This window comes from Semicossyphus pulcher, unplaced genomic scaffold (assembly GCF_022749685.1).
Source record: "Semicossyphus pulcher isolate SPU_LCO1_2020_fin unplaced genomic scaffold, fSemPul1.0.p SCAF_11, whole genome shotgun sequence".
Taxonomy (NCBI): domain Eukaryota; kingdom Metazoa; phylum Chordata; class Actinopteri; order Labriformes; family Labridae; genus Semicossyphus; species Semicossyphus pulcher.
Genome location: NW_027211615.1, coordinates 6135759 through 6279937, shown reverse-complemented (window position 1 = coordinate 6279937; position 144179 = coordinate 6135759). Strand labels below are relative to the sequence as shown.

The window sequence follows — 144179 nt, the reverse complement described above, 5'->3', positions numbered from 1 at the left end:
AAATCCCCCCCATTAGAGCTGTGGTGACAGTGCAGTAGCAGTCAGCATGTGAATAGCTGTAGCTGGCTGGCCCTTGGAGCTTGCCATAATTTCTGAATGAACGCAGTGGGCTTGTATTCGCTCTGCTGCGATGTGCGGGTGAAGATTGCAACATATATCAGCCGGCTGGGGAACCCTCTCCTTAACACAGACCGCTAGCTTTGCAGTTTTTACCCCCCCTTGTTGGTGCAGGTGAATTGATTGGTTAAGTGTAGCCCCTCACTCACACAAACGCACACACAGTCACTCAGTCATTCTATCTCTTTTTAACACTCTCTCTCTCACACGCACACACACACGCACAGGGATATCCTGCATTTTTTTTGTTGCAGTGTCTCCCTCGTGCCCTCTCCTAGCTGCACATGCAGCATGACATGGCTTCAGCAGCTAACAGACTCCCAGGTATCTTGCTCGCCCCGGATCTTCCTCTCACTCACTCTTGTGTGATCCGACTGCACACGCAGCAGTCTCAATCAAACGGTAGCTTTCAGCAGCAGTCACACATCTGCATCTAGACATGCAGGTGCACGTTCCCCACAGATGCATCAGGTGCAGATGTGCTCTGCAGATGGAGCTCGCCGTGATCAGGTGTTTGAGAGCTTTGAGTTTGAGAATCATTTTTGTCTAGGTTTTTGTGTTGACACTGATTCAACCATTTTTCATCCTTGGCACACCAAAAAGCAATTACAGTGCAAGGTTATGGATTGATTTAGAATGTGCCGCGTGCTTTTTGTGAGGGGATTATCATTCTGTACTGTATGGCCTTGAGGCATGTTTGATATGATATGGACACAAGCACGCAAAATTCATTACAACCGCCAGCTTTTGCAACACTAGGGGATTTATTATGAAGTGCATGTCACTGCACACTGCCACACAGACAGTAGGCTCAAACTGACACAGGCTCATATTTAATGTATCACAAGCCTGCTCTCCAGCATGGCGGGTTCTAACTTCCATTGAGAGCTGCCACAGCAGTGTGAGCTGCCCTAGCAGCGTCAGCGTCTGAGTGGAGCAGGGAGGCCATTCATCGCTCTGTTGCAGACTGTGGGGCTCCTATTATTCATGTTAAGGGATACAAGTAGGATCACAAGTAGGAGTCAAATATAGATGTGTTTTTTTTAACCTAGTAAGCCTTTTGTATTTTTTTATTACACTTTATAGCACTGCAGCAGAATATAAAGAATAATAATGCCTCTATACGTCATTGCTCTAATGAAAACCACGTGTCTTCAAATTTGGCTGACCACCGGGGTCAGACTGACTGAGTGAGTGACGGTACTTTCAGAGCCATAGAGAGAGAGAGTTGCAACATCGCAATGGCGGATCATAGCGCATATTGGACCTCCACTGATGCGACTCTCTGTCTATATGGCTCTGGATACTTTGTTCGGGGAGTAGGCGGGGCTTCTCCTCTGCTTCTCGTCCACTGTCCTCCCTCACGTCCACAGCGCACACCTGCTTTCAAACACGTTGTCATCGGCCTCATAAGGACAGTCCTTGTTACACATTGCTCCGTCCTCATGCCACCTTTGTCGTTTTACATTGGACCACGCAACGCCGGCGTAAAGCCACCACAGAGTGTGTTTTTGAATTGCGTTCCGGCGTTGTGGAAGCAAAAAGTGCGCGAGGTGTAAACAATCAGCGCGTGCTTCACACACAGCGCTGTTCCGCCCTGCCGGCTCTGCAGTTTACACAGACGCCGTTTCACCTCTGTTACTACCTGCGATGCCGGCTCAGAGGCGGAACGACCTCACCCCACCATTCTGCCTCCGTGCGTTTTACATAGAAGAGGGAACGTAACAGAGGCGTAATAATCCCGCCTTGAACTGGCAGTGTAAAAAGCCCTGCTGTCTCGGCTCTGGATACTTTGTTCGGGGAGTAGGCGGGGCTGCTCCTCCGCTGCTCCTCTGCTGTCCTCACCTACGTCCACAGCGCGCACCTGATTTCAAAGACGTTGTCATCGGTCTCATAAGGACTGTCCTTGTAACACATTGCCCGCTAAAGCGCAGACTGACCTGATGCTGTCAGCCACATACTCGGTTTTGACCTAGTCTTGTTTTTTTTAGATGAACCAAAAAACACAATGTTTCCTCATGTGTTAAGATCAAAATTATCTGAGAATCCATGGTAACACTTAAATATGTGTGTTTATCTAAGATGATGAATACATTTTTTATAGGGCCTTGATGATAATTGCAATTTATGTGCATGAGCTTCCTTTACGGACATCATTGATGTCACTAGATACACCTGTGCTTTTGTGCTGGGGACATATAGTTGTAATGTTTCATAATACACAGTAAGCACAACCATTATTCTCAGTTTATATAAACGATGTCTATTTTTTGAAAAATGTACATTAGCGTCTTTGCAGCCGGAATACCACACCATTACAAAGAGTCACCTCACTGTGAGGAAGAATAAACAGCCACTTAGGAGTCAGGTTTACTGTATCCATTCTTCAGTCTTACTACAGTCACACACACAGTAATAGTCCCTCTGCATTTGTCACATTGTCTTGTGGCGTCTTCATCTTGTTAAAGAATTAGTTCACCTCAGAATACAAACAGATGTCTCATTATCTGTTAGTGGTATCCAGACTTCTTAAAACTGCGTCTGCTGCCCCCGTGTAGTTATATTCAATTCAAGTGAATGAAATCTGTTATGTTATGCTGAGTCTTTCAGGTTGGATAAGGTGCAGGTCCAGTGAAGTAGCTGTTCTGAATATCTCTACGGGGGGGAAAGGTAGAGATAATCCAATATAATTTATCCTTCCCATCACCTGAAAAGGGGTATCAAGGAGATGAGACACCAAGTCCAAAAACAAGACCAGGTCAAACCTAGTATGTGGCTGACCGCATCAGGTCAATGTGCACTTTAGTGAGCAATGTGTTACAAGGACTGTCCTTATGAGGCCGATGACAACGTGTTTGAAAGCAGGTGTGTGCTGCGGACGTAGGTGAGGACAGCGGAGGAGCAGCCCCGCCTACTCCCCGAACAAAGTATCCAGAGCCGTATAGACAGAGAGTTGGCTGTGAGAGTACCATCACTCACTCACTCACTCACTCACTCACTCAGTCACATACAGACCCGTGTGTAGGGCTGACCCCAGCGGTCACCCAAAAAAACATTTAACAGCTGTAGGTGCATGATTCTAATCCGTGGCATCACCCATAAAAACCAGAGCATTGCTCTACATATTGTTCTTATACTCGTGGATTTTTCCACTTTAAAATGTAGCCAAATTCCTTATTTTGCCAGCTCTGAATAACCTCTCATTCTCTGATGGTACCACACTGTTGTCGTAAACTTCTGCATTATAAACTACATGAAATCCCTTCTCCTTCTCTGCTCTCACTACACAGTAGATGCCAGTGGCAGCCATTATAAATATATCAAGGCAGAACAATACAACTGCCCGTCTTGGCTACTGTTTTGCAAGCTGTGAAGAAGAAATAATTTGCGGCGAAACAAGTGAATGTTTTTCAAGGCTAATACATGATGGTGTGGGACCGGTGCTCGGAGTGTCGTTGTTGATACTGATCTCACATTTGCAGTATCAGACATTCTGAGACTATCTGTATCACTGCAACTGTGTAGAAAAACAATGTTTGACACAGACCAGCAGAATCCTTCAAATGAGATGCTGGAAACAATAAATGTTTGAGTTAGCTAACCCTTTAGGTCTTGATATGCTCACTGTGTACAGTATGCTGAGGCACAGTTATCATTACAGTTTTTCTGTTTGTCACGTCGGATGTGCCCTCCTTCCTCTCGAGCCTTCCTCACAACGTATCAGGCGCTCTGCAGCCTCCATGTTCCTGAATCCTTCTGCTCTCTGTCTGCCTGTTTGACGAGCTGTCTGGGCTAATTCATTTGCCTGACTTCTTATGCCTCATCCTCCTCTTTGATGTCACAGCCGGGGTTTATTTCTGTGCTTGTTATACAGACGTCGTCTTCTTAAAAAAGTTCTACTTTTTGCTAAGCTGAACTTTAGCTCTGTTCCCACAAGGAAATGCTTAAAATAGGTACATGTTCTTTGTGATGCTCTGTCTGCTGTATTTTAAGTTGTGTAATCTTTTTCAACTTACAGGTATTAATTAAAAATATAAATACATCAAGGGCTATGATAAAATACAACAAATGCATCTACATAAATACATGATATATCAATCTAATATGGAAATTATCCTTGATTTTACATTATTAAGAAGCTTTTAAAACTATATGAAAAATACGTGCAAGCTCTTGTGCCGTGTTTGGATCCTGCATTCACTCAGCAGTGAGCACATTGTCTTGCTAATGTTGCATGCTTAATTAGAGCTTGTTTGCTGGCTGCAGTGCCAAAGTTGTTACTGTAACAGAGAGGACATGCTGCAACACTGGAATGGGGTTATGAGCTAAATCAATAGGGCCCAAATATTTGAATTTCACATTACTAGTAGTCAGTGCACAGCTTGTCAGCATTTGCTTCTGTTTGCCAGTTGCTCACTATGTTACAGTAAAAGACTGAAGCTCAGTGTTGCCACATTGCAAATATTTTTTCCACCCCTGTTATTACAGGAACTCAAGTTTAATGTTATCTCAAGGTCTTGGATGAAGGTGCATTCAGACCAAAAGCAGAGGTATTGCTTAGCAACGATGGGATGCTAGTTCACAACAAGCAAACAGTTCTTGTGACACTGGGCCTCATGCAAGAAGCAAGATACCAACACAATCTCTCTGATTTTTCATCTTGTCCACTTTTTGTTTCTGGGATTCGCCAATGTTTTCTGGTGGTGATACACGTATCGACTTTTACATCAACATCAACAGACAATGTAAACATCAACACGCAACATGATGAGACACAGGACAACCAGAGGGCAACAGGTCTATGGGCAATGAGGCTCTCTGCACTCCCCCGTTCCAGGCACAACTACAGCGTTACCATAGCAACTCCTACTATGACGGCAATTTAAGCCAGCTCAAACGATCTAATACAAATCTGCTCACCAACAAACTTCACGACAATAAACCATCTAAAAAGTGTTTTTAGTTTATATTCAATTATTTGTACCTGACACATGTTCTCCACACGTTCACTCACCTGAGTAATGTGTTATCAGTGTAAGTTCCTTCTCCTCGGCCCACTGCGCTTCGATGGCCGCCATTGTTCAGAAAATGTTTCAAGCCAGAGAGATCACGTGACCCCAAATCTGGGCTGTGATTGGAGCATTTCTGATGTAATTCTGTAAGTTGACCACAGGAGGTCGCTGCTGATGTGACACTCCCAGGTCAGAGGAGGTTGACCTTTTACAATATAAAAGTGTAGTCAACATTGAACATGGACCTTGTCTGTTGATGTTGATGTAAAACTTGATACGTGTATCACCGCCTTTAGGTAAGAGAAAATGTTACGATTGGTGGAGAGCACTCTTACCGAGATAAGAAAAAAAGTGTTTGTCCAAAGCACAGAAATATAAGTTTTAAAACTGAGGAACATAAAAAAGGAACATATAATCAGATTTAGATTAGTATATGTTTTTAGGGGAGTTATAATGATTGGATTATTACATTTTTGGGCTAAAGAGATACTATTGGTCAGTTGATCCCACTTAAGACTATAAAACCCCTCGTATGATTGTGTGCTTTCTGCTTCTAAATCACTTACATGCTGCTGTTAGATGCTTTGGCCATCCAGGCCTTCTGCAGAGAGCGCACTGTCAGAGATCACACAGATCTAACATGAGTCGGATGAATGGCTGCTGAGCGTTTCAGATTCCATCTTCACATCAAACCACTTGTTTTATTTCAGTAACCGTGCGTCCCTCGGCTGACACGGCATTCACAGCATCACAGATCTTTTGCCATTGCTGCATGTTTGATGTACCTGTAACGCAGATTTGTTCTATGTGGCGGCACCTAATGGTGATAAAAGGCAATAATGGGTGCACACATCCCAGTTTAACCAGACATAAACAGTTGGCTCTCTTTGTCATGGTGCTAACTCTTTGCCATAGGCTCGAACCCCATTGTGCTACCTCATTCGGTGATAGATGGTGACTTAACAGAGATTTATTTACATGAAAATCTTCCAGATTATATCTTTAAGTTGATTTAAAAGTACTTCGATTTCGATACTGCTGTAGTTCCTCTTCTTATTACCTTTTTTGGTGGCATTTCTTCTACTTGTGCCCGATTTGATTGAGGTCGAGATCAAGTGGGATTCATCATTCAGCTCTCTTGGCTAAGAGCAGAATGGGATGGTTCAGAATGTTTGGTGCATCAGGTGTTGACTTCTCTTGTTCTTTCTCTTCAAAGAAAATGAAGAGAAAATTTAAGAGACTGTTGCTGCATGAGGCCCACGGTATCAAAAGCTTAAATCATTGATCTGACCTCCAAAGATTTTTAAAAGTAGTCTTCTTGTTAAGTTAAGGACAGATTTCAGCCCACAGGTGACTTGGTAGATACAGCGAAACTGCCATTCACAGAGGGATAAATGCACAGGTGCAGCCAAAACGGGATGTGAGTAGTTGGTGTCAATCTGAGAAATCCTGGTACTGAGGCGAGCTGAGCCTGACCAATCAACAGGTAATCAAAGCAGGCACTGGTCAGCTAAGGAGCTGGAAGCAGCAGTTAGTCAGAGTCCCTGGAGAAGGCAGTGAAATTAACCAAGCTGTGTGTGCTTCGTGGTTGTCATGAACCTGAATACAACGTTTTCCCACATATCTGGAAGGTGAACATTCCTGTTTAATTGCTGCGAATTTAAGACCGATTAGATCAAACCAGTGTAACACAATGATAAGAACTCGCTTCACTGTTTTACTGTTTTCAAGCTGTGTTCACCACAAAGACAACATCTGCTGTTTATTTAGATTAACATGATTAATTATGTCCTCACAAGTAGTGCAGTGTGTAATATAACCATAAACCTGATTTTTGAGGTCGATATTGAGTTTAATCAGTCCAATCATTCTGTTTTAACCATAAGCAGACAACATAAACACATGTAAACAAGAATAAATAAGTCATGTCCTGGTTGGTCCATGATTTTGTAACAAAACTTTACAGCACTTTATGTTGTGGTATCAATATTTCTCATTGGACCAGACGCTCATGCTCCCCAGAGGATGAATCCGGATAACATTGGTGTTCCTCTGGCTTTTCCTCAAGCGCCAACAGCAGGTTGAAATATTTACCTTTTACTAAAACAGACAGACTGCCATGAAGTCTGATAAACACTGAATTTCAAACAGTTAGCCACTATAGACTTTCCCTATACACTGCAATCTTTTCATTTCAATCCTTGAAATCGAAGCAGGATCGGACATTTCTTAAAGGTAGAATAAGTAGTATTGTTCCTGCATTTTGTTAACACATTCAAACAGGGCCCTCCTCCTGGGCTCTTCGTCACCAGAAGCTCACTCTCGCTCTCTTGTGCGAGAACACGCCCACCTGCAGAGCTAACACCGACAGCATCACGGTTACCTTTGCGCTAGCATGCTAACCGCCGGTTAGCTTGTCCTACGCGATTTGAGGCACCTACCTGTCCAACAGAAAGAAGACCAACTCTGCATCGCTCTTTCGCCATGTTCTCCGGTCTGAATGGGGCCCAGTTGCTAATTTGAACCACTCCCACACTCACCTGTACGCTGTGATTGGCTCAGGGAACCACAACAGCGCCCCTCCTGAAAACGTCCCGTGCAAAGTAGAACAACAGAATAGATGCAGAGGGAAGGGTCTCACAAGGGTCTGCACACACACTCACCAACACACATGTGTAGAGGCCCATAAGTGATGAGTTATATTATATTTGTAAAAGTCTATATTTTATTTTTATAGGTAAATCCTACTTATTATACCTTTAAGTGTATTTTCTCTCCTGCAGACCAAACACAGGGTGATGAACGTTGACTTTTATATGTAACGTTTAACCTTCAACAGTATAAATTTGAATTGTGGTCTTGTGATTGAGACCACATAGCAGAGCTTGTCTGGTTTCTCTGGGCCTCTGTAGAAAAGAAATTGATTATATTTAAAGAGTTTTCCTTTTTCTGTATCAGCGCATTTTAATCAATCCAATCATTATGGCAGATAATTGAATAGCTCTGCAGTGCCTTGAGAAAAATAAATGGTCGTATCCAAACTGTTACGTAATTTTATTTGTTTTTGTTTTTTTATGAATAAAGAATATGTTGAAACTTGTGTGACAGCTAGCATGTTGAGCACTGCTCAGACTCAGCTGAACCTGCTGAAACCAGTCAGTTAAAAATGCATGTTTAGGCTAAGATTGATTAAAAGAGAGATTAGAAGTAAAGAAGAGCCTTACTTTTACTTAAACATTTTTTATTTCCTTTATTAGCTTCTTCGAAAAAAAAAGCTTCATTTATGAGACAACAGTCATTTTAATTGAATCCTAAATTAAACTAAGTCAGGAGGTAGTACTAGTTGTGTGCTGCATAGCAATGTCAAGCTAAGGTCAACATTTGTTTAACACCCCCATTCTCTTCAATAAGGCATAAAACTGGAGGTGGGAGCAGCAACATGGAGGCATCAGCTGACATGCAAAGGGGGTCTGTGACGGTTTAAATGCCTCAGGCGAGGGAACATGATAGAGGGGGGAGTTAAGACCCACAGGAATTGGCTGATGGGGTTCGCTACATGTGTGTCAATAACTGGTTTGTCCTTGGGTGGTGCTATGAGTCATCAATTAGGACATCGTTATAATGTGATGCCTCTGAAATAAAGTATTAAAGCTCCTGTGAGGAACCTTCTGTTTGTGTTGATTTTGGCGCCCCCTGTGGACAAAGCTGTACCTCTTATCTGTTTGCTCATTTTGTCATGTACATGCTTAAGTGGTGGTTTTAACAAAAAAGTCTCGTCCTGCTTTCTTTAACAGTCATATGTATCACTCACTTTAAATGTAAACAAAGGCAGCGTGCAGTTAATCGCTTGGTCTGATACCTACACCCCCCCACACCAGCAGCTTCAGACATTAAAATAACTGTATAGAAATAATCAATGTTGTCTGGTTTGCTTTTGTAGCTCATACAGAGTAACCAGAATGAATTTCAGTCTGTTTCATAACCAGAGAAAAACTCCTCAAAGGAGCTTTAATGTGGATTTTTGCTCCTCATTAATACATTAGTTGGTTTCTGGATGAATGGCTGATGTGGTGCAAACACTGTAGTGCTTCACTTCAGCCTTGTTTCTGCATGTAATCCAGCAGCCAATCATGTTTAGAGTTGGTGTTGTCACCAAGAAGTCAAATTGAAAACTTTTTTCAAAATATTTTTTACTTTCAAGTAAAAAAAAAAGGAAACAGCAAAACAGCCAGAGGCCAAACTATCCTGATAGTTAGGACAGTGGTTCCCAACCTGGGGTCCGGACCCACTTATGGGGGGGCGCCAAAGATAGCTGGGAGTGTGCGAGGCTTTGTCTGCACTGAGATTGTCAAGATTAGATTTACACATATTAAATTAAAATCATTAAAAAAGCACTTACTGATAATCAAAAGTCTGTTCAACTATTAACAAATGTATATTTTTGGTCCTCATTCAAATACAGTACCTACACAGTAAGCCACACCTCTGCAAACTATCGGCTGATTGGTGTTAATGTTTGCCAATAAAGATTTGGAATGAATCACTTTATTGTTTTGGTGTGTGTGGGCTGCGGGAGGCTCAGCCTCTCTGAGATAGAAGCAGGGGGGCTCCAAGGAAAGAAGGTTGGGAGCCGCTGAGTTAGGATACATTCGTGTGTGATGCCAAAGCGTTTACGGCAGCCCCACATACAGCGTGAGTTTAAATTGGTCAGTGTTGCATTGAGAGTGTATTGTATGTGACCAGGCCGTGTTCTGCTTGAAATGCAGTATAAATCCATTAGAGCAGTGACAGTCAGTTAACTCTCTTTGAAATCATTCATTTCTGAGTCGTATAATAACTGCAGCTCTTTCCTTAATTGTAATAGAGAGTGCTGCTTGTGGCGAACTGAAGGTTTACAGTGGACAGGGCTTTGATAGATGTAACTCATGCCGACCAATTAGTGCTTGTTGTCCCGAAGTCGCATCTTCCTTCATCACTTACACTTGTGTTAAGTAGAGATCTCTCTGTGGCCAGTATGAACAAGAGGAACAATTACAGAAATGGACTCTTAAAGGCTAACACTCCAGGAGTTTCAGGACGATTTATACCTAATTTTCTCTCCCACCAGGGGACAAATCTGCTTTGGTCCCTTGGTGTGCACTGATGTTCTGCCCAGATTACCTGGTAATGTCAGGGTGTTAAAGATCCAGGCTTAAACCTCCCGGAGGACTTGCAGATGCATCAGAGCCGCCCAGATCATTTCAAGCATGATTGATGTTTAGGACTTAAAATCTGGAGCCGCGTACGAAACCATTCGAGGCTCACTACATAGCCCACCATACAGTGGGTTCTCCAGAGTGTTGAGTGAGCGATATTATAGCTTTGAAAACAGTTATAGCACATTAACATTCTTTGGGTTTGTGTGAAACCTGTCAGCTCCTCTTCATAGTACGATCGAGAGGTGTCACGTCCTCCCTTTTCACATATCACTCAACGGTTTACAGACATGAACATATTCTTGCTTTTGAGTGGCACCCATTCTTCCTCCCTCTCTCACACGCTTTCAGAACTCTATTTTCTCTTTCCTGAGCTGTGCCGGAAAGGTGAACAGGAACAAAGAGTGGAACATTTTAAAAAGCTCAACAGGTGATGTGATTGTCTACCCCTTAACCGACCAATACACACAAACAAGCCGCACAGTTTCAGACGATGTAGACACGGTGGCCTTTACAACTGATGTCTCATTAATCACAATGTCAGAGCTTGGGAGGCACGCCTGTGTTTCATCACTGAACACAATCTAAGCAAGTGTGGCTTAGAAAAGTTGATAGATAAATGTGCTGTGACTACTGAGATTTATTTGGGATGTTTTAGTGAAGTTGGGAAGTCACTCGATTCATTTGCACGATTACACAAGTGAAATTAGAGCCTGAGCTTTCTGAGCAATCACTTACTGATTACATTACACACACACACTTGTACACTGTGCAGATCTTGCCTGAAGAATTGATGTATTAGAGTTAGCCACTCTAACAGTAGAGCTGCTGTGACACGTGCATGTTAATAATAGGATTTAAAAGTTGCGACCAGTAGTTTCCTGCTGCCCACCTAATGCCACAGCAGAATAACTCAGTCATCATTTACTGCTGTTAATTCTTCACAGAGATTGTGCTGGGTAACTGTGTTCACGTGATTAATCGTATCCACATAAATTGCAAATTAAAGTCAACATTGTTCTGGTCGTAACAACAATCCTGTGATATGTAGACGTTCACATTCACACACTGTGGTTGTGTGTACTCTCCTCAGGTAGATGCCGCGCTGCATTGCTGCCTGAATCAGGCTCAAAGTTTATGCATTGTGTCCTTTAGGTGCTCTCTTCACCTGAGCCGAGCCTACAGTAGGCTAGCGTCATTGCTTCAAAGTCACTGAAGATCCAAGAGTCAGGAAAAATCTTTAGCACTTATATCTGAAATAGGCCTGAAAAATGAAATTGACATTGCTCCTGATGATGTTATGTCACCTCAGCCACAATCTCTGACCCATCAGCTACAGTCCGAGACGATACAGCCTCTGGGATCACCGGTGAACGTGCCGGGCGGTAAGCGATAATCGACTTTCCATCAAGACTTCCTTTTCCGCGTGCTGCATTGTAACAGAAAGAGAAACCGTTCTCTTGTGATTGACTTGTTATTAACGGGTCTTACCTTTGCCCAAATTTCAACATCATGATGCAGATTTGTAAGAAGTAAAAATTCAAGCTTTGTCAGGTCTGTCCTCAAGAGGAGAAGAAAACTTTTAAAATGCTTGTTTGTTGAACGGAGGTCGGATCGATCCTATGCATTCGAGGAAGTCGGGAAATCTGAACGCTGAACGGCTTTCGTGCCACAGATTCATCTCAGGTTAAATGTTAGATCTAGAACAGATCGTTAGCTGTTAGCATGCAGATGTCTGTTTATAGAGATTAATAAGAAGCTAAATCGTCGTCAGATCACGCTGATGGGAGCCGGGATGGCATTACGCCGGATTACGTTCTGCCTGCTTTTGCTCTCCTCACGGACTGTTTTTCCTGCATACACCGCAGCCTGCTGATACGTGATTGGTCAATATTACTACTAGGAAATCCACGTCCCTGCCTCCTGCCTACTATGTAGAATCTATAAATAGAGATGACCTCGGCCATGCAGACCCTCCCACATGTATCTAACATAGATCAAGCATTGAAAGTGCTTCACATGGCAAGACATATATGTAATACATTTTCATTGATCATTCTGACATTATCCATTTTACTCAGCTGTCCTCTGCTCACATCAAAATGTGGACTAGTTTAACGAGACATAATGTACATCAGTGCTTCCTGGAAATGTCCTCAGCTGAAATACGAGAAAGGTTGTGTCAGCAGTAACATGATGTTAGAATAGATCTGTCTGAAACTGAAACCATTCACTGCTCTGCACAATTCTTCATGCACAAGTGTGTTATCTCCATACTCGAGTCACTGTAATGTCGTGCATGTGCTATATAATGACATTATTTTGTCATTTAGTGGAGCAGCACGTAAACCTTTACAGTCATGTCTGTCAGCAGCTGTAAGGTAAAATCAAGATAAAGAGTAAATCACCACCAGAGCAAATAGGGAAGCACCCAATCCCTGGTGATGAAACTGAGCTGGTTTCCAATCATCGTGTTGTGACCACGGGCACTCAGCTAAAGTATTATGTTTTTAATTCCCCTGCAGGATGGCCGCGTGTCCTTCATCGGCCACCAGCTGGGCGGCGTGTCCTTCTCCCCCAACAGTCGGGACCAGCAGGTCAAGTTTGCCCGCGCCGTCCAGATTACTTACTACCTCCGCAACCACGGACCTGTGGTGCAGGATGCCATCGCCGAGCGCTGGGAGAACGAGTTCTGTGCTCTGGTCACCCGGCTGTCTACAGCAGAGGCGCCCCATGCCACTGACCAGCTCCACATCCAGTCGCTCACCTCCTTCAGCCTGTGGCGGGACTTCCACCAGACCGGCGTGTTGGCCAAGGGGGAAGTGCTGGTCAGCCTTGTGCTGGTGCTCCTGGCCGCCACCATCTCCAGCTCCATGCGGGACTGCCTGAGGGGGAAGCCGTTCCTGGGCCTCCTGGGTGTGCTGACCATCTGCATCGCCAACGTGACAGCTGCAGGAATCTTCTTTATATCGGACGGGAAGTTCAATTCCACGCTGCTGGGGATCCCATTCTTTGCTATGGGTGAGTAGGAGCAACGGACTGTGTGTCTTATATGTGTGTGTGTGTGTGTGTGTGTGTGTGTGTGTGTGTGTGTGTGTAGTGGTTGGTTAAGGGCCTTATCAGGGGTAGACACTCACACTGAGTTGATTGGGAAAGGGATTAGCAGAATTGTGATGGGCTTTCCTTGGAGGGGATGTCTGCGGTTCACTGTAGTTGTTGTGAAACTAGAAGTGTGTGTGTGTGTGTGTGTGTGTGTGTGTGGACCTTGCAGCTGCATTTAAGCAGCACATAATTTTTGCCAGGAAGTTTACAAATTTTTTTCCCTGTGATTTTTGCATAGAGGACAAAAGGCTGACACACTCGTATGATGTGAATGTGATGGGCGGACTGACACTTTGCACTGCAAGCCTCTGCCATCAGTGTGTGAATGTGTGTGTGAAGGGGTGAATGTGACATTTATTGTAACAGAACTTTGAGTGGAAGAATAATAAACTGCTATAAGTGATTTACCATTTCCATCTAGATGGGATGAGAGCAAGCTAAGGATGTGAGTCGATGCTTTGTGAACAGATAGGAATCATCAAAGTTCTTTAATCTGACACTCAATAACATCGATGTTATTTAAGTAAATGAAATACAGATTTCTGGAGGTGAGCATGACTGGTGAGACAGAAGGTTACAGTGTTGGGTAAGGTAGGTGGTACGTATTTTAAGCGCCTGGGCTCAATATAGCCCTGATTTAGTCCGGCTATGTGTAGCCCAAATTTTAATAAGATAGTTTAAAGTTAGTTTTTGCTCACAAGGCTTGCAAGATGTGTGATATCCAATCATGTAAGCAAAGTCAACTGTTATTACAAGGTTTTTAGTTTCATTTCTTTGACATGGTTTATGTATAGCCAGGATTTAGCTCTGAATTAGACCAGCTACATGTAGCGAGATAGCATTAGCAGATGCTTTGGTGTCTAATACCCAGTGAGCAGCACCCGGGATTTCAACATTGAAATTTGGCTGATCAGGGTGAATTCAGTTCTGAACTTCTAACACCATTTCAACCTTTTTCAACCAGCTAAAATACAGTTACGACATCAACGTGTCAGAAACACATTCTGTTTCATCATTTTGTTAGCTTGTTCATTATAGGAATGAAGGGGTGACGGAAGTGATGATTGTAGCGGCATTTCTCAAAAATCATGTTGCAGTGGTGTGTGAAATCCGCTCTACACATTTTATTTTACATATAAAAATCATAAACACGTCGCTTTATGGGCTGTGTGGTGTTAAAAAGAAGGTTCAGAGACTTCGTGAAGAGAAGAGTTTTGAACGTTTTCCACAGAAGAAGAAAAAAGCAGACTGAGCATGCCCAGGTACTTCGGCTATTAGACGTCTAATAGCCACAAAATTGCTCGCTGGGTTCTGATGGACTGACAGGTTGAAAACGTTCTAAATGAAGAAAATACTGACCAGAAACTCGCCCGTTTCATGTCAATAAAGGAAAAAATTCATGTTCATTTTATATAATTGGTAATGCAGGCATAAATTGGCCTCTCAAATACATTAGAAAGTGACATGTACAGACAGGAAGACATGGGGAGCCAGAGCGGGATGTGACATGTAGTGGTCTGTGGCAAGAATCCTGATGGGGTTGATACGGTCTTATAGTAACCAATAGGCTTTGACTTGTGACTAAAATATATCAATCTATTTCACAAAACAAAAGTTAAAAAGATCTGTATAATTTTTTTGCCTCATCTTTAAGGAGGACGTATTTGAAACTAAAATGTTGCAGGCTGTTAACCTATCCTTAGTTAGGATCAGGGTCATCCCTCTTAGTTTGTTGGATTCGGTTTGAAGTCCCTGTAAATAGAAAAAGGTCACGGCTTCAGTACATGGTAAGCATCTGGACCAGTTATACCTCTTTCCCAACTAAATTTAGCGAGTTGGGGCAGGTTTTTCAGACCCGGGAAGACTCGCTTATAGATGCCGATTGTCTCTTTTCCCATTGCCAGTGGAGTATACCGTCTGACGTCACAAATGCACCCGCAACAGGGTTAGTAAACAGTGAAGATGTTACAGTGGTTAGGTCTTTATTGCATCTATTACTCATTCAGTCTGTTTATCAAAACCTGAAAGATGTTTGAGCGCTGCTCGGACGGAGACAGGCGGAATTTGTAGCTGAGATGACAAGGAGTCGCAGAAGTTACTGATGGAGCATAGCAGCAAAAAACAAACAAAAAAAAACTAAGTCCATTGTCAAGAAAGTGATGTCCTTCTCAAAATATTCAGCCTTACATTCAGTTATGACTCTGGCTCTGTTTCTCTTCCTCTGCTTTATTCCCAACTCCATTTTCTACCTCTCTTAGCTTCCTCAGATGTACTTTGTGCATTTACACTACAGAATATCTTGCCTTTCCTCTGCGTGTGCTCCTAAGGTCACTGCATCCCTGGGGCTTTGCTGCAGCTCTGCTGCAGGCTGGCTGACATAACTAAAGTTTAAGTAAGACTCAGGAACAGGAGGCTGGATCGCTCCTTGTGACCTAGAGGCAGGGGAGGAGAGGCGAGGGGGGAGGTGTGACGGGGGGCAGGCGGGGGGGTGAGAGACGCTAAAAAGGATAGTCAAGGTGAAAAGAGCGAGGAGTAAAAACGTATGTGATGTATAGGAGGGGAGGGTGCAGAGGAAGGGGGAGCAGACAGAGACAGATCCAGAGGGAGGAGGCAGAGGAGAAAGTCACATCGAGAGGGAGGAGGTGGAGAAGGGCGAAGGAGATAGAGAGGACTTGATTAATGTAATTTCATGTGACAGGACCTCAGAGGCAGCAGATGTCCACCTTCCTCTTGGGAGGTTCTGACTGAGACACACCCCTATCACTATATCAATGCCACATCAGGGCAGACACAGAGAAGTGAACAGGGTACTGGATACCCAGTGTGTGATGGCAGTGTGGCGCCCCCTGTTGAGATAGCATCACTATTTTCATTAAAAGTCAATTTCTTATTCAATTTAAATGTTTTGTTTTCTGAAATTATGAATTTTCAGTAAACAAGTAAAGATATGACTGTATACATGTGTTTGTGTGTGCGTTTTACAAGCCAACAGCAATACCTTCTAAAAGGTCTTTTTAGTTGCTTTTTTTCTCTCTGTTTGTTTGTTTGTTTGTTTGTTTGTTCATCACATCACATTAAATGACATCATGTAGTCATGGAGTCAGTGTCCATACCGTGCACTTTTTGTGGTAATAGGTGGAAGTTGTAATTGGGGACGACTAAATGGACACATACTTTTTATCTGTGCTGTACTGTGAAAGGTTAAGAGAGTACGAGTGACCCCCTAAAGCCCTAACGCTAAAGATTAAATCATATTTTATTATTTTTCTTCTGTACAATTCAGAGTGATGAAGGGAAACAAGCACTGTTTTTCTAAGGTCTAAGACACGACCTGGGCCGGACTGGCCATCTGTATGTTCTGTAGGATCACAGAGCGGCCAGTTGTCCAGCACGGCTGATGACCACAGCACGCCTGAATCCCCCCCCTTTTTATTTAACGTCATCATTTAAGATAGTTGTGCACAGGCAGGCGAGGCAACAGAGGGCAAATGTGCTAATGCAATTTCATTCTTACTCGCCAAGTAAACATCCACGAAGAAGAAGTCAAGACTGGAGACGTGAGCAGCGAGAGACATGTGCTGCTTCTCAAGTCTCTTACAGTGCAGCCATTCATCGCTCACCTGCACTGCTAAGAACCATACGCACCTTTTTAATTTAGACAGATGAGGATTTTATTTAGGCTTATATTTGTAATTAGCCTACTGATAATCTGATTGCAAATTGTCATACGTATTATTATTTTGTAAACCTTAATACTTTTATGGAGTCTTATAAACTATGGAAGTTATTGATTAGTCTAAAACTTTCAGGTAAAATCGCGTTACGCCGATCAAACCCACCGCTCGTTTATCATCAGCCTCACATGACTGAAAGGTAAATAAAGTGTTACCTGCTGACAGAGAGACTCTCCTGCTCTCTCTGAATTCATTCTTAATAAAAGTAAAAAAATAACTGATCATAAGTAGAGATCTTTTAAAAAAATACAATTTAATAGATATGAATTTATTTTTGGTACTTTGATGTTCAGACCAGCAATTAACAGATTTTTAGTTACATAGTGACTCAAAAAAAACAAATATACTCTCTATTGTCGGTTTCAAGGCAACATTAAAACACTCTTAAGGCTATGAGTTAAGATGAAGGCATTGCAGCAACGCTGCTGCGGGCGCTTGCGTTTCCATGGCACCCGTTGTTTTGGGCTGGGCTGGGCTGAGTTTTTCGGTACCAGTCCGTCCCTGGTTAGAGCCGAGGCAGGACAGGTAATGCGCATTTCATCCTTTTATAAATACTCTGAATCCACAAGCTGTGTCTCACTCAGCCCACAGTCTTTAAAAAGATTAAGCAGACACTTTTAATCTGCTGCTCTAATGTGCAGCAAAACCTACACAAATATGACCGTCAGGTAAGGGGCACCAAAAGGAAACCTTTTCTTTAATCCCACCACAAAATTCCTCATCTGTAGTTTTCAGAGAAACATCTGAACAAGCCTGATGCTTTTTTAATTTAATTAATGTTTATTTTACCAGGAATAATCCCACTGAGATAGAAAATCTCTTAAACAAGGGAGTCCTGGCCAAGACCGCGGCAAACAGCCGACTGAAACAAGCAGAAACTTCTTCCAACAATAAATTAACAGCATTAAGCAATAAGACAGGTGCATTCACTGGTCAAATAATCCTTTATGCTGTTTTTATAAACTGCCATGCTAATCAAGTACTCCAGTTAAAGATGAGGCATTTCAAGTCCTGCAGACTGAAGAAGCAAAAATAGAACTGTACGGCCGTCAGGATCAAAGGTATGTTGAAGAGAGAAGGTTGCAGAATTTCGTGAAAAGGGGATTTATTGCTCGTGTTCTGGGCTTCTGCTGCAGCCAGTGGTACAGGGACCATTAGGGTCACTGAAATAGAGCTAAATACCAGAAGCAAAAAGTAAGTAAAAATAAAGCTGAAGGTGAAAAGAGGATGGCTTCTACAACCTGATAACGGCCCTAAACGCACCTCAAAATCCGCAATGGACTACCATTGCAAGCTGAAGACTTGCCAGGGCCGCCTCAATACCCTGACCTTCAGGTCATCTAATCTCAGAGGAAAAACCTAAAAAGGGTAGTGCATGCAAGACGACCCAAGAATCTCAGGAGCTTTTTGTAAAAACAAAAGTTGGTAAATCCTCCAACCAAGAATTGAAGGGCTCAAACTTAAAGAAAATATATATATATTTAATCGCATTGTTGTCCATAGTTAACTCGTGATTAATCGCAAATGAATCGCACATTTTTTACCTGTTGTAAATGTACCTTAAAGAGATATTTTTCTCTTATCAACATGGGAATGGTCAAATCTGCTTCCTTTATGCAAATGTATCTTTATTATTACTGCAACATTCCAAAACAATGACAAATACTGTCCCGAATATTCTACAGAATAACCTCAAAGGTGCTGCATGCTCAGAAAATATGCTGAAAGCACAACATGGCAAACTGAAGGCCAACAAGCAACAACAGACGGCATGTTGACCTGAATGTAACATTCCTCAGTAATAAGTCACTGAGTCTGCAGCAGGAGATAAAAATAAGTTTAATCACTTAAAGACATTTGTCACAACCTGGGCTCTCTGCATCAGCTGTGCGCTCGGCCAGCAAGTGGTATTTAAGACTCGACGTACTCGGGTGGTAACTTCGTTCACATCGACAGTAAAAACAAATAACTGTTGTCTTGTCCAGAGAACCATCGAGCATCCCTTCCTGATTTCTCAATCTACAGGGCGGGCAGAGGGTCATAATAATAGAACGTGCGTGCGTTAATCACAAAAGGGAGGGTTAAAGGGAATGTGCGTTAACACGTTAATTTTGACAGCCCTAAAGAAGTAATCTTTTTTAAAATGTGTTTTGTAGTTCAGGTCATGTGTTACTCGCTTAGCTATTTGCAGTAAAAGGTAGCCCTGTTTTTTTAAATATATTTTACATTTGTTTTCAACCATATAATATTATTTTTGTGCTACATGCTAACAAACACCTTTACTAAAGCAAACTTAATGAGACTCTTCTGGGCCTCATTGGGCACAGTCCTGGTGATATACACCATAGACCTAATTATCTTATCTCAGAGAAGTTATCTGAATATAGTCCCAATTATTATAGCTTCTTAGTGGCTTCTTGTTCCCTTCATCTCCTGTGTGGAGGCTACAATAACACCTGGGATTACACTGTTCTATTCTAAACTCATTGGATTATTATGTCACCATGGAGTCTGCTGGTACAGGTTTCTCTATGGTGAAACATTGTGCGTTGTTAAATGCCACCTTGTGTTTTCATGGCTTTACCAGAAGAGACAATGGTTGAATTAAATACCTTAAATGCCCCATGTGTTCTGAGGGCTGCTATGTACAGGTCTTATTTAGTCATCCCCTCTGCAGTTAAAAAAAAATCTGTCAGAGTAATTTTCAGGGATACGTCAAATATAATCCTTATTGGTTCAGGTTTTGAAGGGATGTGAAAGAGTTTTGTTTCAATGACAGCAGCTGGCAGGGAAACAGGAAGATAATGCCAAAAAAACGTGTGGTTGTAACTATAGCTTACGAGCCATGGGCAGAGAGTGTTTTGTTCACAATGGTATAGACTGATAAACACACACCCAAAGTTCTTCAGCAGTGCACATTCCCAGCTAAATGTTAGAGCTAAGGTGTGGTACAAAAACTTTAGCTTTGGCTAACAGGTTGTTCTGTCTGTGGCTCTTGTGTCGTTCATGCTACACAACACAACACTGTTAGCCAGTGTATTTCTGTATGTAGAACAATGATGCTGTCTTATAGCAATGCTATTTGAAATGAAACCGTTTGATTCAAACAGGTTTTGTCATGGTAAGGCTCTAATTAGGGGTGCATTCATAACCAAAAATGTAACTAGTGTATAGATTTTTTCCTCATTTGGGCACTGACAGAGCAGAGATGTGGACTTGAGACTTGGTGACTTGGACTCGAGTCACTGTTTTGATGACTTGTGACTTGACAAAAAACAAATGACTTGAGACTTGACTTGAGGCATGATGACTCGGATGACTTGCGTGTGTTCATAAGTTTGAATGTTAGCTGTTAAATATAAAATGATAAAATTCAATGTTGTCAAGTTTCTGTCTAACTATCAAGTATGTACGCAGCACAAACTGGGAATCATGATTGGACGACTCAAAAAGCTCCCGTATGTGATTGTCATGATAGGATGACTGGCTGTCAGTCAAACTCGTCGCTATGGCAACTAGCAACATTAAAGCCCCCAAAGAGAAGCCTCATCAGTCGTACTCGTTACTCCTCAATACGGTCCCAGAGCAGACCATCATCATGGCTGCGTCTGGGCCAAGATAATACAGATACAATTCATGGTCATACTTTTTGAACAGGTTATATAAACTGGCCAATAATATCATTATTAGACGAGCTGCTAACACCTTGTCTTTTCTCTTTATAAAGACCGGATACTACAGGTAAGAGTGCTGGAGCTTGGGTGGAAAAAAGTGACTTGACTTGCCTTAACTAAGGACTCATCTTGACTTGATTTGACGTGCCCAAGAAAAAAATGACTTGAGACTTGTTTGAGACTTTGACCAAATGACTTTAGACTTACTTGGGACTTGAGCAAAGATGACTTGGTCACAACACTGGACAGAACACAAAACATCTGAGCATTGGGCATTATAGCTAACTGTTAGCATACTGATGAGTTAGCTTAAGACGTTTGCGTTGTGTCATAGGTGAGTTTCAAAGACACATGGAGTATCACACATACAGGCATAGTGTTAAATTCAGATGCAATGTTTTATGTTGCACTATAGTGGGACAGAACATGTAATGTGCAGGGTAATCCTGGGCCAACTTGGTCTTAGTAATCAGTGTGATAATGAACCTCTATTGGCCTGTGTGGCAAAGTGGCTACAAAGTGGACACATTTCCAAGAATGTGCTCCTGTTTGATACTCAGTTCTACAAAATGTTCCTCCAGAGGCACAAACAGAAACACAGCGACAAAGTTTGATACTGTAGCATCAAAGTACAAGAGAGAAGTGTCTCCCCTCGGAGGCTTGTTAAATGTAAAGCTCTATCATAATTTCCCTTTATCTGTTTCCATCAAAGCCTCCTTTAACATCTTAGAAAAGCTAATCCATTATTCTCTCTGAACAACCAAGCAAACGGCGTTGCTGGCCTTTGAATCCAGAAGAGGAAGGTGCTCTGCATGAGGTAGGCACCGCCACATGCAGGCAGACCTTTGTTTAATATGGAGCAGCTTCTTCTGCCGTCGGGCTCCCCTGTCTCTATCTTCCTTGTTATCTGCGAGCTGGCCAATTACCGTTGAGCTGAGCTTGTCACCTCCTTCTCTCTCTGGATATGTGATGGCTGTAGGAAGTGTAAAAACAGGCGGGGAGAGAGGAAAGAAGAAAAAGCAGAGCTCATGAGACTCATGAAACATGCATGCTGTGACTTTACAGAGGAAGAGCTCGCGTCAGGCCTAAAACAGCTCAGTGTATATTGATCTTCCCAAACTGTATTTTATTTACTAACCACAACATGCTGCCCCTGTCCCAAGCAACAATCCAATCTTTTCCCCTCAGCCATATTTATTTTGAGCATCAATTATCTTTGCCTTTCAAGAACTGAGCTCAGGTGTTTTTGTTCCACAAGTGCAAGACACAAACTTTCCCTCTTTTATTCTGAAAATCCCATTTGTTGTGTACAGAAGCAGTATGCTGGCTCACAGACATTTTAACCTTGCTAGGCCGTACATTGGTTTGGAAGTGATGAGGTATAATAAATAAAGTTGGATATGCAAGGTTAATAATTATGTTATATGACATGTCACGTTATAGGCCAGTTATTTTACAGTAATGTCCGCTGTGACCTTCATAGACTGGAAACTCTTATGTCCTGCAATGTTCTCCCGTCATTATCAGGTCATGTGACCTGCTCTTGAACTTTATACACAGCAGTTATAGCAAGTGAAGGGTTATTGCAGCTGTCCCTGAAATTGATGTGTTGGAAACAGGAATGATGTGCAAGCGTGAGGATGTGAGCGACTTAGACAAGGGCCTTAACATGTATGGTTCTTCTTATCCTTTTTTGTTGGACTCCAACCTTCAGGCACACTTTCAGCTAATGAAATATCAAAAATGTTCAGGTCTTTAAAGAAAAATGTCTCTTTTCCCGGGAGGTGACATGGGGGGAAAAAAATGTAAGGTAGAAAAAAAAAGAAGATATTTTTTCGAGATCTTGAAAAAGTTTCTGAAAAAATGTACTACTTCCAGTGTCACTGTTTAACTGGTGCTGAATTAACTAGCAGCAGTCACAAATGTGTGTGGGCTTATATGAAAACCGTGCCTGCTGCCAAGCACTGATGTAATGTCTTTGTATTTGAGGCCAATCTGAAAATAAAACTCAATGAAACTCTCCCAGGGGTGCGTGCACTCCATTATTGTTGTGGTTGACCTGACCCAGAAGTAGTTCATTGACCTAAAATAACTTTTGCGAGATCTCGTGAGAAAAAATATATCAATTTTTTTATTTTTTTTACCTTACATTTTTTCCCCCTCCATGTCCCCTCTGTAGTTTTCCTTTTTTTATACTTTTCCTTTTTTTTTTTTTTTTTTTTTAATTATCAAGTGTTTTAAAGCTCCTGTGAACAACTTTGTGTTGATTTTGGCGCCCCCTGTGGACAAAGCCGTACCTCTTATCTCTTTGCTGATTTTGTCCTGTCCATGTTTAATTGGTGGTTTTAACAAACGTCATCCTGCTTTCTTTAACAGTCACATGTATCACTCACTTTAAATGTTTGCCCTGGAAAATGTAAACAAAGACAGCGTGCGGTTAATCGCTTCGTCTGACACCTACCCCCCCGCCAGCAGTTTCAGGCATTAAAAATAACTAAATAGAAATAATCAATTTGGTCACTGATGGTCTGATTTGCTTTTGTAGCTCATATATAGTGTTAACAATTAATTTCAGTCTGTTTTATAACCATCAAAAAATTCCTCACAGGAGCTTAAGGTGTCCTTTTTTTTTTGGTGTTCATGACTTCAAACGTTGAGTTTCCGGTTTCATTCTGAAACACACACACCAGATACACACATACAGGCAACAAAACCCAGCCTGGTTTTGGTGGGGACTGTAACTGCTAAAAAATACCCTCATACCAACTAAACATGTATACCTAACAGCCATAACATTATGACCCCCGACAGGTCGAATGAATAACATTGATTATCTCATTACAATGGCACCTGTCGGTGGGTGGGATATGCAGAAAGAGAACATTTTGCCCCTGAAGTTGATGTGTTGGAAGCAGGAAAAATGGGCAAGTGTAAGGATGTGAGCGACTTAGACAATGGCCAAATTGTGATGGCTCGACGGCTGGGTCAGACCACCTCCAAAACTGCAGCTCTTGTGGGGTGTTCCCGCTCTGCAGAGGTCAGGAGCTACCAAAAGTGGTCCAAGGAAGGAAAATCTTTGACATGGTCATGGGCGGCCAAGGCTCACTGATGCGCATGGGGAGCAAAGGAACACGCATTGAGTCGCAGTTTGTTGTGTATGGGGCTTTGTAGCTGCAGACCAGTCAGGGTGCCCATGCTGACCCCTGTCCACCACTGAAAGCACCTACAATGGGCAAGTGAGCATCTGAGGGATTTAAAGGAAGAGAAATGTGTCAGTACTGCAGCTGGTCCGGAAATGTGTGTTCAGTTTCTTCAGCCAGTAAAGTTCAGCTTCAAGCTTCATTCGATCTCAGCAGTGTTTTGCTAATTCATTGCAGCATTCACATGCATTGTCTGTGTGTTTTTCCTTCACCCCCGCTCTTTGTGCTGCCACATCGATCTGAGTCGCCAATGGTTCTGTCAGTGCAGCATGATTTACAAGCTAATTTTTTTTAACTCTTTCTAGAGTTTCATGTTTATACAGACGGAGACTTTTTTTATCCTGTGAGGGCAAGATAAATTGTGACACTCAACATTTGCAGCCAGTCTCAGGCGATGGCCAGGTCTGAGGAAAAAAGCCTTCTGGGAATTCCTGCCTGTTTCAATAAGTGGGGCTTGATGACTTATGATCGATCTACGAATGTTATTGCCGTGAGCGGCTCTGGGATGATGGCAGTGTGACAGCTTCAGGGCTGTTATTAAGTGCTGCAGGGAGGAATTATAAAACAGCTCTATGCATAATATAGTTAATATAGTAATGTATTTTTCTCTGAAAAGCCATTTGGAGTCCAAAGAATACACTCCTTCCATATATGAGTGCACCGTTTATCTACGTTCCCATTCCCAGGTGGATGCTCTTTGTGTCCTGGGCAGTTCTGTAATCTCAAAACACTTTGACATCCTTTAACACCGCTGCACTATATTGATAGCGTGCTAATTTTTCTGTGAGATGGTGCTCAAGCTGTCAATTTTTAAAGTATACACGTTTGAGCTCTGTGTCTACTTGAGGTCATGCTGTAACCATGGTAACATGTGTGTGCGTCATCATTTGAGTGGAGGGATTTCTCCCAATCAATCAGAAATAAGAAGGAATTGTGTCCTCTTTTGTTCTCCAGAAACACAGCAACAGCTATTACCCACACCATCAAAGGCAGTTCTAATGCCTCTGTTTACACGCGTCTTCACCGGTGAGCTGGCTGGTGGCAGACAGACAGGGAGTCCTGGAGACGTGTTTTTCTTATACAATTAAGAATATGTAAAACAAACCGTGTTGCAGACTCAACGTTATAGACACAAGCCCTGTGGAACCCTAACGTAACTCTTACACAGAGCTGAAGAACCCAAGCTCTCCCCCCGTTGTTAACGTGCCCTCCTCTTCTGGCCTGCAGCCTGAAGGCTGCCTGTAACTCAGCTTATACAGCCAGAAAAATGCAGACACAACACAGCAAAGTTGATTAAAGAAACCTGCAACACACTGAAGGTTCACTGGCGGCAGTCTGGTATATTATACTTTTATCCATCTCATTTCCATCTTGTGTTTCAAATAGTCACTCTATAAGATTACTCTTATCTAGTCTAAGGTTGTCTTTTTTGGCTACACATGGGTCTGTATGTGAGTGATGGTACTTTCAGAGCCAAATAAAGTAAAAAAAACAACAACAACAGCTGGCTGCAGGAGACTTATGACTACGTTTTTATTTCAAAGATAATTAAGCAGGAACCGCAATCAGGAGCCTGTGAGTGACTTTATCGCTCAAATAACTTCCTGGAAAAGTTACAAATAAAGTAAAAAAAAATCAACTGCCCGGGAAACACTTCAAAATAAAAGCATTGTGTACAAACGAGGGGAGTCAGAATTCCAGATCGGGCTTTTACTTTGAAAAAGCATACTGGAAGTGTTGACCTACTTCACTCTCCATACCTGTGACTTTTACTAAAAAAACAAAAATATTCTCTACATTTTCGGCGCGTGTCACTTTAGCAGTGTGAAGACTCTCATCTGTTTTCATGCATTTAAAATGAAAATGAACACGTCCCGCAGCCGTCACGCCCACGCCACGCTTCCAGTGTTGCCCACAAAAGCGCACACTGACCTGATGCGGTCAGCCACATATGAGGTTTTGACCTGGTCTTGTTTCAGAAACCTTTTATGTTGCTGCACTCATTCAGCCCCAAACATAAATACATTCTCAATATGCCACAAACATGCATTATTTTTGCCTCTAGAATCACAAAATCACAGTCTCTCAGTCCCGTATGGTTAAGGTAACACACTATTGGCCCTGTCAGCAGCATGTATCGTTGTTAAATTCCACCTGATTCTGCTGTCATTTTGCTCACTCTGTGATGTGCACTGTCTCTAATACATGCAGAAACACCACTACTCACACCCAACTAACTTGATTTATTGTAATTCTTTACCAGAACTACCAGTGAAACCGACAATCGTGCTCACGGATATTAATGCAGACTGTCCAGTGTCCATTACGCACACAGCATATAGACAGATTCCAGCAGCAAAAATCAGTAAATATATGTTTACAGCCTACCTTTCTTTGATGTTAAACACACAGAACGTTGACATAAGATCCTGTCCGATACTGTCGGATTGCTTCAGCGGATATAACTTTGATCCGAGCATCAGAATATATCACACAGTGGCCTGCGTGTGTTTTGTGTGGGGCCACAATAGAAAGAGAGAAGTTACATGATCAGGCCAGCCCGTTCTATTTAAGAAGGAAGGCTCCATCGTGTAGATAGCCACGTGCTTGCCTGCAGGTGCTCCTGACTTTAAATGAGAGATGGCACTAATTGGTTTGATTCATGTTGCACCCAAAACACACCTCTGTATAACAAGGAGATTTATTACGACCCCTTTGCACCCTGTGCCTCGCTTAGCGCTCAGATTGTGTGCCGCTCAACTAGCAGAACTTAGCCTGACACGCCCTAGTAGACCTTGGGCCATGCACTTTAGATCGTTTAAATGGCGCCCTGCAACATTGGCCTTCGTTTTTTTTTACCTGCGATGGCAGAGCTGTTTCAAGAGTTTACTCTGATATCGCTCTATTTCTAACTCCTGGAGCTAATGAAAGCCCTAAAATGAATACTCAATCAATTCAACCACTCAGGCAACCAAGCAGAGACAAACCAAATAATCAGCTATACAACCTATTTTTTCTGTCATTTTACATCCCAGGAGAGACATCTGTACTCCCTGGTGAAGCAGAGGAGAGGGTGATAATTGCTGACACCTGAGTCAGTGTGCTTGAGAAAGAGGACAGACACATTGCAGTGAGGAGTGGCAAGACTTAGAAGCAGGCGTTGGCACATAATCCAAACTATAAGCCAAGCAAGTTAAAACCATTTTGATCCTCTTCGGTGTGAAGGCACAGCAAGCTGCTGCTGGAGTGAAAACTCTCTGAGCTGCAAATGTTTATTTTGAAATTCTTTTCTTGTGCACGTTCGGATTCGAATTGCAGGATGTCCTTTCAGAGCTTCAGAGGTTTGACCCGACAGCTGCAAGTTTGCATATTATTATTATATATTATATTATATTTGCACATTAAAAAATGTGATCACTTAAATGTCTGTGAAGCTTCTCAGTCATCCAGGTCGTGGTACTTCTAAGCTTAATCCAAAAGGCAGCTGCACTTGGTTGAAGTTCTTGAAGACGTTTCACCTCTCATCTGAAAGGCTTCTTCAGTTCTGACTGGCGGACGGAGCTAGAAATATGAGCCTCTGTAGGTCATTAGTATGCTAATAAGTATGCTAAGGAGAGTCGTTAACCTGGGCTGTTGACCCAATAGCACAGAGAGCCACAACCTCTGTTAAGGGAAAAACCATCCTTTAACAGAGGTGGTGGCCTAAGACACCACCTATCACCCACATACTGTACAATGCCGTGTTGAATTCTTGAGATCACACTCACACACCACATGAGCCCAACGACCCACCAACACCAGAGGGTGCTAACGAATGTCAGTGCTATTTAAAAAAGTTAAAGTCCTGACATCATAATATTGATTAAACACTGAACAAATGTTCACATGTTTATACTTGTTGAGGCCAAAGACAGATTTTATTAATATTATATTTATTTAACAGATATGCTTTTATCTTTAGCTGCAACACTGTTATAGAACAAACATTATAAAAGACAGAGGGTAACCTGGCTACCTACCTCAATCAATAAAAGTGACAGTATTTAAAAGTGACTGATTTGACAATTTGTTTTATGAAACAAATGTTTGTCTTTTAACATGACTTATTTTCAGTGTTGGGCCTTTAGCCCTTACCACTGAAAAGAAACCTCCCTTGCCATCGGCTATTTTTGAGGGCAGATTTTAATACTTACAAGCTGTGAACCAATACTTTCCCATGATCCTTCAGTATTTGCAGTGACACATTGTATACACAATTCAGAGTTTGGGACTCCCTAAAAACACGGTATTTCACCCGGATGGGCGTGGCTTTGCAGTAACAGTGCACACGTCGGCAAGCTCCGTGACCGTCAGCTGTCAGGGGTTATAAAGAATGAAGTTACCCCAGTCTATTGATAGCATGGGTTAAATGCTACAACCCCAATTTCAGCAGTTTGTCAACAAATTTAAAGTGAATCACACCTCATGTAGAGCTAGCTGCCCTGTAAGCTCATTTGGGATGGGCATCGCCTGATGCAAGATACTACACTGATATCAGAGTACGGACCCATCTGAGCATGTTTGTTGTTGAGTCTATCTAAATGTCAATATATTTTAGCACTGTTTAGTTGTTCATATTTTCCAGTATGATGTTATGATGGTCAGTTTCAGACTTTGTCAACAGTCAAGTAGAAGTCATTTGAAAATCTGTAGGGAAGTCTAATCACGGTTGGAGCTGGTTGGAGAATCTAAGTGTATCTTTGAAAATCAATGATCACAAGAAATAAAAAATCATCTGGTTGGAGTTACAATGAGGCGTGAGGTCTCCTGTAGGTTTAAATCTTAGAGTTAAAGCAAAAATTAGGATAATAAACAACTTTGTAGGTCACGGTTTTGCTAGCTTATCTGAAAACTGACGAGACGAGATGAATGTGAGGCTGTGAGCCGACGAGAACACGCATCAGACACACAACACGCAGGACGTAAGGCTCCGCCCCCGGGTGAAATACTGTGTTTGTAGGGAGTCCCTTCAGAGTATCTCATTTAAAAAAATGTTCAATTTATAAAAAGCAGTTATAGTCGAGCTGTGGGTAAATATAAGACATTTCATAAAGGCTGTGATTGTTTCTTATCATTATATTGTAACCCAACAGGGCCTAATCTGGCAAATAGCTTTATCATAGACGAAATACATTTTTGATTATGCATGAAATACATAATACATTTCTTTTTGTACTACTGTGTCGACCACAGGCATTTTTACAACTATTAAGAGATAGAATATTTAGATAATTTTTTCTAAATCAGCTCTATGGAATCTCTAATGAAACATTAGGTATCATCCATAGCTAGAAAACTAGTTATATGTATCATTTGGGGTTTTGCACTTTTTTCCTTGTAGGCTGTTATCAATACACTCTGATTGTGCACGATATGAAAAAAAACACAATAATTAATCAGTACAAGCCACAGTATGCTAACCCCCTACGTTTCATCCTCTCATTAGATTTGCCATTTGTGTGAGTGTGTGAACATTGAGCGGGCTGAGAGCCACTTTTACCAGTGAGAGTCAATGAGCAGGTGTGTTGGGGGCTAATCCATTTTTAATGGAACATTCGGCAGGAAGTGGGGTCTCAAAAGGACCACTCTTAACAAGGCTAAATATAGCATCAAAGAGTAGTGAGGTCATGTATATTGAATGAATCAGCTGAAAAAACTTGTGTGTCGCACTTCCTGTTACTGCAGATTTCAGTCTTCTGTGGTATTTTTGTGGTCTTTTATTTTTTATATTTCTTCAAAACATTAGGCAACATTTTAAAACATAAAAGGGGATTTGATTGGTTGGATGTAACAGTAAGTGCTCTCTGTGGTTTGTGTTCATTGTGTTCAAAGCCAGCATTAATGGAGCCCCGATACCACGATTCACCATGGCAACCATGGTGAATCCCGACAAGGTTAGATTCACAGACACAGTTACCATAGTAACCAACTCAGAGTTAAAGTTACCTCTCTTTCTGAAACGGCAAGCTGGAGGTTTCTCTCATTTCAGGGTTAACAAATTCGGGGTTTTCACTAAACCCGCTTTCGGAAAGGGATCCCAGGTCTATGGGCAACAAGGCTCTCTGTACTCTCCGTTCCAGTTACAACTACGCCGTTACCATAGCAACTCCTACTACGACCGCAATTTAAGCTAGCTCAAACGATCTAAAACAAATCTGCTCACTAACAAACTTCACAGCAATAAACCATCTTAAATGTGTTTTTAGTTTCTACTCAATTATTTGTACCTGACAGATGTTCTCCACACATTCACTCACCTGAGTAAAGTTTTAATAATAAAAGTTCCTTCTCCTCGGTCAACTGCACTTGGATTGCCGCCAATATTCAGAAACTTTTTCAGGCCAGAGAGATCACATGACCCAAGATCTGGGCTGCGATTGGAGCATTTGTGATGTAATTCTGTAAGTTGACCACAACAGGTCGCTGCTGATCTGACATTTCCAGATCAGAGGAGGTTTACCGTTTTCACTGTAAAAGTCAACATTGAAACATTGATGTAAAAGTTGGTATGTGTATCACCACCTTGATGCAACAAATGTCAGTTGTCATTGTCCTTTACTTGTCCTGTAATTAATACTGCTCCAGATGCTGTGTGTGGTGTCATCTGAGGGATGGAGACCACTTTGTGAGTTAGGCATTATAAATTGAGATGTGCATACACACATATGCAGACAGCTCAGTCGTCTCAAAATAACAGCAAAAATCCACAGCCTATTCTCAACACTGTCCATATTCAACAGACCGAGAGGCTTCCTCTGTATCCCTGGTTCAATCTACTGCATTTTATTAGATTCTTACAGCTAGCTCTGCTGAAGAGAGAAAAAAGATGTACCACACTGACCTTAATTCCATGTTTTGCTGCAGGAAAGCAGAACATACTTTTCTCCTCACAAAGGAGAGGACTTTAGAATGCAAATTGCCAAATTTGTTGTTTCACACTTGGTGGCAATTCAGAAAGAACTTTTTTAAACCAAGCAAGGCTCCTGAAAAAGGATGGTGTTCCTGCTGAGCTGAGTGTGACTGCAGAACTGTATTCACTTTGCATCATTCTTTCTGCAGTGAAATGCCAGAGAACAAATCAATTAAACCCTTATATTAATGATGACACACGCAAGTGACATTAGATTACAATACAATTTGGAAATTTCACGGGTCCTTATTACTTTCCCAAATACATGCACATAGCAAATGCAGTATGGTTAATGTAAGGGCAAACTCACAATGGTTAGGTATGGACAGGGTTAGTCAACTGAAGTGCAGATTGTTAATATGATAAAGATTGATCGGGATTGTTTCGGGTAATAAAAAGAAAAACATCATCGATCTAGACACAATGTGAACTCTGTTCTCTTGCAGAATCCAAAGCGTCCTCCATTAAGACTCAACGTTGACATTTGATGTAAATTGATGCTTCCGTGTAAACTGCAGAGCTGGCAGGGCGCAACAGCACCGTGTGAGTGTATTTGAAGCACGCGCTGGTTGTTTACACTCGCACACGTTTTGCTTCCGCAATGCCGGAACGCTATTTAAAAACACAAACTGGGGCGGCCTTACGCCGGCGTTGCTTGGTCCAATGTAGAATGACAAAGGTGGCATGAGGACGGATCTTTGTCTTTGAGGCGGAACCGCAAAGTAAAAAAGGCTCAGTGGAGGTCCAATATGCTCCATGATCCGCCATTGCAATGTCGCAACTCTCTCTCTGTACAGCTCTGAAAGTACCGTCACACACTCACTCAGTCAGTCACATACAGACCCAAATGTAGGGCTGACCCCGGCAGTCAGCCAAAAATATATACAAACATAAAGTGCATCTCAATGTTTGCAGAGTGAAGTAAGCCCCTGCAAAGTTTTCCATCTGAAGCCATAACTGAATCAGGTTTTATTTGTCATACCCTTGGATTATCTGATTTCGTCAGATTTGGTCCGATCTGGTCCGGTCTGATTGACCATCCTGCGACAGAAGCACAAACATCATCATGTTTTAATTTAGTCATTGCTAAATCCTGATTGGTGGCTTAAAGGAATGTGACATCACCTTTTCCCACTGAGCTCCATTTTTAAACTAATAAGAAAAGCTTGGACGGAAAGACAAATAGGTCTTTGAGTGGGATTTCAAGCCAATGAATTTGTTAGTTTTTGATAATTGCTGTCAGATGCTTTCCCTGAGAGCAGTATGCGAATCTCATTCTGCAATCTGTGTAATGACGCTGTCTTACAGCAGCTATCACCTCTGTATCTCACTGTAGCAGGGTTAAGCTCACTTCCAGCTAGAAGCCTACAGCTGCTATTATCCAGGCCAGCAAATGCTGGAACGTGAATTTAATAGAGAGAAACGTACTTCGTGGTTGCAGAAAAAGAAGACTTGGGAGTCATATTGATTTGGATGTGAAGATTGCTTTTGGGCTCCCCTGTGCTCCCCCTCACTTTCACTCCTCCCCGTCTGTTTTTATTGAGTTTGGATCACTCTTCTGCAGCGGGACCTCCTCCTTGCAATATTGGCTCCTCTGTCTTCTTCAACTGTTTGAAGATGTTGCATGATTGACAGTCATCCTGAATGGGAGAATCCAAGGTGGGCAGGAGTGGCTGGTGTGCTCTCTTGCCATGAAATGAATGTGCTTTTCACAGAAGTTTTAGAACAGTAGTTGAGTTTAATGACTCATAGTGGGGGCAAGGGGAGCGCAAAAGCAGCCCAGGCCTCTATCATAGGATCAGCGTGGTCAAGCTATGAGAGAATAGGGAAGAATGCAGGATAGTACGCAGGACAGCAAGTGACAAAGTGCCCTCTTACAATCCATTCAAGGTTCGACCTGCATCTGGAAGAGGCTTGAGGTACAATAACTCACACCTCTCCATCTTTTCATTCTGAGCAACAGATTCTCATGTTTCTTTCTCTCTTTATGGGGCGGCTGCGTAGAGTCTATCGTCTTTCAATCAGAAGGTTGGAGGTTCGATTCCCAGCTCCCTCAGTCTAATCTAAGTGTCCACTGAACCCCAAATTCCTCCCAGTGGCACAGCCATTGGCGTGTGAATGTGAAGGCTGATTGACAGTTGGGCACTTTACGTAGCAGCCTCTGGCATCAGTGTGTGAATGGTTGAATGTCACATGTGGTGTAAAAGCAGCTTTGAGTGGTCGCAAAGACTAGAAATAAAAGGTGCTATATAGGTACAGTCCATTTACCTTTTATCCTTCCTTCTTTCCTGACACGCTGCTGTAGTGGCTGGCAGACAGCAGGCTGCACCACATTAGAGGGAATGAGAACAGGTGGATGAGTAAAAGCTTTCACAAGCTTTGACGTCTTGCTGCAAATGTTAACAATAGTGATTAAAATGAGTAAAGGTTAAACACCAGCTACATCTGTTTCTATGCTCAAAATTACCACAATGAAGTGCAAACACTGAAAGAAGAAGAATTAGAGAATAATCCTTGCGTAGCCACGAATTCCAAGAAATGCTGAGGTCATGAGTCTAAGTGAGCCGAGGCTGCAGCTGATGCTTAAACAAAGTGCATCACTGTAGTCCAGCCCGCAGGAGATAAAAGCACATGTGACATTCTCTATGTCCTTAAATGAGACAATTGTGACCTGATTTGAAGACCAGAGTACTTTAGTGTCCTGAGCATTATATTACAGCTCAGTCACTTAAAAAATGACACACGCTGACATGCTTCTCAATGAGATAGAGTACCCGGGCTAGGAGTTAGACTGTTAACAATGGAGGTACTGGGACAAAGGAAAGAAGGTTAATCAAACTGGACATTCGGTAATTAATAATAGCGATGGGATCTTAAAAAACTGTTTTCTGGCATGCTGTCTAATAGCACCACAAGTACGCAGTTCACAATGATAAGGCCAATTTACTACTCAAAATCCTGAGCATCCTAACTGGCAGTTTTGTTGGCTAAAGTAACGTGTCGCTCCACCTGGACTCTTTCTACTTACTACTACTACTATCATGCAGGTGTCACTGAACCAGGAGTCATAAACGTAGGAGTTTTGTTTTGTTAGAAGCAAATAATAAAAAGTATAATTGTTAATTGTTATTTGAACATAAAAAAACACACTGCATTTATCTGGTATAATTTCCTGTATTGTTTTTTAAATTGCAAAAAAATATCGCATTAATATCGCAGAACAAAAAGACATTGCAATGTTTGTTTTTTTCAATATCGTGCAGCCCTACCCTCCACATTACAATGACAATAACAGAAGACCCAGGATTGAACCCTGAGGGACTTCACAAGACAGAGGAATATTTGAGGAGCTTGCTTCAGCCACTAAAAGAGAAGGCCTGCCCGCCAAGAAGCAATCCAGTGTAAAGCAACATCACCGATAGACAGAGCTTTTAAGCAGGGTTGGTTAAGACAGTGTTGTCCAATGTATTGGAGACTGAGCCGAGGAGAAGAAAGTATTTAAATTACTGTGTGTGAGTGTTGTAAGTTTGTAGTTCTATAATGTTTACTCTCAACAGATGCTAGAACCCCAACATTTCCAGTTCAGATGCTGCCAACAGGGCCGTATTGTCCTAAACAGCAGCTATACTCCGGAAACAGCTTAACATTCCTCCTCGAAAAGAAGGACCAAGTGTTGAAGGCCTTCACTGCAGCTGCCAAAAAAATATTCCACCACCTGCAGTCTCATATATAGAGAACAGGGGAAGTTGAAAGGAGGCAGACTTGTTCATTTGTTGTCGCTATGTGTGTTTGTTCTAGTGTTCCAGAGTATGTGTGTGGGGGAGTCTTTGTGTGGGTGAAGATGGAGAGAGCAACAGCAAATGAGAGTCTGGTCTTCCCTGCAGACTCATAGTCATGGCTATAAAGTGGATATAAGAGTGCGTGTGTCTGTTTGTGTGTGTGTGTGTGTGTGTGTGTGTGTGTGTGTGTGTGTGTGTGTGTGTGTGTGTGCGCGCGTGTGTGTGTGTGTGTGTGTGTGTGTGTGTGTGTGTGTGTGTGTGTGTGTGTGTGCGTGCCCGCACAGTTGTTTAGGGGACAACACAGCGACACTGGTTTAGTTTTATAACTGCAATAGTCAGGAATGCAATTTCTCTCCGTCTCTATGACTTTGTTACCTCACCCCCTGCTCTTCCTGCCTCATCATATCATGTTTCCAGTCAGAGAGGCCCGAATGAAGACGTAGATGTTCAGTTTTGCAACTGTAAGGATTTAAACACTGAGAGAATTGTTGGTTTCCTTCAAAGCTGATTAGCATCGAGTAGCAGCCATGCTTCCAGCCATGCGTTACATGTCTCTGGCACGCTCACAGGGTTCTTTTGTTTTTCCTTTATTTGCTCACTGGATGAAAGTACAACATGATTTGATTGCTCCTGCTGTTACCAAATCCTCTTAATTACTAATCCATTACTAAGTTTGTGTGTAAAAGTCCCTCCTACATTTTCACTGATTAATAGCTAGTTTACTAACTGGGGATTTACTAAATGAAACCACTGTAACACTGTTCAGTCCAAAGCTATACATGAATGGGAAGGACGCTGTGGGCAGATTGCCTGTTTGCATGAAATCATTTTTCTGTGATTGGTTGTTATTTTGTGCATTGAAACTAGTTGTATTTTATTCATATTACCATTTCTGCAATGCAAATTCTTACATTAATATTAGGCTTACATTAAATTATACGTGCAACAACCCCCTGTAATCCAACTATGTCACTGATGTGTCTTTAACAAGACTAGGTCAAAACCTAGTATGTGGACGACTGCATCAGGTTAAGTGCGCTTTTGTGTGTCACAAGGACTGTCCTTATGAGGCTGGTGACAACGTGTTGTAAAGCAGGTGCGCACTGCGGAGGAGCAGCCCTGCCTACTCCCCGAACAAAGTATCCAGAGCCATGTAGACAGAGAGTCGCGTCAGTGGAGGTCCAAAACGCTCCATGATCCGCCATTGCGATGCCGCAACTCTCTCTCTCTCTCTCTATGGCTTTGAAAGTACCATCACTCAGTCAGTCAGTCACATACAGACCCGTGTGTAGGGCTGATCCCGGCGGTCAGCCAAAAACATTATGCTAAAAGCAAAAAGCACATTAACAAGTTCAAACGTGGCCTATTAGCGAATTGTTTCCCCACTCAAATAGTATTTATACTGCATTCTTAGATTAAACGCACTGATATGGAAAAACATTCTCCCTAAAGAAAAGGAGATGAGACGTGCTGTCTTCTTTGCTCAGTTCAAACATGTTCTCCGCTGAAGTGTCTGTCTGTAGTTTGACGTGGTTGTGAATACACATCACCCCGGTGAGAGTGTGGCTGTGTTTTGATCTTTGCTTGCACCCTTTAAGTTGTCTCTCATCCCGTCTAATTGGGATTCTTTCTCACTGTCTTGCTTTGGAGCTTTTATGAAGCATAGGTGGTTCACAGAGAGACAAGACAGGTGTGATCATCCAAGAGTAAGTCCTTGTTAAAACGAGTCCCGCTCTTATGAGAAAACATTATTTCACCACTATAGCCTTAATGCTAATCATTGTGTTTGAGACTGTGTTTGTGCTGAAACACATGTATTACTTGCAGCAGTCACATTATGCTTGTTTTTGTTGATAATGGATACAATTTGTTGGTTCGAGCTTCCTGTATGAGAGGAGCCTAAGTTTAGGCCCATATATTTAAATACACCTAACTTGCAGATATTCTAACTCAATTCTTGTTGTGTTTTCTTGTGATTCTATAAGAGAGAATTTCAAAATAATAGCCAGGAAGAAGAAGAAGAAGAAGAACTTTCTTTCAGCATTTGTGTATTACAACACATTTTCTGTAGGTCAAATATGAACACATCATCTCTACTGTCTCTTTAGAAGATCCCAGAAATTAATGGAACTGCATTTTAAAGCTTCTGATAAAGAGTAGTAACAATTTAAAGCTAATGAGGAATGCTCCAGTAATTAAATGGGGAACACATTTGTATTTTAGGGCCTGTTCCTAGTAGGGATGGCGACGAGTACTCGAGTAATCAAGTGCTCGTTGTTGACCTCATTATTCGAGTAACGTTACACTACTCGCGCACCCGTGCATGTGTTGTTTTCGGCTAAAGTAGTTTAACTCAGTTACATGCACCATGTCAGCCGTGACCAGGAAAAGTGATGGCTGGAAGTACTTTGACAATAACGTGCTGAGTAAGATATGTGGTGTTAAACTTGTACATCATAGAAACACTAGCTTGATGTTTAACCACACGCGCTTAAAGCACAAGGAGAAGCCAGCGCAGACAGACAACAGGCAGTCTCACATCACATCATTTGCTAGCCCTGTTAGCACACGTCGTTGTGAATCTTGGAATCATACACTGTTCAGGAAGAAAGACTTCACCACACCCAGGATGAGGAAGGACGATTATCTGATTATATTACTGAATTGAAATCTAGAGCCATCAGCTAGCTTGTTCATAACAGAGACAACCATCAGGACAACACCCCTAAGCACAGATTAAACGTGTGACGAAATGGCTCACATACAGCACAGTAACGTGTAGCCCTGACCTGAATCCAATCAATCTGTGAACTGAAATTAAAGTTCATGTCAGAATAAGGAGGCCCACACACCTGACCGAATAACACACAACAATTCTGTCAGGATATTTAGGCGAAAAATTTTGGCACAGTATTTCATGTCTGAGAGAGTATTTAAACTTTTGACCCACATAAAATCTGTTTGTCAATAAAAGAATAGTACATCATATTTTCTATTGTGTGATTTTTGTCTCATGAAAATTAAGTATTCCCTTTTGAGTTCACACAAGAATTGTATAGAACCATGTCTTGAGGTGTATTTAAATATATGGCCTCAACTGTATATCAAGGTTAATTAAAAAAAACTTTCATAATGAACAAGCAAGACACTTGAAAACTTCTGATGGGCCTCTTTAATTATTTTCTGCCTTTAATCATTGTCACAGGTTCCTGGTGGTGGGGTGGTTGGGACACCTGCCATGAGGCCAAGGCATCCCTGGTACCTTTCTATTCTGGGACCTGATGCTTATAAATCAATACAATATGTAAAAGTAAAATATGAATATAATAACTGAACAAGGTGCTAAAGTTAACTTTCAGGAAACCCTCATTCCTAGTGACACGGTCAGCTGTTCAACCGTCTTGTGCACGCTTGCGCGGACACTCGCACGTATGAACAAGCATTCGGGGGTTTTGCCGAAGACACACAAAACTGAACATGCTCAGTCTCCGAACTCACCAGCTCTGTTTACTTTCACTGACGAGACTTGTTCATTGAATTGTATCATGTTGTTTCTATGACAACAATAGGTTTTACTTACTACAGAGCTAACAACAATCTTTCAGCGCGTAGCAACAAAGCCAGTTGTGGGTCTGTTATGATCCCCAAAGCAATCGAAGGTCTCCATGAATCGCATGCCCTGCCGATGTTGACTCTAGTATTCCCCCTGAAGTTGGTCACATTCCTGTTTCAGACGAGCTTCACTAGAAACTCAAACTTTTTTTTGTTTTTATTCTTGTGTGTAGTTTGTGTTGGTGTTGTTGTGGGTGCTGTCGTTTGTTGGCATCTGTCTCCATTTCACAGCTTGCGTTGTCTCGTGTTGCACACTGTTGACTGTAGTGGCGTAGAATGAGCGCTCGGCAGAGGGACTCGCGAACATGCAGATACGTCACATCCTCTTGTTTCGTGGAAAAACCGCCCCGAGTTCTTTACATAACAATCAGCCCACAGGTTGTTAGGGCCGATGGAGGAAGTTGGGGAAGGTCTCAATTGATCCGTTCTTCTACCATCCTTTCACACATTGGCAATACAAAATATTTGATTGATGAATACAAATATCCCATTTAAAGAGCATGAAATTACATAATGTGTATACTTTAAATTATCCATTGCTGATACAAATAGTATATTGTAATATCAGTCTATAAATGCTAGTAAATATTATGTAAACATATTTTGGTTAAAATCCATCCATCCTTTTCATTTCATGTCAAGAATTAACTGCAACTTCAGATCCTATTTTCAGCTGATGAGCTGGTTTACTGTTAGAAAAAAAAGCATGGGCGTGCATTTCCTCTCTCTCTACACCCTCTAAACAAACTGACACTAACTAATTGACTTGCAGCACAGCTTAATAAAACTAAAAGCAGGAAGAGCCATCAAGCCGACTCATTACAAACGACTAATCCTTTATAGTTAATTAACTTCTTTTCTCTGCGTCAGACAGGGTGACATTTATAATGCTGTCTCTGTCCACTTGCTAGATTTGAAAGGAATATTTTAAAGCTAATGTTGTCAGAGAAATTTACTGATTGGCAAAATCCAGTCTTCACTTGTAGTGAGATATTTTCATGCTGGAGGAACATTAAATTGAATGAAGAGCTCAAAAATTCATAACAAATTCCCTGGCAGTAGTTTTCCCCTCCATCAGGAATGCAGCATTTCACAAATAAAAGAACAGCGTGCGTAGGAGGACGGGTGTTCCTGTGTGGGAGTTTTGCACTACAGAGCATGCCTTTGTGAACGCTGTATATTCATGGCTTTATTTTTGAGCGGTGAAAATCCCAGTTTTAAATCACATGAATGAGCCTGCTGTAGAGAGCTTTGATTGCTGCTTACTGATGCACAGTAGATAGGACAGGTTACTCTATCTTGGATATGACGGGAAAAGCAAATTTCTCTATTACATTAGTCATAATTATCATTGATTGAGTGTATTCTTGTGAAATTGGTAAGGGGCTTTTCAGTGCTGGAAAAATGTTTAAAACATCAGTACATGTTTGACATGTCCACAATAAACTGGTGGAATTAGATTAGTCAACTTGTTAACCAAAAAGCAGAAGCTCTAGCCTCTGCTCATGGTCACCGGTGCACCGAGTAGAAGGCTGTGATGATCAGTGTTGTGACCAAGTCATCTTAGCTCGAGTCTCAAACAAGTCTCGAGTCACTTTTTTTGGGGGCAAGTCAAGTAAAGTCAAGTCACAGGTTATGTCAAGTCAAGTCGAGTCCTTAGTTGTGATAATAGTAGTAATGATATTATTGGCCAGTTTATATAACCTGTTCAAAAAGTATGACAGTGAATTGTATCTGTATTATCTTGGCACAGACGCAGCCATGATGATGGTCTGCTCTGAGACCGTATTGAGTAGTAACGAGTACGACTGATGAGGCTTCTCTTTGGGGCCTTTATGTTAAGTGTTGCCATAGCGAGGAGTTTGACTGACAGCCAGTCATCCAATCATGACAATCACATACGGGGAGCTTTTCGAGTCGTCCAATCATGATTCCCAGTTTGCGCTGCATACATACTTAATAGTTAGACAGAAACTTGACAACATTGAATTTGATCATTTTATATTTAACAGCTCACATTCAAACTTATGAACACACGCAGGTCATCCGAGTCATCATGCCTCAAGTCAAGTCAAGTCTCAAGTCATTTATTTTTTGTCAAGTCACAAGTCATCAAAACAGTGACTCGAGTCGACTCGAGTCCAAGTCACCATGATTCGAGTCTACATCTCTGGTTCTCATACACATGAGTGAGCAAATCCACCAAATTGAAACACAGAAGGCTGCACTCGTAACAGAAAAGGATGTTACCAGGCAACCAAAATTTTCGAGCACAGCTGCTCATCTAATGTATTGATGATACCAAGTTGAGTTGTGGATGTTGGATGGATGTATAGATGGATCTGGTCTGCTTCAAAGGGCCACTTCCTAAATGTATGTATTAAGTGCTTTTTGAAAGAAGGTGCAATTGTTGGGAATATACAAACATACATTGGGGACAGTTCAGAAATCCAGATTCCATTTGGGGAATATTTTCACAGTATAGTTTATTAGATCCTGTCAATTTAAAAGTGATGTTTTGTCATTTATATATGATTTCTGAAGTATTCTTTCAAGAGTATTATTTACACAATATTCCATGCAAATACAACAAATGTTAAGACCATGTTAATATTTCTTCTCCACAGTGCTAACACATCAGTGCAAACACGATTCTTATTGAGTTCTTTGTCTTTTCTTCTAGGCCACGGAACTAAAGGGGTGTTTGAGCTGCTGGCAGGCTGGAGGAGAACAAGGGAAAACCTTCCCTTCAAGGAGCGTGTGGCGGACGCTTTTGCTGACGTGATGGTCTGCTACACCATGACCAGCTCACTTTACATTATCACATTTGGCATGGGAGCCAGCCCTTTTACCAACATTGAATCGGTGAAAATTTTCTGCCAGAGCATGTGCGTTGCTATCCTGGTCAACTACTTTTATGTTTTCTCTTTCTATGGCTCCTGCCTGGTGTTTGCTGGACAGCTGGAGCAGAACCGCTACCACAGTGTTTTCTGTTGTAAAATCCCCTCAGTGGAGTACCTGGACCGCCAGCCCACATGGTTTAAGACCATGATGAGTGACGGCCATGACTTGTCCACACACCACGACAGCGTCCCCTACCAAAATCACTTCATCCAGCACTTTCTGCGTGAGCACTACACAGAATGGATTACCAACACCTACGTCAAACCCTTTGTGGTCATCCTGTACCTCATATACGCCTCTTTCTCATTCATGGGATGTTTACAAATCAGTGATGGATCTAATATAGTAAACCTGCTGGCTAGTAACTCTCCGAGTGTTTCTTATGCTATGACCCAGCAGAAGTACTTCAGTAACTACAGTCCTGTGATTGGGTTTTACATCTATGAGCCTATTGAGTATTGGAACTCCACAGTGCAGGAGCACCTGAAGACTTTGAGTCATGGCTTCAACAAGATTTCCTGGATGGACAACTTCTTCCACTACCTGAGGGTGGTGAATGTGAGTGCGTCAACCAAGAGTGATTTCATCACTATACTTAAGGGCTCCTTTCTGCGCAGCCCGGAGTATCAGCACTTCACTGAGGATATCATATTCTCCAAGAACCGTGAGACTGATGAGTATGACATTATCGCCTCTCGGATGTACTTGGTGGCACGAACGACGGAGAAGAAGCGGGAAGAAGTGGTGGAGCTTCTGGAAAAGCTTCGTCCGTTGATGCTGATTAACAGCATCAAGTTCATTGCCTTTAATCCTACGTTTGTTTTCATGGACCGCTACAGCTCCTCTGTCATCTCGCCCATCCTAACCTCAGGCTTCAGCGTACTCACAATCCTCATCCTTACTTTTTTCCTGGTCATCAACCCGTTGGGGAACTTCTGGCTCATTCTCACAGTAACCTCCGTAGAGCTGGGCGTCTTAGGTTTGATGACCCTATGGAACGTTGGCATGGACAGCATCTCGATCCTGTGCCTTATTTATACCCTCAACTTTGCCATGGATCACTGTGCACCACACCTATACACTTTTGTGCTAGCCACAGAGCACACTAGGACGCAGTGCATCAAGTTGGCTCTGGAGGAGCACGGGGCAGCGATCCTGCAGAACACATCTTGCTTTGTGATAGGGATCATGCCCCTGGTATTTGTGCCTTCCAATCTGACCTATACACTGTTCAAATGCTCCCTCCTCACCGCAGGCTGCACAGTGCTGCACTGCTTTGTCATCCTGCCCGTCTTCCTGACCTTCTTCCCGCCATCCAAAAAGCGACACAAGAAAAAAAAACGGGCCAAGCGTAAAGAGCGGGAGCGGGAAAGGGAACGGGAACGGGAAAGGGAAAGAGAAAGGGAGGAGATAGAGTGCATTGAAGTCAGGGAGAATCCTGATCATGTGACAAACGTCTAAGTGGTTTGTAATTTAAGCGACGAGCAGTGGAAAAAGGTGGTGTTCCCCAAAGTTGAGGTGCCTCTTGAGGTGCAGGGAAATGCGAGATGTCCCTTGAGGAGTGGGCACTGGTCACTCCAAACCAACAGCAGCTAAGCAGGCCACAGTAGAGTGCAGCCCCACTGGTCAGTCATTCTGTTCGGACAGTGTATCTCATTTGCACAAACTGCAAGATGCTCACAGCTCTAAAGCTCTGTCCCTCACTATCTGGTATAAAAAAGTGAACAGGACTCATGAATGCTAAATCTGTAAGTACATTCTTAACATACAGCGTGTTATTCCAGTTAAATATTAGCAATTCTAATCTCCTGCAGTCTTTATCTCAAAAGTAGGGAGTGGAGAGCAAAGCAGTCTGTTAAGCCAAGGACGCCCAGACAAGTCGGGGAAAGCGGTTAGTATTATAATACAAAAGGGTACCATCTTAACTGTGCAGGAGACACACTCACCTGACTCCTCACACCTTGATAATAAGCAGAAGAAACCAAACGAGAGAGACACCTTGGAAAGAAAGCACACCACATGCTTTACTGTTACATTCTAAATAGCCGAACAGCTGACCTGGGCAGATGGCGTACACTGTGTCCATTACGAAGAATTATCTTGCACATTGAATCGTGGTAGCAGAATCTTTAGTTTATATTAGCAGGAGGCAAAGGGAGCTACAGTGGGAGCTACAGTGGGAGCTACAGTGGGCTGCAGCGTATGAGGAGGAAGTGAAGCAGTATTTAAAAGGCAGTGAGCCTGAGTAAATCCCAAACGGTGTTTGCACCAGAACAGTTAAACCAAAATTGAAAAGTGTCCCCAGCTGCTTGAAACGCTGAACTTTCTAGCAGTTTGCTGACAATGGGATGGTTTCTGTAAGAGTATGAATGTCTCTGTGATCCATCTACAAATGCTTACAGGCACAGCACTGATAACTGGAAGGTCTGAATGTGATTCAAAACTTGCAGTGGTGCCAAATAGTGTACAGGTTTTTTTCTTTGACTGATTTCTATCAAAACAAAACAGTCTCACTCAGTTTGAACGGATCCATATAAATCAACCACAAATCATGAATTTGAGCTAATTTAATGGTTGCTATTTAATGTCGTTCGGGGTTTGTGAAGCAGATTATGAATCAGGCTTTGGATGACGAACTTTTTGTACACTGTTGCCAAACAGTGTGAAAAGCTGACAGAGAGCCGAAGTTAAAGTTGAACTTCCATGTTTTGTTCCAGAAGTAAAAAAAAGTGATATCGCTATTTGTGATGAAAAGAAATCACAACGACATAACCTTGCACAAGACCATGTCATTTAATCTATTTGTCTAGCCTGATATAGTACGCCATAACCGTGCAACCAACAACCAATGCATAACCATCCTTGTGGTATTTCTTTTCAAAGCTTCTCTTGCGAGTGTTTTTATGTCGACAATGGATCAAATGACATGTGTGAAGTGAAGGTGGCGGTGAAAAGGTCACATAGATTTATCACCTCAGCTCTCCTTCTGCGGCCTGCAGCCCAACTGTATGGTTTGCTATCTCTGCTGACACCGACCTTGTTTACGAGCAGGCAGGTTTTTCAGTGCAGAGTGACCCCTCCGGTGCCTAGCACAATGACAATTGATACGTTTGGCATTTGAAAAAAACTTTACTCAAGATGTAGTTTTGAGCATGTTAAACTGCCTCCAAGTGACCAGAGTCAATGCTGTTAAAGAAAGACCAAGCCTTAACTGGTTGACTGGTAATCTCTATTTACAGATTCTACATAGAAATGTAGAATCTGTATGCAGGGAGGTGGATTTCCAGGAAGGTTGGTTCTGTTTGAACTACGCTTGTAGTCCGAGTATTATTGACCAATCATGTATCAGCAGGCTGCAGCATATGCAGGAAAAACAGTCCGTGAGGAGAGTAAAAGCAGGCGGAACATAATCTGCCGTAATGCCATCCCGGCTCCCATCAGCGTGATCTGACGACGATTTAGCTTCTTATTAATCTCTATAAACAGACATCTGCATGCTAACAGCTAACAATCTGTTCTAGATCTAAAATTCAACTTGAGATGAATTCCCTTGACGCTGTGTCACGAAAGCCGTTCAGATTTCCCAACTTCCTCGAATGCATCAGATCGATCCGACCTCCGTTCAACAAACGAGCATTTTAAAAGTTTTCTTCTCCTCTTGAGGACAGATCTGACAAAGCTTGAATTTTTACTTCTTACAAATCTGCATCATGATGTTGAAATTTGGGCAAAGGAAAGACCCGTTAATAACAAGTCAATCACAAGAGAACGGTTTCTCTTTCTGTAACAATGCAGCACGCTTACCGCCCGGCATGTTCACCGGTGTCCCCAGAGGCTATATCGTCTCAGACTGTAGCAGATGGGATCCCAGATTGGTCGACTGGAATTGTCACATACAGTCAAAACACAGGATGAAAAACAAACATGTAAAATAAACCTAAGACCATGCTAGAAAAATGTCCTTGTTAAACTTTTTTTTAAATGCCACCAAATCCACTCTCAACTTTGTTAGCATTATGAAGGGTTAACACAGACACTCACAGAAAACCATCATTTTTAGAAAGGCCAAAAAAGGACGCCTTTATTGAGACCTTCATGTAAGCTATGGAAGCCCATGAAATAGCATCTAACCTGGAAGTGATATGAAGACTTCGGCTCTCTGTTTGGCACATACGGGCCTGGAGCTGGTCATGTTTATGTAGTAATGTGGTATTTTGCCCAAATACTTCAAAAAACATTCCATCAAAATATGAGGGTTCTACTCCACAAATATCCGTCTTCAATATCCATTCTTAGCAGTTCAAAGTGGTTGCAGTCTGCACGGAGTGTAAACAGTATTAACTACGCATGCCGAGACCAGATAAGAATCTCGGTGGCTGTCTGGAGACAAACAGACACAAGGTCGGCAGCCCAGGCGGATCCCAGTCTCTCACTGACCTCTGGCAGGCAGATCTGAGCTGGTGGCATGTGAGCAGATTGTGGCTGATTGCAACCCGATCAATACTTTCTTGGGGGATTTACTGGTCATTGTCGGGACACTGCTGTTTTTGTTTCTTTGTGCTGCCACTAAGAAGGTCTGTTGCTCTCACACAGGACTGCTACCATTCAGCTTGGGGAGATTAGAACGCTTATGTTGGACCAAATGACACTGAGAATTACGGGTTCGTCAGTGGAGCGCATGAGGGGAGAATAATGTTACATGTTACCAAGTGAGAAATCGCTTGTTAGGAGAAAGGCTATTAAACTCACCGGTGTAAATGAGAGAACAAATGAGACACAAAGGTGGAAGAGAATCATCTTTTTCCTGTCATAATCGACCACAAACATGTACCCTGCTTTTTGTGGAGTTAGAAAGTAATCTCAAGTGCTGAATTCACAGCGACAACAACCTAATAAGGTCAGTCAATGCCCTACTTAGAAATGATGTGTTCTTGGCGAGCTCCTTCCAGCAGCAGCTGCAGTCATCATATTATGTAAAAGCCATGCCATGTATGTATAGCAAGAAGGCATGAAGTGTTTGAAACACGGGAACGAAATGCAAATCTTAAATAATTTACTTCCCAAACTGGACTGTGTTTGCATGGCACTGTATTGTACGTATGCATGTATTTATTTATACTGTATGAGGTCTGCGCATTTTTTATTTTTTGTTTGCTACGCTGTTGTGACTTTTCTTTGATGTTTCGATGCATATTCTGTAACACCATGTGCTGCAAAAGAACAAAATGAGTCATATCTGTTCCAAAACAAAAGCCAGAGGATATTTCATGTGTAAGATAACTGTAAATTACTCTTTTCTATATTTTCTAAAAAAAATATATATATACTATAGAAAGATTTTTAATGACAGAATTTTATTAAAAAAAGAATAAAAGGGAAAAAAGTTGAACACAGTAGGCCAGTAATAAACAGTGGAATGTTACCAGTATACTAGATCTTATTCCTTGCACACTGCAGTGTTGATGTTTGTTAACGATTCAAGTTTTTCTATGGGGAGCTGTGGCCACCATTTCATCCGTTTGTTTGTGTGTCTATTATCTCCGTGGCCCTCACATTTAAAGAAAGCCTTCATGACTCGACAGCCTTTTTCCTGAGCGACACAACATCACTTTTATCAAAACTGTAGGCTGGAAACTTCCGGAATATAGTTACGTCTGAATCTACTACTGGTTCCTATACGACAGGTTAAACTTAGCAGCAAAGACTTTGATATATCGCATTTTTGTAACGTCTCCTGGAACATCATTCCTAAATATTCTCTTAGTGGTTGATGCACACATGTAGAAGGCTACTGCTGTTACGTAGCCACATGTACCACTTCGAATGCTATCTGATTAGGCTACTGTGTATTTAGATAGAATAATTAGAAATGATTAGAAATGATCCCTCTGTGGCGACACATTTGTCTTCCCACTGGGGTTTTGAAACATTATGTGATATCCGATATTTAACACACGTCTTTATGATTGATTTGGTCTTCATTGGATTATAACCATCTTGAAGTATGGGCTCCTTTTATTAATAAATCCCCTGCAAAGACCAAAACCAGCACTGTGTTCGCATATCTTTCAATACTTTCCAGCCTAGCTACGCCGTTCCCTTTACTTCCAACTAAAGAAGGACGTGTTTCAAAACCAGCCATAAATATGATTCTTCATTTTAGGAAAGGTTTAATCATTTCCGAACACTGCTGGCTACTGATGAATTGAAAGAAATGTTCTACAAAAAAAGGAAAAAGCTGAAGACACCTTCTATGTGCTTTACAATTTTTAGGGCAGGATAGGAGGAGAGATTTTGTTCAGACAATGTGGCTCAGTGACAGAGGAGGAAAATCTGTCAGACCCAAACACAACACTTGTTAATGGGATCGATTCAAACGTGGCTTTGGTCTTTTCAAGGGATTTATTTACCCTAAGATGCAGATAATATATATTTTTATCGGAGTACATGTTTCTCTATACCAATATACTGTACTTTCATGCATTTATACTATAAGGCTGTTCATATATTTTCCAGCTTTATCATCACATCAAAAAAAAACATGCACAAAGGAAGAATTTCATCTCAGAGACAACATTTCCTGACCATGTGTCTCAATCGTACCGCTTCGACTTATTAGATATAATAACTTCAATGTTTGTGATAATTTGACACTCCAGCTCAAATATGCACTTCAAGAGATATGTCAGATGATGAATACATTTTCTTCTAAATAAAGGACTAATGAGTGCAAAGTATGATTGATAAAAGCAGAAATAGGGCCTGCGTGTTTTGCAGGCTATATTTTTCTGTTGAAGCCTACGGTTAAAAAGAGAGCAGCTCGCTGCACCTTTTTTAAAAATGTTGTTAAGGCAACCACCGAATCATAGCTGAAAACAAGGCGCTCAGAGCGGAGAAACGAGAGGCGCTCTGCAACGCAAAAGCAGCGCGCAAAAAAGCGTCCCTCTCATCGAAAACAATGACAAAAATTCGGGCCCGTAGGCTTCAAAAAGAAATAAATATTCTAAGATATGTGGCAGTAGTCATTGTTTGGGCATGTCGAGTCCTCTCAACGTGCAACAGCACATATTCAGTTTGTACATCCAGGGGCAGCACAATATTTCTACAACACAGGGCAATAAAATTATGCAATCGCAACGTTGCTTTTTGAATTATCTACACGGCAAATCTGTTTCAATCACAGCCTCAGAGGACAAGCTACTGACTCATCTATCCTGTATGTCATCTAACAGAGCCCAAAAAGGCTTCCATTCATCAAACCTTTCATTTCATGTAATACTGTTCAGCATTTTTCATCACGTTTAAACATTGTGCAGAAGGTAACGAGTGATGTTATTTCAAAATCTCTGTCCCATTTGAGCTCGGTCTTCTTACATCTATCTATCTATCTAAAGCTGTTGTGCTACTCTGTCTCCATCATGGCCATACAAAAAAGCTTGCCTGAATTTGCTTCCGTGAGCCGAACACCAGAAATAAGGATAGTGTAATGAGTATAATGTGTCCACCTGTACACTCAGTTGTTTGTTCTTCAATGTATTTGGAGGTTTCTGGGCAGTTTGATCTCGCCAAAGTCTGAGCCTTATACACTGTGTCTTATAAGGGTATGCCACTCAAAGTAGTTTCTATGGAAAGTGTGTCAGTCTTATTAGCATGGTCAGTGCGGTCGCCCTCAAACCGTGAAAGAATTGATGCTTTCAGTAATGTTCTGGGAATGCAGTTTGTCGTTAGGAGAACGTTCACATGTTTACTGTACAGGTCCCTGAATAATGTTTTAGGTGTTCCGTTTACAGAGAAAGATTCTGACTAGTTCTTGGATAAAAACACACTTCAGAATATAGAGATATCTAACATGTACAAGGACTCTACATACATTGAAATAAGGATAAGTGAGACGAATCATAAAGCTGTAAAATTGACTCATTAATGTATGTTGAAGAGCACCTCTTTAAAGATGGCTAACATTAGCTAACATGAAGCTCTACAGGCTACAGGCCGGCACCTCTCTGAGTATATTTCATTGTGTAAGAATGCATTTTATTGCTTATAAATTCAACATTTTCCACCAGAGAGAGTCATCAAGTTAGTAAAATGACCTGCTATTATTACTTTTGAATCAACATTATACAATCAGTTGTTAACATCCACTTACATTTGCCAGAAGCTCCGGCTAGTTCCAGAACGACTACTACTACTTCACCTACTACTAATATTAATATTAGTAGAACCCCTGAGTGTATTGGTCCAAGTAAAAGTGACTTTTAATGCCTTTATTTGAATTTATTTACTAGGATAAACCCCATGAGATGCACCATGTCGTTTTCAAACCAAGAAAGTAATCGTTCACACATCACTGGGACACCTTTCTTGGTGGTTTAATCATTGGGGTCATAAAAACGACCAAAAATAGCCTCACAGCAAACTTAGAACGTAGTAGTGTACAGTGTTTGACCAATGAAGAGAAACCAGCTTAAAGGTATAATAAGTAGGATTTTTTCTTTCATTTTGTCAACAACACATTCAAACTGGGCCCCTTCTGTGGGGCTCTTTGTCACCAGAAGCTCACTCTCACTCTCTCGTGCGAGAACACGCCCACCCCACTGAGCTAACACTGACAGGATCATGGTGACCTTTGCGCTAGCATGCTAAACGCCGGTTAGCTTGTCCCACCCGGTTTGTCCAACAGAAAGAAGGCCGACTCTGCATCGCTCTTTCTCCATGTTCGCCGGTCTGAATGGGGCCCAGTTGCTATTTTGAACCACTCCCACACTCACCTGTACGCTAAGATTGGCTCAGGGAACCACAACAGCGCCCCTCCTGAAAACGTCCCGTGCAAAGCAAAAACAGAAGAGATACAGAGGGAAGGGTCTGCACACACACTCACCAACACAAGTGTAGAGGCCCATAAGTGATGATTCATATGATATCATATTTGTAAAAGTCTATATTTTATTTTTCTTGGAAAATCCTTCTTATTCTACCTTTAAACTGCAGTTTTCGACATTCTTCAGCACATGTAAAAATGTAGTTCAGATTGAACACCTCAGAGTCGCTCTTTGGCTCGGGTGCATGATCAGCTGACTGACTCTGTTCTGACACACATGGTTTCTCAAACTGGGCGGCATTCCTCTGTTGATTGTTGTGAGCGCCCGGTTACTGCATAAGTCTGCAACAGGTGGTACTGATGTTTTCATTTGACATGTTCATATCTTCAGGCTTGTATTTTACACTGTTACTGAGCTATCAGTGTGCAGGTGCAGTGAAGATACACTGTGATGAGACGACAATGTTGTCATGTTACTGGTTGTTTGTTTGTTGTTTGAATAATTGTGTGCAAGTGTGTTGAGTAGGAGAGTAAGTTAACTGATGTTGTTATAATACTGTGGAATTCAGGCTTTTCAATGCTGTTTATTCTGAATGCCTTCATCATAAATATTCAGCTTACAACCATCACTTGAAGTTGTTGTTATGAAACTGTACATGTTTGTCCCCACAAATGATGGTTCACATGTCGGGATTTTCCATAACAAAGGATTGTAATCCCCTCCTCAACACCTCTAGACAATGTTAACAAACCCTTTGTCATGTAATTTCACTCAGCTGTTAGACCAGTGTGCAGCTCTACATGGCCTTGGTTGTTTCTCTGTTCGCCTTCTTGAGTGTTGGCAGAGCTTGAACTCTGTTTTGCTAATCTATGCCTCTTACCAAGCAGCAGGAAGACTTAACCTCATTTGACTGAACGGAAAGAGAGAGAAATACAGAGAGGGGGGAAAGAGCAAGACTAAATGTAGGCAAATGTGAGAGAAGTGTTAGGGGGAGGAGATAAGGAAAAAGGATTCAGGCAAAACCCTCAAGCCCTCATTTGAATTTGAGAAGATTCCAGCAGCAGGGATGATGGCGAGTTTTCCAGTGAAGGGAGATGTCGAATGAATGGGGGGTGGGTGACTGCGGCACTGCAGAAATGTTTCACGTTGATGTAACGAGTCTTACAGGCTTATAGAGAAAGTTGCTGCACATAGAAGAGGTCTGCTCGTTTCAGAAGAAAGTGACTGAATCTTGAAAAAAGGTTTCTCCTCCTCTGTAAAGACAATGCCACTCTCTGTTTTCAGTCATTGTTGAAACATGCCCAGCTCAGAATGAGCGAGCATGTTTAAAGGGGCACTCACCCATTTTAGAATTGCTCTTCGATAAAGGAAAGGGGAAATAGATCTTTGAAAAAGAAAATCAATATAGCAGCACATATATCATAGCTGTTTTTCCTGCTGGCCAAAAAAACCACTAACACCCGGCTTTTTTGCTTAGTGGGAAAGGTGACAATCGGCATTCAGACCCGGGTCAAATGACTCTGCAGTAGACCCGAGTAATTATCGCCTCAGCTCCGATTGGCATTGATGGGAACACCAAACCCGTGTCTACACATTAATCTCCGCCCCCTTTCCGGCGTGATGCTATGCTCCGTCGATAGTAATCTTTCGATTCCACAGGACCCGTCTCCGGCGCGTTCCGTTTTCGCTCCGCTGCGCTGTGGATCAGACACGCTTCCTCTTGGCGAGGTCTTGCGCCATCTGACGGACCAGAACCACGGTGCAGAAGGAACGCGCCGGACACGGATCCTGTGGGATCGAGGCGTACGAGATACAATAAAGACCTAGCCACCGTAACATCTTCACTGTTTACTAACCCTGTCTCAGGCGCGTTTGTGACGTCAGACGGTGACGCAGCAGAAAAGAGACCGACAGGAGTATACTTCACTGGCAATGGGAAAAAAGACAATCGGCGTCTATAAGCGGGTCTTCCGGGGTCAACACGCTAAATTCAGGTGGGAAAGGGGTACATGTCACATACTTCAATGGACGGATGGAGTTTGTGAGCATAAAAGTAGTCTGGGACTCTGGACTAGAAGCCAATTTTCCCCAGTTAGTAATCCAGCCTTACAGCTCCAAAAACACTGCGTATTACATTTCCCATCTTTTAACTTGATAACTTCTTCCATTAAACTCCTTCGTCGTTCACTCTCCACACACGTAAGAGTGGAGGATCTGCTTTTTGCAACATATAATTAAATGTGTGGTGAATAAAATGTGTAATATCCAAGCTAAAAAAAGATAACAATTTTTGCTGTTTATTTCTGCTCCCTCCTGAGCCATAAACATATTATACATCTGTTTTCATGTAGACTGGAGTGCCCCTTTAAGCATCAGTAAATAACTGGGTAACAGATCGGTGTCTGTTTTAGCGATCGGACGCCAGACAGAAACTAGCAAAACATGCACAAGCAGGAGAGAAAGTAGAGAGGCTGGTGTGAGTCAAGGCTTTGCACTGGAAGTTTTACTGTACACAGCGATATCACAGTGGCTTTTTATAATCCCCCTAACGTTTTACTTCCTGAGCTGATGGAGACTGGCAGCAGGAGTGGCTGCTGTCGTGTTGTGCTCTGTTGCAGCGTTATTGCACCAAGCTGCCTTGGCCGGGGATATTTTTGGCTCCCACCTTGTCTTAATCCTGTCGTGATTCTCCAATGGATTATTCATGCTTCCTCTTTCCTCTCCTCCCCTCCTCCCCCTGCTTATCTTAGCTACTTCCCCTCTCACCCCACCTCCTCTCTTTCTCACCTACTCTCTCCCTCCGCCTTTTACACTTCCTCATCCTCTCCCCCCCTTACCATCGCCAGTCCTCCCCTTTATATGTTTGTGCCATCATTATCTCGCCCGCATGGTCCCAGCCTTCGACGTGTCACTTCTATAACTTATTCATTCATTCAGTTATAGAATATATATCTGCAGGTTTCCCTATACTCTCCACATATATAAATAAATATATTCCGAAATTAATCATCTTGTTAACATCGCTATCCACCTTCATATATCCCCCATTCTACCTCCCTTCCTTTAGACTGCTTTCTTCCCAGCCTATTGAAGTCGTCTGAATTCCCTGCTGTGGACGGCTGTGATAATTGCTTCCATAGAATTCTCTCTGCCCCCAAACAGGGAACAGGAAGACTTTTGAAACGGTAGAGAAGCATGTGAATAAATATTTCACTCAAGAATCAAAGTCAGTCAGTCTTTGCTGAAAGTGTCGTGAAGAGTATGCGTAGATATTTCAGCTCCCTGACCTTAGCATACATCTAATCCATTTAAATATCACACCACAACACTACCCCAGATTATTTTCAAAATGCACCATTTTGGCGCTCCATGCTTACACTGTTTTATGCAGATGTTTCAGCTGAGTTTTCAAAGGAGTAGTTCGGTATTTTTAAACCTGGGCCCTATTTGTACAAATTTGTGTGTCAAAAAGTTTTGGAATCAGTCCAGTAGGTAGCTTCCGCCGCAGGGCGACTGCGTCCAACCGAAGTGCGTCCACTAAAAGTGTTTTTGCCACTGACCGGCTCAGATTGTTACTCCAGGTGTCTGACAACATCACGGAAATGATCCCTACAAAGATTGTCCTTTTTTTATAGAGTGAGACCCTTTTTGTGTGACAAGAAACAGTGACATTTCTAGGTAATGAAATTAGATGCATGTAAATATGTTTGGTCTACTTACTCGATAGGTAGTTGCCCGTTTGGTCCCTGTGGCCTTGGCCGCCTCCTCCAGTTAATTTGGGCACATGAAAGAAAGTCTGCAGCACAGCACTGTAGTGTCCGAGGTATCATCTGGACACCGCTGGCCATCAAATTAAAATGCCTCATCTTCATCGCCGAAATCCGGTAAATATTCAGCCATGACTTTTGAAATATATTCCTGCTGGCAGCCCTCTACGTGAACAAAAACTCTCTCCAACTCTTCCAGTGTCCTGTTCAGGTAACATCTCACCACCCGCGAGATTTCAGAGCGAGACTTCTGTTTCTGGTTACACAAAAAACATCTTACTCTTTAAAAAAAGGACGATCTTTGAAGGGATCATTTCTGTAATGTTGTCGGAACAATCTGAGCCTGTCAGTGGCAAAAACATGCACTTTTTATAGTGGACATACTTTGATGAAGTCTCGCTCTGTTATCTATCGAGTGAGTAGACCAAACATATTTACATGCATCTAATTTCTTTACCTAGAAACGTCACTGTTTCTGGTCACACAGAAAGGATCTCACTCTATAAAAAAAGGACAATCTTTGTAGGGATCATTTCCGTGATGTTGTCAGACACCTGGAGTAACAATCTGAGCCTGTCAGTGGCAAAAACACTTTTAGTGGACGCACTTTGATCGGGCGCAGTTGCTCTAGTCCGTACTGCGGCCCAGGTTTAAAAACACTGAACTTCTCCTTTAAGGTCAATACTTTAAACAATATGCTGTCTACATTATCTCACACTAAATGTAAACACAAAATAGATTACTAAAATATGTGAAATAGTATAGAATCCAAGAAAGGCTGGGCTAGGAATTATTTTTCTAACACAGTTATGAGATCACAGATATTAGTCCAATTATGTCAAAATCTTTAGGAAACAAGAGGCCAATTTCTCGATAGACATTAATCACCAAAAACAAGTTTGTTTTTAATATCCCACGTTGATGGAGGATGTGAGAGTCTGGTTCGTTTACTGTGATCTAATATCTGACAAAGAGACGCAATGCAATTTCTGCTTGGGTTAGGCCTTGATTAAAGCACGTTCTGCCGCGTCGATCGATAATGCTTACATCTCCATCTGATATTTTCAACTCATATCAGTTACTACAGTTTTCAAGAAGCCATCTATCTATGCATGCTGGCGTGGCGCCCCTGATTTCTGAGTAATCCTTCACGGTTGTTGCTCTATCAGGAAAGTTCAAATGTATCAGTTCCGGGCCTCTTAAATAAAGAAGTTTGTCAAATCATTTATAGAGAAAAGAGAACTTGTCATCATGAGTACAGCATGATTTCCATCTTTTTTAATGTCACATTGCTCTTCTACTTAATCTTCGTTTTTCAGACATGAATTTAATCCACTTCCACTGATCTCCACTGTACTGTATGCATGACACAGCTGCTACACCACACACTTGAGGAACACACATGACATAATGACAGCAGATACATATAATGGTAGCTCCTGTACTTTTTGATTTTTTGTGATCTGTGTGACACTCATTAACTCTGTTTCCTTTCACGCGTCAATATCAGCGATGTGAAATAAATTAACCTCCACAGCAGCAGCAAATGAACTAGCAGTCTTCCATAAATGCAGACATCTAAGTGATGAATTATCAGCAGCAAAGGCCTGTTGGAAATTTTAGCTTAGCCTTTTAAAAAAAAAGAAGCATTTCAGACGTGTTGTGCTGAATTTACTTGGGTCAGACTTTCATCCGGAACTCTTTTGGTCAAGCTTTTTCACGGTGATTGAGTTTAAACAGCATCTTCCTGACAACAGCAAGTCTGGCACATACGTTTTGAATTTGAACCCAGACTTGCATACTGTACCTTTCGGTTGTAGCAAGGAAGTGAACACGACCATTCAGACCAGCGAAAAGTAGAACCCTAGTGAGTCAATGATGTACGAGAATGTCCCAGTTTCAATCTATTAGAAGACGTATGCTTTTGAATGCTCTGAATATTTTAACTGTAAACTTTTTCTAATGCCTGCTATGTTACAGCTATAGATAGTATGCATATGATCAATCTTTTTTACATGACAAAAAAACATGATTTTCATTAAAAGAGATTTTGTCTATAAAACACCTGTGAGTGACGTTTTCTGTTGTTGTTGTTAATCATTTTATCAGTAGACAGATGGTGAGTCTGCAGCCATCTTCTTCTTCCGAAGCTCCTGACTCTTAAGATCACAACTTATTGTTTTGGTATCTTAAAGATATAATTCTTAGAAAATAAAATAGACTTTTACAAATATAATATAATATAAATCATGACTTATGGGCCTCTATACATGTGTTGGTGAGTGCTTGTGCAGACCCTTGTGAGACCCTTCCCTCTGCATCTATTCTGTTGTTTTACTTTGCACGGGACGTCTTCAGGAGGGGCGCTGTTGTGGTTCCCTGAGCCAATCACAGCGTATAGGTGAGCGTGGGAGTGGTTCAAATTAGCAACTGGGCCCCATTCAGACCGGAGAACATGGAGAAAGAGCGATGCAGAGTTGGCCTTCTTTCTGTTGGACAGGTAAGTGCCTCAAACCGGGTAGGACAAGCTAACCAGCGGTTAGCATGCTAGCGCAAAGGTAACCATGATGCTGTCGGTGTTAGCTCGGGGGGGGTGGGCGTGTTCTCGCACGAGAGAGTGAGAGTGAGCTCCTGGTGAGCCCAGGAGGAGGGGCCCAGTTTGAATGTGTTGTTGACAAAATCCTACTTATTATACCTTTAAGATATCAGAATGTTGCTTTAACACAATGTACTTATATCATGATGATTAAATCACACATACAGAGATGATGTAGAAATGTTCTCTATTGGCACATTTTTCATGAATTACATCAGCGCACTATTCAAGTTATAACAAAGTAGAGTGTTTTGTTGCTTAAGCAGCTGCTCAGCATTGGATGAACTCATGCAGCTAACCTGGGCGACCTGAATACTGAGCAAACTAACTTAGCTTAAAGAAACACTCATCAATGCTGTATTTGTTAACTGCTTTATTTAGAGAGAACACCAGCTGTTCCAAAAAACAGGAATGTTTGGTCCTTGACTCGCTTTGTTACTCCTGATTGGAATGGTGCACTGCTCCAACTACATTTGTGTAAAAGCATCAGTGTGTATACAGTTCACGTACACAACAACATACCACACACACATATCAATCACAACATTATAAAATAATAATAATAATAGCTTTACATACAAGACAATAAATAAGACTTAATGAATAATGCAATAAATAATGTTAAAAGATGTTAAAGTCCATGGAGTTAAGATTAAATAATTCAACCGTTCATGAGTCTGATGGATGTGGGCACAAAGCTCGACATGGCTCTCTGAAGGACTCGGCTGCAACACTTAACAGGTCATCAGTATGAAATGATACCTTTAAAGGTGCTGTCAGAGAGTTTAGCTACATTCATTAGCAGCTTCATCCGTCTGTTTGTGAGATACCTGACAAAGTGTGTATAGCCCATATAAGTCAGCTGTGGTGCCATGTTGTGTGGGGGGGTTGGTTTAGGCCCTGAGTGTTTTGAATGCAGCCACGAATATGATGTTAAATCTAAGGCCTTTTGACCTTTCGTCCACATAAACGCCGTGTTAGGTCACTGAAAACGGATCTTTTGTAAAACTCTGGCCAGGGTGAAGACTTTTAGAAACTCCGTTTCCACGGAGACGTGTGGACGGGGTAAACAATGTTTTTGGCTCATGACGTCAGGCTGTGCACCGTTATCTCCTTTGTGAGCCGTCACTTATGAGACGACGTTCCTTGCAAAATGATGGATGTGACATGAACAGTGATGCTTAACAGGACTTTTTACATGTTTACACATATATGTACAGTTACTCATCTACTATATTGAGGAACAAAGGCGTCTGGATATTTTTTCTTCTTTGCATGACCGGTTTATATCGCCGCCTGTTGGTGTGGCGTTCTCATGACAGCGTTTCTGTTGCGTTTTTGCGTTTTGGTTTGGACTGGGATTTTTTATAACCGTGCTTGTGTGGACGGGGTGTTTTTAAACGAAGGAGGCAAAAGCTCAGCTTTCAATAATACCCGTGTACGTACAGGCAAACGTCTCTGTACCTTCTTCTCTGCTTCACTCGATTCACTGCTCATTCACATACACTCACTACTTGCTGCCTGACACAAGTTCTAGAGGAAAGAGCGTTCAGGGCCCAGTGGAAACAAACACAACATCAACTACTGTGATTCTTTAAATAAGTTTTAATTTAATTGTAGAAATTGCATGTGGATTTATGTGAGGTACATTTCCCCTTATCATGTTGCACCAAATCCTGACCTCACCTAGGGCACTGAAATGGATAGACGCTCCTCTGTTTATGTTAATGGTTTGGTAAATAACCTGCACACAAAACTGAACCTTGCCAACTGCGGGATGGGAATAATGTATTTTTCTTGAAAACTGTCATTTTTTTCTGTCAAAATTCTGTTTCATCATTCCTGCAGCTGCAATCTGGGACCACATCGGCTGCAGTCTGAGACAATATAGACTCTGGGGACACCGGTGAACGTGCCGGGCGGTAAGCGATAATCGACTTCCCGTCAAGACTTCCTTTTAAAATGCTCGTTTGTTGAACGGAGGTCGGATCGATCTGATGCATTTGAGGAAGTCGGGTTTTTCATACAGGTCTACAAATGTGAGGTCAAGAACAGCTTTAGGTTGAATGTTTTTTCAGCCTGCTCTTTTGATGATATCACACACACACACACTAGGTCATCCTCAGTCCTCTTATGTGTGACCTTATGTACCTCAGTGGAGAAGATGGCTTCATATAGGCCTCACGGAAAGAGAAGAAAGCAAACACCATGTTGTGAGAAACTGAGTCTTGCACAAACAAGATTTAGGAGCAGCGACAACGAGGCAGCCAAAATGGAGAGGCAGAGTGAAGAAGGCCCAAAGGAGGATGTAGAGAGCCCTTGAAAGGAAGCGTATTACGAGTGAGAGAACTACAACAACCATATTTACCTACTGAGAGTCCAATCAGTCAAAAGAAACCAACTCTCCTGCGCCTCACAGATAACCACCATCACCAGAAGAACAAAACAAAAGTTAGAGGAGCTGCAGGATTCTGATGATATGAGCCAATTATAGGAGAAATAATCCAAACACTGAGCATTTAACTTTGACACGTATGATTGAAGTATTCATGATAGTTTTATAAATGTTGTGATAAAGCTTGTTGATTGTGTTACTGGCGTTTTAACTGTTTTTGTAATCCTTGTGAGTTCTATGGGTTCTATCTATGACGTCCATTTAGGGTATAAAAACCTGTTATCATTTCATCGGGGACACTTTGTTACTCGTAACTATCAGGAGAAAGGCAAAGCAAAGACACATCCGTGAGGCTGGAGCCGGGCTGCTCCTAAGGCTTGAGAACTTCGACGATGGAAAACAAAGCAGATCTCCAGGATCAACAAACCTCCACAAAAACTGAAGATGAAACATCTTAAATATAACAACTTTAGGGACGAAGCACAATTAAGTCCCGCCCACACAGGAAGCGGAAAGATTTCAGGGCTCCGCACTGATTTAGACCCAATCCCAATCTCCACACTCACGGACTCACAGACTTTGAGGCGCGTTCCCGGTAAGTGTGTGAGTGCTTAGTGCTGTCCCACTGTCAGATCACAGAGTGCGTGAGGCTCTGATGCGGACTCTTCAAGTACGGACTTTCCGTGAGTCCGCATATCTGCAGACTTTCCTGTGGGACTTACCCAGGGTTCATAGCGAACTTGATGATTTTGATAGTTTGTTAAATAAAGCTTATCTTATCTTTAAATATGTAAACACTGTAAGACACACACATACATGTTGCTTTTTAGATGTAATAGCCCATCTGGTTTCCAGGCAACATGTGATGCCATGATCGTGTGTCACATTTTTATGCAGTTCTCAAACCCTCACCGACTCGCACACTCACGCACTGCACGCCTGACGCCATTAGAGTCCGTGAGTGTTCAGTGCTTAGGCTTTAGGGTGGAGATTGGGATTGGGCCTTTGTATTTCACTGGATGGCGAAAGAAAGTGCCCAGAAGCTTTTGTGCGTTGAGATGCGCAAGGATAAGAGTAGTGGACACAGAGGATAAGATGTAAGACACGAGCAGGAAGGATGGGGAAACTGTTGGATCCTGACTCTCTGTATTATGGCCAGAAAAACTCTAAAGTTTAAAGCATTCAGAATTAAGGCCGATTGTTACACGATTTCGTTGTGGCCGACAAATTTCAAGCGTCGGGTCCGATTATGAGCGCCGGCAACTATGAACGGACGTGTAGTGTAACATAACTGAATAACAGCGATGCTGCGTCTGGGACGCTCCACAACACTTTTCCGTCCTAGTTTGACATCTCCTACGACGTGTTCCCTGACGTTGACCAATAGGATTTCTTATCCCGAATGGGATTCTTACTGGGATGCATACTGCAGGGAGGCGGGATAAGAAATCCCATTCAGATCAGATGGGGGAGAGAAAGAACATTTTTTTGTTGTATTATTGCCTTCCTAATCTCTTGAACAGATCATTACTATAGATTTTGCTGTTTACTGAAACGTATCTGATTTAATGCAAATGTCTTATTATTTAATTTGAGTTTATTTAAAGGACTAAGTCACACTCAAAGCTGAAAGATCTCTTTTGTCGGTTGAGACTGAAATCGATCAGCAAAGTATATTTGCAGCTTTAAAGTGTTATAGTTAGAAATGGAGCTATTGTTAACCAAAAAATTATCACTTGTATTCTTAATTCAGACCATTTGTTGTCTAGTAACAAGACTAGATCAAAACCTAGCATGTGGCTGACCGCATCAGGTCAGTGCGCGCTTTTGTGGGCAATGTGTTACAAGGACTGTCCTCATGAGGCTGATGACGACGTGTTTGAAAGCAGGTGCGCGCTGCAGACGTAGGTGAGGACAGAGGACGAGCAGCAGAAGAGCAGCCCCGCCTACTCCCCAAACACAGTATCCAGAGCCGTATAGACAGAGAGTCACGTCACTCAGTCAGTCACATACAGACACGTGTGTAGGTAAAAAAGAAAAGGTAGACAGGAAGAGTTTGATACAGATACAATTTATTATTATATTATTATCATATTGTAGTCAGAGGTACTGACTGAACCAACGTGACCAACCCCGTTTATTTTACTGCGTTACATAATTAACTAAGAACAGACTTCAGGAATAGGAATGAAAAAAGTTTACAAGTAAACATCGACAGCCGCTCAAGACTTCCCAATTTAACAAATTACATCCATCAAAGTGTCCTTTAGCAAATTAACTGACTGCTCCGGGTTGTGCTGCTTTTTGACTAATGTGTGTGTATGGGGGGGGGGGGGGGGGTTACTGGGCAGCTTCCACGTGTGAAAGTGTCGGATAATTAAAGTGGGTTGTTGGACGATACTGAAACAGGTTGTGTGTACTCAGCAAAGCTCTCCTGGATAAATCAAGGTTAGAGGCATGCACCCCACCACACTTGGTAAGGATAAGTACAGGCCAACATGCAGACAAATAAAGATGAAAGATTGGCTCCACTTGTTACAGAGTGCTTGAAGATGTTCAGACTGTATCTCTGCTAAAAGTTGACCTCATCCACACATCATCTCATAATTGTTAAGATCACTCATAATAGTATTTACTAAGTTCAATCTAAAGCCTTTTTTACACTGCGGTTCCGCCTCAGCGCCGTAACTGTGCGTTCACACCGAACGCGAATAGACGCGAATCTGCGGCAAGATTCCATACAGAGTCAATGCAACGACGCGAGTAGTCGGGCAGCGCAAATGACGCAATGCGAATGATTGTGATGCGAATTTCATGTGCGAATTCGCGTCACGTGGTGTAGCGGAAGCCTATCAACATCGAGATTCTCCTGACGCTGTTGGTAACCATGGAGATCAGTCCTGCTTCCTCTCCTCCATTCCAGAAGCGAAGGGCAAATATTTGCTTTGCGTTCGGAGTGAACGCACAGTAACGAAGCTCCGTCCTCATGCCACCTTTGTCATTCTACATTGGATCACGCAATGCTGGCATAAAGCCGCCCCAGTGTGTGTTTTTAAATAGCGTTCCGGCATGCACAGAGTACACAGTCGCTGTTACGCCTCTGTTATGCTGTGTTCGCATGGATTCAGGCAGACGGTAGACGGCAAACCAGATCATTTTAGTGGACGAGAGCAGGACGGAAAAATGTAGTGAGATCGCCGGCGACGGTAACGGTAGAAATTGTTTTAACCTTTTGCCTCTTACACCCGGATGTGACGTACCTCCCTATCACAACAAGGAAACATGGGCGATCTGGACAACAAGAAGCTTATCATTTTTAAGTCACCATATGCGATTTTGATTTTGTGGTTTTTGTCGTGTCTTTTTCAGACACAGATAAACAAGGGATACACAAAGTGCAGCTCTCCTTTCACTATCCATATTGTAAATGAAATAATTAGCTCACGTTTAAAGGAAATCTATTTTTTTGTTTGCCATAGATTATCAATCATAATCTATATTTTACATAGAATGATGACGCAAAATCATTGTTTATTTAACATCACCATAGCAACAACCCGTCAATCGTGTTTCGTTTTGCCGTCCTGCCTTTCCGTCGGAGTCTGTTTACTTCTCCCGTGCCGTGCAAAAGGTGTTGTCCTTATGCCGTCTAATAGGCGTAATAATCCCACCTTGAACTGCCAGTGTAAAAAGCCCTTAGTTTTGACTTAGTGTCTTCGTATACTTTATTTTAACTTAATCACAAAAATATATAGACAGTATTTACACATACTAAAAAACATATTCACATATCCTTCATATAGTTTTCTGCGGTCATCAGATTAGACATACTAGCTGCTGGTATTGTTTTCTTGGCCTTAAAATGATCTCGGGACACTTTAGAAAAACAGCAAGTCTCGCCTGAACTCTTTGTTATATTACATACTGTAGAGAGACGCAGCATTGATCTATCCTGAGCAAGCATTTGGCAACAGTGGCAAGGAGAAAAACTCCCTTTTATAGGCAGAAACCTCGAGCAGAACCAGACTGACTGGTGAACAGCCAGAGAGGGAGAGAGACAGACAGACAGACATACAGGAACACGAACACACAGATATGAGGGTGCCTGCTCATTAAGAGCTTTGTAGGTGATTAAACCAAATGAGGCGATATCATGTGGACAATAAATACTCCCCTCATTATCTACGGACTTGGGGAATCTATGAAAAAAGGACTGAAACTGTACTTCACACTGTTTATTTATTTGCCTATCTGCTTCCAGCTCATTACGTTACAGGGAAACGTTTCATAAGAGTGGAGCGAGAGCAGCTGAATTTCTACTTTCTCTATCTGCCCGACTCCTTCTCACCCTCTCCTGCCTGCTTGCATCTCCTCAGGTATGAAATATTCATGGAAGCACTAGATGTAATCTACTGTTTATCATCCCACCAGCCTCACGCTCTTCTTCTTCTACTGTTGGGATAGCCACTACAGCAGCAACAAGGCCACCAGCGCCTGCATCGCTTCCGTCACCAGCTACACCTACTGCATGTTCACACTGTGTGTCTGTGGAGCTCCTGTGGATATGCCAGCTCCGGCTCCAGTCACCCTCCCTTTACATCTTTTCCCACCCACTCAGGATAAAAAAAGAAGAGCAAAATGGTGAGATGCTAAAAAAAAAAAGTGGAGAAGGGTTGTCTCTTTGGGTGCAGATAAGAAACGGTGGGGACGGGAGGAAAGTATAAGATGCAGTGCAGCACGGTGTACGGGGCAGCACACCATTTTAATGTGTGTTATATCTGCGATTGGCCTGATTCTCCTGAAGTCATCAAATATAAATTGTGAGATTTGCTTTCATTCATGCTGATGATGCTGAAGCTGCAGCCTGTGAGCCTGTGAGCCCGAACGGCTCAAGAACTTTAAAGGAAGAGCAATTGCTCCCCCTTGAGGATGCATGCTCTCTTTATTTAGTGCTCTGACTCCTCTGAATGTTGGAGCTCCTGATTCAGTAAGTAAAGAAGAGAGGTGGTTATAGTCAGACAGTTTTTAGTGGAAAAATTAAACGGTTATTGGTTCATGTATGCAAGAGCCTCTTTAGGAACCCTCTGTAATCTACAGGTGTTTGTCTTTGTTGTCAACTTATTGCAGGTTTTTACACAGCAGCTTATCAATTTCTTATTTCAATACATTTATATCGAAAATGAGTTCATATTTTTGGTTACAATAAATAATTATGTCAATAATGATGTTATATATTTGATATGAACATATTAGTAATACTAATCATTTGTATTAAAACTATATATTTAGATACGTTTATGTAAAAAACTATTGAGGTTTATTTATGAGGAAGCTGGAAAGTAATTTAAAAATGACTTATGGAGAGGGGGTTGGATTAAATATGTTCGTACTTCTTCCCACTCCTTTTCCGATGTGTACAGAGTCATCAGGTGTTTGACAATCTGATACTGCGTTCTGCTTTCTGTTTGTGCACTTATTGTTTTCTGTTTGACCTTCTTGCTTCTTTTTTTCATGTTCGAAATACATTTAATCCAATACAATCCAAAAGAAGAGAGGAGGAAAAAAAAAAAAGTAGAAAAAGGTAACAAATAAATAAAATATAAACAGAAAATAAACAAAACACAACAATCAAACAAAACAATCAGAAGGGAGAACAAAGACAGAAAAAAAATACAAATATACAGATAAATAAGTTTCTTCTTATACGTGATTCCTTCCATTTCTTTTATCCACTTATGAATAGATGGTGTTTTAACATCCAAACAGTGTCTTGTGATTTGTTTCAATGCCACTATTTGTATTATTGTGTGCAGATATTTGTCTCTTCTCTCTGCTTCTAGTAGAATTGAACCTACCAGAATATCAGATGGTTGTCGTGGCTAATTTAAATTAAAAATATGATTTTCTCCTGAACTAACCCCCAAAATGTTGTCCACACTGGACAGAAATAAAAGATGTGTGCATGCTTCCTGCTCTGCACATTTCCTCCAGCATTTGCGCTGCCTAAAAGACTGTATTTTGATAATGTTACAAAAAGCTTCATGTTCACTTTCCAGGCCAATTCTTTCAAAATTCTTTAACATGCTTCCTTCCAGTCTTCTTCCAAAACTGTTATCACCAGTTCCGTTTCCCATTTCTCTTTGGTGTTTTCCACGTTTACCTTCCTGGAAGATTTTATACAATTTAAACATTTTACCATTTTTACTGTTTCTATTCTTGATGATAAATTCCAGTAACACTCTGATTTGGTTTTTCTTTCTGCTTTGTCAGATAGCTCCTGATCTGTAAGTGTCAGGGTTTTGGTTTAAACAAAAAGGTGAGGACCCAGATGCAAACTTAGATACTTAGGTTTAATAAACAAAAGGCAAAAAATGCAAAAACAAAACCTAAAATCCAACAAAAGACAAAAAAGGAACACCAAAAGGCAGAGCAAAAGACTTACAACAAAACCAGGAACAGGTAATCCAAGGGACACGAGGGGTCAGGGGAAGCACAAAGAATATCCAGGGGGAAAACATAAGGAACCAAGTGCAGGTCAGGGACATAGACTAAACTCCAGAGAAGGACGACACAGGATGGACGACTATGAACAGGCAACGAGACAGGGGAGCACAAAGACTAAATAAACTTAGGAGGTGAGGCTAATCAGACACAGGTGAGACAATCAAGGGAGCAGGTGAAAACAATCAAGGCAGGTCACACAATCAAACAAGCGGGAAACACACAAAGGCAGGAAGTAAAACAAGACAAAACATACATAGGGCAAGAACTACAAAATAAAACAGGAAACACTAAAAACCAAACTCAGGACTGTGATAGCAGAACTCAAGCAGAAAATCTCTTGACAATGAAACACAAATGAATTACATAACTAAACAAGACTAAATCAAGACAAGAACACAATATATTACAAAATTAAACAATAAGAACTCATGACAGTAAGGAGCTACAGATATTGATTTCAACTCTCTCTCTCTCTACATATACACAGTGGGTAGAATAATCATTGAACACGTCACCATTTTCTCCGTGAATATATTTGTAAAGGTGCTATTGACATGAAATTCTCAGGTGTGATTTTGGCTTCAAATCTTGAAGGTTCCGTGGGCCTCTTCTGTGAACTCTGATCTTTAGTTCTTTCCATAGATTTGCAATTGGATTCGAGTCAGGTGATTGGCTGGGCCATTCTAGCAGCTTTATTTTCTTTCACTGAAACCAACTGAGAGTTTGCTTGGCTGTGTGTTTGGGATCGTTGTCTTGCTGAAATGTCCACCGTCGTTTCATCTTCAGCATCCTGGTCGATAGCAGCAGATTCTTACCAAGAATGTCTCGGTACATTTTTCCATTCATCCTTCCTTCACTTAAATGAAGTGTGCCAGTACTGTATGCTGAAAAACAGCCCTACGCCATGATGTTCCCACCTCCAAACTTCCCTGTTGGTATGGTGTTTGTGACGTGATGTGCAGTGCCATTTGTCCTCCAAACAAGGTGTGTATTATGGCATCCAAACAGTTAAATCTTGGTCTCATCCGACTTGACTAAATTCTCCCAGTATTTTACAAGCTTGTCCAAATGTTGTGCAGCAAACTTTAAACGAGCTTCAACATGCTTTTTCTTCTGCAATGGAGTCTCGCGTGGTGAGCGTGGATACAGGCCATGGCGGTTGAGTGCATTACTTATTGTTTTCTTTGAAACAGTTGTACCTGCTAATTCCAGGTCTTCCTGAAGCACTCCACAAGTGGTCCTTGGCTCTTGGACAACTCTTCTGATAATCATTTTCACTCCTCTGTCAGACATCTTGCGAGGAGCACCTGGTCGTGGCCGGTTTATGGTGAAATTATGTTCTTTCCACTTCCCGATTATGGCTCCAACAGTGCTCACTGGAACATTCAGGAGTTTAGAAACCAAAATGCCATCAGTATGTTTTGCAACAATAAGGTTGCTAAGGTCTTGAGAGAGCTCATTGCTTTTTACCCATCATGAGATGTTTCTTGTGTGACACCTTGCTAATGAGACACCTTTTTATCATCAGGTGGGACTGAAGCAGCTGATATTAATTTGCACTGACAAGGGGCAGGATTGCGTTCTAATTACCAATAGATTAAAGCTGGTGTCTTGGCTTTCCCTGCTTTTCTGCACCTCCCTTGCTTCATGTGTTTCATACTTGTTCCCTGCATCATTTCACATTATTACACATAACTTAATTTATGGACATCTGTGATTTCTTTGCATGTGTGGATTGCGCAGGTTGTTTCTAACGTGGTGAAAATTTCATTACAATAGCCCCATTAGAAATATATTTACTGAGAAAAATGTTGATGTGTTCAAAACGTATTTTACCTACTGTAGTAGGCAGTACGTTAGTATGGGGTTTCAGACACAGCCATTGTCAACAAGAAACATGCCAGATTAAATCATCCATTAATTTAAGAGCTTTATTTTTAGTATTTTCTTTATTGTTGTACCTTCATCTCATCATCATTTTGCTTTCACATTTTTTACTTGTACTTATTAACTTATGTACTTATGGTGTAGATTTGAATTTGCTTAAACATAATCTTTGTATGTTGTTTTTCATTCTTTCCTTTTTTGTATATGTGGACACGTTTTTCCGTGGATGCATCTCTGGCTCTCTAAATGCTCTCCAAACACACGTTTGAGGACATCATTCATAAACAATTGCACACAGGTTTAAACTAAGTTTAAACTAAGCAAGTATTTCAATTGATATCATAATTGAGTTTGTGCAAGCACATTGGCTCTACAGAAAAACCACATGAATCTCACATGTGCAAAAACACCAGGGGTTACATGTGAGCACGTGATCACATGTTTAAAACACATTGCCCCAGCTCAGGAGGGGGAAAGGGAAGCAACATAAAAACCAGTTGTTGTCCCCTTCGGACATGACATACTTCTGTCTCTAAACCAATAATACTCTGTAATTGGATGATGTCAGAACTGCTGGTTACTGATTGGATCCTGATTATCAAATCACAATCATGTCATGACTTTGAGCATGCTCTGAGAGATTGACAGACATCTGACAAGCATGGCGGAGCGGCTCCAGAGAGGGAAGAGTAAGTGCCCATTTTCAATCAAAAATATACATGTATGTTCATGCTGCTCTCAGTATAATTTTAGCTGTTATAAGTGATAATATTTGAAGTTATTTTGAACACATATCGCGTAATTAATTTATAGGATTTTTCAAAGTCCGATGTCCATTGCAATGACATCAGGAGTTGGGCGAGTTTAGCCAACACTCACATGTTTAGTGTCAGTATATAAAGAAACAAAGTACCTGTAAGCTTTTCATAGGTAAAGTATGATGTCAGTTTATTTATTCATGATTATAAAATGTTTAATATATATATTTTTGAACATAATGTTCTTGTAGAGTATAAAGTCGAAGACTACTTTGAACGTCTCGTAAATGGAGAGTTATCCGAACTTGAGTCCTTGAATTCAGGAAATGAGGAGGATCGTGAGATAAGGAGGTAAGTTTAGAAATTAAGAATGTTTTTAATTCTTAGTATGTGGTTTTCATCAATTTATTGTCTTATGTGCAAGATCTAAATGGAATGCATAAGAGTTCAAGAGTGAGATAAAACAGTGGCAGCAAAACGTGGAAGACCCAGTATGTCTCCAGAACCACAGCATGTGCCCCGCAGACCAGTTCACAGACCAGTTCAGGATGTAAGGCCTCACAGAAGTGCAGCATGACATGGTTGACCACCTGCCAAATTATGATAAAAAGAAAGAGGCTACCAGATGCAAGACGCCACACTGTACAGGACAAACACACGTCTTTTGTGACAAGTGCAACATCCACCTGTGCTTTGTGCCACACCGAAACTGCTTCAAGGCTGCTCATCCAAAGTGAGGATACATGAAAACATCCACAAGCTGACGTCTTCTCAAGTTCAAGCTCCATTCCAAGTATTATCAAGTATAATAACCATGTTATCAGTTCATTAGCCTACTATAAAAAGTATGGTTATGTGTTGGAAGTTCCATGATCGTTTACTGAAGGCAACTGATTTTTTTTAGGTAATCGTATCTACAATCATACATATATTGTGTTCATGTGCATGTTCAGATTGCGTCATAGCGTTTCCCTCTCTTCTTGCAGGCTCTGGGTTTTCCTAGTGATGACCTCAATGCTGTTCCCTACCCTCGCTGTGATACGCCTAACAAGTTCATGTGCATGTTCAGAACCTTACACAGACTCAGAAACATGCAAACATCCAGTTCCAGATGTTTAGGCCATACCTGATTACTATGTGGAAAAACTCAGCCTTATTTTTCTTAAGTTTTTATGACATTCTACGCCCATCTTGTCGTGGCGTCCAATGGAATAGACATCAAAAAATACTCATAGAAACACGAGTTAGCAAAAATGTGTTTTTTCCACTTTGTTTTTATGTTAGAGAGGAGTCAGTTTAAAAAAAGATTTTTTGCGCAGTAGAAAAAATGTGGGTCTGAAGGGGTTAAAGTCTGACTCACTCTCGCTGGTTTCTCCAGGATTCTTGATCCCGACATTAACAGGGAGGAAATTAGAATGCACGGTTTAAGTGTTTATTTTTTGTCCTATTAATGGTTTAATCCTTATCAGAAGAAATCTGCTTATATTTTGATGTTATTATACCGGATGAAATGTCAATCTGTAATATGTAAAATCCTGACATTAAAAAGCTTCCACTGTTTTGAGACCTGTCAGGCGTTCTGATTCACCACTAGGTTGTGCAGCAGGACAAGTATGAGGACCAGCAGGATCATGATGGTTGGTTCATTTTGGGCAACATGAGCTAAAAACAAAGACCCACACACCCAGGTGACGCCCAGATCTGGTTCATTTAGCTCCGTTTTCTTTGTCATGCCCATATTGCTCCCAACATTCCTCAGTTCAGAGCACAGCAGGACAGTTTACAGCTTGGCCTGCTTTCTTTAACAGAATTTCCATGTTCTGAGCAGCATTACTTATCGATGTCATGGGACCGATGGTAATGGGAGAATTACATTGAAAGGGCAGGTTTAAGAAGACCTCTTATTGAGCTGGAAGGCTCCAGTTCTTACAGAGGGACCTGTGTTATGGCTATTGAAAGCCCAGCAGTATGAGCACCTCAGGGCTAACGTATTTAAGGATACACATTCAGACAAAAACAGGTTGATGGAACAAAAGTTCAAAATGTCTTGCTCGAGGTTTCATACAAAATGTTCCTCATCTTGTTTTCCTTTCTCAGCATAATGACCTGGTTACTGAAATTGTATGTTCGAGCATTACACCTATTATATGACTGTGGAACATGTGACGCCAACGCAATGGGCACTGATCTGCTTTTAGTGCTCCTACTCAGCACCTCCTTTACTTATAGACTTTGAATTCTAACCAGTCTGATCTAAACCACAGTCAGATTGACATCTCAATCCATCTGAAAGCTTTACCATCAACATTTTCCATAACTGAAACCTAAGTTTGACCAGTTGAGCTAATTTTCCGTGAATTTTTGAAAATACTGTAGAAATTCAGCGAATAGTACAACGATACAAAAAGCTTCAGTTTATCACGTCAGTGCATCGCAGACATGTAGCAGAGCTGAGCTACTGGTTTACCAATCTCGGCTATCATCTCTATTTCAGGTCTTGAGGTCTGTCCTCAAGAGGAGAAGAAAACGTTTGAAATGCTCGTTTGTTGAACGGAGGTCGGATCGATCTGATGCATTAGAGGAAGTCGGGAAATCTGAACGGTGAACGGCTTTCGTGGCACAGCGTCAAGGGAATTCATCTCAAGTTAAATGTTAGATCCAGAACAGATTGTTAGCTGTTAGCATGCAGATGTCTGTTTATAGAGATTCATAAGAAGCTAAATCGTCCCCGCTTGCTTTTGCTCGCCGCAGGAAGCGTAGCCAATATTATTTGGAATTCTTTCTTTTCTATGTAGAATCTGTAAATAGATATGACTGGTTTACTAGTGTGGCAGCTGTAATGTGGCCTCAGGATAGTTTCTTTTGACAAAATGAAAGTTGCTTATATCTCTGTTATTACTGACCCTTTAACACTGTTAGTAAGGAACAGTGATGAGCCATGGTTTGGTGTCACTGGTAAACCGGTTTCACTGATAGTTACCATGGAAACATGTCTCTTAGTTCAAACTAAATTGCCGCACACACCAAGACCGATACCTAAAGAGATTACTACGACAGGATGTAAACTCTTTAGTTGAGGAAATTGGATACTGATAACCTGTTACTGCTGTATTTTGAGCAGAGAAACAATAAGAAGACCAGAAGAGGTAACATATGAGATATAAGATAATGTATGTGTGTGTATGTATATAACACAAAACACTGATGCTATAGTGACAGCCTCACAAATCAAAGCCGTACAGTTGTTAAGCTGCTCAGCTGAATAATTATCACTCTCGTTACATGTGACTTGATTTGAGTGTAGCTGTATGATATTCAGTGAAGAAAAAGAGTAAAAACATATTTCCTACAAATATAGGCTACGTGGATCAGTGCACTTATTTGCACTTTCACAGACGTCACAGAACACAATCAGTGTCGCCAGACTGGGTGTTTTGATCACCTCGGGCTGGGGAAAATAGCGTTGGGCTGGTAGCTGAATTGTGAGCTGCTTCTGTCAACATAATGCCTTATTTTTAATATTTTGGGTGCATCTAATGGCATATTCATGTATTTATATATATTTCTAATTTATGCTTGATTTTAGCAGTTTCCTATAGTTTTAGAATAGATTGGATTTGGGTGTTTTGGTGTCATATTTCATGGCAGTATTTGATCACTTTATTGTGGTTTCACCACGACACCAACTTATGTATGTGGTTGTCTAACTGCACTCTTTTTGGGTTGATAGCATATTTATCTAACATTTTATCTGTGGTTACGATTTGGGCTGTTTTTATCGAATTGGGCTGTTTTTGAGATGTAACTGGGCTGGAAACTGTCAATCTGATCTGGCAACACTGAACACAACACATTAGCAATGCAGTGATAGGCCTATATTGTTCACAAAGTACTGAGTGTGCAACATGTTGTACATTGACCTGTCTACAGAATGATCCTTTTCATGTCATGCTTAGATGGATGTGAGAATTTATGAATTTCGCAAATCACGACACAAACAGGTTTGTGTTTTTGCTGTAAAAATAAACTAAGAAATAAAGCAAAAGTCAGTGGCTCTTAATCTTTTTTGTTTATTTTTTTTACTGCAAAATCTCCGATTAGCTTGGTTTGACTTTTTTACTTTCTGCCTGAATTGGTTACTGCTTCTGTTTGCCTGGTATTTACTAAATCATGTGTTCAAGCTTCAAACTGCCCACAGATTAGTCTCAGTGAGGCTTCTGACTATGACATGAACAAACAACTCATTTGGAAAGGAGAACCGCAATGAAACAGACTACCAAAACAAAATCTGATTGGCACTGGCACAGAATAATACTCAACTTAAGTGTTTGATTAAACCTTTTGCAGACTAAATATTTATAATCTGTCTATCTGTCGGTCTGTCTCCCCGTCCTTCCGTCTTTTTGGTGGGGGCTATTTTTCAGCTGTAGCTTAATACTCACTTGGTGCTCTATTTAATATTAGGATCACCATGATGGGGTGTCTGTTTTTGTTCATGGTTATGTACTCCTGAAGACCACAGATAATCTCACACCTCTTTAATTTGTCACACAAACACAGATGCGGTTTTAAAAACACAGAGCCGCCTGTATTTCCTCAGGAGATTTAGATCTTTCAACGTCTGCAGAACCATGCTGCATATGTTCTATCACTTGGACCTAGCCAGCATCATTTTCTACGCTGTAGAGTGCTGGGGCAGCAGGCTGAAGACACAGTTAACACTAACAGACTCAGTAAGCTCATCAGGAAGGCTGGCTCTGTCCTGGTTAATACTCCTAGTTAATAATACTTTTCTACATCCGGCTATAATACATTTATTACCATGTGCAATAATACTTTTCTACTTCTGGATATATTATATTTATCACCATGTGCAATAATACTTTTCTACATCTGGCTATATTTATTACCATGTGCAATAATACTTTTCTACATCTGGCTATATTTATTACCATGTGCAATAATACTTTTCTACATCTGGCTATATTTATTACCATGTGCAATAATACTTTTCTACATCTGGCTATATTTATTACCATGTGCAATAATGCTTTTCTACATCTGGCTATATTTATTACCATGTGCAATAATACTTTTCTACTTCTGGATATATTATATGTATTACCATGTGCAATATATTTTTTCTAGATCTGGATATATTACATTTATTACCATGTGCAATAATACTTTTCTACATCTGGCTATATTATATATATTACCATGTGCAACAATACTTTTCTACATCTGGATATATTATATTTATTACCTTGTGCAATAATACTTTTCTACATCTGGATATATTTATTACCATGTGCAATAATACTTTTCTACATCTGGATATATTATATTTATTACCATGTGCAATATATATTTTCTAGATCTGGATATATTACATTTATTACCATGTGCAATAATACTTTTCTACATCTGGCTATATTTATTACCATGTGCAATAATACTTTTCTACATCTGGCTATATTTATCACCATGTGCAATAATACTTTTCTACATCTGGCTATATTTATTACCATGTGCAATAATACTTTTCTACATCTGGCTATATTTAATACCATGTGCAATAATACTTTTCTACATCTGGCTATATTTATTACCTTGTGCAATAATACTTTTCCTACATCTGGATATATTTATTACCATGTGCAATAATACTTTTCTACATCTGGATATATTATATGTACTACCATGTGCAATATATTTTTTCTAGATCTGGATATATTACATTTATTACCATGTGCAATAATACTTTTCTACATCTGGCTATATTATATATATTACCATGTGCAACAATACTTTTCTACATCTGGCTATATTTATTACCATGTGCAATAATACTTTTCCTACATCTGGATATATTTATTACCATGTGCAATAATACTTTTCTACATCTGGATATATTATATGTACTACCATGTGCAATATATTTTTTCTAGATCTGGATATATTACATTTATTACCATGTGCAATAATACTTTTCTAGATCTGGATATATTACATTTATTACCATGTGCAATAATACTTTTCTACATCTGGCTATATTATATATATTACCATGTGCAATAATACTTTTCTACATCAGGATATATTGTGTTTATTATGTGTAATAATAATTTTCTGGTCATATTTAGATTTGTATTCATGTTGATATTTATAGAATGCATAATCTTGTGCAATACTTTCACCTGTTTACTAGTACCATGTGCAGTATCAGGAATAACATAATATTTTCTTAATAACTCTTGGGCAATAGAAGCTCCTACTTTGTAATAACTGTCAATACTACTGTCTACTACTTTTACAGATATATTTTTTTTCCTCTTAGGCACTGTCTCTTTTGCATTAACCCATACAATTTATATCTTCACTTATATTTTTGAGTTGTTTGCATTTTGTATAATTTGTATTGCGCTGTATTTTTTGGAGCTATCTGGCACTGTTATTTCCTTCGGGATTAATAAAGTTTTATGGTAATCTGATGGAGCAGTGTCTCCCAGATCAGGCTAGACAGCATGTGTAACTGTGAAAAATGTCTTAACAGCATGGCCTGGGTGAATTCGGTTAAGAAAGAGTAAATTATCATTGAACTGAGGTTTCCTGCAATTCAACAAACTAGCTACCTAAAATGTACCTCAAGGGAATGAAAATTCAAATTTCACTGCCATGCAACTTCAACCATCCTCAGTTGACATCAACGGATGAACAACCTAAAAGGGATTAAATTATATACTAATAATATTGTAAAATATCAAACAGCAAATCAAGCTGCACATTTGAAAACATTAAAACAGTATATTTTTTATTGTGTATAAATGAGTTGTGGTAGATTTCTTAAAATAATCATGAAACATACATAGTGGTGTTATTTCTGTAGCTGAATATACAGTTCATAGACAAAGGTGATTGGCAGAATCAGAGGGAGGGATACACAAAGTCAGAACAATGTACAACACCCATTAAATGTGTAAACAGAGATGAAAAACACATCATAAACTCCATTTATGTGCAACACATTCTTGGTACAAAAGTAAGCTTATACTTTCGCATTAACCAACAGACGTGAATCAGACCGAAACAACTAACAACCAATACCTGAGATTCAATTAGATGCCAAACATCAACATCATCATCATCATCATCATCATTACAGGCCACACCGCTTCACCCTCAGTGCAGGATTTCGAATATTTGTTCTGTGAAATTTGATTATTAATGAAGCAGACACAGCACAGACTTTGTTAAAATCCTTTTCTTTGTGCATAAACGTTAGCTGTTTCTGTCTGGATCACGTACACAGTAGCGCTTACTGGAAAACTACACTGCAGTTTCCTCGTTCAATCAGCACATCTATTTTTATTGACAAAGCATTGAGATGCAAGCATGACTTACATGCATCAGATTGCAAGTCATGCTTTCTCCTCAATCACCCTGTGCTGACATATTGTCATATTTTATTAATCTGTTAAGCTACTCTGTAATGACGCGTCTGTTTTTGTAGCCCTGAGGTAAATATTTGAAAAGGAAATGTGATTCTCCATCTGATAATGTAATTCTTAGTATTCAGAATTGAACTTTGCATTCCTGGAATATGGCTTGTGTTGCACATGCACCACTCGATAACTGACTGACCCCTGAGTTTCACATGTGATATTGAAAGAAGAACAGACTGACAGTGTAGTAGTGGTAAAGACAGGGTTTTTTTTCTTGAAAGGTGCTGACATGTTTTTACAATAAATATATACACTGAATTCTTTATAATAAAAAACAGACTGAAGGACATTGATGACATCTGATGACAAAGGGAAATACAACATTGCTCTTTTGATACAAATATTGACGGAGAGAATCAAGTTTTTGCACTCAAAGCCACTTTTTGCAACCAGCTTGCAAAAGCAGGTTTTGCATATTTTGTAAAATTCTCTCTGGGTAAAAATGTTTTAGGAATTTAAAGCAAAGAAATTGAATTAAAATAATACACAGTCACTTTTTAAGATACAGGATGCATGCCCAGTAGATACATTTAGACTCAAAAGATAAGTGGCACTAAGAGGTTGGAGAATCCACAACGTGTGTGTTACTTTCTTAGGTTGGTCGCAGTCATAATAGGGGCCAGTCAGGTGTTTAAGACACTGACATGTGCTTCTGCCTTATCGTCTGCACAGTGCTGACACACAAGAGGCTCAATGTGGCATGTTTACAAAAGGTTTAGCAAGACAATGACACTTTTCAACATAGGAAGCATCACAAATTGTGTAGGTTTTTTGTTTGTTTGTTTGTTTGTTTGTTTTAGAAGATATTGGTGCTGGTGATTATCCATGTTGCTTTAAATGAAAGCTGAAAGGGAAGGAAGGGAAACAAAACAAGTGCCAAATTTCTATAACTTGCTCTGGCTGTGAGAATCAGTAAAATGGTAAAATATATATAAATTATATACTGTATATATAATGAAATTAACTGCGATATCATGAGGAACTAGACAATCTGTTACGGAGGTGTCACCACATCATATGAACCAGGGTATAGAATGTGTTCTTATATAACATCTATGAGATAAAATAAACAATGTACATGTTTGGTATCTATCTGGAATATCAAGATGCTTGATCACATTAATGCAAATAACCTGTCCTACAGACATTAAACATTAATCTGGTGATTGACACATTTCTGTCGTCATTTAAATCCATCACATAAATTGTCAAAGCACCCAACCCTGTTTCTCAGGCACGTAACACGACTGTGGTCGTCTGTCACAGACCTGAGATTACCATCAAATTAGTTACCATAACCATATTCCATATTAACAGTAGAACCGCCAGCGGGTCAGATTTACCCATATATAGAACGCCGTCATGTTCGCGCTGTTCATTTCACGCATTTCTAGATTGATACATTGTATGTTGCTATGGCAACGCCTTTTTTTCTACTATTGTGTGTCATCAAGTCATAAACTCCAATTCAACATGGATGAGAGGCAGAGATGCATGAATGTAAATCAGGCATGAGGTTGACTTGGTGCCTCGAGTGAAGGTGAGTCTGATGGCGGGGAGGTCTCTGGACGCTGATCTTTGGTTTGTTTTCTGCATATATATGTATATGTGTATATATATATATATTTCATGTCATGTTGTCATTTTGTAAGCTGCATAAAGACACCACATCCAGCATTTTATTATACAACTTTGTGTTGTAAAATGATAAATAAATGAACCTTGTACCTTGAAAATCAATACATTCTAATAGCAGGTAAATTTGACCCGTTGGCAGTTTCAGGTACACTGTGACCCCTGGCAGTACATCAAACAAGTTTTCCAGTGGCTTGAAGCCTATAACATGTTGTACTAGAACAGAAAGTAGTTCATGAAATGTGTTGTCTGACGACAAAGAAACTCTGGATATATGTTTATGGCTATTCCAAAGAGCCACACGGAGAAGGCTGAGTGAAAATGAAGACAATGGACTAGTTAATGAATAAAAAGAGCTACACTTTACTACTGCAATAAACCTACAGTGGTAAAAGCACTGCTTTTATTCAATGTGAATCTCTGATTGTCAGTTTTGAGGGGAAACAAAGAAGAAATGTGCATCAACTGTTTAGCAGTTCTTATCAAGCCTGATGTGCCTTAACCCTAACCACAGCCTGACCATAAGCGTATATTTATTTTTTTCCTAACCTTAACCACACTGTTGTTGCCATGTTCAGATATCTAAAGAAGCAAAAGCTCTTAAAAAGATGGAGCCAAAAATCATTGTCAGTGAACAGGATGCAAAGTTTTGCAGAAAGGTCCCAAATTAAGTCGCTGATAGTGTCTGATTGTCAATCAACTCGCAGGGTTCCAGAGGCTTGACTGAAGAGCTCTTTGACATGGACATGGGGAAGGCCCTCAGGTCTACACCTGACACATCAACCCTCATCATCCCTCCACTACAGTCATGGGAGCTGCTATGCTACAAGCTTGTTCTTTCTTTTGACGTCAGGCACCTCACCCCCTTCATTCCTGCTAACCCTGCAGATTTACCTTCCTGAGCTCCCAGGAGCCTCTCTGTGTCAGCAGAGAATCAATGTCCTTCAATCCACCCACTGGATAACATTTTAGATATACATTTATAAATATAAATATATAATTTAATATAACTCATTTATGATTCATAGAGTAAGGGTGTGCAAGACAGAGTAATTAGTAACTTCAACAAGCAAGAGCATTTTCAATATTGCTTCTCTTCATGTCAGATATGTGCATACATGAATCATAAATATGATGTAAGTAACTGAAGATTTCAGTTTTTAGGCTCTATGTTTGTGCAAATGGGAAAACATGAGGAAACATACATATTCACTCCATGCCAAGAGTTAGAAGAGCAGAACCGTCGGAGAGTCAAAACTGATCAATAAAAACATCTTCTATTTATGTACGGATTAAAGTTGAATGATATGAAGACATCATATCATATTTTCTATTGCCTCTAGCTTAACACTTTCAATTTCCCATCTTATCTTTGGGAGTTACGTTTATAATGTAAACAACACAAAAAAACAAGAAGGAAATCTCAGGTTTTTGGTTAAAGTAGCATTAAAGGTATAATAAGTAGGATTCTTTCTTGCATTTTGTCAACATTACATTCAAACTGGGCCTCTCACCTTTGCGCTAGCATGCTAACCGCTGGTTAGCTTGTCCTACCCGGTTTGAGGCCCCTACCTGTCCAACAGAAAGAAGGCCGACTCTGCATCGCTCTTTCTCCATGTTCGCTGGTCTGAATGGGGCCCAGTTGCTAATTTGAACCACTCCCACACTCACCTCTACGCTGTGATTGGCTCAGGGAACCACGACAGCGCCCCTCCTGAAAACGTCCCGTGCAAAACAACAGAATAGATGCAGAGGGAAGGGTCTCACAAGGGTCTGCACACACACTCACCAACACACACGTATAGAGGCCCATACGTGATGATTTATATTATATTATATTTGTAAAAGTCTATTTTATTTTCTAGGAAAATCCTACTTATTATACCTTTAACTGCAGAATTTATTGCTTCCATTGACTGCATTCACTATCAAAACCAATTTGACATCCTGATCAAATGATACAGAAATCCCTTTAGCACACTTACACAAGACTTGTATCAATCTTAACATCTAACTCTTGGCAGATAATCAGCATATTTGTTGCTGAGGAAAACAAGAAAATTGACAACAAACCAGTAACAAACATTAAAATGAGCCCCTGAATTCATATGAAATGTTCCGTCTGACTCTTGGCCACAAAAGTAGATTTGTGACTGAAGGAACGACATAAACTTCAGGAGTTGTTTGAATGAAGCTGTGCTTTGACCCACTTCTCTGCAGCAATAAACTATATGTGCGTGTGTAACTCCATATACTGTGATCAATGCATATTTAACGGTATTGCAAGCAATGTGAACATAATCCTGTGTGTGTTTTCTTTCAAAGCGTTAGTCCTAGAGCTGCTCAGCCCACTTTTGAACACAGCTCGAAGTCTTGATTCCACTGATCAGTCACATAATGTTTCCTTGTGTGCAGTATAACAGCTGATAAGAACATTAGCCGATGTGATTCAGTGCCTTTTGAAATGTATCTACTGTATACGAGACACAAGAGGGAGTACTAAAGACAACAGCCTGTACAGGAAATACAACTTTGAGCTTGGCAGTTACACTCACACCTGATTTGACACGCTCTATATCAGGTTGATTTTTTTACGCTGTAATTTGCAGCTCAGGTTTAGAAGCATTGTGGGAAATGAATGAAATCTTTGACACTTTGTACCAATTTTAGTATTTTTGCAAGATTTGAATTCACAAAAAAAGTGTTAAGAAACTTCTGAAGTTTTCAAGCCTGAGTCGAGCAGTAAAATGAGAAAAACGCTGGAGTAACCCTCACATTCCACAGGATCCGTCTCCGGCGCGTGCCGCGCCTTCCGGAGTCGATCACACCCATTCAAGTCAATGCTCGTGATTCCACAGCACGCACCGCGGTCCGTCTCCAGCGCGTCCCAGAGGCGTCTCTCCGCTCTGCTCCGCTAAAGATACTCGGTGGATTTATTTTTGACGGAGGCCGCTTCAAGCACGCGTCAAGCTGAATAGAGCGGATCGTTCCAAACAGGAAGTCACACACGAAAACAGCATACAGCATCCGGTCATTTCAAAATAAAACACCATGATCAGACCGGTACAGACTCCCGTTTTCTTCTGTTTTCATAACAACAACACCCTGAAATCTTGAAAAAAGAACACTTTTAATTAAGTAGTGTACTCAGCCATGGCAGAAGCACAACAATCACAGCATGATATCCAAATGAGCAGATAATCAAACTCGGAGGTGCAAACTGAACTGTTTGTGTGTTGCTCTGTTTAACACTGATGTTATCGCGTGATTTCGCAATCTTGCGCGTAGTTCTCCCACGCTCCGCTGTGCTGCGGATCAGACACGCTTCCTGTGGGCGAGGGCTCACAGAACCGCGGCACAGACGGATCGTGCTGGAGACGGATCCTGTGGGATCGAGGCGTTAGTTAGTCAGCAACATGTAGAAACACTGACAGACAGCTGGTCCATAATACTTAATATTACATCAACAAGCTCACACAACACAGCACTTGCATGTTGTAGCCACTCTAAGGACAACGCAACTCCACAGGTTAGGGAAAACCGTCTTGGGAAAGATGTGTTTCCAAGGAAGAAGTGGTGGGGAGCTGCAGGAAGCACATAGAGATCCAGCATGGGTGCAAAAACAAGCAGCAACACTCCAGAAGCACTGGCAACAAAGATATGATGTTGATGATGTCATCGGTGGTGACAGGCAGCATGTGACTGGGTAAGTGTAGGGCACAGAAGGCAGGGAACAAGGCAAACAATCCAAGGTAGAAGAGGCAAGAGGGTCCCACAGTCTGCACTTTCACAGCTCAATATGAGCTTCTTTGGCTGGTGGAGTGTCCTTTAATGACCCGGAGATGGTGTAGAACCTGCAGAGACATGAAACAGCAGTGAAGCAAGAGAAGACATCTACATTCTTTAACATGACACTGACATGACATTAACTGGCTGCTGTTATCGCTCCACATTTATTTACCACATGATACCCTTTATGATGTGTACTTATCAATTCATGCCTCTGTCATATTGGCTATTGGCTGTTCCTCCCCCTCTGTAGTCTCTCTTATTCGATAAGTTCCCTTATTGTATGACCTACTGACTAAATACCTTTCCATTAAAGGTGACTCCTCACACACTCACCTTTATAGAAATACTGAGTCATTAGAAAAACAACCTCCAGACCAGACCTGGCCTCTTTTCCCCATTTGCAGTTGATGCAATTAAAAAGTCTGTTTACCTCAATCAGTGAACCTTTTTCTAAATCCATCGAATTATTGAAGGAGCTTTATGAAACCAGATTCTACAATATCTCAATCCTAATTTCAACAAGGCTGTAAATGTCCCAGTCTGCATGCTTTATTTCCCCCCTCTCGCTGCCTCTCATAAATGGCTATCGCAAGAAAGAGGAGGCTGCTTCCCATGTAACCCTGAAGCCCTCTTATCTCCTTCCAGACCTCTCAAATCATAATACCACGTTAATTAAAAGAACATGTTCATCAATAAGATATGCATGCCAACTTGAGTGCTCTTGCTCCCCTGGTGCCAATTCAATAAACTCCTCATTTGCACCATCCACCTTAGATGGCTCCTTCAGAATGTGGTAAAATGGCACAATTCCGATGTCACTAAATGTGCTCATTGATTTTGCAGCACTTCATCAACCTGCTGACACATTAAAGGCTCCTGTGAGGAACTTTGGGTTTGTGTTGATTTTGGCGCCCCCTGTGGACAAAGCCGTACCTCTTCTCTCTTTGCTGATTTAGTCCTGTTCATGCTTTTGTCCTGCTTTCTTTAACAGTCATATGTATCATTCACTTTAAATGTTTGCCCTGGAAAATGTAAACAAAGGCAGCGTGCAGTTAATCGCTTCATCTGACCCCCCCCCTGTGGTAGAACCACAGTGTAAAAAGGGCTAAAGACAGACTCTTTCTGGTGCTATTAAAAAGAACATAGATGTAATTCCATCACTGTTAACATTCAGTGCACATCATTCTCTTTCACCATGTAATGAATAATCATTTTAGAAATCCTTATTTAAGAATTGAGCCTGAACAACAAATAAATATAGTTTTGTGTGAGGATTCGAGGGAGTGGGACACAATTGCGGACTGGGAAGGGGTTCTAAAAGCTCTCCCGAAGGAATACCAACTGAAAATCGCAAGCGATTGAAAGGGAGTGGGAAAGGACAAATAATTTGGAGCAGAAAGCCGGCTCCTTTAACCAAAATCAGTCTGGGTAAGGCAAACTAAACCACCACTGCCAAGCAGCTGAACCAAGTAAACTCTCAGGGAGACGCTGGAAAAATTTCTTTGTGAAACGAAATTGGGCCGAGGGATTCGAAGGGAGAACAGAAAAGGCTTCTGTGACAATAAGCCCAACAAAGTTGCCATTTTGACTTCTACTAACACACTGAAAACGTGGGAATCTCACTATCTCTGGAGGTGAGACAATGCGTCAGCACTGGGTACTCCCACCAACTGCTCTCAATCAAGAGCAATCCGGCACACGCACACCTGACTCTGCTCTTTGATGATCCCTCTGCCAAACTGAACGGCCAAAGTGAGTGCCCTTCACAGTTTCGCATCTCTGTTTGTAATAAAAGTGCCACCCTTTTGGAACATGACTCGGGGCCCAATAGAAAAATGTGCTGTGCGTCAGTAATGACCCCATTCCTCCAACTCTCCATGCGTAGTGTATCAATCCTTTTGCCAATAAGACTAAGACTAAAGACTAAGACTAAACTGAACTTAAAGGAACCTGGGGCCTAAGGGCGGCTGTTCTCTTTGCTCATAGTTCAGCCGTGCCTTATTGCCACTGCATTTTTGATAAAATCAGTTATTATGACGATAAGAGGCAAAATATGTCAATTTGGTTTTAAGGGTTGGCTTAATCAACCTTTTCATAAAAAATCTGCGAGAGACATTGACGTCAAGGAACTGACCTTATAAAGTCAGCTGTTACAACAATTCTGCTGAACACGGTTAAAACAAAACCCAACATGCAGCTCACAAGCAGGATGTTTGGATGTTGGATGGAGCTGTTAGAGAAATAAGCATGAATTAATTAGCTGTGTTTGCTGTGCACCTGAATAAACGTGTAAGAGCGATAAAGTCAGCAGAAGCCAGCAGACGAACAACAGGCGAGTGATTCTGAAAAGCTGATTACACTCCGTGCTCACTTTGCCCCTTCACCTGTTTCACAGGAATCAAGACTAGAAAGTAACAAGCTGTATTTACCTTGACTTTTTAAAACGCCTGCGTTTCTTCAGGACCTGAAAACAGGAGGATTTTGCGCAGGAATTTTTCAGGTCCACGACCTGGTAGATGATGGGGTTGTACATGGCTGAGGACTTAGCCAGCAGCGTGGGAATGACGGACACAGGAATTGGCACCGAGTCTGGCTCTCCAAATGCCGACACCACCGACACCACTGCATAGGGGATCCAGGCTATCAAGAAGCCTGCACAGATCAGCATTGCTACCTGGGAAATTATAGAAAGCAATACCCAGATTACAAATGTGCTAAATTTTCGAGCCACGCCTTCCCTTTCAATCTCTAACTCACCTTTGTGAGTTTAATCTCAAGGTTGTGGCTGTTTCTGATGCGGGCATCAAAGTTTGAAATCTCCTTCGCTGAGGACTTGACCTTAAAGATGATCATAACGTATGAAAACACAATGATGCCTGTTGGGAGGATGAGACAGAAGAACAGGATGGCCATGACAAAGCTCTGGCCGGACACGGAGGCCTGCGCCAGCCACCAGTCCAAGGTGCAGGAGGTCCCGAAGGGCTCCGGCGCGTAGTTTCCCCATCCAACCAGGGGCATGGTGGCCCAGAAAGCTGCATACATCCACACAAAGGCCATGCACAGGAAGGCGTGGTGGCGTTTTAGCCATGTACCTGAGAGTGAAGACAAAAACAGGAAGACTGATAACAACTGGTGAAAGAAACAATAAAAACTGAAAGCATTTCCTGTTGTATTTCGTGGTTTACGACCCTTGTGATGTTCTACTTCCTGACTTTGTGTGTTTTCACACTTGTTTAATAATGTGCCCCGCCCTTATCGCTTCTAGATTGTCTCACCTGTGCCTGCTGACTGAGCACAGAGCGAGGGAGCGGGTGATCGCGGACTAGAGTGACGACGTGATATTAAACTTAGTTTGATCATGAAGCCTGATGCTCCTCTACAGCTCTGTGTTTATCAAATATACACAACAGACTAGAGTCTCTGTTAACAGTGACAGATAGACAGACAAAAGTCTCCCACCCACTCCATGATGAGCTGGTTAAGCACAGGAGCACGTCAGCGATAGACTCATTCCCCCGAGCTGCACCACAGAACGCCACAGGAAGTCATTCATGACTGTGGCAATAAAACTTTTCAACTCCTCCCTCTGACCCTCTGACCCTCTGACTGTCTCAGATTTATTTCCAACTGTACACTGAGCACTGAATATGAACTGCATAATTGTGCAATAATTCAACTGTGCAATACTTTGACATAAATACTGCCTTATGCTGTTATTTTTTCTCAATAACAGTATACTTTTTTATATTATATCTAAATTCCCCTAGATCCATTTCTCAGCACTTAATCTTTTATCTTTATTTCTTATTTTGTACTTGTATATATGATGCAAATATTTGACAGATTTCTTAAGATAAGTTAATCCCTTATTCGTCCCACAACAGGGACATTTACAGTGTTACAGCAGCAAAGTGTATAGTGCAACATTACAATAAAGAGCATACAAAAATAAATAAGTAAACAAGTGTATCCTAAACAATATGTACAGAGCTTATAAGATAATACGCAACAGACCCAATTAAAAGCTAAGTCAGCAAGTGTACAGTGTGAATGTTAGAACAGATGGACCACCTGATGTAATAAGTAACTGAGATAGTGATATTGCACCTAAATAAAATAAATAACTAACAGGACTCGGTCAAAACCTAGTATGTGGCTGACCGCATCAGGTCAGTGTGCGCTTTTGTGGGCAATGTGTTACAAGGACAGTCCTTATGAGGCCGATGACAACGTGTTTGAAAGCAGGGGCGCGCTGCGGACGTAGGTGAGGACAGCCGACGAGCAGCGGAGGAGCAGCCCCGCCTATTCCCCGAACAAAGCATCCAGAGCTGTATAGACAGAGAGTCGCGTCAGTGGAGGTCCAATATGCTCCATGATCCACCACTGCGATGTCGCAACTCTCTCTCTCTATGACTGTGAAAGTACCGTCACTCACTCAGTCAGTCACATACAGACCCGTGTGTAGGGCTGACCCCAGCGGTCAGCCATAAATAAGTATTGCACATGTAGATTATTATAATCATGTAGATTATAGATTTCTTCTTTATATATGTGCTATATTCTTTATGCCCTATATTTCTTCATGCTTCTCTCTGTGTCAGAGCAACTGCAGCACCCACATTACCACATTTCCCCCCAGGGATAAATAAAGTGTTTCTGATTCTGATTATCTGCCACGTTCAGTAACAGCAGGATCTTGTCACGTCTCAACACAAGCATGAAGTAGAACTTAATCTTATTATGTTATAGAGACAAAAATATGTTATCAGATTTAATGTAATGTGATCTGTACAATATATATTATGAATATTTAAATAACAATTTTTCTTGTAATTACATGGTTAGATTGTATGCTGTTATTACATGAAAACGCCTTTAACAGGAACATTGTTAGGACAAGAGACTTCACTTAAAGTCATAGTGATCTGAATCTGAATAATTAGGCTGTTTAGGTGCACATGGAATTCAACGGTGAGAATCGCCTGATAAAAGAGATCCTGACGTACCATATCTGAGATGGCAGATCTTGAGGTATCTGTCCAGACTGACCATGGTCATTGTGATGAGGCTCCCACAGCCGAAGAAGAAGCCGGCCCAGCCGTAGAAACGACAACCCTCCCAGCCAAACAGCCAGCGGTGGGCGAAACTAGACACGACGAAAAAGGGCTTTCCTGTGACTGAAAGGACGGAGTGGAGAAGGGACAGAAATGAAGAGGAGGAGGATGAAAGAAAGAGATATATGAAAGAGAAATGGGAAGGAATGAGAAAGAGGGAAAGGGGTAAACAAGGAAAAATAGTTTATTAGGGCCCACATGTGTCAGGTCTGGCGAAAAATTTGATATTTTATGGGCCTCTGCCATGAGATCACCAAAATGGCTCCGTAGCGCCCCCCTAGAAGATTTCAAAAAGGCCTCCCCATAGAGGTTACTTTCACCTAGGTCTATGAAATTTCGTAGGTATATATATTTTCTATCATTATTGAAGACAGTTGTATTTCATTGCATGTCTTGCAGATATGTTTCCCTCAAAACCCTGATCTCACAGTAGATTCATCCTTGCTTTCCCTGAGACCTGCTCTGCTTCTGATCTGTATGCTTGCACTGGATATACTGTTGTTTGCACAGATTGCCTGCACTCCAGCTTCAACCCTTCTCCTCACACTCAGCCCGCTACTGTGCCATCATTAAACATCTACTCTCAGCTTTCTGCTCTTCTGCACATCCTCCAACCGATGACTTCATATTAAGATGCACAATGCATCTCAATCTGCTCTCAGTGAACTTATATGAAGCCAAAATAGCCCCAGGCAGTGGTAGAACTTAACATCTCAGCATGATAAGAACTAACTATAATGACAGAAACCATGTTTGAGAAAAATTTATTTGATGTGTATTTTGATTTTATAGTTTGACTCATGTCCCATCTGTTAACATGGAGGAGGCGGGCTTTATGACCTATACTGCAGCCAGTCAGCAGGGGGCGATAGAGAGGGTTTGGCTTCACTTTTAGGGAGCTGTCATGGCCATCTTTTTATTCAGGCTATGCATCCAACCAACAGTATGCCACAGGGCTGCATGTTAAATCGTGTAACCATGTTCACATGTGTGATGGTCGCATCGCAAGTCGTGCAATAGTGAGGCAAATTAACTGCAACACTTCCAGCTGCTACTTTATTGTTGCTCAGTGCAAAAGGAGTACTCGCTATTTTCACATCTAGTTTAGCTATTTTTCAGTAGAGTTTTGTTCTGTTGACCTCTGTTAAAGGGCCATGTAACTCCTTTAATTTGCTTGTTTAAGCTATATTGCTTTTGTTAAACCCCTTTTAGAATAAAAATCCTTATCTTTGAGCTTCAAACCTGTGTCCCTTTGTGCCTTGACTGCTTGGTCCACGACATAGTCCCCAAATAATAAAAAGTATGATAGTTAATTGTACATGAACACATAAACACATTTATCTAGTATAATGCATAGACTGTATAAATAATGGACGTAATCTCAGTGACGTCACCCATAGGTCTTTAAAGAAGCGGTGAGAGAGCGGCGAGCCGACACGTAACGGGAAACGTAAAAGAACCGGTCTCCTCATCACTACGGTCCGCTGTTATCTCTCCGGGGAAAAGCCAACAACTCCTGACTCCTATTTACTGACCGACGATTAAATAAATAAACACTGCACAGGCTAACAAGCAGCTGAAGCCAGCACAGTATACCTACTAGTGGTAAATTATATCAATACAATAACACTAACATTTAACTCACTGAAAAGCTGAAGCTCAGACTTCTTGCAGGAACAGAAAGTTCCATAAATCCCACAGAGAGATTATTTGTCCAAACTTTGAATGAAAAAATCCCCAAAAGTCTCCAACAACACAAACAGGTGAAGTTAAGCTCAGTGTCTGTGTCTGTGTTGACGTCTAGCAGACAGCCAGCAGGATCCACCTGTCAATCAAGTGAGCCAGCCCCTATGATTTAAGGCTTAATATACATAAATAATTCACCCCCGTACAGTTATCTTGAACAATAAAATTAGCTATTTATATCGCAATGTCACTATTTTCCAATACCGTGCAGCCCTAGTATGCCAGGTGTTGTGTTGAATAATGAAATGATCCTTCCTGTTTGGCCGATAACTCTTACACAGGGTTCATTCCCACTTCCCATGGCATTATTGTTTGTATTTCCTGTTTTCTTTGCAATTTTTGGAATAAAAGGATAGCTATTAAACATTCAAGTGCCCATACTGTTTGTGTCACTGTTCCTGGTGTACTAGAGGGGAAAATCTCTCCACCTTCATGACTTAGTTTGTACTTTAATGTTGCAATTAATTCCTTATATTTGAGTTGACAAAGTCATATGCAGCAAAATAATAATAATAATAATACACACATGATCATTTACTTGTTTTGCAGGATATGGGGACGCTGTTGCTATGCAACAACAAAATGGACACTGCTGTGTTTTTTGCAAGTGGAGACACTAAACACACCCCCACTGGCAGTTATCATATCTGCATACAGAATCACTACCTAGCTTTGCAGTGAAACAATGAGAGGTCTGTTCCAGCTGAGGAAATCCTTACATCATGGTTCATCCATTAGCAGCCGAGACTCCCATCCCAAGTCTCCATAATCACACAGCTAACAAGATCTGCTTTCCACCTGAATGACTTTTAATCTGTGAAATGTAACATGATCGAATTTTCCAAAGAAAATGTCTTTCATATTGTTTTTAAAAGTTATTTCCAAGTCGTAATTCTTCAAGTTAAAAGTGGAGAGAATTGAATGTGATGGAAGCAGTTATATTTCACGACTTATACAAGCCTTCTTTAACTTTTTACATTCAACGGAAAATAAACTCAGCGCAAGTTTCAAGTGTCCTCCTCGTGGCAGGAAACCACAGTGTTTTTTATTGTTGTCTGGTTTAGACGGTGTACCTCTTTTAACAGAGCTGGACAGCCAAACCAAAGTGGCAGAAAGAGATAAACATCAAAACCTCTCAAGGCAAGATTCCACAAGACACGATGAGCCAAATGTTTTTCTCAGAATCACGGAAACCCAGCAGGGCATGAACACACACACTTCCACACGGGACCTCGCTCACATGCTCAGAGGCTAAAAAGCATTCACACATTGTGACTCACAGAAATAGCAGCAAAGAAGCTTCTCCTGTTAATAGCGACTTTTGCTATTTTTAACTCATGTGGAAAGGATTATTACGTTTACTGAGAATCTTTTCACAGTTCTGAGAATCTGAGATTATCACTCCCAACAAACATGTAGCTTCCTAAAAGACAGGAAAGTGACTAACCTGATCTGTGCCATCTCCCACTTTATTATTGGCATTGACAGCAGCAACGTGTGGTTGCAATGTGCAGGTACATCCTACTGCTCAGTTCATGCCATCCTGATGATTTTTTGCTGTTGATTGTGCAGACCAGTAGATCTGTTCAATTAGATCATTTATTTCAATTATAGATTATCTGGCTGGTTTGTTTACAACAATGTTACAGTTTCATTTAGCAGACACTTTTGTCCAAAGCGACGTACATCTGAGTTAGGGTTAGGGTCAGTGTGCAGAAGATCACCCACATTTGCAGTTTCTAGTGCAGACATCTCAAATTTCCACAGGTTTGATCGCGTGAACAGTCCGTGTCACCCCATCCTGCTTCTGCACCCCATCACACACCTTCATCTTCTTTGTGACGCACCAGGCTGGAGTAGAGACTGGACTCGTACCCTCAGTGGCCACTCTCATCCTCGTCCATCTGTTTCATGCATGTGCGTCCATGAGAGTGTTAGTAGTTGTTTCATAGTTCTGTAAACTTTCATATTGTTTCACGTTGTAAATCTGGTGCAGTAGTCCGCACCGTTAGACTAGTTTACCGCGTCATATATGTAGACGGCGCTCGGGCCTCTGCAGAGCCTTGAACATTCATCAGCGTCAGAGTTGTTACTGCTCTGTCCTATGTTTATCATGTAAATAATGTCCGTCGTAAGTGTTTTGAGTTTTATTTGTTTCGTCTGAGCGCATATTCACGTCTTTTAAGGGACCGTCGCGCATTTACATAGTGCGCCCTCCGTGTGCACTGTTTCAGTGTTAATAGATGGCAGCCGGAGTGGGCTGTTTGTTGACACTCCCTTGAGCTCCCGTTTGTTGTTTATTCAGCGTTGCACTGCTTATCTTTGCATTTAAATACCTTACACTGCATATCATGTCTCTGTTAATGTTTATCATCATCTTATTATTATTGCATATATTTAATGTTTATATTTTCTCTTTCTGTTATTTGTAGAAACCACACACACACACACACACACACACACACACACAAAAATGAAAAGTCAGTCAAAATCAGTCCAATAAGTGAGTGGCATCTCAAAGAGAGTGTGTGTCTGACTGGATTCATCATGCCATGCACATTACATATTCTTACCGGACAACCAGTGGAGATTGCACATCCATTTAACCAGCACCTAAGGTTTCACTAAGGTCACAAGTGTGGTACTTAGAAACCAACACCTCTTTCACAGTTAGGGTTACGCTATGTTAGTTTGGTTAGAGACTTAGGGCCTTGTTGTGATGGGAGTACCAGGCGCCTTTCATAGGCAGAGCGTAGTGGGTGTAGACCTGGATGAGGGCGTTCAGGTAGGCAGGAGCCGCTTTTGTTGCTGTTTTGTGAGCAAGCAACAGGGTTTTGAATTTGATGTGAGCGGCAGCTGAGAGCCAGTGGAGGGATATGTGCTGTTTTGGGTTGATTGAAGACCGGTCGCACTGCTGCAACCAGTCTGGATCATCTGCAGAGGTTTGAATGTGCATGCAGGAAGGCCTGTCAGTAGGGAGTTGCAGTAGTCTGAAGCTGCAGTTGTGTTGTGTGACAGGTAGGGTCTGATCTTGTTGTTGTGCAGGACAAATCGACATGAGGCCACGTGAACCTTTAAGGTTAGCTGGTCGTCAATTATGGCGCCCAGGTCCTGGGCAGATTTAGTGCGCATGAGTTCAGCTTGTCCAAGCTGGATGTTGACCTGTGGTTGCATAGAGGGAATGGCTGGCATTTAGAGATATCGGCAAGGCATGAAAAGATCCGTGCCGAGGCTGTAGTGTCCTCAGTTGGGAATGACAGTTTAAGTCAATAGCAGAGAGGGAGAGGGATCGACGCCAGGCAGGCTAGATTGAATTCTAATTTAGGAGAGAGCAGCACACTGCACTGACAGTATGTCTGTCTCAACAGAAACATCTATATGCTTTTAAGGCAATAAAGAGACAATAATGTCAGGTTTTTTATTTTTATTTTTTGTTACATTTACCGGCTTTTTGTACCCCAATAGCTTCTTCTTCACTTGTTGCCCCCGCCGTCACACCAACAGACCATAGAGCCATCGGCTGCTGAGCAAACACAAGTCTGTGTCAACTTGAAATGTTCTCTTTTGATTAGTCTAAACTTCACACATGATAGAATCCTGAAAAAAAAATGCACAAATACATTTCATTTTTTCAAGCTATTTCAGCTATTTTTGTGTATTTTAATTTAATTATTAATAATTAAAACTAAGGAGCATCTATTGCCCCCCATCATTTAGGATAGGCCAGCTGTTCAAGAGAGTGGGCCCAAGTTTCAAGCTTTGAATACACTGAAGATTCGTGTTAGTTTAGAGTTGGTGTTGGTTGTTTTATGGGATTTGTTGACAGAGATAAATCAGAACTCTGCAGGGGCACAATCAGAGCAGGGAGCACGTCTTTCCAAACAAGACTCGGTCAAAACCTAGCATGTGGCTGACCGCATCAGGTCAGTGTGCGCTTTTGTGGGCAATGAGTTACAAGGACTGTCCTTATGAGGCCGATGACAACGTGTTTGAAAGCAGGTGCGCGCTGTGGACTGAGGTGAGGGCAGCGGACGAGCAGCGGAGGAGCAGCCCCGCCTACTCCCCAAACACAGTATCCAGAGCCGTATAGACAGAGAGTCGCGTCAGTGGAGGTCCTCTATCCTGTCAGCCAAAAGTAAAACAACATAATTTTCTGCAATTTGACAAACCAAAAACTTCCTTGGTATCGCAAAGTGCAAGAGTAGGACATTTAAACCTTCCTTTATGTCTACCTTTACATCCCACTTCTGATAGATTAGTCACTCCATTCAGACTTAACAAAGCTTTGTATGTAAGTAAATTAACCATCTATTATTTACTTATTTTTCATTGTAATTCATGAAGATTATTTACATCATTTGACAGCCACATTTTTGATGGTGTATTTACAGTTAAGCATAGAAATAAAACAGCTTAACTTGTCATTGAGGCTACCCTGTGCTCTCTTAGTCAAATTAAAGTGTTAAGCTTTGCACTCAGGTTCCATAATGACTGCTTTACTTTAGCAGCATGGTATCAGCCTGCTATCTTGCAAAGCAAACTATGTGTATATATCTTAAATGCTATGACATTTATATAAGTAAAACGTGAGATCTTGAGATTGACAGACGGATCGATGCAGCCTCAGCAGTAATGCGGGCGTTGTACCGGACCGTTGTAAGAAGGAGCTGAGCCTGAAGGCAAAGCCTTTGGATTTACCATTAGATCTACGTTCCAACCCTCACCTATGGTCACGAGCTTTGGGGGGTTGACCAAAAAAATGAGATCGCGGATACAAGTGGCCGACATGAGTTTCCTTCGGAGGGTATCCGGGCTCAGCCTTAGAGAGAGGGTCAGGAGCTTGGAGATCCGGGGGGAGCTCAGAGTAGAGCTGCTTCTCCTTCGCATCGAGAGAAGCCAGTTGTCGAGGGATTATATATCCCGTCTGGCCTGGGAACGCCTCGGAATACCCCAGGAGGAACTGGAAAACGTTGCTGGGGAGAGGGACGTCTGGGTCACCTTGCTGAGCCTGCTGCCACCGCGACCCGACCCCGGATAAGCGGAAGATAATGGATGGATGGATGGATAACTAAAACCATTTTGTTTGACTCATAATGTACCAATCATACCTACTTATTATCAAAAATGGTGATAAAATAAGGATATCGTAAATCCAGATATCAAAAACTTGGTGGGGCAAGTTTAAAGAGACGACAACCTCTGACCTGACTCATCGTTTAAGCTAAGAGACAATATCAGGCAGCAGGAGTGGGCATATTTCTGAAGAACACTACAACATCATCAGCAAAAAGATACCAAGATGGCTTGCTCCAGACAAAAGTAGAGGGACACAATAATCAATCAGCTGAGTGACCTCATCATCTTTAGGTGCGAAAATAATTTCAATAATGGAGAATCTTCATAATGTTAATGTATTTGTTGATCCATAGAGTGTCTGGTCTTGATTGTTTTGTTCACTTCTGGACAAGACAGGGTTGTACTCATCTTACTCTTAGAGATTCTAATCACTTAGTTTGAAACGGCAAACAAACTGCAACATGATTCAACATGTATTAGCCAGTTATAGACATCTTAAGGGACTACTTTTGTATCATTTATTATTATTACTAGTGCTGTGATGATCAGGAAGCTATGTCCTTGTAAACCCTACAAAAAGCTTAAAGAGAGAACAGGTCAACCAGGGGAGGATTAGTGAGGATTACAGCACTGAGGATGACAGCAATTATTACGCAGGGTAAAGAGTGTGTGATGACGTGACTTCACTTGTATAATTTTAAATACAAATTGTTATAGACTGTTTTAGAATTATCTTACTAAACTGTATGTTAGTTTGTGGGATGCACATCAGTTGATATTATGGCTTGATTTTATTTTCCTGAGGGTAATCCATTTACCTGTATGTGCAAAACGACACCAAGCACCAAGCCTCACTGATGATGATGACTGGTCCTGGTGGACTCAGAATCGGGGCACTTCTTTGGAGCCTAGGAAACAGTCCAATGAAGTCCTGTTTCTATTGGTTTTGTTTTATTAAGCCCTAAGCCATAAGTCTACTCAATCATATTTTAGACATTTGCCCCGACTTCATCCAAGGGTCGCTACAGAGAAAACTATGTGAGAAAGGAAGATGGCCTCCATATGAGCAAACATGCTTGGATCGTGAGCCGAAGGATTTAGTATGGATTCAAGAACGAGGTTCGCCTCAACTCCTGGTCAAGTTTTACTCACTTAAACCATAGTTTGAGGCATGCCCAAGGAAGGAACCAGACCTGGAGCTGGTTTCACAAAGATAGACTTCGACTATGGTTTCGATATAACAAATAGCCAGACTTCAGATAGACGTCTAAGTTCATCCGTTTCACAAAGCAGTTTAGTTCTTGACTATCTTAAACAGGACTATCGTGCATTGAATTCTGGGTAAAGTAAGACCCTTTTTCAAAACAAAAAAATGGCCGACCAAGAAACGCATCCAACCACTCAAGTCTGTTTACCCCAGCAGAAAATGGTTGTCTGTTGGAGGAATTCAACAGCTTTAAGGGCATTTTACTTGGAAAATTCAGCCAAGAGTGTAACAACAACAAAAAGACCTGCAGCAACAGTAAACGGTGTTAATCCAACCATTGAAAGGACCATCAAAGACGTACAAAATTTGGTTCTACTGGTCAGCAGGTGTCACTGATTGTTACCATGGTAACATGGGTCTTAGAGCTGAGTTAGCCTGGGGGTAAGGTGTCTCATGTTTTTTGCTTAAAATTGCTCAGTCTTTAATTTTGTGATGTGTCCAACTTACATTAGACTAATCTGTGAGTAAAATTAAGACTGGCCTAACGGTATAGACCGGTCTAAAACATCTCTGTGAAAGCGGCCCCTGCTCAGCTCATCTTTTTTTTGCGACTCAGTCTGGCTAAAGCTTGAGCTTGAAAGACGCTGAACAAAGCAGACAGGAGCCACTCGTAAATTCTCACCACTCCACTCACAACACTCTGCTTATCATCTTACCATAAACATGACTTAACAAGCGCTGCACACATTTTGTGTATAGCATTTCTTTAAAGAGAGTAACCTCACTGTGACATACAGATAGATACATTTTCTGCTGCATGATGACATTACAGGGACGGATATTCAGAAGAATATTAAATGATGTTCAGTGCTGACTGGAAGGTGCTTTTTATAAAAAGCACTCCACGTATTCAAGTGAACAACACTGCGAGATGAAATGCTAAAAAGAAAGATGAAATGGCACACATTTAGGGAGTGCATGACAGAAGAAAAGACAATCTATTTTACTACTTAAAAGTTCTTGTCACTTTGCACCACAGCATCCAAGAGCCAAACAGGCTGAGTCAGACAAGTAGTGGCAGTGGAAAAAGGTGTAATCAATAGAGCTATGTTTTATACTCTTGTACACACAGAGAACAGCAGCAGGGATTATATCAGCCTCCCAGTACTCTGTTTGGCATTATTTACTTATAAAATAAATTATAGAAACTTTAAGGTTAATTATATTGTTTATATATCCTACATGTTACATGTTAAAGCTCCTGTGAGGAACTTTGGGTTTGTGTTGATTTTGGCGCCCCCTGTGGACAAAACCGTACCTCTTCTCTCTTTGCTGATTTTGTCCTGTACATGCTTAAGTGGTGTTTTTTAACAAACAATCTCATCCTGCTTTCTTTAACAGTCATATGTATCACTCACCTTAAATTTCTGCCCTGGAAAATGTAAACAAAGGCAGCGTGCAGTTAACCGCATCATCTGACACCTGTCCAAGAAATCTGGTTATGCTGATTAGTTTTGTTTTGTGTCTGTGTTGTCTTGTGGCCTCCTTATTTATTTTGAAATCCAACTCTCCTCTCGTTTCAGGTAACTTGCCCCTTCCCCTTGTGTGTTCCCAGCTGGTCTGATTGTCTTCACTGCCCTGATTGTTTCCACCTGTTCCCCATTACCTTGTCTATATATAGTCTGCCAGTTCGTCTTGTCCCGTGAGTCACAGAACCAACGCCATTTCCATGCCATGCCATTATTTTGATACTTTGTCTTGCTCGTGTTATTTTGATACTTCGCCTTTTTTTTGGTCACAGAAGTTTTTTCATCTTTCTTTTATTTTTTGTTTCTTCGCAGTGATTTTCATTTTGCACTTTGTAATTAAAATATTGTTTATTTGAACTTTGTTTCCTGAGTCGTGCATTTGGGTTCAAGTTCCTAGTTCAGTTGTGACAGTTTCAGGCATTAAAAATAACTATATAGAAATAATCAGTCTGCTCTCTGATGGTCTGGTTTGCTTTTGTAGCTTATATAGAGTCATCAGAATGAACTTCACTCTGTTTCATAACCAGTGAAAAAATTTCTCGCTAACTAGCTGTTAGCGCTGTCGTTTGTGAATTTTTTTTGCAATGAGGCTCCTTTGCAAAGAAAGGGGCCACATTTTCCCCAAATGTCTGCATAATGACTCATTTAAATACACACAAACAACACCGGAGAATAGAGACGCTGTTCGCTCTGCAGCGGATTCACCTTAAAGCCCCTGTAAACCCAAATCCACAAAATCCTTCTGACTGTGTAATTTGGGGTCTTATGTACACACTAGAAAGCAACTTAAAAGTTTAAGAAATAAGTTTTAATCCAAACTGGAGTTATTGCCATTCCTTCTTTGTTAACCCTGACGCTGGGGTTAAATTGGGCGTGGTTATGTATGATTTTTATCACGTCATAAATTTCCTTCTTTCCAATCGACCGCAGTTGTCCCGCCCTCACAGGTGCAATAACACTTCTCGGCTCGCGATCAATCTTCCTCTCTGAGTCTGAGCTAACTCATGTCCACATACCCTGAACGTCTCTGCACATACCTGTTGTAATTACCTAACGATCGCCTTTTTCCCCATCATGCCTGTGTGTGCTGTCCCGGTGCACATCCACCATCTGAGATGACAACGTGTCATTCTTTTATTTTGTAAATGCGGCGGACTTGGAGAAGCAGCAGTGTTTCCTCTACATACATTTAATGAATTGTTGCAGCCGCTGCTTCAGAAGTTGTAATTAAACAACTCTTTGGAGATTTCAGCTTCAAATCAACGATCGTCCATCCTCTCCTCATTGAGGAAGACCACTGAAACAGTGAACTTGTGAAGTCTTGGCAACCAAATAAACAACAGCGGGGCCAGTTTACTTCTAACGGCCAAAGAGGGTCCGCTCCGCATCGCTGACATCGGCATACATACGCAGTTATAACACGCAGTGTAAACAATCCACGTGCCCATATCAGCTGTGCGCTCAGTATCAAACTCTCAGCTCCCTGGCGATCTCCCTCCAGCAAGCTGCACAATATTATACTGGAATGAGGAGATATTGTCTGTCTGACTCTGTACGTCCCTACTGTAAATACATTGATTGTCGCGGTTTATAACGCTTATAAAAGGAGAAAAATCCCTTCGATCGCTACGTCATTAATAACGTTTCTCGTGCACATGCGGCTCACGTGCTGTGAGAGCTGAATTACGAGAGAAAATATGTAACTTTTGTGAGTTTGTGAAGTTTAGTTTGTGAATTAAAACTTAGTGAGGTGAAGAAGAAAGTACAATTAAGGGGGCAAGTGAGAAATAACCATCTAGAAAGAGGGTAAGTCTTCATGTTATGTGCTTCTCACAGAAATCATTGATATATGAGATTAATTGAAACCAATTAATTACAAAGCCTGTAATTAATTAGATTCATTTTTTTAATCACCTGACAGCAATAGTTTTGATATGATGTGCAGATGCGCACATACCTGGGTGGTACAACAAACCCTCTACCCTGCTGCTGAAAGTCCTAGAAACACTGCTTTCTGCACTGGCTTCCTGTAAAATCTAGAATATAAATCAAAATCCTTCTTCTCACCTACAAAGCTCTCAATGGTCAGGCAACAAAAGATCTTAAAGAGCTCATAGTGCCATATTACCCCTCTAGAACATTGCGCTCCCAGGATGCAGGCCTGCTTGTGATACCTAAAGTCTCTAAGAGTAGTGTTGGAGGTAGAGCCTTCAATTACCAGGCCCCCCTCCTCTGGAACAATCTACCAGTCAAGGTCCGGGAGGCAGACACCCTCTCTTCTTTTAAGAGTAGACTTAAAACTTTCCTCTTTGATAAAGCTTATAGTTAGGGCTGGCTCAGGCTGGGACCAGCCCAGAGTTATGCTGCTATAGGTTTGGACTGCCCGGGGGATCTGACACACCAAGCTCCCCTCTCTTTCCGTCTCTCTTTTTTTTCTCTCTGCATTTATGTTTAATTAATGCAGCTCATTAACTCTGTATCTTCTGGTCCCATTAACATTACTAACCACATATCTTCCCGGGAGTTCTTGTGCTCCCTTGTCTTGAAGGTTCCTGGGGATCGTTGCTGCAGACCACCTGCTGCTGTGGACCTGCTCGACTCAGACCGCAACAACTATTAATATCAGTCTTCCCCATAGTATCATTATTGTTGCTGCTAATGCTAATAGTAGACCTGTTGACTTTAACTGTTATAATTACAATTATCAGCCTTTATCACGACTATGCTGTTCTTGCTCATTTTTACACTTTTGTACCACTATTATTATTATTATCATAAGTATGTATTATCTATTAACGACATATGTTGTTGTTGTAACAAGAACATATGTTGTTGTTGCTCTCTTTGCCTGTCTCTATCCTGCATCTCCTTCTATCCCACTTTTCGGCCCATCCAGTCGAGGTAGATGGCTGTTCAACATGAGTCTGGTTCTGCTCGAGGTTTCTGCCTGTTTTTCTGCCAATGTGCTGAATGTTGCTAAGTGCTGCTCCTGGTGGTGGTGTGGTCTGCTCTTTTTGTAAAGTAACTGGTTATGATTTGACGCTATACAAATAACAAAAAATAAAATTAAATAACTGAAGGTATCTTGCATCATTTTCCACCAGTTTAAAATCTGCTAAGACTGCTTATTATCAAAACTAGATCTGCGGTGCCACTGATGCACGTGTTTTCTGCTTTTACCTCACTCCGCCATCCTCCACTCTGCTCACTCCACATGCTCGCCTCATTCTTTACCGATAAGGTTTCTACCATCAGAAATCAGTTCTCTGAGCCTGACCAACTCAGCCACCAGCAGCCAATAGCACCTTACTCACCTCATTCTTCCCTCTGATGAAGTCTCCGAGCTTCTGCTGGACTCTCATGCCCTCTACCTGTCCACTGGACCCAATACCATCAAATCTCCTACAGACCATTTCCCCCACACTTAACCCTGCAGTCACACACATTATCAACTCTTACCTGTCAACAGGTGTGCTCCCCATTGCATTCAAGCAAGCTCAGGTCACCCCACTGCTCAAAAAACCCACCCTCTACCCAACGCAGGTTGAAAACGACAGACCAGTTTCACTTCTACCTTCCTGTCAAAAATACTTGAGAGCACAGTTTTTAATCAAGTCACTGACTTCCTGTGCAAGAACAATCTGTTGGACCCAAATCAGTCTGGCTTTAAGTGGGGCCACTCTACAGAAACTGCACTACTGTCAGTAACAGAATCACTGCGTCTGGCTAAAGCTGCTGGACAGTCCTCAGCTCTATTGCTGCTAGATCTGTCAGCTGCCTTTGACACAGTGAACCACCAAATCCTCCTCTCCACTCTCTGAGCTTGGTATCTCAGTATCTGCCCTCCTCTGGTTCATGTCCTACCTCTCAGGGAGATCTTTAAGAGTATCTTAGAAAGGAGAAGTGTCCAAACCCAACAGTTTATCCACAGGGGTGCCTCAAGGGTCAGTGCTCGGTCCCCTTCTGTTCTCAATATATACCACCTCACTCGGTGCAAATATCAGCTCCCATGGTTTTTAATACATGCTATGCGGACAATACCCAGCTCTACCTGTCATTCCCACCAGATGACACTACAGCCTCGGCACGGATCATCATGCCTTGCCGATATCTCTAAATGGATGAAAGAACGCCACCTTCAGCTCAACCTATCCAAGACTGAGCTCATGTCATCCTAGCCAGTCCCTCTATGCAACTACAGATCAACATCCAGCTTGGACAAACTGAACTCATGCCCACTAAGTCTGCCCGGAATAATTGACCAGCTAACCTTTAAGGTTCACGTGGCCTTGATTGCTCGGTCATGTCAATTTTCCCTGTACAACATCAGGAAGATCAGACTCTACCTGTCAGAGCATGCAACACCACTGCTGCTGCAGGCTCTCGTGATATCACGCATTGATTACTGCGACTCCCTACTGGCAGGCCTTCCTGCATGGACATTCAAACATCTGCAGATTAACCAGAATGCAGAAGCACAACTGGTCTTCAATCAACCCAAAACAGCACACGTCACTCCACTGTTCATATCCCTCCACTGTTCATATCCCTCCACTGGCTCCCAATCGCCGCTCGCATCAAATTCAAACCCTGTTGCTCGCTTACAAAACAACAACAAAAACGTCTCCTGCCTACCTGAACGCCCTCATCCAGGTCTACACTCCCTCCCGCCCTCTACGCTCTGCCAATGAAAGGCGCCTGGTGCTCCCATCACAACAGGGCCCTAAGTCTCTAACTAGACTCTTCTCCTCAGTCGTCCCGAGGTGAGTTACCAAACTCCATTCGGTCCGCAGAGTCCCTTTCACCTTTAAGTAGAAGCTAAAGACCCAGCTCTTTATGAACACCTCTGACCTTAATGATATTAATGCAATTGATGATGTTGAGGATATTCTTTATATTGATTAGGATATTCATGATGTTAATGATGATATTGACCTTGTTGATGTTGTTGTTGATTAAAAAAGATATACTTCTTTACGCCTTGTATCGTATTTAAAGCTGTTTGTTGGCTCTTACTGACTTTCTACCCCTGACTTGATCCTTGCTTCTGCTGGATGAAAATTGTAACATTCTATTAATTGTAACATACATCATCTAATCGAGCAAATCATTGAGTCACCTAAGCAAACAAAATTCCATATTAAATATATAAACCGTTTGTCCTTCTCCTAGATTGTGTTTTTTCTTGTCCTTGTCTTGTTTTCTGTTATCAAACTTTGTATTTTATAAAACTCATTTTGCCATCAGATAGGTAGATAGATAGATAGATAAAAACTTTATTGTCAGACCAAGTCTGAAGTTTTTCTTGCAACATAAAAGTTAAGGACAGGCAATAGAAAAAAACATCCATTTGACCAAACAGTTCATAACAAAGAAGACAGTGTTCAGGGCCCTTTGACGTACTTTTGATGTGGGATTTAGCTCAATGTTTAATTTCAGGGTAGACTGTTGAACAAAAGAGTGCTTTAGTCTTACCTTATTAAAACCTGCATCTCCGGTTTGATGGTAATAGTTCTTACTGACTATTCAGAGCGTGTCATCAACATCTGGGTACGAGTGCTATGGCCCTTCTCATGTCAGGGAATGCACTAAATATCTTGCAAAAAGAGCAAAATAAAAGTCATGCTCTTAAGCACTGCTGCTGGAAAACACAGGGCGACTTATTGTGAGCCAGGACTACTGTGCACGTAGCTACAGGGCAAACACATGGTTTGATAAACCAAGCTTTGTTCACTTTAAAGGCAGACGTGTTCTCTGTTGACTTGACTGTGCTTACTGCAGGGTAATCAAGGGTCACATCCCACACTGATTTGATCTTACCAGTGTGTCCCAATTCTTAGGATCTTAAGAGTTCATTCGAGTCGAGTTTTTGCATTTTCTGGACTATGGCTCCGTGGGGAACTGTTTTATGTACAACGTTTTTTTTTAACTTGAAAGATCTCTGGTCCTCAGTGTCTCATGAATGTGCAGTTGCATTCGCATCATGTGGGTAACATCCTAAAGAACAAGATGCCCTATTGTCTCATTACTTCACTCCAGTGAATGTGTTTAACTCACTGTTTCGTTTCATTCATCAAAGTGAAATGGGCTCTAAACTAACTGCAGTAAAAAATAATGACAGCAATGACCAAAATTAGTTTTTGGCTGCTCAAGCATCTCTGGTGACATCTGACTTACTGCAGTGACTATAGCCTCGGTTGTTACACTTCAATATAAAACTCAATGAAAGTCAGTCACACTTTCTGCAAATATAAAGGCTTCATTTAAGAAACCGCAGAGCCGTATCGAGTCAAACCCTAGCTTTAATGCCATTTGCACAGAATATCATTCATTAGACCCAGTGGTGAACGATAGCATGGCTCTCTTTATCCCAAGTGAATAAATCCTTCTGATGTTGATGACCCCGTGACTTTAACTCAGTGTTACTGTAAGGTTTCGGTCAGATGCATTGTTGGCGCATTGTGGAAGCAGAAAACAGTACGTGTGGCATGATAACTCTGATAAACTACACGTGGATCACCTCCGGCTCATCTCAGTCACAGCGTGTGAAGACGTATTTTTCACTTTACCTAGAACACCTAGAACCTGCGTCATGATATTGATTTGTTGCCAATACCTGATAAGCCACTTACGGACTAACTGTGGACATTCAACAATGCTGTTCCACTCAATACATCTATTTTGTCAATGAGAGACATTATGTGGCTATTCTAAATTTAACCAATCAATGCATTTGTTTTAGAAAGGAGGCTAATTCACAAGAAAACAACGACAACAACTGCACACATAAACTAGTACCTGATATGCCAAAGTCGAAGATAGCTAGATTGACAGTCATGAGCTCGGGAGGCTTCAACTTGGTCTTGCGTTTGATGCTCATGTACATGACATAGCCATTCCCTGTTGCAGACATGATCCCTGAAAGAGAGAGAGAGAGGGAGAGAGGGAGAGAGAGAGAGAGAGAGAATGCTTCAGATAAATACAATGTGCATTTCTGAATCATCAGTCACAATTGCTTTTACATACATTTCAATCTGCATGAATCGGGTAAGTAAGAAGGAATACTTGTTACTGATCCCTGATCACAGCCACTCAGCTTCGTATTCAACCCGTATTTGATAGCTGTGCTTAGTTGGACTGAACTAAAGTCATTGAGCCATTGTATCTAAGTACAATGTAAATTAGTATAAACATGTCGCACAGAACTCAGTAAACAATTAAAAACAACAAACAGGAGTATTTAATTACAAGTATGTTTATAAGTTTATTTATGATAATCAGCTGGTCTGTAAATCTTTAAATCTACAGGCTGATAAAAGCTTGGATGAAGAAAGGCATGCATGGCAGAAATATTTCTTATTTGCACAATTACTTTAAAAGTAAGGCTGAAGCACATTTTCCCGTATGTTACCAGTGTGTAGTTCTGTGTGCTTACCATCAAAGAAATGTTTATTTATAGCCTACCTTTATACCTAATGGACTCTGGACAGTGTATTAATACCTGTGGGCACGATTGTCAGTGCCCCCTTTGAGGATTAAAGTAACTCTTGTTGCGTGTGTGTGTGTGAAGAGCTGCTGTGCGTCCCTGTGTGTGTAACAAGCAGAGACTAGCATGTTGTGAAAGCACCACCCGTTTGCCTGACCACACCTCATTTTAAGATCAACACGCCCACGGGCGCAAACGTGCTATTTACACAACGTGCGCGCTGCGTTGGGCGGAAAATACGATGACACTTGCTGCAGCGCTGGGTGTAGGATTAGGCCCAAAGCCTGTTCCCGTTTATGCTTTGTTGTTTTACCTTCACTAACTCAGCCAATGTTCTTTTTCTTTCAATATTTTGTATTTTATCCTGTTGTTGCACTCAAATTTAAAATGAGCATCAAAACAATTATTGACAGGTCAAGACTGAGTTAGCAGTTAAATAAGTTGAAGGACATGAGATTTTTGTGATCTTGTAATATTGTTCATTAATTATTTTATCCAGAATTTTGATTTGTAACCGTTTAAATTGTTAATGGCTGCAGAACAAGGTTACTAGTTTTATTTTTTTTTTCATTTTATGTTTTTTTTTTATTTATATATTTTTTTTAATTTCTGTAAATTTCTAGTTTTAATTACTTTTTAAAGCTGGTTTGTTTGATCTGTTTAGTTTTTTTATTCAGTGCTTGTTTTAGTTTATTTGTAATATGGGCTACCTGTCTGTAAAGTACTGTGTCACCATACATCATACCATTTAAAAAAAATAAATGTATATAAATACGAAAGATGAACGACCCCAACATCCACAAAAGACAAACCAAAGAAGAGTCAGTGTGCCTGTGTCATTAACCAGAAAAACATGAAATACAAGACGGAAGCTAAAGATATTTTCTCTATAACTTTATTTTAGTTAGTTTTGTAAACATACAAAACAGTTTTGCTAAATATAAATTCAGTGCTTTAAACAATCTAGTTTTGTAGTTCCTTTAGTTCTCTTTAATCACCATGTTGCAGAATCAAACCTAGTTCCTTTAAATGGATGCAGTTTTGATGTATCGTTCCCTACAACAGTTGACATTGTAGCTGTGATGGCATGATGGAAATAGAAACTGATGACTGTCTTATCTTAAAAAAAAAAAAGGTTTCATTCCTCCAGATAAACAAACCAAGATTAGCAGCAGCTATTTTTATTAAATGAAACATGACAAGTAAAAGCCTCAGGCTGGACCATTCACATCAAGGCAGTCAACACCCAATGGCAGCAACATATTCTTTCTACTTAAATGATCACGAACGAGAAACATATCTTTAAGGTCCTTTAGCAGCGCACTATAGAGTCTGTCCTCTCACTTAGCCTTAATGGAGGAGAAAATGGAGACTAGTGAAGGAGAAAACATTCTGTGTCCACACTGTAACACTGGAGACAGGAGCCAACATACAGTATCACAGCAGATCACTCAGCCTTATAACTAAATTGACTTCCACGGCATCGTTTATTCGCTTCGCTCGAGCATTAAAAACAGCTCACAGTGGGACATGGATGCAGCAGCATGTAAACATGACATTTCCACTTTACATTGATCAAAAGCGTCTTTCAGTGCAATGAACAAATGATGTCTAATGTGCACTGACACATGAACCCTAACCGGGTTTGATTTATTCTCGAGCAGCTGAAGTGTAAAATTGTACTTTAAAAATATGTTAACTAACTTTATGCTTGAGAAAACAACATGTAACTGTATTATGGCTGCAGGATGTAGGAAAACAAGACTAGGTCAAGACCTCGTATGTGGCTGACCGCTTCAGGCCGATGTGCACGCGCCAAAAATGTAGAGATAAGAGGCTCGTCTATTTTTACCGCGAGCCGCACGCGTTCTCGGCCAAAATACACGATAAAAATGAATTGTGATGAGTCCTATTGATTTCTGTCGGCAATGTTAACATCTCTTCATGTAGTAAAAGTCACAGGCATGGAGAGTAAAGTAGGTCAACACTTCCGCTTTCTAATGTAAATAAGATCGTTTTCCTTTAAAACAAAGACCAGAAACTACCCCTGGATATGCACGCTCGGACATGATGAGGACAGAGGAGGAGCAGCGGAGGAGCAACCCCGCCTACTCCCCGAACAAAGTATCCTGAGTCATGTAGAGAGAGAGTCGCGGCATCAGTGGAGGTCCAATATGCTCCATGATCCGGCATTGCGATGTCGCAACTCTCTCTCTCTCTCTGGCTCTAAAAGTACCCTCACTCACTCACTCACTCACTCAGTCAGTTGCACAGTCAGTCAGTCAGTCAGTCCCAGACAGACCCATGTGTAGGGCTGACCCCGGCGGTCAGCCAAAAATAACATTGCTTTTTTAAATAAATATATATATATATTTTGCGATATGACAAAATATATGAAATTCCACAAGATTCAGCAGTGGGCCATTCATGTACAAATATACCATTGTCAGTCACAGCATCATTAACGGGAACTTTTCTCCTGCAAGAGGAGAGAAATTTGGGAAAACAGCATGATTTTTAAACTTTACAAGTGGACATGTGTACAGCAGTCGTGTTTTGACATACAGTACAATGCACTAAGTACTAATGATGTTCAAATGTATGTGTAACACCTGTGGTCCTAAGCTGGTTGGGTAGGTAAGATACTAACATCAGTCTAGGTCCTAGAGGAGTAGACACCTTGAATGACTCACGAATGGGAGTTGGTGTTGGTTTAAACAGTTGACACATTTAATGCCCTTTGGCATCAATAAATGTTCACAACAACACGATGTATATAAAACATAAAATAGAGCTCTGAAAAATAATAAACAAAAGTAAAGTAAATTGTCCCTTCCAGTTGGCTCCCCAACTCAAGAAAGAGTGCAAAGTTCAAAAAGAGTTCAGTTCTGGAGGAAAATCCGGACGTGTGCGTATGTTCAATGTCAATTTCTACGACCAGGGTAGGATGACAGTGTGTATGTGTCTTATCTGGGGTCTGAATGAGTGAATCAAGCAATCTGACGTCCTCTGAGCAGGTCCTGCAGCTGGCCACAACGCATAAACAACCGTCTTCAGACTCGCTGGGCTGGGCTCGCCATCACTAAGCTCATCCCTGTTTCTGGTTCTAAAATAAAAACCACCCTACACAAATAGTGCAGAGTTGTAAGTCGTCTGGTTCCATTTCTATTTCTAACATGAGCTCACATTAACTTCTTTTCTTCAGTCAGTGTATTTTACAATGTATAACCAAAAAACCAAGGAAATACAATAAAATGAATTGCCATGTATCACAGCAATTATGGTTTTCACAACATGAAATTAGCTTACTATCATGAATTACCCTATGTCAAGGTATTTCAGCTAACAATGAATTCCTCATCTTTTTAAACCAGTTTTATTCTTAGTATTACTCTTTTTAACTCCTTTATACTGATTTTAATATATACACATTTTAGAACATCAAAAAAAATTAAATTATTGCTACCTGTTCACTTAACAAGTACATTTGAACAACCAAAATTAGTTAAATCACATTTTAGTCGTACTTCCAGCCTTTTAAGTGGCTATGAAATAAGGTGCAAAATATGTTAAATGCTCATTTGAAGTTTCTCCATACTGTCTGTGCTGCCACACTGATGAGAATCACCAATCAGACTAGCGGTCAGCACTAGCTAGCCTCTAGCATACAGCTTACAGCATATCACCAACCAGACTGCGCTAGCGATTCGCACTAGTGTTTATCATTAGCAATCTTTTTAAAACATTAAAACAATGATACAATGTGCACCAAAGTACAGCAGTACAACATTGAAACTCATCTCTTAAAGCTCTGCTTTCAATACAATCATCGCGGTTCTCCCAGCTGTACATGCCCAAGTCCACCTACAGGTGGATCACTGACTTCCTGTCTGAGAAGAAGCACATGAAGCTGGGGAAACACGTTTCTGACCCTAGGACCATCAGCGCCGGCTCCCCTCACGGCTGCATTCTGCTCTTCTTTCGGGACATGAACAGCTGTTCCTCCAGTCATCAGTCCCTCAAGCTCCTGAAGTTCGCGGACGACACCACCCTCATTGGACTCATCTCTGGTGGGGACGAGTCTGCCTACAGGTGGGAGGTTGATCATCTGGTGACCTGGTGTGGTGAGAACGACCTGGGGCTTAATGCTCTGAAGACAGTGGAGATGGTTGTGGATTTTAGAAAGAAAGCAGCCACACCCGGCCCTTCACCATCAGCGACTCCACTGTTTCCACTGTGGAGTCTTTCTGCTGCCTGGGGACCATCATCAGCCAGGACCTCAAGTGGGAGCTGATCATCGGCTCCTTCATCAAAAAGGGACAGCAGAGGATGTACTTCCTGCGGCAGCTGAAGAAGTTCAACCTGCCAAAGACAATGATGATGCACCACCATCGTTGAGTCCATCTTCACCTGCTCCATCACCGTCTGGTACGCTACTGCTACTGCCAAGGACAAGGGCAGGCTGCAGCGTATCATCCACTCTGCAGAGAGGGTGATTGGCTGCAATCTGCCACCCCTCGAGGACCTGTACACCTCCAGGACCTTGAGGCGTGCAGGTAAGATTGTGGCCGACCCCTCTCACCCCGGACACAGTCTCTTTGAGACCCTTCCCTCTGGCAAGAGGCTGCGCTCCATCAGGACCAATACCTCACGGTATAAGAACAGTTTCTTTCCCTCTGCTGCCAGCCTCGTCAACAAGGCCCAGACCCCATCGCCCCTCATGACACGGACTCTCATCCTCACTTAGCATTACAGTAATGTTAAAGTCTCTCATTCAAACACTATTACAATAACGCACACTGGATATATATATACTATATACTGTCTGTTTAAATTGTTTTTATTCTTACACTGCTAAATATTTGCACTACCCTCATCTTGCACAATCCTGCACATCCGTACAGCTCTTTAATTACACCAGGTGTAAACATTTTATATGTGTAGGGTTTTGATGGTGGTGATCCTATACAAACAGGATGGAAACTGGCAGCAATAAAGGTGTAAAGCATGATGGTAGAAATGAGAGCATCAGACAAGCAAGGTTTTTGGTTCCAGAGCTCTGAATTTAAATCCCAGAACAGTGTACAAAATAGTCCATGTATGACATCCGTACATTCGCGTGATTATGCCACGTTGTGAAGTGAATTAGAAGTAACTTGTCATAAACACTGTTCTGCTGACAGAGATCATAAAAATAGCAGCTGTAACAAAACAGACAGATGAGACAGCTGTGCCACACATTTAATTGACGTCCTTTTGAATGACGGCCCTGAAGCAGGGATGTCTCATGTTGTTAAATGTCTGTTGCCTCGAAACCTCTCTCCCCGTCTCTCTTCCTCGCCTCCTCCGCTCGCATCTCTGGTGGGAGGGACTAAGATGCGAGGAGAGGAGTTGAGGAAAGAACTCGAGGAGGTACAAACTGAGAATTAGTTCTTTTTCACCTTAGTGAGGGGGATGCTTTCCAGCTCCCTCACAATATTATATTGTTGTTCATATTTTATTCTTATTGTCTATTTTTGTTTTATTCTATAAGTCCCCTGACAGAAGAACTTTTTATTATTTTTTATTCTCCCTCTATGTTAATTGTTCTGCACCAAAACACCAAGTCAAATTCCTCATATGTGCAAACATACTTGGCAATAAACTTGATTCTGATTCTGAGCTCATGCAATCTCCCCGTCAGTTTATGCCCCCTGACTTATTTGTGTACAGCCACAGCTTGTGATTGTTTATGTTGTGCTGCCTCAATTGTTAACTTTGCGTGAAGCCTGAAGATGTAGTTACACAGTCTGCATACAACTGTCATATTAACAATGTTAGCTCTTCAGAATAAATGATGCAATCTGCTGGCTAGTTGACCCTATGTTTACAGCCTTTTACATTTTCCTCTTCTGCACTGCTCTTTCATAAACTGGGATTTATTTCTTATTTCTTAACTGGATAGCTACTGATGATACCTGACACCCAAAGCAGCTGAGTACTGCTAAACATACTTTGTGTGAACGTCTGCATGCAAAGCATCCAGGGTGCTGATTTCCATCTGATTGTCACATTTCATTTTAATGACAATCGGGTGCCTGTGGCAGTGTGGAAGGCAGCAGCAGAGGCGTAGTGATGACACCCATCAGTGTAAGGTGAATTCTATAGAGAGTTTAGTGTTGCTCGTGGCTTATAAATCACTTATATTACCAGTTGGAGTAAATTGTTTTATGCATTATTGTTGCCTGAGCAAAGCTGACAGTAAATTGTGTTCAAGTGTATGTGATGAATACAAATGTTCTGGTGCTTCAACCAGTTTACTCAACCTGAGGAGTCTGGGTGCAGAGATTGTAAAGCAATGCATACATCTATGCTGAATTGATATTTTCAATACACAAAATTAGTCAGCAATAGAAAACAGCAAAAGCTACAATTCCTGTTGTAAAGAGAACAGCACAAGCTCACAGATGTGCTGCATCTTCTTTTTGTTTGGTTTTGTTTTGTGAATGTTTTTCCCTGGACAACATCAGGAAGATCAGACCCTACCTGTCAGAGCATGCAACACACCTGCTAGTGCAGCATCTCATGATGTCATGCATTGATTACTGCAGCTCCCTACTGGCAGGCCTTCCTGCATGCACATTCAAACCTGTGCAGATGATCCAGAACGCAGCAGCACGACTGGTCTTCAATCAACCCAAAACGGCACACATCCCTCCACTGTTCATCAAAAATCTGAGTGAAAATAAATGTTCAGAACCACTAGAAAACCTTGTTGAAAAACCGCTCGTTTGGCTGTTCAGACCATTTCTCAGGACTGTGTAGGCGTGACAGATCCCGTGTTGATTGACACCTGCCGGGGTCCGCCTGTTCGCGTTCTCATGGCAACTGTCAACACAACAATGGCGCATGGGAAAGCAGTGTTTCTAGGACTTTCAGCAGCAGGGTAGAGGGTGTTGTACCACCCAGGTATGTGCGCATGTGCACATCATATCAAAACTATTGCTGTCAGGTGATTAAAAAAAACATCTAATTAATTACAGGCTTTGTAATCAATTGGTTTCAATTAATCTCATATATCAATGATTTCTGTGAGAAGCACATAACATGAAGACTTACCCTCTTTCTAGATGGTTATTTTTTACTTCCACACTTTATTTGTACTTTCTTCTTCACCTCATTAAGTTTTAATTCACAAACTACTTTAACCTGATCACTTTGCTTCAGTCCCCCAACACACCTGCACCTCCGCTCCCTGCACCACTACTGGCCCCGCTCGACACTTCTGTCTGTCTCTCTGTCTGCTGTGTTGACTGTCTTAAGCAGCAGTCTGTTTAATTAAGTCACAAAAGTTACATATTTTCTCTCGTAATTCAGCTCTCACAGCATGTGAGTCGCGTGTGCACGAGGGACAGTATGAATTATGTAGGGATCAAAACAATCGATCGTTACCGAATCACATCTCCTTTTATAAGCGTTATAAACCACGACAATCAATGTATTTACAGTAGGGACGTACAGAGTCAGACAGACAATATCTCCTCATTTCAGTATGATATTGTGCAGCTTGCTGGAGGGAGATCGCCAGGGAGCTGAGAGTTTGATACTGAGCGCACAGCTGATATGGGCACGTGGATTGTTCACACTGCGTATTAGAACTGCGTATGTATGCCAACGTCAGCGATGCGGGGCGGACCCTCTTTGGCCGTTAGAAGTAAACTGGCCCCGCTGTTGTTTATTTGGTTGCCAAGACTTCACGAGTTCACTGTTTCAGTGCTCTTCCTCAATGAGGAGAGGATGGACGATCGTTGATTTGAAGCTGAAATCTCCAAAGAGTTGTTTAATTACAACCTCTGAAGCAGCGGCTGCAACAATTCAATAAATGTATGCAAACACTGCTGCTTCTCCAAGTCCGCCGCATTTAGAAAATAAAAGAATGACACGTTGTCATCTCAGATGGTGGATGTGCACCGGGGACAGCACACACAGGCATGATGGGGAAAAAGGTCATCGTTAGGTAATTACAACAGGTATGTGCAGAGACGTTCAGGGTATGTGGACACGAGTTAGCTCAGACTCAGAGAGGAAGATTGATCGCGAGCCGAGAAGTGTTATTGCACCTCTGAGGGCGGGGCAACTGCGGTCGATTGGTTCAAGGAAATTTATGATGTGATAAATATCATACATAACCACGCCCAATTTAACCCCAGCGTCAGGGTTAACAAAGAAGGAATGGCAATAACTCCAGTTTGGATTAAAACCTATTTCTTAAACTTTTAAGTTGCTTACTAGTGTGTACATAAGACCCCAAATTACACAGTCAGAAGGATTTTGTGGATTTGGGTTTACAGGGGCTTTAATAAGAAGCTACAGACCCAGCTCTCCACTGTTCATATCCCTCCACTGGCTCCCAGTCGCCACTCGCATCAAATTCAAACCCTGTTGCTCGCTTACAAAACAGCAACAAAAACGTCTCCTGCCTACCTGAACGCCCTCATCCAGGTCTACACTCCCTCCCGCCTCATATGCTCTGCCAATGAAAGGCGCCTGGTACTCCCATCACAACACGGGCCCTAAGTCTCTAGCTAGACTCTTCTCCTCAGTAGTCCTCTGGTGGTGGAACGAGCTACCAAACTCTGTTCGGTCCGCAGAGTCCCTTTCACCTTTAAGAAGAAGCTAAAGACCCAGCTCATTATGAACACCTCTGACCTTAATGATTCTGATACTGTTGATGATGATGGCATTAAGGATGTAGTTTATGCTGACTAGGATTTTCATGATGATGATGATGACTATACTGATCTTGTTGATGTTGCTGATGATGATTATTATTATCAAAAAGCCGAGACGCTGAAGCTGTTTGTTGGCTCTTACTGACTTCTTCCCTCCCGTCTCGGTCGTTGCTTGTGTTGTATTAACTCTCAGATGTACATCGCTTTGGACAAAAGAGTCTGCTGCATTGAATTGTAACATTGGTGCACATTTTCAGCACTGACCAAAAGTTATGCTGCTCATTCTCTTACCCAACACCTTCAGGCAACACTATGCCTGCTACAATCTGACCTCTGACCAGTTTAGCAGCAGAAATGAGAAACCCCCCCTATTGAAGTTTTTGTTCAAAAAAGTGTCTTAGCCATGGGTTGAAGGGGATTTTTTTTTGCCTAATTTTAAGCTGTTGCCTGAGTCTCTCTCACAGCTAGACACACATGAAACATCTGTTGTTCTTCCGGCCACCAGCCCTTCATGTGACGTAGTTAGTGGCCCTGAAGAACAACAGGCTATTTAAGCCCGATCTGTATTCTCTGAGAGGAGATCACAGCTCTCTCTGTCAGTGTCATGCATAATATTATTACAATGGTTCGACATGCACATAAAACACGGCAAAAATTCCATTTAGTAATTAGCATTTGAGTCATGAACCTGTCAGCTGATTCCTTTCACCCTGTTTGAGCTGCACGTCTCTTTAATGTTGAACAAACCTGATTCATTCTAAATACATAAAATGGCAAATTAACGAATAACACAACGAGTGCACTGTGCCTCTCCTCATTTCCATGCACTCATATGATGCACTGCACCAGGAAAAAAGAGCAAACAGAGGCTATCAGCCAAGACTGGCTAAGATGGGCTGATAGAGCGTTCCCACACAGAGCCATGTGGGAACAGGGTTTAAAAAATGGAAAAGCGTGAAAAGAATTTTAATTGAAAGAATTGCCCAACCTCCAAAAGCAGATCATGCTCCCTCTTCCTTTGCTCAGCGGAGCCTCCCTTTACGTTTATGTAAGGGCTCTATTGTTTTGTATTTCATTCTGAATATTGTGTTTTCAAGTGGCGGAAACTTGACATGTTTTAAACTACGTCAGAGACGCCTTATCAGCCTTGGCCTGGAGAAGAGGTCATCAGGTGGTACCCAGCCCGTGTGTGTGTTTCGACCCTCTCCTCCAGGCTTCCAGCTTGTGTCCTCCCTCTTATGCCAGAGCCAACAGGAGGCTCTTTCTGCTGCTTCCCCCAGCCTTCAGGCAGCTGTCTTCCTCTTTTTTCCTTTCATCCCCACTTTCGTCAGCAGGTTCCACACTGATTGGGCCGGGATTCCTCGACATCCCACCTCCCCTGGCAACAAGGTGACTGTGCTGCTCTGCAGTGATTTTGTTTTTGCTGGGTATTTCTTCATTCTCTCCTGCTCCAAAAGGTCAGCAAGTGTTCATACCTTGTTGTGGTCTCACCTATACCTTCCCAGTCTCAAAGCTGTTCTGCACCCCGATAAGATATGCGTCATGGTACGTTTTGCTCCACACAACCTGCACAAGGGGTCCTCCCTCAATCCCCACCTGTGCAGGTTTACCGGAGTCGGGAGGGTGAATTTGAATGGACAGAAAAAGAATTGCACATCCTCCCAAAGCAGACCACGCTCCCTCCTCCTTTGCTCAGCTGAGTCTCCCTTTGAGTTTATGTAGGTGCGCTACTGTTTTGTATTTCATTTTGAATATTGTGTTTTCAAGTGGCAGAAGCTGGAAATAAAATAATATGAACAGTTGTTGTCTGCTCATGCATGCCACACACCCATCCCCTTCACCTCCTGATATAATCCACTTTGTTGGACTTTTCCCTTTGCTGTTGATATTGAGGATAAGTTAAGCTTTTTCTCTACAACTCAGCCAGCACAGGGACATCTGGTGATGTGCCTAGCTGGGTGTTACAGTAGCTTATAATCAGGAGGTAGGCTGCTGTATTATTCATTTAGTTCATAGACTGTATAAATAATGGACGTAGTCTCAGTGACGTCAACCATGGGTTTCTGAAGGAGCGTTTTGAAGCCCAAATTGTGCTGGCACTGGCGGTCGCCATATAGGAAATGCTAGAGCCGGCTAATCCAGAGGCGGGCAAAGAGGCGGGCAAAGAGGCGGGCAAAGAGGCGGAGCGCGACTAAGCTGAAGCCTATGGCTGATGACTATGGGCGGGCCGCATGAATCAGCCAGCTACGGTTAAGAAGCTAGGCCATCCGCCGTATCCCATCAGTGTGATCTGACAGCGATTTAGCTTCTTATTCATCTCTATAAACAGACATCTGCACGCTAACAGCTAACAATCTGTTCTAGATCTAACATTCAACTTGAGATTAATTGCCTTGACGCTGTGTCACGAAAGCCGTTCAGCATTCAACAAACAAGCATTTTAAAAGTTTTCTTCTCCTCTTGAGGACAGACCTGACAAAGCTTGAATTTTTACTTCTTACAAATCTGCATCACGATGTTGAAATTTGGGCAAAGGTAAGACCCGTTAATAACAAGTCAATCACAAGAGAACGGTTTCTCTTTCTGTAACAATGCAGCACGCGGAAAAGGAAGTCTTGATGGGAAGTCATTTATCGTTTACGCACGTTCACCGGTGAGCCCAGAGGCTATGTCGTCTCAGACTTTTTCTTTGCACGTCTGTGAGAAAGTAGGATGCGGAGACTGTAACCTTCCTCACATTAAACCCAGAAGGCTGGTGATAATATTGAGTCTGCTCTTTAGTGGAGCAGAAGCTTATGATGTTAAAAGTGACATGTTTTATGTACGTCATCATGTTTTTTCATCGTACATTAGCAACCGTAATGAGGCCTGTCAAGCTTTCAGATGCCGTAACGGTGTGCATATTGAATCTGCAAGTTCCACAGCAGATATCATCAAAGTTTTGAGGGGGGTGTCATATTTTTTGCTTTTCTGAGGCCAAAAACTCAAGAGGAGAGATGTCTGGGATTATAAATTGTGGAAGACCTCACTCGCAGCTTAATTCATCAAAGATCAATCTCAGATCCCATCAGCTTCAGTCTGAGACGATATATCCTCTGGGATCACCGGTGAACGTGCCGGGCGGTAAGCGATAATCGACTTCCCGTCAAGACTTCCTTTTCCGCGTGCTGCATTGTTACAGAAAGAGAAACCGTTCTCTTGTGATTGACTTGTTATTAACGGGTCTTACCTTTGCCCAAATTTCAACTTCATGACGCAGATTTGTAAGAAGTAAAAATTCAAGCTTTGTCAGGCTTATTAAAATGCTTGTTCGTGACACAGCGTCAAGGGAATTCATCTCATGTTAAATGTTAGATCTAGAACAGATTGTTAGCTGTTAGCATGCAGATGTCTGTTTATAGAGATTAATAAGAAGATAAATGGTCGTCAGATCACGCTGATGGGAGCCGGGATGTCCTTACGCCTGCTTTTGCTCTCCTCATACATAGTAGAATCTGTAAATAGAGATTAATCGCAGATCAACAAAAACTGTCGTTTATGCTCCAAGTTAAGACGCTTATAAACCTGGGTTAGCATGTTAGCAGACAAAGACGGTTGAATATTAATTATAAGTGAATCCAGATCCAGTGTTTGGATCAAGCCCACGACATGCGAGCAATATCCTGACAGGCAAAATGAAAAAGTGGGATCATTTAGTTTTGCTAGCAATGGGCTGAAACATATTAGATAATGAAAGTTATAGGGAGTCATAACTAAACATTAGCTTAAAATAAAACAATATATTGACTTACCCTGCTGTGCAAGAACATTGTTCTTCCTGTATATGATTGTCCTTAACATGAATAGTCAAGACGTGGGGTACCTGACGCTCGCATTGAGCTTTTGTTTTATGCCCTCTTAATTCTCAACACTCCGCTGACAGATTGTATTCTGGATGTAGCTTTCAGATGTGTGCTGTCGTCCTTTCTGTCCACTTCTTGCTGATATTTGTATTCCAGAAATGTGCTATTATTACATCTCTCACTGTTATAGTTGCCATAATATTAACATGATGGTGCGAAAGCTTGACAGGCATAGCAACAGTAACCAAGGAGGGCGGGACTTAGCGAAGGGTCAGTTGTAGCAGTGTTCTGTATTTCGTTGCATCTTCTAAATTTGAAGAGAGTTTTTATATTTAATTGTGTTTTTGGTTAGTGCAAGCTACTGTTGCATTATGGGTAGTGGGTTTTTTTCTCTTTTTTTTGGCAGGGTCGTTCTTTGTTTGGTTTCCGTTTTTTTGCAACATGTTTCCGTATTTCCATATTTGTTGACTGTTTTTGCAGCATACCTGTAAATTCTGTTTCAGCAGAGCTTTTCTGTTTTTGTACGTCATTCTGTGATCTGTGAAAAGTCATCAAATTTTGCTAACACAATTTTTTTTTTCCAAATCTTTTAACTGTTGGTGTGTTCATCAATTTTATTCTATTTTTTATTACTAACACATTAACAATAAAAAGACGAGAGACACACGTCTCCTACATCAAATCAACACACAACTGAGTCCCACAACATTCAAACCAATCCACATCATCCCCACCGTAATATACTGCTCAAACAATATCAATCAAACAATTAATCACTGTACTAGCTAACACTACATATTGAGGGGAGAAAGTAAGCAGCATTTTAGCTTTAGCACTCCTAGAATGGCCTTTAGAAAGACTAGAGTTTCAGCTGGGGATTTTTCCACAGCTTGATTGGCCTACCCTTCTGATTGCTTGACAACAACTGTGTCACTGTGTTTCACTGTTGTTGTCAATGTCAATTATAATGTGACTGCTCTGACCTATACACCCTTCCTCTCAAAGACTCTACTTTTAGCCCTGCTTTAAGCTGTCTCACTGAATGCCTGCCTGCAGCTCCGTGAAGACACAAACCAGGGTTGCTGGGAGATTTCTGACATGTGAAGCTGCTAAGGCTGAAGACTGCAGCCACTAAAAAAACACCACCATTCATTCATGTGTAGAATCTGTTTACATAATACAGTTGCCTATCTCTATTTTTTGGACTGGATACACTACAAGTCAAAAGTTTGGACACATTTTCTCTTACAAGTAAATCGGAAAGTGTGTCCAAACTTTTGACTTGATACTGAGAATACCACAAACAAGAGCCAACAGCATGTTCGGTGCTCAGATTTCCCGACTCCCTCAAATGCATCAGAAAAGATCAATCGGACCTCCGTTCAACAAACGAGCATTTTTAAAAGTAGTTTCCTCTTTAGGACAGACCTGACAAAGCTCCATTCTTACTTTTTACTAATCTGCATCATGATGGTGAAATCTCGCCCGTTAATTACAAATAAGTAACGAGTAAAACTGTTTCTTTTTCTGTAAACAAAGCAGCACGCGGAAAAGGAAGTCTTGACAGGAAGTTGTTAATCGCTAACCGCTGGCTTCACGCCCGGCATGTTCACCGTTGTCCCCAGAGGTTACATCATCGTCAGACTGTAGCTGATGGGATCCGAGGTTGTGCTGAAACACTGAAAACAACAGTTGACATGACAACGCAGTCATGCTAGTGCAGAGCTCTATTGCGCCTCAAATAACAACTGAAACTAAAACTAAAGTTCTGCACTACAGTACACTAAAATCAACTCCGGACCAAAAACCTTCGGGGCTATAAGCTGCTCATTGTAACGCTGTACTTGTCTCTCAACTACCTTCTCTTTGTTCCTCCTTTATCAGTATTCAGGTCAAACACTGAAGGAAGTCAAAGGGCAGCTCTCTCACTAAATGTAATTGTGTTTCGGCACCTTTATTTCACCTCAGAGATCTTGTTTTCCGACTCTTTTTGTTGCTGTCATAGCCATTTCCCATAAATCTCCTTTATTACCTTTGCCTTCTGAATGTATACTATAACTATAGCAGGACTTCAACAACGACCCCTTTGTACTCCTGTCTGCATGAAGCAGTGTCCGGAAAGAGAGGCTAGACATTCAAATTACTGTTGAACGTAAGATAATCCTTTATTGATCCCCAGGGCGGAAAATAAGGATGGAAGAAACATTAAGAACATTAAGATGTTACTTTGGGTCATACTTATCGCAAGGGGAAAATATGTTTGAAGCAAATGTGATACAATTCATACTGAAAACATACTGAATCAGTCTGCACACACCAGGGAACATCCAGAAGCATATAACACCAATTACCAACATCTTACACACTGTCAGTGCTCTAACATGGATTATATCCTCTACTGCAGCGGTTAACCAAACTTTTCATGCAACGCACCCCCTTCTATATCCTGACCTGGTTGATGTACCCCCAACCCCCGACACTTCAAATGCAACACAGCCCATAATAGGCGCATTAAAGGTTAGTTAAATTCTGCACAAATAATCAACATATTCACCAGATGACAACAAGAAACTGAAACTACACTTCAACCAAAGTCGTCGCAGAGAAGAGCAGAGAAGACGAGTGAGGGCGAGGAGAAACACACAGGCACACAGGCCCATCCTGACAGAAGATGCTGTCACATTTCAAACAAAACTTTAATCAAGTTTAAATAACAATCACCAAACATAACGTAGCGCTGAGGGAAATTAAATCATCAGCAGCCTAATTTGAATCAAACTGCAATAAAGTTACACACGATCCACCAAGTGAAGAAGAATTAGACTGACACATGCACCGGCTCACAGAACAGATCACGTGGACAAAAAGCAGATCCATTTGAGGATGTTCAAGTGAAAAATCCCACTTGGTGAAATAAATACACCGTTACATTTTGCCTCACGCGCACCCCACTTTGGGAATCCCTGCTGTTTTCAATTAACAAAGGGTAAAAATACATTCTTAATGAGGACTAGTTGAGAAAACAGCTTATCTAAGTCTACAGAAAATAATATTTTATCATGTGTTTAAAGTTCCTGTGAGGAGTTTTTATTTGGTTATGAAACAGACTGAAATTAATTCTGACTACTCTGTATGACAAACCAGATCATCAGCGACAACATTGATTATTTCTATATAGTTAGTTTTAATGCCTGAAGCTGCTGCCGGGGGGTAGTTGTCAGAGGAAGTAATTAACTGCACGCTGCCTTTGTTTACATTTTCCAGGGCAAACATTTAAAGTGAGTGATACATGTGACTGTTAAAGAAAGCAGGACAAAAGCATGAACAGGACAAAATCAGCAAAGAGATAAGAGGTACGGCTTTGTCCACAGGGGGCGCCAAAATCAACATAAACCAAAAGTTCCTCACAGGAGCTTTAAGACAGTGGTTCTCAAAGTGGGGTCCACGGACCCCTGGGTAAAGCATAGCCTGGGGGTCTGCGAAATAATAATAATAAATTTATAATAAATTATAAAATAGTGCTGTACCATTAAAAACTACATGTCTACAGATAAGGACCGTTTAGGACCACAGTATTAATGCTGTCAAGTTAAATCCACAAGAAATTGGAATAAAATGAACCTCTGTTTTTAAGTATTAACATGATTCAAATCGAAATGTTTTTCTGTTCATCGTCGATTTGTATAACGTGTGTCATTGCGTCGCAAGCTGAACACAGTGAAGTTATGCACGCAGAAATGGATCTTGTCACTGGCGGTCTCTCGGGGCGTCTCGTTCTGGGGAGCGATGGCTTGAGCACCAAGCGTTTTGAATGAAGCCCCAGTACGATGTTCAATATCAGCCTAACTGTCTCTCTGCTCCGCTTGTATTTACTGTCACTCTGCCGATTGCTCGACAAATGCGCACTGCATGACACAAGTTACAGCGATGCGTTCAAGTCCAGTTGGGAAAACTCAAACTCCAGCTTTTAATAGAGGGGAGGGTGAGAAGTAGACCTCTGAAGTAGCCTACCTTCTAATTGTTGATTTATGTTTTGAAGTAGGTACGTTCTGTTGTTTAATTAGCTTACCCTGCTCGTCTTAAATAAGTGCTTTGGTAAAAATAGTGATTCTCCAGTTCAGGGAAAGGGATGTTTTAACGTACAGTGATTACATTATTCTGTTTCATAGCAATCCTTTTGAATTTGACTAAATTGAGACTAAAAAAAGTAATCTAAAAAAAAATAACCGTTAGAATAATTAACAAAAAAATTATCGTTAGGTGCAGCCCTAAAATGGCTGTAAGCATATGTTTAATCGGTGTAACGATTATGAGGGGTCCTTGGAAAATGTTCTCCACTAGCCCTAAAACATTTGAGAACCCTTCTTTAAGAGATATCAGAGATAAACACAGCTTCAACTGACCTCCATTTATAGTAAAACTAAACTGATTGATTGAATTTCACTCTTTCATACAGCTGAGAGGCCACACTGAACATTGTTTCAGCTGTGCGCTTCAGCTAGTGGCACACTTGCTACTGTGTGCAACTGATAATGCACTGCAACATTTACAGTACAAGCTGTCAGATTAAGGACAGCTTTGATTGTGATTTTAGATGGAGAGATGTTAAAGCCTTGGATTCCCATGTTTGGCTTTTAGAAAATAAAGTCTTCAGTCATTTAACTGAAGGAAATTTGTGATGAAGCGATGAAGATTTATCGCTTAGCAGTAAGATGCTATTGAAAACACACCATATACTTGAACAGAAGTGACATGCCTGATTGCAGCCACACTTGATGATAATTTTATTGACAAGCTGACATAACACGTCCACCAAGAGATAAAGAGAAAGGGTTCTTTGGAATGAGACTGACCTATGATACAGATGTAGAACGCTGCAACAATATCCGCCTCCCTGGAGAGCTTCGAGGCGAAGGGGTCACCACGGAGGAGATAAGGAGGGATATGTGAGGGGTGCGTCCACGTCTCGTTCTCCATCACTGCCATCAGTGGGGAATGTCCTGTGAAGTAGAGGAAAAGGCTGAAACGATGAAGCTGCTTCCTCAAATTGAAAACTGTTCACACACAAAGGCATCAGGTCAACAGAGCACATAACTGCACAAACATACCTACCCATGCAGTGAGTATAAATATGCAAACACACAACATGAAAGCGTGGAATAATTCATGAGCTCATATCCACTTTAGCCCATTACTAATCTCTATTTACAGGGGCGTGGTGTTCTGTTTTCTGTTTGAACTACACTTGTAGGCCGAGTAATATTGACCAATCACGTTCAAGATCTGTGCGTGATCTGACGACGATTTATCTTCTTATTAATCTCTATAAACAGACACCTGCATGCTAAAAGCTAACAATCTGTTCTAGATCTAAAATTGAACTTGAGATTAATTCCCTGACACAGTGTCATGAAAGCCAAACACTCAGATTTCCCGACTTCCTCGAATGCATCAGATCGATCCGACCTCCGTTCAAGCATTTTAAAAGTTTTCTTCTCCTCTTGAGGACAGACCTGACAAAGCTTGAATTTTTACTTCTTACAAATCTGCATCATGATGTTGAAATTTGGGCAAAGGTAAGACCCGTTAATAACAAGTCAATCACAAGAGAACGGTTTCTCTTTCTGTAACGATGCAGCACGTGGAAAAGGAAGTCTTTACGGGAAGTCGTTTATCACTTACCGCCCGGCACGTTCACCGGTGATCCCAGAGGCTACATCGTCTCAGACTATAGCTGATGGGATCCGAGGTTGGCCCATTACAAACTTACTGCAGCCCCTATATCATGGCTTCCAACAAGCAGGCAATGCAAAAAAAGATGTAACACGTGTCACTTTAGCAGGAGGGAAACCAAGAATACATTTTGCTTTACAACTTTCCTGAGTGACAAGATTTTGATCTCCAGTTTAGGTTTGCCTTAGTTTGTTCAAGAAAACAGCAAATAAAACTCGTCTTAGACCTTTTTTTGTTTGTTTTGTTTTTCTCTTACAGATTTAGTTTTGACATGGTACAGTGGGACAAGAAGGGTTTCAATATTTAGCGGGGAATTCACTAAAGGATTGCACGCCTTTGTGCCCACTAAACCTGAGCAAATGACACATAAAGACTAATTCTGCCTCATTCTCCAAGCACACGCAGAGGGTTGAATGCACCTCAAAGTGCGCTGCAGAGCAAACAGTGTCTCTGAGCTCCAGTGCTGTTTGCGCATATTTCATTATGCAGACATTCGGGGCAAATTTAGCCCCTTTCTATGCAAGTGAGCCTCGTGACAAAAAGCACAATTAGAGAGAAAATATTACCGTCTGCAGAGAGCTGGTGGGAACTGTGGCGCAGTATTATAAGAGCTGTCATGCTCTGAGTTTACACTAATCATGACGACAATTCCACCTTTTTTGTGACCAAAAATGTATTGTTATTGTTATAATTAGATTATAATCAGGAGAGCAATCAGTCCGGGGCTGTGTGAGGCTCAACCCCGGCACACGAGCACAGACACGGGCAGACGGTCTGGAGCCGTTACGCAGGACGGGGATTATAATCTGGACGAGCTGCTGTTGTGCGCTCGTTTATACAAATGAAGCTGCGTTACAGAGAGTGAAACAAGTCGAGTCTGGACTTCACAATAACCAGTTAAAGAGCTGCCCCCTCCTCTCCCTGCTCATCATCTGTGCGTGCAGTTGAGAGCTGTCAGTGTGGAGCTCAGTTACTGCCTGAGAGCGCAGAAGAGCGTGGAGCTGCAGACAGCTTCTCTCCACAATCAGACACACAACAAGAGCAAACTGCACGGATCAAAACTTAATGGGCGTGTTTGCGCTTTAATATCATCAGTGCAATTTGCTTTGTGAATCAGATCTTGAGACGGAGCGGATAGAGGGGGCAAATGATGCGCAATTTATGGAGCTGAAGCAGGCTCAAGAAAGGCTAAAGACTAACACAAAGGTGGTTATCAAATTTCACTGTTCACCAAGGCTTTCTACTTCAGTCTCTGTGAGCGCTCGACGTATCATTCGCACTCCTTCCGCACAAAAAGAACCAATCGCTGGCCGCCTCCTTTAGACTGTTAGAATGAACAGCGATGCACTAAATAAAACAAGTTAATACAGAAAAAAAGGGAAAGTGGAGGGAAAGAATAGTTATGCTAAAGGATGGAGAGAAAGGTCAGAGGGACAACGTTAAAAAAGAAGGAACTGAAACTGAATTTGTGTATTGAATACAAATACATGTAGGCTACCCTGAGTGTCTACGTTTTATTGTAGGCTTACTTCAAACTGAAAATGTTCATGTTAATATTAAACTTGTAATATGATGGTGTTTGCTAGTTGTCATCATTTAGCCACAACTTAAAATCCAACAGTTAATCCTGAAGTAATGATTCATCACTTAGTAACTACCCAGTATGATGCACACTTAACCTGAGGGGACTCAAAAATACAAACTAACAGGTAATAGTAACGTTACGACTTGTTATTGGTGGTGCTGTTAAGTGCATGACTCGGAAATCAAATCTGCATTAGGTAAAGGACCAGCACACGGACTCATAGATACCCATGAACTATAAGTTCATTAACATGATATCTAACAGTTGTTTCTCTATTAACTAATCATCAGCTACTCAATAAAATTGGATGAGGAGTTACTTACAATGTGCCCATTAACTAATGGTTTACTGGTAGTTAGTTCCTCATTGTTCCCTGGTAACTACTCAAATTTTGTGTACCTTATTGTAAAGTGTCAACTACTAGGGCTTTTTACACTGCCAGTTCAAGGAGGGATTATTACGCCTCTGTTACATTCCTTCTTCCATGTAAAACGCTCAGAGGCGGAATGGTGGGAGGAAGTCGTTCAGCCTCTGAGCGGGCATCAGAGGTAGTGACAGAGGCGAAACGGCGTCTGTGTAAACTGCAGAGCCAGCAGAGCGGAACAGCGCCGTGTGAGTGTGCATTTGAAGCATGTGATTTGTTTACAACGCCGGAACGCTATTTAAAAACACACACTGGGGGGCTTTCCTCCGCTGTTGCGTGGTCCAATGTAGAATGACAAAGGTGACATGAGGACGGAGCTTCGTTACGGCGCTGAGGTGGAACCGCAGTGTAAAAAAGACTACTGTAACTGCACCGCAGCATTGTATGGGATGTCTAACGTAACTTTGCGTCTCTTTTCCGTGGTAGAAGACCATGGACTTCACCAGCTAATGGCGCATTTGGATACCCCAGTATAGCCTCCCGAGCTGCAGCTACTTTGCAGACGTATCACTACCTGCACTGCATGATGTTGTCTTCACACACAAACGCCAGTGACATAAGTCTTACGACAGACTTGTGGCCTTAATCCAGTGAGGATGCTTAGTTTGATGGCCCAGACACTGGATGGAGAGATGAGAAAGACATTACTGCATGCAAAGGAGTGCTCTGGTTCGCATACAACGACAGCGATCTGCGTAGCATTTGAAACCATAATCGGGCAGTGGAACAAAGTAGAGAAGCATGTTGTGCTTAGAGACAATGCACGCAATAAGGCCCAGGCTCTGGAGGTGTGTGGTGTAAAAAGCTTGGGCTATAACAGCCTTAATCTGTATTGAGGGGTGCAATTTACTTTTGTTTCAAGCCCCTCTGATATGGAACATTGTATGTCAGTGCATTTAATGTTTTTAATTCTTATGTAAAACATAGGCTTTTTGTGTTTTATGTTGCATGTCTGATTTGACAGTTTATCAAAGCTTTTACTTTGTTAAAGTAAAGAAGCCGCGCTCATTTTCAAATATATCCTGATCGAGACACATCATTTACAAGAGTTTACACAATTTTTGCTAGCACACTGTACATTAGCCTTTTAGCTAACGTTACGTTACCACTCAGAGACTGCGCCCATTCTCTCTTCGGAATCAGAAATAACTTTAACAGGCTACGCGCGCGGTCGGCGCTTGTACACCTGCACTGCCTCGGCTCTGAAAGCTTCAGGCATTAGTGGGGCTGGAGCCAACGGCTCGACCACCACGGTCCTCCACCACACTACAGTGCTCTTCAGGGGACTCTGGAGGGGAGAAGTCCTCCACCTCAAAAGAGCCCTCTGTGGCATATGTGCCATGACTCCATTTTTCTCTGGCCCTCTCAGCTGCTTGCCCCTTTTGAGCATTTTTCAAAATTGTGCAGTGGGTGAAGTTACGGTCAGACCTGTTGCTGCAGTAACACTTTAATATATATCCATCTTTGCTCACTGCATCTGAGTCTTTCTTACCCTCAGGTGTGCATAAATTAGACTAACCAGACTTTTTTTAAAAATACAAAATGTAAAAACATATTGGTAATCGTATCGGTATCGGCCATCAGGAGCATGAAATTATCGTTTATCGGTATCGGCTCAAAAAAATCCATATCGTGCTTCCCTATATTAGGTTAGCAATAGTCTTTTCATGTGAAAAGAGGTGAGCTATTTTAACCACAGTGGCCTTGGAGGTTGGTTAGCATGATTTAGCATTTCCTTAGCCGGTTTGCCTAAGACAAAAACACATATATAAGAACCACATGTTCTATAATGCCTTGTTAAAATTTTGTTTGATCATTCTCCGTTACTTGTGTCTTGATGGTTTTCTGTGTTGACCTTCACACCTGGTTGCTGCATCAACGTCAATCAGAGGAAATGAATGCTAGCAGCTAAGACTAATGTAGTAAATCGGGAACTGCCCCGCTAAAAATGTGCTCAATTAATTCTTTACGTGACATACTATGTTTAAAGATATATTTAAGTTTCTCTGGAACATTTTTGTGCTTTTAATGTTAGAAATAAAGTGGATAAAAAACCTAGTTGCAAAAAGCACTAGTTAGTAGTACAGATAAGACTTCTGACATCCCTGCACTCTGACCAATAACAGAGAAATCCAATTCAGTGAGGAATGCTGTCCTTTAAAGTTTACTCCCAGGGCAAATACAATTGGCCTTAGAAAAACAGCTCAGCTCGGAGCAACTGCTACACAATCAGAGAAGACATCTGCAGCTTCTCCCAGCTGTAACAAAGCGTTATCCAGTTCTCTACTTACATAACATATCCAATCAGGAAATCGTGTTACATTTCCCGGGGCCTGATAGAAATAGTAATGAGGTAACAGTATAAGATCAGCTTGTAATGTGACTAACGGCAGCGACAGGACCGTAGAACAGCCAGCAGATGTGTGCAGTAATACGTTTCGAAAGATTGCTCTGTGATGTGGAACGAGTGCATGGGTGGGCGTTAGCCCCTCAAGCTGATTGCCTATCCACTTGGGCCGTAACCTTTGAATAGAAATGCCAATAACCATTCAAAAGTGGTTATATATTTACTATAGGATCTGTGGTGATCTATACTTCAGACTGTGTTGTCCCCAGGTCAGCAGGGAACCGTAATGCACCTTTGTTTTGCAGATACACCTTTACAAGCTTTACACCAACGAATGAATTTGTATGGATATGAATGGCATAATTAGACCAGCCATAATAATATGTTTATTTGTTATAGCACCTTTCACAGAGCAAAGTCACAAAGTGTTTCACAAAACACCACAACAACAACAACAACAACAACAACATTACAATAGCAGTAGAGCCTGACCGATACTGGATTTTTTTGGGCCGATGCCTATTCCGATATATGGAAGCAAAAAAAAAATCCGATATTGATATTTCAGACATTATATACATATACATATATTGTAGTTAAAATTGTGTTTATTGTAGGTATTATATGGCTATAATTAACAGATATGTTAATTAAAATAATAAAATTCCAAATCTGAAAAGTTATTAAGTGTTTCTGTAGCAACTTAAATAGCACCAAAATACATTCGTTGAGGACATATGTTTTGCATATGGCATATGTTATTAGTGCGAGTGAGGAGGCTGTTACAGTTCTTGACTCCAGCTGTAGTTTGCTGTGCAGCCTGACAGCCTGGCTCTCATGTTGTCAAAATGGACAGTGCGCCCTCTGTTTGTCAGGAGGTGTAATGACTTTCACTCGCAGCACTGTAAAAATTACAATTATTAATGTTCGAGCATATCGGAGGAGTTTACAGGAGATGGTCAAAGGCCAATTTAAAAAGGTGTCTTCAGCTGCTTTTTAAAAGCGTCAGTAGAAAGAGCGCACTTGCACTGGCAGAGTGTTCCAAAGTGTTGGAGCTACAAATTCAAAGGCAAGATCACCTTCAGTTTTCAGTCGGACACGAGGGACGACAAGTAGACCCACAATGTTGTAAACGAACACACTACATATGTAAACATGAGAAACAATACGTATGTCTCCGCACGAGGAAGTAGTAATTATGTTTACTGCAATTCAGAAAAAGAAGATATCGTACATCTCGCCATCGTTTCACATTGCACATTTGAGGGGGGGACATAAAATAAATACATTAAAGTAAAGATAATAATAATAATAAATTAAAAAGAAAATGAATTGCCATCCATAAATCCAAAATAGAGAAATCCCCCAGCTGACCCCCTCTCACACTGTTACACATGTTGCCCTCCCTGTTGTCCTGCATATTAATACCACAGTGATTAGTGTCGCCGTATAATAGATGATATAGTGCAAAAGAAGTACACTTCACAGCATCACCCAATAATACATGAGACAGAGCCAAGCTGAGTTCATTTAAGAATATTTAACCAAGCTAGAGGAGGAGACACATGAGTTGACTCTAGATGGGTGGGGCCGTGGTCTGGGGTTTTGGCCCCTCAACACTAGCTGTTCTTCAGGTAGGTGATCGAGCACAGGAGACCACATTTCAGTAAAATACCTCTCATTTCCCCTCAGAGCTGCACTGATCCTTTCATGACAAAGGACCCTCAATATCTCTCTGTACCACAGCGTGACAGTCGGTGGCTTATCCTTGATCCAGTTAATCAAAAAACATTTTCTGGCCAATAACAACAATTTGTCACAGAGTTTAAAATGTAGTCGAGAATGAAATGGAAATCACACACAGACGTCTGAGATGGCTCGGCCATGTGCTGAGAATGGAGCAGGACTGGATCCCGAGAGTTGCCTGAAGATGAACACCACCGGGGGAAAAGAAAACCCAGAAGGCCCAAAATCCACCCGGCACAGAACTGTGACACGGGAGCTGGAAAACATGAACCTGTCATGGGGAGAGGCCCAACAAGCTGCCAAGGGCTGAGTGCAATGGAGAGAGATCATCGACGCCTAATGTCCCATAGGGGATGAAGAGGAGTACGGAAGTGGTCCAGCTACAACATGGCTCAGTTTTTTGTAGAATTCTGTGCAGAAGCATCAGGTCCCGGTGCCCTTCCACCTTTAAGGGATGCTACGGCTCTCTGGACCTCCTCCTCTCCACTGCATCAGCTTCTGTGTGCACTGCACTGTCCCTGCAAAGACCGTCCTTTGTTATTCAAATAACAAGCTGTGGGTAACAAAGGACATCAAGGCCATCCTGAATAGCAAGAAGAGGGCCTTTAGAGGTAGTAACATGGAGGAGGTGAGAACTATACAAGGGGAGCTGAAGGGGAAGATCAGGGAGGCTAAAGACAGGAGGAAGGTGGAGCGAAAACTCCAGCAGAACAACATGAGGGAGGTCTGGAGCGGCATGAAGACCATGGCTGCGTCTCTTAAATTGCATCCATGCTTCCTTCACTCGCGTTTTAGTCCCTCCCACCAGAGATGCATGGATAGACGAGAGGAAACCAAAAGAGGAGGGAGGAAACGAGGGAATGTTTTATTAAGAGACATGAGACGTCCTTTCCCCTGAAGCGTCACGTGCAACGACGTCCGATTGTGATGACCACGTCAGCTGTTTGTGTCTGCACTCATGTGCTCTGTATTCATTCTAATAAAACACACAGTAACAGTGTTCTCTCTCTGTATCCTGTTACCTGTTTAACAAACACCTGCACATGAAGAACTTCTGTGGAGGCTGCTCGCGTGTATCCTCCCATATCGCTCCTCTGAATTCCCTCCTCGATCCTCTCCCCTCCGAGCAGCGATAAGAGCTTTGAGTCGGAGGAGCGAGAAAATATCAAATAAGAGACATGAGAGGCAGACCATCACTGGTTTCAGTTTCAGCGCTGAAGGCAGCTTGGACAGGGCAAACAAACTTAATCTGTTCTTCAACAGATCTGACACGGCCCCTGCCCATCCCCCCCAACTCATCTGCTGTCTGCATGTTATGTGACTAAATGAGTATAAGTTCAGCTCCTGGCTCCAGTCTTTACTCTGATCAGCCTCAGCTCATAAAGAACCATTCATCCCATTTGGACAACACCAGGGAGCACTCTGACCTCTCACTTTAGGTCAAAATCGCTGTATCCCTCTCTCTCAGATGACCGTTCTTTAATCAATAGCACTCAGTGGTTCACAGTATATTCATCATGTGGTTCAGAGCAATTTAATTCTCTTTCTGTTGTCTTTCTTTTCTATAAAGCATGGCTTTTGGCTTGAATGCATTTCCTCCTCTGTTTGACGGCGCTGTGGAAAGACCACATCATGTGTGTGTTCTTTCAGCATAATCAGGCAGCCAAGCTTTAATCTTATTAATCAACAGGAGCATTATTAATGAAGGGAATTAGAATGAATAGAAATGCTTAAATCCCCTTTGCAGTTAATATAACATATATAATAATATATATATAATATAGTTCATCTCAAACGGTTAGTAAACCTACTTCACAGATCCCATAAAGCCTTTTTGCCTCTACAGTAAGTATGAATTAAAATATGTTCTCAGGTCATATTAATTTATGCAAATAGGGATGGAGGTGAGCGTGTTGGGTTTATCACAATATGTAAAGAACAGACGTTTGGGGTCTGACTCCAGAAAAATGTTTTCACTCAGGCTGAGGTGTCAAAGAAACACAATGAAACACTTTACATATTTCTCACAAGAGGAGAGTGCGTCGTGGATGACATTCAGCCCTTCTTATTGCCCCTGTTATTGTCTACATGATAATGCATACGTGCTATTACACATGAACCGATGTGCATTGTTTTTTTCCATGGAGGAATATTTCACTTGATAAAGTAATATCAGTAAATTTGGGTTTTTCCTACATTAAGGGAAAGATATGTATATACAGTATGTAAGATATGTAAGAGCACCTTTAAGGTTGTATAGACACACTGACACCTACAAACCAACCAGCAAGTTCGCAGCTCTTTTAGCTGTAAAATTAAGTAAGTTGTGTCTTAAAAATCTAATAGTTAATATTTATTAAAAGTTAAAATATGGATTTTTTTGGGGTCACACACTTAAAGATGCTAAGAACAGAGATTACTATCTGCTAGATGCTGGTACATGTTAAGGATAGACCGATTATCGGCCGGGCCGATATTCGGCATTTTGACACGTATCGGCATCGGCCTTCTTTTTTAATCCGACGGCCGATAAGAGATCAATTTAAAAGTGGGTTATTTTGGCTCTGATGCAGCCGCGCTTCTCTGTCTGCTGTCACTATTCTGTCTCCAGCATTGTCCCACCCACAGCACTGATTGGTTACACGCAGAGCCATGGCACGGGTAACAGCCAATCAGCAGTGAAAGCTGTGCATGCAGAGCGCTAGCACACGGCGGAGAGGAGAAACAGTTAATTTCTTTGCAAATTTTATTTAACTTTGTTTTATTTACTTAATAAAACTTCAGGAAGTAATTTATTTATTTATTTAAATTCAGTTAACTTTATAAGAGATGCTGCTGACCCCGGGGAACTCCCTGCGTTTTTTATTTGTTTGTTTAATAAACATGCTTAAAGGCATTTAAACAAAGTTAAGTGTTGGAGTTTGTATTATTCAAAATTTTGACGCCAATATTTTCACTTTTACTGCAAATGAATATCGGCTCCAAATATCGGTTATCAGCCTCCTTGACTACTAATAATCGGTATCGGTATTGGCCCTGAAAAAACCATATCGGTCTATCTCTAGTACATTTTACTTCCAAATATGGTGCAACTTGACACAAACATGTGCAGTGGGCTGGGTAGGCAGGGTTAAGGCTGCAGTAGGTAAGATGGAGACGAGAGCGGACTTTGCTTCAAAATTTGAAAGATCACAACCTCCAGGTCCCTCCCCCTCTCTCTCCGCGGCGCTCAGTCCTGCCTCCAAAGCCCTCCCGCAGAGGAGGCTGCCATGAGCTAGCAGGCTAGTAACCATGGCAACTGAAGGAGCCGGATTTACAATATGGTGGACACATCGGTAAAAACGTGAAATGACAACAAGTGCAGCCGTTGTATTACACCACCAACACTATCGAAGCAGATACACATCAAACCAGCGGAAACCTGTGTTTTTGCTGTTAACAGTAATCTACAGCTAATTCTAGTTAGCAAAACCAGCAGCACTTAGTTTGCTAACAGAGACTGTGGAAAAAACAGCGCCAACTAAGCAGTAACACACTGATGTTGAGAACATTTAGCCGTGAGAGCACAGGCACACAGAACTATCAGGAGGAAGTCTGAAACAGTAACACTGCCTGGGTGCTAAACAGAGATATTTTCAGCCACTCCGCCATGAAACAACGCTGAACAGCAGCCACATTGAGAACAAGCTAACGTTAGCCCGACTGCAACACCAACGTAACACAGCGTCACAGTAACCGCAGATATCTTAGCAATGTGACACAAATACAGCAGATATGGAGCTGGGGTAATTACCTGTCGAGCAGAACTGTCTAACACATCATTGCTTTATAATCCTTTCAGGTCCCGTAGCTCTCTCCACCTCAGACATGCCGCTCCAATGTTTACTCTGGTTTCGTTTCTGTCTCGGTCCAACTCTTTCTTTTTAGCTTGCTGTTCTTAATTTCTCTTCTTCTGTTTAACGGTCTTTGTAGTGTAAGCCGTAGTTGGCATTAGAAGAATAGGCAGTGTTTTCATTCCTGGTGGTTGTTTTTGGCCTTTGTGGACACAAAACGGCTGACGCTGCGCACACTGAAGAAATTGAGCTCGACCGTGTGAGCATGTGCGGAGGAGTGGTGCTGCGCAGCGTGTGATTGACAGACTGCTCGGCTCTCATTGGTTGTTGTGTTTCAGGAGCGTTGGATTCTTACAAATGCCATTAGGAGCAGTAGGAGGAGCCAGAGGAACATATTATCTCTCTCATGTACTACTGCATGTTTAAAGTGACAGTTTGGGGGCGCTGTTTAGCTCAGTCGGTAGAGCGGGCGCCCCATGTACAGAGGCTACAGTCCTCGTCGCACTGATTGCAGGCTCAACTCCCGGTCTGCCGATCATTTGTGCATGTCATCCCCCACTCTCTACTCCCAACATTTCCTGTCTATCTTCAGCTGTCCTATAAAAATAAAGCCAAAAGGCCAAAAAAATAATCTTTAAAGTGACAGTTTGAGCAAATATGACATAAAGGTAGTTTTAATCATGTTACCTACTACAGCTTTAAAGAAAGAAGATCAAATCAAATTTGGTGAATGGCTTTGTATAATATGTAAGTCGATCACATTTGATGATGTTATGGGGCAATGTCCTCCAACTGTAATGCGTTGAAAGTAAATTTCAATGTTGGGATTAATTCATCCAAAAATATGCAGCCAAAACATTGTGTCTGCTACCACCTTCACAACAAGATCAAAATCAGACTTGTCTTGTCTCAAACGATGCAGAAAAACTAGTCCATGCATTCGTTACTTCTAGGTTGGATTATTGTAACTCGTTACTATCAGGCTGCCCTAATAAGTCACTAAAAACTCTGCAGCTGGTACAAAATGCTGCAGCACGTGTGCTGACAAGAACTAGGAAGAGGGATCACATCTCTCCTGTATCAGCCTCTCTGCACTGGCTTCCTGTAAAATACCAGTTAACATCTGTAATCTACCAGTCAGGGTCTGGGAGGCAGACACCCTCTCTTCTTTTAAGAGTAGACTTAAAACTTTCCTCTTTGACAAAGCTTATAGTTAGGGCTGGCTCAGGCTGGGACCAGCCCATAGTTATGCTGCTATAGGTTTAGACTGCCGGGGGGATCTGACACACCAAGCTCCTCTCTCTCTGTCTCTCTCTCTCTCTCTCTCTCTCTCTCTCTCTCTATTTCTCTCTGCATTTATGTTTAATTAATGCATCGTTGCTGCAGACCACCTGCTGCTGTGGACCTGCTCGACTCAGACTGCAACAACTATTAATATCAGTGTTCCTACAGTATCATTATTGTTGCTGCTAATGCTAATAGTAGACCTGCTGACTTTAACTGTTATAATTACAATTATCAGCCTTTATCATGACTATGCTGTTCTTGCTAATCTTTACACTTGTGTACCACTATTATTGGCATCCTAACCATAAGTATGTATATATTTTGTTGTTGTTGTTGTTGTTGTTGTTGTAACAAGGACATATGTTGTTGTTGTAACAAGAACATATGTTGTTGTTTCACCCTTCCTGTCTCTATCCTGCATCTCCTTCTATCCCGTTTTCGGCCCGTCGAGGCAGATGGCTGTTCAACATGAGTCTGGTTCTGCTCGAGGTTTCTGCCTGTAAAAAGGAAGTTTTTCTGCCACTGTGCCGAATATTGCTAAGTACTACTCATGGTGGATTGATGTTGGGCCTCTCTTTAAATAACATAACAAAGAGTCGGTCTAGACCTGCTCTTTTGTAAAGTGTCTTAAGATAACTTTGGTTATGATTTGGCGCTATACAAGAGAGCTGTGTGCTGTCCTAAAGATGACATCTTCCAGCATGTCTCCATTGTGTTTCTGTTTTTACACCTCAGGTTAACTGGTAAACACAACATGATCATCCTTCAAAATTCAGGAGCCTGTGATAAGCTAAAAATGTAAATGATGTGAAAAAATATTCAGCTTGTGATGAAGGTTAAAGAAGAAGAATCAGAAGTTCAGCAATCAACAGCCTCCTGCTTTACAGATGTATCATAATTACTGGCCGAGGCGCTGATCCTTGGACCCCCCCAGGGTGCAGGAAATTGCTGTCCACCGTTAAGTCGCACTTACCACCAGGGAGCCCTCAATTACTGGGAGAGATGCAGTAATGATGGCTGACATTCACTGGATAGTTTGTGTCTTTAGGCTCATCTCCAGCATTTTCAATTTTACCTCATACTACATTAGATTTTATATTAAGCACACACGTGCTGCTTTGAATCTATGCCTGTCAACTGGGCAAAGACACACTGACAAAAAGGGTTAAAACACACACACACACACACACACACACACATATATATATATATATATATACAAAAACAAAAAAACAAAAATGGAGTCTTTCTCCTTGATAAAATCTGTTTATTTAATATATATTTGAATATATTTAATGTTTATGTTAATAAACACATTTATGAAAGAGCCAACATTAAGTGGCTTCTGCAAGAGGTATGCATAGGTCACTGTGGCCATGGTGTGGCATGTAAAGCTTTGAGGACTATGTCAAAACAAAGTTGACTTAGTGTTGGGGTAGTTTTGGTGGTTGGTCTTAACAGAAAATTATCTTATTTACATTAGAAACGGGACCTTAATTAACACACAGTAAAAACAACCGTATGAGCCGAGGTGAAGAGAGAGAGCTAGGGTGGGAGAGAGAGAGAGAGAGAGAGAGAGAGATCGTCCGCAGGCTATTAATTCATGTTTTACTAACATAATGTTGGTTAAGGCCTACGTGAGACTAATGACTAAATTATGCAGGAACCGCAATAAGGAGTGACTTTATCTACCAAACAACTTCCTAGAAATGTAAATAAAAAAGTAAAAAACTAAACAGCTGCCCCGGAAACACTTCAAAATAAAAGCATTGTGACCAAACAAGGGAGTCAGAAAGCTAGATCGGGCTTTTACTTTGAAAAATCATACCGGATGTGTTACTTCCCATGTTACTCTCTATGCCTTTGACATTAAACAGGAAGAGATGATAATATTGCTGTTACAGATCAATTCATTACATTTTCACATTGAAGGCTTAAATCCTTAAATTTACGTGAAATATGATGAAACTTATATGATATGAAAAAAAACATAAATGAGATATGAAAACTCACATATGGTGATTGAGGATTTTTCCCACGTTGCCCAGCCCTAGGTGTAAGGAATAGATAAAACTGTATTCTTTGTCAAAGTTAGTGGCACATGTTAGCATGTTCAGCTAACTAGCTAACCATTGTAGTGACCCAGCCTTATTTTCAATGTGCATAGCCAAGGAGTCGTTAGAATAAAACAGTCTGATCCTAACATTTACTCTACTGGAAGCTACAGGCTGTGAAGAAAATGTGTTAATTACATTATATGGAGCCTAGTTGTATCTGCTCGTCCTCTACTGTCATCAGTTTGTTGAGTATGAGGAATCTATGGGCTCAGTGTTTCAGCACATCATCAATAGCACATTTCTTCTCATGGGGTTCTTGTTTAAAACAAATCAGTAAGAAGTTAAAAAACTGATCCATAGACAGTGTAGCTAACCAAGTCATGAAAGCAAGCTGAATTAGCAAGCAAGATCCAGCTGAGACAAATCCGCTAACAGGTCAACTGATTGCTTCTGGCAAGATAATAAAAAGCCTGGGTTTGTCTGCCTTTACTTAATATGAAGGATCCACTGTTTCACAAATGACCAAGAATTTAAAGCTGTAATTGAAAACGTATGTGTGAGGTGTAGAAATAGAAACAACAAAAGGAGACAGGGTTCAGTGTGCCGTCAGCACTAATCATCTTAAAGCATTTTTCTCCTGCTTGCTGAGAAGTAGGAGGCTTTTGCGAGTACCTCTGCCGAGAGGTGACAGTGTGCAGCACGAGACAACGCAAGCTGTGAAATGGAGACAGACACAAAGTACACACAAGAATAAAAAACAAAAGTTTTATCTAGTGAAACTTGTCTGACCAAACAGGAATGTGACCGGCGTCAGGGGGAAAACTAGAGTCAACATCGGCAAGGCATGCAGATCATGGAGACCTTCGATTGCTTTTGGGGATCATAACAGACCAACAACTGGCTTTGTTGCTACACGTTGTAAGCTTGTTGTTAGCTCTGTAGTAAGGAAAACTTATTGTTGTCATAGAAACAAAGCCTTCGCTAATGCTTGTGATGATTTGCTGGTTCGCCGGTGGAATTCGACGAAGCACAAAGCCGGAGTCATGCAGTGTATTTATGTTAGAGCTAGTTGGCTAACCTTAGCATGCTCGCTAACGTTATGACAACCAAAATACTATCCGAGTGTGTATGTCAGTGTTGTCAGTCTAGCTTGACAAATAACTTGGCCACCTAACATGATATTAACTGAGGTATTAAGACAAACAGTGTGGATTTTGGACAACATGATGCCGGACAACATGATGCCGGTCAATGCACACGTCTCGTCAGTGAAAAGTAAACAGAGCCGGTGAGTTCTGAGACTGAGCATGCTCAGTCTCATGTGTCTTCAGCTAAAACCCCGGATGCTTGTTCATGCGTGTGAGTGTGTTCAAGACGGTTGACTGCAGTTCCCTCACTGGACGACCGTGTCGCTCGGAATGAGGATTTTCTGAAAGTTAAATATAGCACCTTTAAGACACAGTTGTTAAAAAGAGAGTTAATAAAAGAAGAGAGATCCGTGTGTTTCCTTTTTGTTGATGTGCAGCCCAGATGTCAGGATGCCTTTTAAAGAGAGCGTGACTATTCCATGGCAGATTGAATTAGTCTGTTTTGGAGAACCAGTCAAAACCATGACAATCTCATGCGCAGTGAGACATTCATGTTGGAAATAGAGACTTAAAAAACCAGCAGAGGGACAACATCTACCAGCTCAGAGCAATAACACACACATGTTGCTGACCACACTTCATCATGCTCAAGGGGAACAAATTCTGTTTGCCCAAATTAAGCCACACACAAGCATGCAGGCCAGGATTTGTGTTTTAGCAGCATACTAATACAATCACGAGGTTTTATGGGGGTGTTTATTTGTACTATAAATAACTGCTATGAAACAACCACAAAATAAAGTTTTTTCTCATTCCGTTTTGTTTTCTATCCCTTCTCCCCGACTTCTTAAACTCTCTAACAGACTTGCCCCCTATTGTCGGGATTCTGGTTTATCACACCGGAGTAAATGTCAATTATATTTGAATATGAAAAAAAAAAAGCAACACTTTTACCATATTACATTAGTGCAACTCTACAACACAAGATTATTCATTCATTAGTCATTGATTATAAATATATATATTCTTTTAAGTAGTGTGATAAGTCTGGTCAATTTCTGAATGATGTGAATGTAAAGCCTTTCATTGCAAACACTCTCAATATAAACCTAATTAAAACAGTGATAGGGTACAATGGTGTAAGGAACAAAGGTGATGCTAAATTGCAAGTTTTGCAGGTGAGATGAATAACAACAAAGCAGACTTATAACACCCCAGCTGGAAGAGCACACAAGCCCAAATCCAACTGTGTGAGTCCGGAGCACTTCTTTTTAACACCTCCCTTTCTCTCCGTCTCAGTGTTACCTCACTTAAACATAATTGAACTGTATGGTCTTACAACCTTTATCAAGCTCTGGGTAAATTACAGAAAAATGTGGTGAGATTCTATGGATATATTACATAATAAAGACTAAATATGTATTATATGCTCCATTGTCTTAAAACTATCAGGAAATAAAAGTGTATTTATTTGCAACTAAAAAAATATCCTACAAATGCATCACTTTTTTTTCTGTTTGAGTAACATTTGCTAAAAACTGCAGCGCCTCTGTTACAGGAAATCACTTTTTAATATAGCTTTATGAATATTTGGGAGGAGGGCTCTGGTCCTTTTTGGGGGGATTTTTTCACAATAACAAATACAAGAATTTCACCTCAGTCCAATGCAGAACCCTGACTGACTTTTATCTGTCTGACTTTATTTGTACACAACAGTGTCTTCTCTGACTGAAGTCTTTTTAATACATCAAAAACACCACCGGGGCCAGCCCTACGCATGTGACTGAGTGACTGAGTGGCGGTTGTTACGCCCCAGCCTGAGGCGGCCCTATGGGGCTAACAACTATCCACAACGGACCCAACAAACTCACAGGAAACACCTTAAAAAAAGTCAAAACCAAGAGATTTATTAACCTCCTGAGACCCGAGCTTTTGTTTGGTATGCATTTTTAATTTCTCCTACCTTTTGGGGATTAAAAGTCCCAATGTCCTCATGTGAGTACCTTGTCTTAACGGTGTTGTAGCTTGTTGCTATTGATAAAATTAGTCAAATGTGTCTGCCATATCAAGCTACAACTGTTAATACGCATTAAATTAACAAGTTTCAATCATAAAATCTGAAGAGGTTTTGTTCATGGTTGAGTTTTCTGTAGAGACCGACTGTGACACATTTTGGTCGGGATCACGGCCATCTTGAATGTACACCGATCAGTGTAATTTGCTTTGTGACCACAGGGTGGTGGACAAAGTGTCCTTGAGTGAGACCAACATTTCTAAGTTTCGCAGAATTGAATATTATGGTGCTGTGAAGCCAAAATGTGATGTCCCCGTATGAGGACGCGGGGTCTCAGGAGGCTAAGACAATACTAACAACTGAATCATTAACTGAAGTCCAACAAAAGCAACTACAAAGTTGCTGCCATTCACTGACAACACACAGAAGATCCAACACAGTGAGCTGCCACGACCACAACACAAAATGGACACCATGTAGTCTTCAACCACATCGATTACCTTGCTGCACACTCGCCCCTCACGTTCTGTCTCTCCCATACCTGCAGCAGCGTCTCCCACATGCTCATCAGAAAACACACACGTGCGCGCTCGTTGTTACGTCCCTCCTGTAATTGCATTGATTGAGGTATGACGTCTTTTGTTAAATACTGATCTTCTTATTCGTCTCATGATGGATGTAAACAGCAGACGGACAGTAAGAGAGAAACAGAGAGAGCCGCTGTGTGCAGGTACAGCAGGTGAAGGTGTGTGGGGAGAAATAACTGAAGAGAAGCGAGGTGAGCAGAATAAAGCTTGTGGAGAGGAATGAAGCACAGTTACAGAGGAATTACGACATACTGTAGCTTTCTACAGGGTGACGTATTGTTCGCTGCAGTACCCCCCGCCCCTCCCGTCCCCCCATCACTCGCACGTCGTGAATGTTCCTGAGTATTTCCTGCTGCGTTCACACACTGGCCGACCTGAACTTTCTCCCGACATGATACTCAGTCACTGGCAGGAGAAAGTCGGGGTATTGTCAGGGTAAAGAAAATGGCCTTTAGCGTTCACACGTGCAGCCCACCTGGGTAAAGTCAGGACATGTTCAGGAGTGCAGTGCATGTGTGAAGGGGGCACAAGACATGCAGACTGCAGGAGCTGGGGAATAACATGCCAATCCTCTTTCAAGTCTGCATGCTTCAGTCGGAAATTCAACCAATCAATTTATGTCTTATTGCATTTATAAATACGTAGGTCACTTGATACATTACAGATTTGATGTACTGTTTATATGATTTTCTCAAATACTTTCATCTACTCAACATTTACTGAACGGGTGTAACACTGAGGACACGGTCAGTCAGTCAGACTTTATTTGTTCAGCACTTTTCATACAAACAAAATGTAGCACAAAGTGCTTTAACAATAAAACAACCCCCCCACCACACCCATAACCCCCCCACCCTCCTCGTCCACACACAAAACAAGACTAGGTCAAAGCTTAGTATGTGGCTGACCCCATCTGGGGTCCGTTTCAGAAAGCGGGTTTAGTGAAAACCCAGAGTTTGTTAACCCTGAGGGAAACCTCGGGTTTGCTGTTTCAGAAAAAGAGGTAACTTAAACTCTGAGTTGGTTACTATGGTAACTGAGTCTGTGAACCTAACCTGGTCGTGAGCAGGTTTTCTTCAGGAAACTCAGAGTTTCGCTCTGTCTCCTCCCTCTAGAATATAAAACCCTCATTCGACTTCCTCATTCATTCAGCCCGTCTCACGCGTGTGTTTAAGCGGTTACCGAAATAAAAGAAGAAACGTTGCGTCTCTGTGCTGCTCTGACCGCTTTGCAAAAGTCTTTTATTTTTCTAACACTCAAATAAGACAAATGAGTTATTTATTTGGTCCTCTTCATTTCCTACCAATACAAAAGCATCCATTAGTTATTGGAACAATATTTTTTTTTTAAACTAACACAATTCAGCTTAATGACCTAAACAGGATTTAGGTGAGAGGACTGCCTGAGCCGCACCTTTGAATGATGTTCTGGTATTTTATTTTTAACTGCTTACATGTACGTTTTTTTCTCCCGCTGGATTGCTCCTAAATTAATACAAATTTTAGCTTCCGGTCGTGATTAAGTATTAAATAAATAGACCACTTCAAACTCACGCGTTCACTCGAGCAGCAGTTTCTTCCCACGCCGCTTCTCTCTCTTTTGCAGCTGCAGCCGTGTTACTTTATTTTTCTAAAAACATGCTCGTATTCGCTGAACGTCCGCGTGAGGATTTCGAGCTCCACTGGTGTGACGTAGGAGGACCTCTTTTTGTGTACTGTTGCCATGGTGAATCGTGGTACCTTTCTGAAATGGACCCCTGGTCAATGTGGGCCTTTGTGGGCAAATTGTAACAAGGACTGTCCTTATGAGGCCGATGACAACGTGTTTGAAAGCAGGTGCGCGCTGCGGTTGAGGTGAGGACAGCAGACGAGCAGAACCGCCTACTCCCCGAACAAAGTATCCAGAGCCATGTAGACAGAGAGTCGCGTCAGCGGAGGTCCAATATGCTCCATGATCCGCCATTCCGATGTCGCAACTCTCTCTCTCTACAGCTGTGAAAGTACCATCACTCAGTCAGTCAGTTACTCAGTCAGTCACATACACACCAGTGTGTAGGGCTGACCCCCGCGGTCAGCCAAAAAAGACTGTAAATACTAAGATTGACAAAGCAAACAATCATAGAAGCGCTCAATCAAACAGGAACTGAGAGAACACAATCATATGCAGTGAGGAAACACCAGAGGGACTCCAAACAGAAGATACAAGGTTAAGAGCACAAGATGAAATGATAAAATAGTGAAAGAAATGTATTAAAATGAGTAAAACCAGAAATAAAAGGTAGGCTATTAAAAGAAAAATAACCCATACAATAAATAAAAGATAATAGATAATAAATAAAAGGATATACCAAGAAGTAGAATGGACTAAAAAATATAAATAGACAGATAAGAAAATAAAGGTAGGTCTTGAGTTTGCTTTTAAAAACATCAACATTCTCTGCTGCCCTCAGGTCTTCAGGTAGGCTGTCCCAGAGACGTGGGCCGTAGTAATAACACGAGGCCTCACCATGGGCCTTCTGTTATTACCTGAGGGTCCTAGAGGGTTCAAGTAAATCTAATAAATAGGTAGGACCCAAGACCATTGAGAGCTTTATAAACCAATAAAAGGATCTAAAAATCAATTCTGAAGCAGACAGGTAGCCAGTGCAGAGACTTCAGAAAGGGTGTAATGTGTGCTCTCTTTCTGGTCTTAGTCGTGCAGCTGAGTTTTGGAGTAATTGTAATTGAGCTGTATTCTTTTTCGGGTCACCAGAAAGTAGAGCATTACAATAGTCAATCCTGCCGGTAATAAAGCGAACCCTAACATCTCCGTGTTGGCTTTAGACAGAAACGGTCGAACTCTGGCAATGCTCTTAACACTAGAACCGACAAGTACTTTTTCATCACTGCTTTGGCCAGCTTCGACGCTCAAGAGTGTCTGTATCCTTTTGTTCTCAGAGCTCAAGTCTCTCCATCCCTCATCATCAATTTCATCGTTTTAATTTGGATAAATAAAATAATAAGAAATTAAAACAAAAATAATCCCGCTTTTCGACTATAAAAGTATTGTTAAGTCCCCCGTGCGCTCACTCCCTCTGTCTCTCTCTCTGTGAGGTTCAGAGGCAGTAAGCAATATCCAAACTGATGACAATAATTACTTTGGGATTGCTCGCCACACTTAATTACCATGTATAGCTTTTACTAAATACATAGACCGCTTACCGCTGTTTTGAGTGCGTCTCAGTGAGAACAACACGCAGGCAGCCTCCCTGCACTGTGCGCTCTGTTGGCACGGTGCCATCTCGCACCCTCCCGTTACCCAGTCTCTTCAAAAGAGAAAAGGGATCTGTGCGTCTTGGTGTTTGTTCATTCGGCTCAGTTCGGGACCTTTTGCGGTGAGGAGCTCGGGGTGCCTCAGCAGGCGACACCGGGTCACACTCAGGCTCCGGTTCTAGCTCACGTTGTGGCTCAGAATCCAACGTGTCACTTTGTCTGCAGTATTCTCACAGAATAGTCTCCATGTCACCTGAGTTGAATCGATAAAGCATTTTTAGCCTTTCCTAAATAATAAGACCTCCTCCAATTATTACTTCTATTGTGCCAATTCCATGTGAGTGACTTTAAGTGCTTGTGTGCACAATTAGTTCCAGTGTCTGAGTCATTGTCTCGGTGCGCTCATTAGGCCTTTAGACAAGCGTCTATTCACCTCCCGCGGATGAAAGTGCCAACGCTCAACAATGTCACTCTGCAGCTATGGTGGGGTCATCGAGGGTGGATAACACCAACCAAAGGCTTCTATCTGTTTTTCTCAATGTCATTACATCATTGTGACAATGCAGGCATGCGCAGGTGGGAAAATGCATTCTTAGCTCTCAGCAACGAGATAGGTGCAGAAACACACATTTTAACGGAGCCAGATCTGCACTGTATCTGGTTGCTGGTTCTTTGTGCACTTTTCAGGCCCTGTGTCGTGTTTTGGGATCATTTCAGGTCTTGAATAAACACCCAAGACAATACTGTCTCTGTTCAAGTACAAGTATTCCTCACATGATTATCTTTGCTGTATTCAAACCTTGATATTTGACTGTTTACGCTTGTAACTAACCTGACCAGCGCATGATAACATTTTCTGAGAAAGTCTTTAATTTCTAAATGAGGTCATTTTCAAGGAAATCCTCATTTAAAGTATGAGAAGGAGTATTAAAATGATCATCCCTCAGAATTTGCCAAAAGCAGAACATCTTTTCCCACAGAAAAGAAAATGATCATCTTAACCTTGCTATGCTTATAAAGTTCACCAGGGCTGATGCATACAGTTCCCACAATTCTCTACTTATAAACAACAATATGTTTTCTGCTAATTCTAAGCTTATACGCCTGTCTCACCTACATTTAGCGCGTTGAAGCGGGTTTTTCAGACCAAGACACGCTTATAGATGCTGATTGTCTGTCTCCCCATTGCCAGTGATGTATCCTCCTGTCGGTCTCTTTTCTGCTGCGTCACCGCCTGACGTCACGAACGCGCCTGATACAGGGTTAGTAAACAGTGAAGATGTTACGGTGGTTAGTTCTGTTTATCAAACTCGGCGCAACAAATCTGGAATGATGTTGGAGCGCTGCTTGGATGGAGACGGGTTGAATTTGTAGCTGAGATGACGAGGAGTCGCAGAAGTTACCGACGGAGCATAGCATCGCGCCGGAGAGGGGGCGGAGATTAGTGGGTCGACACAGGTTTTGTGTTCCCATCAATGCCGAACGGAGCCGAGGCGATAATTACCCGGGTCTACTGCAGAGTCATTTGACCTGGGTCTGGATGCCGTCTGTAACCTTTCCCGCTAAGCAAAAAAGCCGGGTGTTAGCGGGTTTTATGACCAGTAGGGAAACGCTTTAAGGTTCACAAAAAAAGAAATGGCTTCCTTTTTTCAAACTCTGATAAGGCACAAGTGAGAATTAGACAAAGTGTCACTCTCCATCTTGTCAGGAAATCCACCTCGGGAGCTCAAGTGATCCGCTTAGGTCAAGAGGAGCTCCAGAGGCATGATGATGAATTTTCACAGCAGCGCATTTCCTCAGGCACTGTACTTTCGAGTTATGGTGTACTATCTACAATTCTTAAATCTAACGAGCATTCTGATAGGACTTATCTGCAAGTCAAATACTGATTTCCTGCTGTCACTGTCAGCACTGAGCTAGCAGGGCTTCTGCTAGGGCTTAAACACTTGTCATCGGCTTACGTTTTCTCAGCTGCCCTGAAGATTTTTTCCAGAGATCAAATTATGACGTGTGCAAGGTAAAGTACGACTCACAGCTTCTACCACAGTCAGACATTAAAACAACTTCATTTAACTTTACTTTGAGCACAATGTTAATTTATTTGTCAAAAGATATTTGGCTAATCAACATTGTCAGAAAACTGACAATGACACTGACAAGGGGCATAGACTGAAAAAATCTTCTTTTGGGCCACTTCATTAGGTAGACCTGGTGGTGGGGCTGTACTGAGCTGCATTATATTCAGAGGTGTTTCTAATACTCTCTCGTGTATGTAAATAGGGAGGACAAAAAATTAGAGACACATCTCAAAATAATGTAGTTCAGTTGCAACACCACCTTTAACTTGATGCTGCATTACTTTCCGTGGGTTTATGAGAATTGCTTGCGAACCTGTCCTTGAGCTGATGTCACGATTCAAAGATCCAGAGAGGTAGACCTCCTACATGTTTACAGCCAAAAACAAATTGAAATATTTCCCCAAAAACTGCTTTAAGGTCATTTCTGTATTTTGCTAGCTCTATTTATAGTGAGCTTGCTGTTTTAAATGTTTGCGTTATTACTACTTTTACAGTTCAG

At 41.5% G+C, this 144179-nt stretch overlaps 2 protein-coding genes across 2 annotated transcripts in view; one reads left to right on the top strand and one right to left on the bottom strand.

Moving 5' to 3' along the window:
• The window catches only part of ptchd4 (patched domain containing 4), a 43897-nt gene extending 862 nt beyond the window's left edge, over positions 1-43035 (top strand). The window contains exons 2-3 of the mRNA XM_069657503.1: positions 12850-13345; positions 41058-43035. Of these exons, the coding sequence (XP_069513604.1) occupies positions 12850-13345; positions 41058-42739 (2178 nt within the window). The 3' untranslated portion in view covers positions 42740-43035. The remainder of the gene's footprint in view (positions 1-12849; positions 13346-41057) is intronic.
• Positions 43036-80934: 37899 nt separating this feature from the next.
• On the bottom strand, positions 80935-120636 carry opn5 (opsin 5). The gene is made up of 6 exons (XM_069657705.1): positions 120504-120636; positions 102410-102529; positions 85946-86116; positions 83697-84031; positions 83369-83613; positions 80935-81001 (listed from the first exon to the last, which is right to left on the bottom strand). Exons 1-6 carry the CDS (start codon positions 120634-120636, stop codon positions 80935-80937), a joined length of 1071 nt encoding a protein of 356 aa, XP_069513806.1.
• Between the last annotated feature and the right edge of the window lie 23543 nt (positions 120637-144179).

Excerpts from the sequence above, each read along its gene's own strand:
- opn5 (XM_069657705.1), bottom strand. The coding sequence starts at position 120,636 with ATGGCAGTGATGGAGAACGAGACGTGGACGCACCCCTCACATATCCCT. Across the intron at positions 102,530-120,503 it reads GTTCTACATCTGTATCATAG|GGATCATGTCTGCAACAGGG; the intron begins GTCAGTCTCATT and ends TCTCTCTTTCAG. Across the intron at positions 84,032-85,945 it reads GATCTGCCATCTCAGATATG|GTACATGGCTAAAACGCCAC; the intron begins GTACGTCAGGAT and ends CTTCACTCTCAG.